The sequence below is a fragment of the Crocodylus siamensis genome, chromosome 6, assembly GCF_052110815.1.
Source record: "Crocodylus siamensis isolate JL-2025a chromosome 6, ASM5211081v1, whole genome shotgun sequence".
NCBI classification, from domain to species: Eukaryota; Metazoa; Chordata; order Crocodylia; family Crocodylidae; genus Crocodylus; species Crocodylus siamensis.
In genome coordinates, this window is record NC_143400.1 from 15370215 (window position 1) to 15507213 (window position 136999).

General features: G+C 56.4%; 5 protein-coding genes, 1 long non-coding RNA gene and 1 pseudogene across 18 annotated transcripts in view; 5 read left to right on the plus strand and 2 right to left on the minus strand.

Moving 5' to 3' along the window:
* The first annotated feature begins 334 nt into the window (after positions 1-334).
* LOC149861238 (acyl-coenzyme A thioesterase THEM4-like) lies at positions 335-10860 on the plus strand. 5 transcript variants are annotated; one of them, XM_090054545.1, is made up of 7 exons: positions 335-358; positions 1268-1517; positions 4755-4914; positions 6125-6290; positions 6396-6506; positions 7331-7455; positions 8096-10860. In XM_090054545.1, the coding sequence occupies exons 2-7, from the start codon at positions 1380-1382 to the stop codon at positions 8131-8133; spliced, it is 738 nt and encodes a 245-aa protein (XP_089910671.1). In that variant the 5' UTR covers positions 335-358; positions 1268-1379; the 3' UTR covers positions 8134-10860. The 5 variants fall into 5 exon arrangements, with proteins under 5 accessions (XP_089910671.1, XP_089910669.1, XP_089910670.1 ...); XM_090054543.1 differs by lacking the exon at positions 335-358 and adding an exon at positions 699-790; XM_090054544.1 differs by lacking the exon at positions 335-358 and adding an exon at positions 805-930.
* A 9783-nt stretch (positions 10861-20643) lies between these two features.
* Positions 20644-66465, plus strand: RORC (RAR related orphan receptor C). Its single transcript, XM_090053452.1, has 11 exons — positions 20644-20771; positions 31276-31305; positions 55051-55136; positions 55356-55497; positions 55822-56352; positions 56815-56936; positions 58346-58478; positions 58798-58905; positions 59604-59714; positions 60429-60538; positions 61444-66465. Exons 1-11 carry the CDS (start codon positions 20726-20728, stop codon positions 61603-61605), a joined length of 1581 nt encoding a protein of 526 aa, XP_089909578.1. The 5' UTR covers positions 20644-20725; the 3' UTR covers positions 61606-66465.
* Positions 66466-67816: 1351 nt separating this feature from the next.
* On the plus strand, positions 67817-79228 carry LINGO4 (leucine rich repeat and Ig domain containing 4). The gene is made up of 2 exons (XM_090054320.1): positions 67817-67868; positions 75530-79228. Exon 2 carries the CDS (start codon positions 75542-75544, stop codon positions 77354-77356), a length of 1815 nt encoding a protein of 604 aa, XP_089910446.1. The 5' UTR covers positions 67817-67868; positions 75530-75541; the 3' UTR covers positions 77357-79228.
* On the minus strand, positions 78882-79020 carry LOC149861241 (U2 spliceosomal RNA; annotated as a pseudogene).
* Positions 79229-83383: 4155 nt separating the features above from the next.
* Positions 83384-102662, plus strand: LOC149861242 (semaphorin-7A-like). Of its 4 annotated transcripts, none has more exons than XM_090053928.1 (15): positions 83384-83555; positions 85395-85534; positions 86041-86103; positions 86462-86560; positions 86904-87012; positions 88293-88391; positions 89526-89665; positions 90781-90956; positions 91522-91630; positions 93872-94076; positions 95351-95466; positions 96206-96378; positions 96921-96976; positions 98168-98196; positions 99068-102662. In XM_090053928.1, the coding sequence occupies exons 1-15, from the start codon at positions 83477-83479 to the stop codon at positions 99149-99151; spliced, it is 1677 nt and encodes a 558-aa protein (XP_089910054.1). In that variant the 5' UTR covers positions 83384-83476; the 3' UTR covers positions 99152-102662. The 4 variants fall into 4 exon arrangements, with proteins under 4 accessions (XP_089910054.1, XP_089910055.1, XP_089910052.1 ...); XM_090053929.1 differs by having other exon boundaries at positions 96924-96976; XM_090053926.1 differs by having other exon boundaries at positions 98168-102662.
* A 12805-nt stretch (positions 102663-115467) lies between these two features.
* Positions 115468-126149, minus strand: LOC149861243 (uncharacterized). The gene is made up of 3 exons (XR_016443072.1): positions 125609-126149; positions 116757-117779; positions 115468-116571 (listed from the first exon to the last, which is right to left on the minus strand). It is a non-coding gene; the product is annotated as an uncharacterized LOC149861243 (long non-coding RNA).
* Positions 126150-126265: 116 nt separating this feature from the next.
* TDRKH (tudor and KH domain containing) overlaps positions 126266-136999 on the plus strand; it is a 13065-nt gene continuing 2331 nt past the window's right edge. For 5 of the 6 annotated variants that reach the window (XM_090054360.1, XM_090054357.1, XM_090054355.1 and 2 more), the window contains exons 1-12: positions 126266-126373; positions 129769-129917; positions 130420-130526; positions 131045-131234; positions 132252-132391; positions 132495-132792; positions 133422-133585; positions 133689-133861; positions 134173-134237; positions 135212-135363; positions 135519-135653; positions 136277-136373. In XM_090054360.1, coding sequence (XP_089910486.1) covers positions 129794-129917; positions 130420-130526; positions 131045-131234; positions 132252-132391; positions 132495-132792; positions 133422-133585; positions 133689-133861; positions 134173-134237; positions 135212-135363; positions 135519-135653; positions 136277-136373 — 1645 coding nt within the window. In that variant the 5' untranslated portion in view covers positions 126266-126373; positions 129769-129793. Of the gene's footprint in view, positions 126374-129765; positions 129918-130419; positions 130527-131044; positions 131235-132251; positions 132392-132494; positions 132793-133421; positions 133586-133688; positions 133862-134172; positions 134238-135211; positions 135364-135518; positions 135654-136276; positions 136374-136999 lie in introns of those variants that run through there. The other variant, XM_090054356.1, reaches the window with a different exon arrangement.

Sequence of the window (136999 nt, forward strand, 5' to 3'; positions counted from 1 at the left end):
AATGGGAATGCAGGCTTCTTAATACAGTTTAAGATGTGTGATGGAAAGTTTATGATAGAGGATGTATACATATATTTCTTTATATATATAGAAATATATTTTAATTTTTAAAAAGAGACACAGGAGACTGGGCAGGATGAACCTATGATAGACTCATAAAAAATTCAGCCTGGAAGAAACCTCAGGGGGTCACATCTAGTCCAACCCCCTGCTCCAAGCAGGACCAGCCCCAACTACGTCATCCAGCCAAGGCTTTGTCCAGCCCGGTCTTCAACACCTCCCAGGATGGAGACTCCAGCACCTCTGGGTGCCCGGTTCCAGTGCTTCGCCCCCGGCGCAGGACCCACGGCCTGACACAGTAAATGGCAGCTTTGGAGCTCTTTGTCGAGATCTCATTTGCTCTTAAGCCCACTGATTCGGATCCTCCTCTCTGCAGGGGGGAAGTCGCCCTCCCCTTCAAACATCAGCTGAGCCCAACCCCTGCAGCCTCCCTCCCGGCTGCTACATTCAGTCCACGGTTCTCTGCTTTTGCACTGGCCAGGAGAACCCCATATAATCCCCCCAGCCCAACACAGTCCCCGCCAATCCCATACAGCCTCCCGGTGCTGGAGCGGCGCTAAGACATCCGGGGCCCCAGGGGGCGCACGCGGGCGGGATGACGTCACACCACCCCCGCCCCTGGGCAACGGGGGAGGGCGGGTAGCTCTCCGGTGTCACGTGATGGCACGTGCGTGACGCCATGACGCAGGCGCGCTGAAGCTGGCTGGTACTGCGGGCGGAAGGACACGCGGTGAGCGAGGGAGGCAGGGGTCATGGGTCAAGGGTTCACCCTAGGGCCGGCCAAGTTGAGAGGTCACCGTGAGCATCCTCTGGTGAGGTCAGAGGTCACGTGACAGGTGTCCGAGTTGGAGGTCACCGCGGAGGTTAAAGGTCAGGAGGGAGGGGACAGGCCAGGTGCCCGGGTTAGAAGGCATCATAGGAGTTAAAGGTCAGGAAGGCGGGGTCAGGGTAGCCTAAGTGCCCCAGGCTGGGGGTCGCTCAGAGGCTAAAGGTCAGGAGGGAGGAGCAGGGGGCCCAGGTGCCCCTTAGGCGTTGGGGCACTTCCTGCTCTGTGACTGCAGCCTCCCTGGCCCCCACCCCCTGCCTGGCACACGGAGCTCGGCCCTGGGCCTGGCTCCAGGCGCACGCAGGGCCTGGGATTTGCTGGGGCTGGGGGCTGCATCTTGGGGAACGAGCCTCTAGTCAAACAACACCTCTCACCATGCAGCCCAGCACCGAGCCAGGCGGGTCCTGCTCCAGCACCAGCTGCACCGCCGCCTCTGCCCAGCCTGGGAGCCTGCTGCCCTTCGCCGCCCAGAGCAACCCTCCTGCTCGGAGCCATGTGGAAGAGTGGGGTCACCCTGGCCAGGGTGCTGAGGCCCAGGTCAGCACCTCGTCTGGGGTCAAAGGCATCATCCTGGGGTGCCCCTGCAACCTTCAAGCCGGCTGCCACCTGCCATCTGCTCTGGAGCTCTGCGGTGAGTGTGGCGAGGAGGCCCTGGGGCAGGGCACCAAGCATGGACAGGGTTTTATCCTAGCCTTGACATCGCCTCTGCTCCTGGTGTGGGACAGTCACTTAGAAGGCAGGGCAGATTTGTCTCTTACAGATTAGCCAAAGTATAGCAGCAGCTTCCAGAAGCTGAAGGCAGGGTAGAATTACTCACTTAAAGACTAAGCAGAGTAGAGAGAGACCCTGCATGAGCTTTCATGAATCCAAGTTCACTTCATCAGATGCTGTGAAAGGACTGCACAGGGTGGAGTATAAGAAGGAGAGAAATGAGAATGCAAAAGACAAGGGAAGGGGGAGGAGGGCAGTGCTGGGAGAAGCAAACAAACCCATAGGAACAAAGGAGCCGCAAAAGTGAAGCCAGGTGAGATGGGATGGGAGTCCGTCATCCCTGTTTAAACCATGCTTAGCCAAGTCCAGTGTGTGCCCAGTTCCTTGTGCTGCAGTTTCCTGTCCCAGTTGGTTTTTACAAGGTTGCTGTCTGAGAACAGCCGCCCTCAGCCCAGCAATGGAGCATCCAGGGACACTGAAGTGTTCTTCCATGGGCCTGTGCATCTCTGCAGCTGGTGTCAGGGCAGCATTTGTTCTATCTGTCATGTAGGGATCACTCATGTAGACTGCAGAGAGGCACTGAGCAGGTGACAGCCTCTGTGACATTGGTGGAGTTGTGGGGGAAGGAGCCTCGGGTGTTGTAATCTGTGATATATGGTCCAGCGATGATGTCGTCTGTATTGATGTTGGGTCCGTTGCAATGCCTGGTGCCTCCGTGAGACTAGTGGTTACAGAGCTTGTTGCTTGACAGAGACCGTTTGAGGTTGGGGGGCTGGTTTGTCCCTGGTGACTACTTTGTGATGGTCATCCTTCTCCAAAAAGGGCTGGAGCTCATCATTAATGATATGTCCAAGGTGCTCAAGCCAGGGGCTACAGGGACGGCCAGAGGGACTCAATCCTTGTCCAGTTAAATTCAGTGACTTAGACCAAGTTGGGAATAGCCCCTGTCCTGGGCTGACCTTGTTTCTGAGTACCCAGCCTGAGACCTCTGCATGTTTTCAGAGGGGCCAAGTCACTCTGTGGCCCTCAGCTGGAAGCCTAAATGCTTCTCCTGGCTGAATGTGAGTCAGTCTATATAAGGTGCTACCATGGCCTGCCTTCTGCAAGACATCCCAGACAGAGCTCATAGGAAACAAGGTGCCCCAAACTGGTGGCACCAGATCCCCTGCTTAATTGGATCCGCTGCCTTCTGCTTCCCCCCGCCCCCCTTGTTAAAGCAGATGGAAAGTCTCTTGGAGAAGTGCTTTTTTTTCCTATGATAAAAGGGACTTTAATGGTAGAGGAGCAGCTGTGGATTCTGAACCCTGCTGTGGGACAAAATCAGGGGCCTGTGAGCTATTAGGAAACACTCCGGTATCCAGTGGCTACTCTGAACTAGTTTTCTAAGGGGGATCTTTTTCCTCTCCTAATTAGGAGAGATGTAGGTACCTCTGAGGCAAGTGAGAGGAGAGAAGCTGGAGAGAAAACTGCTCATTGTTCTTCTGTTATTGCCGACTGTGTGCAGACATCTACACATGATTCGCAAGGTTGAACACAGGGATTTTAAACAGGAACCCAGTGTTACGCCCATCTGGGCCTGTCATGGGCTTGCTGACTTGTTTGCAATGGAAATGCTCTAGGATTTTTCTGTAGTCAAAAAAATGAGAGCAATTGGAGAGCTGGGATTTTCTCAGGAAGCCTGAAGTCTAGCAAGAGGGGCGTGGAACCGCTAACAAGATTGAGGACCACTGTCCTAAAGTAACTAGTTAATACTATCAGATTCCCCTTTCTTTTTCTTAATGACATTTAAACTGGTTTGTATGCCACATAGGAAAATACTGTGTACTGTTAATTAAACCCAGGGTTACGTTCCATTCATTAGAGCAGGCAGAGAAGGTTGGATGCCAACAATGTTAATTAAAGACCCTTTCAGTCCAGTGCTTAGCGTGAAAGTATTTCTAGTGGCTAGTCCCAATGGGTTGAGTGATGCTGGGCTGAACTGGGGCCGACACATGGATTTTGGAAGGCTCAAAGAGGACCAGAAGTTCTGACAGGTTCCCTTCCAGCTTCCCTTCAGATCAAGGGTTTGTTGGGGGATGAAATCCTTTAGCTAGTGTTTGTCACCTGGCAACCAGGGCACCAAAGCTGGATCTCGAAAGGCATTTCACTGCCCAGTTCCTTTTTGGATCTGAGCCCAAGATATGCAACTGGACAGCTTGTAATCTGAGTTGGAAGTGCCTCTCCATGACAGACCCGTCTGGGAAGAAGCAAACCCAGAGAGTCTAAAGCTGGATTTTGCAACTTGGAAGTTAAAGTATATGAGAGGGGAAACATTGTTTGAATGCAAGTTCAGAGGGGGAGATCTTTCCGCATAAGTTAAAAGCCATGTCCTTGGGGAGGAGGGTGAGTGAAGAAACCCCACGTGTCACTCACCAATTGTAACAATGGTAATTACTGAGGTCCGTGCAGTGAAATCTTCCCCCAGCCATCTGTTTGCCCAGAAGGAGCTCAGCTATTGCATTCACCCTCCTGAAAGGGAGTTCAGTGCAGAACAGAATGAAAGGTACTGATATGGCCCTGGATTTGCATGTGGTGAGTGTTTGATTGAACCTCCTGGATGCTTCGGTTCTCCCTTGTGATTCTCCCCCCCGGCCCTTCCTTTGCACCAGGGGCTAGTCTCCATGCCCCACTCCCTCTCCATGCCCCACTCCCCCCTACCCCCACACATCTCAACCCCTGTGATTTCCCTTACTGCGGACACCCAGCCCTTCTGCAACAACGGTGAGAGCAAGAGCAGCAGGGAGAGCTTGGAGGAGGGTACAGGCAGCTCTGTGCAGCTGTATAGGTTGAATGCGACTAGAGCACAGCCATCTGCTGTGTTGCTTGGGATGTTGGCATTTTTTTGAAGAGGAAAACATCCCCTTCCTGGCAGCTAAGCAAAAAAGGAGCTCTCTGAAGTGGAGCTACTGTGATCACTAGGGACAGAAAAGAGCTAGGGTCTTGAAGCCAGAAGCTTGCCCCTTGAGAAGCCATGCTAGGGTCAGCTGTAGGGGGTCCTTAGGGAGGGAGAGCCAACACAGCTTCACTTCTTGAGATGCCCAAGATGAGCAGATGCTTGCAGAGTCAGAGAAGCGCTCGCTCATTGTAATGATGCTGCTTCTAACCTGCTTGTTTCCAGACCCAGTTCTCCCAGTCCGGGCAGCCGAAGGACTATGCCCTGCCCAATGCCAGCTGGAGCCAGGGCATGCTGAACCTGTACAATGAGTTTATGGAGAAGAGCAAGGATGGGACGTGGAAAAGGATCCCGTCCTATCGGCACAGCTTGGATCACGTCCCAGGCAAGTCTCTGGCCTGTCCCTCCCTTCATTCTGTGTTATCTACTCCCCTGAGTAACCTTCTCAGGCAGGTGTTGGTATAGCTGTGGAAACCATCGTGGGCAGTTGTTCAGGAATGTGATGGCAGGGCTTCATTCCCAGGGCAGTTCCACTGGTTAGACTGGTGTCAGCAGTCCTGTATTCAGCAACAGCCACTGCTCAGACCAGTAAGCCTTTCTGTCTCTGTATAACCCAGCCCTCACCCCTAGAGGAGGTACTGTATATACTTGCATACCAGATGCACCTTTGAATCGGCTCTCCCAACTTGGGGTGTGTATTTGAAGCAGAGGGAAGCTGATTTTCTTTGTCCCCCACAGCAGTACATATCTCCTGCACTCTGGTAGCATACAGCTACCCAAAAACTGCTGCCAGTTTGAGAGCAGCTGTGAAAGGGTTGACACGGGATGGGCCCCTTCCCACATCCTGGCAGGAGCAGAAACTGATTGCCTTCTTGCAGTACAGTGTCTTTATGGAAAAAGCCAGCTAGGCAGTGATTCTCGGGGAAAAGAATCATATTTTCTACAGTTTGCCTACCAAGGTGCTTGTCTTCTTTTTGGCATGTGCAGTAGGTGGGGAAATGTGGGGAAATTCATCCCAGCCCTAAGCTATTCAGGTCTGACTTTTTTCCACTTTTGAGCTGGAGTGCCAGAGTCCCCTCTAGCAGCTCAGTCCTAGGTGGTGCATCCCTGGGGAATAAAAAGAACGTTCCTATCAACGGGCAAGGACTTCCAGAAGTCGGTTCCTTCTCATCTCCAGCCTTAATGCCTCCTACACCTATGACTCTCTCTCTCTGTCCATTGTCCTTCTTCAAGCGCAGCCGCTTTTTCCAATGCCAGTGAGTAAGCTGGTAACAAGGTGCTGAAAACCAAACTGCCTCCACTTGTCAAGTATTGATCCACCCATGCAGATTAATCTTCATCAGCAGCTAGAGATTCAGCTTTAGTTGAGCAGGAAAGGGAGGGTGAGCAAGCTGAAGGTGAGGTTCTGCTTCTGCTCTGTGCAGTCATAACTCTGAAAACTATTCTGGGGGGGTGTCACGGGTGAGAAGATATAGTCACCTTAGACTGATGAAACTTTGGACAGGGACCATTTGTACCCTGGACCAGGCATTCACCCTTCAGCTTGATGCTACCCCTTTTAACCCCTGAGCACCCATGTCCTTTCACCCACCCAGACTTGATGAAGCTGGAAGGTGAGAAGATGTCGAAGGACACTCGCCTCTTCCTCCGCAGCCTGGATGAGGAAGGGCTGGGCTTTGAGTACGTGATGTTCCTCAACCCCTCAGAGAAGAGGATGGTGACTGTGTACCAGCCGGGCCCCTACCTGGAAGGGCATCCAGGGTAAGGACCTCTCCTCCCTGCTCCCAGGCTGAGCAGAACAGCCCACTGTCCTGCCTCTAGGGCTGGTTGTCTGCCCTCCTCTCAAATTGCCACCCTCACTTTCAGGTTCGCTCATGGAGGCTCCACGGCTGCCATTATTGACAGCACTATCGGAGGCTGCGCCATCTTCGTTGCTGGGAGGGTGATGACAGCTAACCTCAGCATCGACTTCAAGAAGTAAGTGACCAGCGGCTCCCATATGGCTGACTGAGGCAGATAGTGCTGTTGTTCTTGGATTGTCTCTTTTGTCTGGGGAGAGCCTGGGATGGTTCTGTCATTGGGAATAATGTGCCCCTCTGCTGGGGACATTGGAGCCTTTGGAAGGGAGTGGGGGGTGTTTGGAGCATGGAGCTGGCTTTCAGGTGACCAGGGTTCAGTCCCTGCATCTGCCACTGATTCCTTCTGCCAGGGGTGGCCATCCTGTAGCTAGTCGCATGGGCAGCCTGTGTGTGTGGCATGGAGCAGACTGCAGCGGAGGCAGGCAATACAATACCAGATGGGGCAGGGAGCAGAAAGCAGGACAGCAGATTAGGTGGGGAGTGTACAGGGCAGGAAGCAGAAAGCAAAGCGGTGGATCAGGTGGGGAGAATGCTGTGTAGGGAGCAGAAAGCAGAGTAGCAGGTCAGGTATGGGAAAAGGGTTCTGCAAACTGTTTGGTCTGTGCACCCCAGCTGTGAGACTGGGTTGCTGCCTAGGAGAACAGGCGGGCAATAGGGGCAGGTCATGGCTGGGGCATTTCCTTGGAAAGTTCCTTGGTAGAGGGGACTGGGGCAGGGGGGTGTCTTAGATCTATACTGTGACCTGATTTGTCCAGGCTGTTTTCAAGCTGGAGCTCTGTAATTGACTGCCATGCCCCCACCACCCCTCCAGACAGCCCTGCTTTGCATTCACAGCCTGTGCAATACAGCTGCTTCTTCAGTGGAACAGGCAGGTGTTGAACAGCTGGTGCTGGGCAGGGAGCAGCCAGTCCTGATTAACACCTGCCAATTCTCTCCCCGCAGCCCCATTCCCCTGGGCTCGGTGGTGCTGGTGGACGGCAAGGTGGACAGAATGGAGGGGCGGAAGGTGTTCCTGTCCTGCCAGGTTTGGAGTGCTGATGGCCAGACCCTCCATGCTGAGGCTACAGGTAAGGACTGGCAGGGTGGAGGGAAACTGAGTCACAGGGTGTCTGATGCCTGGAGAGAGCCCAACCAGATGCCCAGAGGTGGCTGCTGGCTTGGCCAGTTTTTTTCTCAGAGACCTGGTTCTTCCTCCATTGTTGCCTTCCAAGCCAGGCTCCCCTGTGGGTCTTCTCCTGGGATGGACTCCTGGCTGGGCTACAAGGAAGGCTGGGCCTGTTGCCCACTGCTCCCAAAGCCCCTGCCCTTTGCCCCAACACTTTCAGGCCACATGTCGAGACCTGTTGAGCTTCCCCGACTCCAGCAGATTTCAGGGCACCTAAATCTCTCTGACTGTCCTGTCCCAGCAGCTGCCATCATGGTTGCGGATGTCTGGGACCAGCTAGCACAGGGCAGAAACCCTGCTCTACCCATACAACCTGCTGGCCTCAGGTCTCAATATTCCCCTGTCAGCAGGTCCCGCTAGGGCTGGGTGCTTGGTGCCATGTGCTGTCCTATCACCTCCCTAAGCCAAGCTTGAGCCAATGGGAGCAGTAGGAAAGTCCCAGGACTTGTTTTTGCTGCAAAGGTGCCTCCCATCCCCTCTCTGCTTTCCAGGGCTGTGTTCCATGCAGAGACTTCCACCCTGCTTCCCCCTCTGTCTTTCAGCCCTCTTTATCCAGCTGGATTCCCTGAGCCGGAAGTGAACTCCTAGCAAGCCTGTTGGATGAAACTGCCTGTAGCTGTGCCCCTTTAATCCCACCTTCCCTCCCCCCATCATCCCCAGCTCCACAGCTTTCCCTGGACATGAGTGACGGGGCCTGACCCCTCAGAAGTGACCTCTGTGGACTCATAGCCACTGCATTGTGGCCTCTTGGATGCAGCTTTCCTGGTAAAAATCCAGTTAACCTTGGAACAGGAAGGTCCCGCACCCTGACGTATAAGGCACAGTGTTGCGCCCAGGGTGACTCTGGGTCTTTTTGTCCAGAGAAGAGGAACTGGAGCTAGTTCTGTCCAATTAGATGCTGGTTTATTAGGATATTAGCAATTGGGCAAGAATGATCAGTAGCAGCTACACATGGCAGGGGATACACAGCTGTACTCACTGCTAGGGACTGGGTTCTTGCGTCTCCCAGCACCTGTTCTCACAGGTAAGGCAAAATTCCAGCCTTCGCATGCAGGTTTCTGCATTGTGGAGTGTTATATGGTGCCAATGCACATTCTTCTGTGCTTCTGCTGAGCCCTCGAAGCTCATGATCTCTTTGCCAGTTCGGCAGGGAACAAAACTCTTGACCCATGCTGCATGACTGTTGTTCCTATGCGGAGTCTGTGTGTTTGGTGCAGTCATCAGCCTGCTAGTCTATACTCACTTGAGACCACCCCTACAGAAGTACTATCTCATTCTAGTCGTGATCAGGACAGAATTGTTTTTAGAATCAGTTTCTCTGCACGGTGGAACATAGTGATACACCTAGCACCAAGGGGAATCCTTGTACCCCAAATCCCAACAGCTGTTGCTGCCTGTCAGAGGGCACATCCACGGCCTGAAGAAGTTGTGAGCTCTGCATAGGTTCAAATGGTGGCGTCCAAGAACCAGCACCGTTGCCCCCTTCACTGCCTGTTCTCAGCTGCTCTAGCATCTTGCTACAGATCTTGCCTCCGACCTCCACACCTCTTCCATGGGACCTTTTAGATACTGGGTCACCTTCTCTGGTTCTTCCAAAATGGACTCAAACCAGTATTTGGGGCTGTAGGTCTGGACCTCTTCAGCGTGGAAAAGGGACGGTCCCTGTTCCTTTTAAAATAAGCCATGTTTAGCCCCGGTGCTGATCCGCAAGCATTACATGAGCCAGAGGAGAAACCAGGCTCTGTAGCAGTAAATCAGGAACAGCGGCTTCAAGGAATGCAGTTTTGGAGCTGGCCAAAATTTTCCCATTTAAATTGTTTTCGGACAAACTCTTTCACTGCCCCGCCCCCCCCCCCCCCCGCACCACCTTGCCCTCCTGCTTTCCCCGGAAATGTTCTGAATCGGCCAGAACTGCTGAGAAAAGATGAATGTAATTCTACTGTACTATACTGAACCATGTTGCAGTGCATTGTAGGACACATCAAGAGTTTCATACTCCTATTTCAGCCATGCTGCATCTCCCATGGTGCATTGTGGCTGCCACAATGCAGTGTGGGAGATGGAGTCTGGCTCATAAAGGAGCTGGGTGCCCTGCACGTTCTGAACAAACACCCCAGGCATCAGCTTTCTAGGTCCAGCACGTGTGGGTCCTGATTCTGCCCGCGTGCATTGAGATCACAGCTCAGTTGCTTGCACCAGGCTCCAGGGAGACACAAACTTGGCTTCTTCAGCAACCCTGTTCCCCTGCGGTGAACTCGGCATGCCAAGCAGCCTGCATTTTCCTAGCCCTTGAGAGCAAGTTGTCATGGGATGGAGGAGAAACTAGAGAACCAGGAGGCCTGGGGACTCTTCTCTGCACGCTGCTGCTATCGATGTGAACTTGGGCAAGTCACGTAACATCCCAGTTGTACTGTAGGTGGAGGGTGATGGAGCTCCTCAAGCCTGAGGGCCTGCTCTGCAGATGATTCTATTGTCTCCCCTCGGGGCCATGTCTTTGTAGCAAAACCTCCCTTGCAGGTAAGATAGCAAGTGATGGTGAATCTAAGAGGTCCTTGCATCAGCTTCTGTCAGACACTGGTTTTCTGGGGGATGAGCAGATGGCTGCATATAGCTGTCTGCACCTGGGGACAGCCTGGTTTCCCCCAGCTTGGAAGTCTCGGCAGAACCCACCGTAGTCTGTTGTATCTGCTCTGCAGAGGACCCCGACTCCAGTTCTGGAGAACCTCAAGCCAGCCAGGCACTCGAAGCAAGGTCCAAGAGCCTGTACAGAGCTGAACTGCCTGAGGACTGTGTTCCCCTGCCCCACCCCCTTCCTGGGATGTGGACCTCTGCAACACTGGCCTTCCCCAGGCGAGGTAAGGGCACAGCTGGCAGAGGAGCGTCATACACCAACTATTGTCTTTGTAGCTGACTCAGTCCTTTTGCTAAAGGAACAAAAACAAAACGGGGTTTTGCCAAAGGCCAGCTACAGCTTATGTGCAGTGGGAGATCATCTGTTTCTAGCCCAGGCACCCAGAGCAGGAAGCCGTGTGTTGGCAAGACCCCTGTTTCACCCATGGTGCTGGAGTGCTTTTTGCGTGGTCTGTGCCAAGTGTGTCCTGCCTCACACTGGATCCTTTTACCTGCAGTATTGCCCTGACTGTCGTTTTCTTGCATCCTTTTCACTGCAGCACCCAGGCTGCCATCTCTGCCCCTCTAGCAGGAGGCATTGGTCTGCCCCATGCAGGGGGTGTGAGGTTATGCAGTGATGGAACTACATAATATGAAATAAAGTGCTGATGTGTCCTGTCACCATGCGCAAATCTGAGTCCAGACCAGGCACCTATTATTGCTTCATCTGTAGCCTTAACAAGGCATGTGGGTGTTGGGTCTTGCCTACTCCTTTAGTGAGCTAACAGCCTGCAAGGCTGCTTGCAGGTGGCACGGGGGCACGAAGGAGAGATGCATTTGACAGGAAGGGGGCTTAGACTAGAGCTATATAAGCCCAGAGCCTGTGCTGGTCAGGCAGTGTCTTCCGGGCAGCCATGGGGTGAGGAGCTCTTGGAAGCAGGGCTCCTGAAGGGCCTGCAGCTTATAAAAACAACTCTGCAGGCCTGGGATCAGAAGCAAGCCCCCTGGGCAGAAAAGGACTGAGTTTTTGCCGACAAGTGGCCTTTGTTTTATTTTGAGGCCATAGAGGGTCTAGGGAAGGGCTAAGCTGCACCAGAAGATCCCTGAGCCTGGAGAAGGGGAGATATGCAGGGCTAGGAGTCTGGGAGTCTATGAAAGGGCTGTGTTAAAGGACAAGGAGGGGTCCGAAGGCCCAATGGTGCTGAGTACATAACTAGGAAGCTTCACAGAGAGTACCCATGAGGCTTGGGGCATAGTGCAGGGAAGGTAGGGAGCCACGCACAGAGCCCTGAAGGCAACAGGTGCCTGCAGGAGTACAGACAGGCTGAAAGGGTTGCCAGCTTAGGGCACAGGATTGTGACCAAGGGGACCAGGGAGAGGCACAGCAGGGATTGGCTCAGGCTCATGCAGAGCCCACAGGCAGCCTCTCTTTTATAACCCTCATTAAGAGCAAGGCACAGCAGGTGAGATTCAAGGGAAGGGCTGCAGCAGAGCCTGAGCCAGGCAGGGGCCACATGGCCACCAGGAGGCATCATGGCCATGGACCTGCTGCAGTCCCTTGTACATGGGCAGTGCCATAGGCCTCGGCACTCGGTGCTGGGTGGCCCAGACTGGACCCGCTCATGGACCCAGAGGGATGCCAGAGCTACCCCTGCCCCATGGGGTGCTCATAGTTTCATAGTTTCTAGGGTCGGAAGGGACCTGAGCAGATCATCTAGTCTGACCCCCTGCCATGGCAGGAAAGAATACTGGGGTCAAATGACCCCAGCAAGGTGTTCATCTAGCTTGCTCTTAAAGACCCCCAGGGTAGGAGCCTGTACCATTTCTCTTGGAAGTCGGTTCCAGACCCTAGCTGCTCTGACCGTGAAGTAGCGCCTCCTGATATCTAACCTAAACCTACCCTCTGCCAGCTTGTGACCGTTATTCCTGGTCACTCCTGGTGGTGCTCAGGGGAGCAGTGACTCCCCCAGTGCCTGCTGATCCTCCTCTGACTAGTTTATAACAGGCCACAAGATCCCCCCTCAGCCTTCTCTTTTGGAGGCTGAACAGGTTCAGGTCCTGTAGCCTCTCCTCATAGGGCCTGCCCTGCTGTCCCCGATCATATGAGTGGCCTCCTCTGGACCCTCTCCATGCTGTCAACATCCCTCTTGAAGTGCGGCGCCCAGAACTGGACGCAGTACTCCAGCTGCGGCCTGACCAGCGCCGCATAGAGGGGGAGGATCACTTCTTTGGACCTGCTCGAGATGCATCTGTGGATGCATGCCAAGGTGCGGTTGGCCTTCCTAACTGCCTCCCCACACTGCCGGCCCATGTTCATCTTGGAGTCAATGATGACCCCAAGATCCTTTTCCGCCTCCGTGCTGACAAGAGAGGAGTTCCCTAACCTGCAGGTATGGTGCCGGTTGTTCCTCCCCAGGTACATTACCTTGCACTTGTCTGTGTTGAATCCCATCCTATTCTCATCCGCCCACCCTTGTAACCTGTCTAGGTCTGATTGTAGCCTGTTGTACCCTTCCAGTGTGCCCACGTCCCCTCACATCTTAGTGTCATCAGCAAATTTGAACAGGGTGCTTTTTACCCCCTTGTCCAAATCACTGATGAAGATGTTGAACAGTGCGGGCCCAAGGACCGAGCCCTGCGGAACCCCACTGCCCACGTCCTTCCAGGTTGAGAAGGACCCATCCACTACCACCCTCTGGGTGCGGCCCTCCAGCCAGTTGGCGACTATTTGACTGTGTGGGTGTCGACACTATAGTCCCCCAGTTTCTTAATGAGAACGGGGTGAGAGATGATGTTGAAAGCCTTCCGGAAGTCCAGGAAGACTATGTCCACTGCTACCCCTGCATCTAATGATCTGGTGATCTGATCGTAAAAGGCCACCAGGTTGGTCTGACAGGACCTGCCACTGATGAACCCGTGCTGGTTGCCCCTAAGCATGCAGTCCCCTGCTGGCCCCTTCTGGATGTGTGCCAGCATAATTTTCTCGAACAGCTTGCCTAGGATTGAGGTAAGACTAACCAGCCTATAGTTTCCCGGGTCCTCCTTCCTGCCTTTTTTGAAGATGGGGACCACGTTGGCCCTCTTCCAGTCCTCCGGTACCTCTCCAGAGCACCACGAGTGCTCGTAAAGCCGTGCCAGGGGACTTGCAATGACCTCGGCCAGTTCCTTTAGAACTCTAGGGTGGAGATCATCTGGGCCGGCTGACTTGAATACATCCAGTCCCTCCAGAAGCTCCCTAACTAAATCCTCGCGAACCTGTAGCCCAGGTGTGCCTCCCCCAGGGCCCGAGGGGGGCCCAGCAGGGAGGTGGCTGTTCTGGTCCCTACTTAGGAAGACGGAGGCAAAGAAATCGTTAAACATGTTAGCTTTGCCGTCTGGTGTGATGACCAAGTTTCCCAACGCGTTCTGCAAGGGCCCCACATTACCCGGGACCTTCTTTTTACCCCCTACGTATTTAAAAAAGGACTTCTTATTGTCCTTAATCTGGGAAGCTAGTCCCAGTTCCATCTCTGCCTTGGCCTTCCTAACTACCCCCCTGCATCCCCGAGCAACTACAGAATAGTCCTCCCTGGTGATGACCCCTTCTTTCCATTGGGCGTAAGCCTCCTTTTTAGCAAGGAGACATTCCCGGATGCTTTTGGTGAGCCACGGAGGCTTGTGTGCTCTCCTGCTCCCTTTGATCCTCGTTGGGATTACCTTCCTTTGGGCTTGGAGGATCGTCTCCTTAAGGAGTGACCACTCTCCTTGGACAGCTGGCTTCCCTCCCCTCCAGGACCTCAGCGCTTCTCCAACTATCCTCCTTAGCTCGTTGAAGTTTGCCCTTCTAAAATCTAGGGCCACTGCCTTGCTGCAGGCCTTTGCCACCTTGCACTGGATGGTGAATTCCAGCAGGCGATGATCGCTGTCACCCAGATGGTCGAGCACCCACAGCCCCCTCACCAGGTCATCACCCGTGGCCAGCACTAGGTCCAACAAGGCGTCCCCCTCGGTGGGGCTGTGCACCTCCTGGGTTAGATGGAGGTCCTGCACTCTGGCCAAGAACTACGTGACCGATCTGACCTGGCTGACTGCTCTTCCCAGCAGATGTCCGGGAAGTTCAGGTCCCCCATGACTACCACATCCTTAGCCTTCACTACCCCTGTGAGCTGACCCAAGAAATCCTGGTCAAGCTCCTCTCCCTGGTTGGGAGGTCTGTAGTAGACTCCCACCGTTAAGTCTCTTTCCCTTCGACTGCCTTGTACTCTAACCCAAAGCACTTCAGAGTGCCCTCCCCTGACTCCTTGCTAATTGACGAGGATGTGTATTCCTCCTTAATATAGAGCGCCACGCCCCCACCCCTCTTTCCTATCCTGTCCCTCCTGTACAGCCTCTAGCCCTTGACATTCACCGCCCAATCATGCCTTGCATCCCACCACATTTCCGTAATCCCCACTATGTCCGGGCTGGTGTCAGCCAGCAGGAGGGTGAGTTCCTCCTGTTTGTTACCCATACTACAAGCGTTTGTGTAGAGGCATTTGAGGGCTTCTGTGGATGTGTGTACTGAGCCCCTAGTCCCAGCGTTACCCTGGCCCCTCTCTCTTACCTGTTTATTTGCTTTGCTTGTTGGGCTGGGCTGGGCTGTAGTTGTGGGTGCTGTTTGGTCTGGCAGTCTGATGTTTCCTCTGCCCTCATCTTCCCCTTCCCCCAACGAGCCTAGTTTAAAGCCTGCTGGAGGAGGTCCGCCAACCTAGAAGAGAACACACGCTTACCTTTAGGGGAAAGGTGGAGCCCATCCCATCCCAGCATGTCTCTCGTCATGATGTGCCGGTCATGGCTGAGGAAGCCAAAGCCCTCCTCGAAGCACCATTCCTGCAGCCGCCAGTTGGTCTCCGCAATGCACGTTTCATGCCATCTGCCTCGTCCACTCACTGGTAGGATAGAAGAGAAAACCACCTGCTATGCAACACATCAAGGGGTACCCTCCCATGAATCATCCTTGCTGCCCTTCTCAGGACCTTCTCTAGCTCTTCTAGATCCTTTCTGAGATAGGGAGACCAGACCGGGGAGCAGCCTTCAAGGTGTTCATGCACCATGGATTTGTAAAGTGGCATCACAGTGTTTTCTGTCTTGTTCACAGAAGAGTTACTATTAATTGGCTCAGTTTCCAGTATTAGTGCCAGAGAGCGGAGGCCAGAAGGCAGAGTGACCTGGGTCTGACCAGGGTTTTTTCCCCTGTCCCTCTCTCCCTTGCAGCCTCCAGCATTCAAGGTCTAGGAAGCTGTGATTCAGAGGCCATGCCCAGAAGCTTGTTAAGCTTCATGTTGGCCAGTCAAGCTCTATGCCTTCAGGAGGTGTTGGGCAGTTCAGATATTCATCCAGCTCTCTCCTGGCTCATCTCTGGCTGCGACAACTGCGTTTCGCTTTGTGTGGCTGTGGTGTTTCATCCAGTGGCTGCCTTGGAGAGAGGAAACTTCTGCGATAGGAGTTTATATGGCCATGTCTTTGTCCAACCACCCAAGCACCTTGTGTTTTGCTTGTTGCTGCTCTCCTGATGCTTGGTGGGGCAAGTCCCATGGGTATTGGCTCCATCAAAGCTCGGTGCTACGGCGAAATGCTTGACTGGGTCCTCCAGATGGACAGAGCAGTGGGGACCTGTAGGAGGGCAAAACCTGAAAGTGGCCAGGCCGGTTCCAAGGTTGAAGCTAAAACCATGGTGCCAGAGCTGGAGGGCTTCATAGGAGTGTAGAGGAAATGAGAACTATATAGGGCCAGATGAATGGGTTCCCCGTGCTGCTTTAGCTACAGAGGGCTAAGCGGTAGCCAGCTGAGGTCTCCTAATCCGTTCCCTCCCAAGCCCCCTTTTTTCCATGGGATGAATTGGGCAGTTGGATACCAAACCTGCGGGGAGGGAGTTTCCCCAGGCCACAAGGTCCCAATTTCCCAAGCACCTTCAGACTCTTAGCAATGCCCGAGGTCTCCACCATCAGCCAGGGGTTGGGCACAGCACACCTTTCAGGAAGAGGCCACAGCTTTATTTGAGCAGATCTGGGAGACATGGGCATCCACAGAGACACTTGCCCTTCTCTTGAACAGAGAACCTGCCTCAAAGTAGCCTGGAGCTTCTAGATCTGAGCTGCTCTCGCCCTGGGGGGCTCTGCCTGGCCCGTGGTGCCTTTTACAGCAGCCCCGTGGCTGCTGTAGCTCACAGTTGTCTCCTGTAAGCTCAAGGGAGCCAAAGCAAAACCCCAGTCTCTGCACCCTGGCCATAGCCTGGGGGGTTCTGTGCCCCCTCTTTGCAAGCCGGGGGGTGCTAAAGGTGGGACAGAGCGGGGGGGCTGGGAGCCAGGAAGTCTTGACTTCAAGTCCCACTTTAGCCCCTGGCCTGGGGGGGAGTCTGAGTGCCATTCAGAAAAGGGGGATGCTGATAGCTTGCCTAATTGGTGTCTAATGAGTTTGGGGGGGTCTCAGGCCGGAGGTGCTAGACTGACATGAGAAGGTGACACCCCTGGCAAGGTGACTGCACTCCTGGGATCCATCCCTGGCTCTGCGGGGTGGGGAGTGCAACTAGATAAGCAGTCGACAAATGGAGGCTTCTCCTTCTGACTCCTGTATCCCCCCCCCCGCTTCATGCCTCAGTTTTCCTGGCTACCACTCTCATGCTGAGGTAGGACATTGGGGGGGTAGATGTGGGGGCTCGGGTCTGCTGGGTTGAACAGAGACCTGTCTGTGCACCCTGGGGAGCCCCCCTACCCCCACCCCGATGTCTATGCCAGCAGAAAAGGGTGTTACGGGGCCTCCAACGTTAGCCTGTTTCGCAGGCAGAGCTCAAGCCGGGTGGCAGGGTTGGGAGCAGGGTGCGACCATCTCAGTGCCCAGCAGAGGGCAGTGGCAGGACACACAGATCAGCCCTGCAGCCACCCCTAGGCCCTGCTGCCTCTTTGCTCACCACCCAGATGCCCGGGTCCCTTTCCCTGCAGCAGCATGGGAGAGAGGGCCCGTGGCTAGAGCAGCTGGGAGCCTGGCCGCCTGGGCTGAGACCAGGGTTTAGCAGGTTTCAGAGTCAGGCTCTGGGCTTTGCCTTGGGCAGGCAGGAGGGCTCCAGTGACCAAGAGACCTGCCATGGAAGCAGGACTCCTGGTTTCTCCTCCCTGCTGTATGCCTCAGTTTTCCCCATGGGGCTGAATTTGCCAGGGAAAGGAGGAACCCCCTGGTGCTGCCTGGACCAGGCCGAGTCAGGGTCTCCACTCCTGGTGCTGCATGGACCAGGCTGAGACCGGGGCCTCGGCTGTACAAAGCTTTGACTCCCTGCCTGCCTCCCCTGCACACACTTGTACACACCCCTGCCACATGCACTGTCACACATGCTGGGTGGAAGTGCTTGTGGGCTTTGCAGCTGTCCCTGGAAGCACTGGGCTTAGCTGGAAGGGTGGCATTGGGGTCACTGGGTTGCATCCAGCTGTGCACAGCTGGGCCATGTGTGCCACCTCTTGGCACAGCAGTGGACTGCACCCCCAGCTGGGGGCCAAGCCCTGCATCCCCCATCCCCTCCCCAGCTGCTCCCGTGCCCTGGTGACCTTCGGTACCCCTCAGCAGAGGAGAGGCAGGCTGTGGTTTCCTGGGGCAGGGTCGCGTGCCAGGAGGGGCGGGTGAGCGTGAGAAGGGTCCCCGCTGGTTCCTGTAACCTGCTGCGTGGGCAGAGTTCTCAGCAGGGCTCGTGAGAGCCGGGCGCCTGTCCCCCCGCCCCCCCAGCCCAGCCTGAGGCTCCCCTGTGCCCCCAGCCCTGCTGATGCCCCTCACTCCCACCTCTAGTGATGCCCCCTCTGTCCCCACCAGCTACTCCAGCACAGTGTGAGGGGAGGGCAGAGATGAGGGCATTGGGGGTGGGTTGCAGCAGGCTGTGGGTTGGGAGTGAGGGGCACTGGCAGATCTGGGGGGCACTGAGCCCAGGGTGGGGTCGCAGGGTTGGGCTGGTGTGCAGCTCCATGAGCACAGTCCCTCCAGACAGTCGCTGTTTCCACGCTGGAGAGGTGGGGAAGGGGGAGGGAGAAGTCTCTGCTTGCCGCCCCCGGGGCTGGAATCTCTGATTCACATCAGGCTGCGGGTTCCCAGCCCCTCTTAGGCGCTCCACACCCGCATGTGACTTCCCTGCCAGCCCACGGCCCCCCGCCCCAGACTCAGCCCTGGCACGTTCTCATGCTGCTTCCGCCGTCTGCAGCCAGCCGCCAAAATCTCAAGCCCCAACACGTGACCACGTGGCAGGCAGCTCCCCACAACACGGTACAGCTGGACCCCACTGCCCCCACGGCAGCACAGAGCAGAGCTGAGATGCAGCCACTTCTGGGGTGAGTCACAGTGGCTGCGTGAAATCTCCACCCTGGTGCCCAGATGCAGCCTGTTCTGGGGGGCAGTGAGCAGATGAGACGAGGCCCAGTGCTGGCAGCTGTGTTGGCTCCAGTGCCCCGGCATCTAGGCACCCCCAGGGGATGAGTGCCATGATCCCCTAGGCCAGGGTCCTGGGTTCAGCCCAGAGTTGGCTGCATTTCTGACCATGAAGGCAGGGGGCCTGGGTCCCAGGAGGCGACGGGGCAGGGCAGTCTCCATGGCCCGCTCCATGTGCTGCCCCGTCAGTGGGGCGGTGAGTCACCCCCTTACATAACCACGGCAGCCCCAGGCAGGAGCTGCGCCAAGCGCTGGGGTGGCAGCACCCGGCCCTGCCTGGGGGCCTGCACACGGACCATGCCAGCAGGGGGTGGCCAGGCTGGGCCCAGGGGCTTCTGGGTAATGGACCGTGGAGTCCATTTGGGGAGCAAGGGGTTCTGTTTAAAAGGGTGGGGTGCCCATGCCCCAAAGGCTTCTGGGTAACAAGGGATGGGGATGCCCATGCCCCAGGGTCTTCTGGGTGAAGGAATATGGGGGCTTTCTTGTGCCCCGCTGCAGCCCCACACCCTCCCCGGTGCAGCTGGGGCCCCTCCCCAGACAGCTTGGGCGCTGCCCACCGAACCAGTTCCCCCACTGTCAGGCCTGCACCTCTGGTGCTGGGGCTGGGACCTGGGATGACTCATGTCCCCTGTGGATGGGACCGAGGCCCGGGACACACTGTCCCCTGGGGGAGCTACAGGGTCCATGTGTGTCCAGCTGGACCCCCGCCTGCCCCCCGCAACCTCGGGCCATGGCCCAGCCTCTGCGCTCCCTGCCCTGAGGGAGGTTTACATGGAGGGGGAGTGAATCCGGATCAAGGAGCACAGCAGGCTGCTGGCCAGCTGTCTGGGGTTTGGTCCTCAGCTCCCGGGGCTGGATCAGGGCAGGGGGCCATGGTTAAACCTTTGCAGCATGGTGTAAACAGTAATTACCATGAGGATTTACCTGGGGAAGAGGAGATTGAAGCCAAAAGGGCTGATACAACCCCTGCACCCTCAGGCCCCAGTGTAAATCAGGATTAGCCCCCTGGACATCAGGACGGGGGGCAAAACAGGTGTTACTGTGGAAGGCTGAGCAGGGATGTGGGGTAAATCAGGAATCGCTCAGTGAAGAGAAGTGGGGTAAATCAGGATGAGTCATTCATGTAGGGCCAAAGAGCGATGTGGGACAAAACACTGTGGAGCTATATGAGGTAAATCAGGACTCACTCGGTGAAGAGATGTGTGATAATAAATCAGGAGTTGCTCCAGATAGGGCCATTGGGGGAAAGGGTGTAAACGAGGCATCACTCGAGGTAATCCAACTCAGGGATCCTGGGGTAAATCTGGAGTGACCCCCTGGGAGCACGTGGAGGCAGGGGACGGACACAGCTGCAAGGGCGCGCGCGGGGGCTCCGCGGCGCGCTCGGCCGGGCGGGCCCGATCCTGCGGCCGGCCGCGTGAGGCGCACGTGAGGCGCGCGGGGGGCGGGGCCTGCCGGGCTGTGGTCTGGGGCAGCAGCGCCAGCGTCACGCGGCCGCGGCGTGGCGGTGGGGGGGGGGCCGGCGGCGTGGCTTGGCCACGGGCCAGCTCCCGGCTGGCTCCCCGGGATGGTTTTTTCTCGTGCGTGATACCGCGCGGAGGTTGTGTAACGGCGGGGCGCGAGGCGAGGCTAATCGAGCCCCGCGCCGGGAGCCCGCCAGGGCCGCGGGGGCCACGGGCTGAGGAGGGCCGGGGAGGGGGCTAGAGAGCGACAGCCCCAGGTGCCCCCATACCCCTCCCCTGCACTGCCTAGGCTGTCCTGGGGGAAACTGAGGCACGGGGATCCCAGGAGTCCTGGGGGGGGCGGGGTGTGGAAACCCAGTGGGGAAACTGAGGCATGGGGCCTGGAGAAGGACTCTGGGGGGCCGGGGCCGGGGCCACACTTGGTGGGGGCTGAGGGCGCACCCACTTCGCGGGGGCAGGGGCCGGGATGGTAAGGGGCGTCGCTACGCCGCGGGGGCGTGGCCGCGTTCCCGGGATGGCTCTTGGGGGCGTGACCAGGCTGGAGGGGCGGGATAGTCTCGGGGTGCAAGAGGGCGTGGCCGCACATGGGGCTCCCGTTGGCCCCGCCCCGCTCGGGCAGCGGCTCCTCTCGCCTGCCCGCCCGGCTCCTCCCGCTCCCGCTCCCGGCGGTGCGAGCGGCCCATGGAGCCCGGCGGCGGCGCGCGGGGCCGGGACGGAGCGGGCAGAGGTAGGAGCGGGGCGGCCGCGGGCAGCAGCACCCGCGGGACTCGGGCCGAGCCCGCCGTGCACGGGGCACAGCGCTCAAGGGCACGACATCGCTCCCCTCGAGGCGCGGGGCCCGAGGCAGCCTGGCCCACGACTTGGAGTCCGTCTGTCTGGGGACAGGTGGCAGCAGGACTCTCCCGGAGGCCAAGCCTCAGGGTCCGGGGGCGCAGCCTCCAGCCTGGCCCTGCGCTTGGCCTAGTGGTCGGAGCAGGGAGCCGGGTGCTGCGTGCCTGTCGGGGCGGTCTCGGGCATCGGGAGCAGGTCTGGGCTGTGGGGTGATCCCAGCATCCTCTTCCCCCGTCAGGCATCTGCGGGTGCCAAAGGATTGTGTGTGTTTTCCCAGGGTGCTGCAGCGTCAGGCAAGCGCTGCACCCACTTTCCCACCCGGGATCACTGAGGCTTGAGTGGAGGGGGCTTGGGTGGGGGACAGGACCTGGGGGGAGGGAGCACGGTCTGGAGGTCCCTGGGACACCTGGGTGGCATTCCCTGTTCAGGCATTGGTTAACCCTGGGATACTCTCCATGCCTCGGTTTCCCCCGCCTCTCAAAGGGGCCGTAATGCTTGGCTGAGGGCGTGGGGCAGTGGGTATCGTGGGCGTGCTGATGACAGCAGGTTATATAAGAGCTAATTGCCACTGTCGCTGGCTGCGCAGCCCATGTGCCCGCCCCTGGGAATACAGCATGGCGCATACCACGGGCGCAGGAACTCGCTTGGGCAGTGCCTGGGTGTTTGTTATGCCAGGCTGGTCTGGGGAGGTGGCGCCCCCACCCTGCCTCAGCATCGCCCACGCCCGTTTGCCTCCAGCGAGGTCCCTGTCACCATCCCTGCCCCGTCCCACTGAGTTGGGAAAAGCAGCTGTAGCCAGCATGCCTCAGTTTCCCCTACACTCTGCCAGGCATCTGTGTAGCTTCTGGTGTGAGAGATGGCTTCAGTTTCGGGTGGGCCTTTCATGACACGTTATATCCCTGGTAATGTCCCTTGCAAGCTGCACACAGACACGTGTGCACACACATGTCCATGCATGCAGGCGTGCATACATGCAGGCTGCTGTTATTTTTAGCTGGGGGTGGGGGGTTAAGCTAACATGCTAATGCTCCGGCCGTGCTGCCGGCCAGCCTGCTGCTGCCTAATCCCTGGTAATCCCCTCCCTGGAGGTCTCAGAGAGGCAGCCGGCTGGCTCAGCCCCCTTGCTACCCGCACTGACAACCCCTGCCAGCCTGCTGCTGCCCCCATCCCCCCTGGAAATGCCCCTTGGTGGGGAGGCTACCCCCCTATCCATGGTCAGCTTGGTGGTGACAGGGTCCTCATAGCAAATACAGATAGAATTGCACGCCACCTCCCCCAGGGGCCCGATCCCACCCTGTGCTTGCATTGAGCTGTGCCCCTGGAAGGATTTGGCCCATGCTTGCTAGGTGCCCCCCTCTCCAAGGCTGCCCAGGTTGCGTGGTCCCCGTGCTGGGCTCCATGTCCACCCTGCGGTGTCCCCTGGGCAACCAGCTCCATCTAAATCCCAGCCTGGGTTCTGCAGTTGTGAAACAGGCTGTAAAGTTTGGAGCTGGCTGGTGGCATGTCCTTGGCTCATCCCTCGAGGGGCGTGGAGAGGCTCCAGGGTCCCAGTCAGAAGTGTCCAGTCCAGCCTGGGGTGTCCAGCTGTCAGATGTCAGGCTGGGAGGGGTGTTTCGGCTGCTCCTGGGCACTGGAAGGGGAGGGTTGAGGGGGATAGTTTGCACTGCATCAGCTGCCCCCCACCTTGAGCTGGGGAGCCCTTGATGGAAGCGGGTTCAGGCAGCGGGCAGGGGTGGGTGCCAGGCCTGGTGCTGGCAAGCAGGAGCAGCGTGAGCTGTGGGCTGATGTTAGGTGGGGCCAGGCTACCAGAGCCTGTAGGCTGAGGGGGTGGGGGCTGGCAAGCAGGACTGGGCAGGGGCAGGGCACCAGCTGGGAGCTGTTGGGGGGCCTGGCTGTGGTGCTTCCAGCCAGGGATTAACAGTGTAGGGAAGCCAGCTGGGCCTGGGCACTGCCCCCCACCTGCTGTCTCCCCCTTCCAGGGAAGAGGGTTTCCAGTCGATCCTTCCCCGCCCTCTGGATCCAGCTGTGCCGGCCCAATGCCTCCCTGGTGATTTCCATTGCATGACATCAGGCTTGGAGCTGACGTCCTGTCCAAGCAGGGGAGTGGAGTCCAGGGGGTGGGTCAGGACTCCTGGGTTCTACCCCCAGGAGGGAAGTGAGATCTAGAGGGTCAGACATGGGCTGGACTGGGTTTCAGGCCTCCTGGCTTCTATTTCCAGCCCCGGACTCCTGGGTTCTCTTTCTGGCTGTGTCACCGGCAGGGCTGTGTAATATTGTGGGAATTCTCCTCCCTCTGCCCAGCTTTTTCCCATCTGGAAATCCGCTCGGGGCTCAGCTCCATCCCAGCAGCCCTGGGGGAGCTTTTCCCTTTGCGGGATGGTTTTAGATCCAGGCTGGGCAGAGCCAGGGGGGTTCCTAGCTCCCTGATTTGGGGAACGGGGTCTTCTCAGCCTCACTGGCAGCTTTTCCTGGGAGCTTCCACCTGAAATGCAGCTGCTTCTGGGGTGAGACGTGTCAACTCGCAGGAACAGGGGAGGGCGGCTCTGATCCAGCTGTGCGGGTAAGGGGTTTCCCAGTGCAAAGGGGTGTGCCCAACTCGGTGAGCACAGAGACTGCCGTGTGTCCGGGAACATTGGGAAGCCTGCCATGGCAATCCTGGCAGGAAAAGCCTCCCTGGGCAGCAGCCCCGGAAGAGCCCATAGCCAGGGGTGGGCTGGACAGGAGCCGGAAGCTGAGAAAGAGGTGACGGGGCAAACCCAGGAGTCCAGATTTGCAGTCTCTTTCTCCCCCATGTGCACCCCCCACCCCCTTTCTCACCCTAAAAACCCTGCCCCCCCCCCCCGCCAACACTAGGAAGAGAACCCAGGTGTCTGTTCTGGGCATTGTTGGAGTCTGGGGGGTGCTGGAGGGGCCTGGACCAGCCCCTGGTTGTATGGGGAGGGGTACTTGGCTACCTCCATGCCCTGAGCTGCCCCAGCTCAGCAGGCCCAGAGAAAGGGGAGCTATTTATAAGGGGATTTGCAGAGCTGGCAAAACCCTTCCTGCTTCAGTCCCTCCTGCTGGGCACGGAGGAATTAGCCCACGGAAGGGGAGGTGTAGGGGCTGGTGGAGCTGGCAGCTGACCCCAGGTCTCCTGGGTCCTGGGGGTCCCCGCCATGGGTTCCCATCCTTGATGCCCCTGTCCTGTCCTGCAGCCCCCAGCTCTCCCAGTTCGGTGTTGCCATAGCTCCCCAATCCCATCGCCCACAGCCTGGGATGTCACACCCCAGATCTGGGTGGTGAGGAGTGGGGGGCTTCTTCCCCTCTGACCTGCAGCCCCCTTCTTTCTGCTCTGTGGCTGCCCCCAACCCTCTGGGATCTCTTGCTGCTCTGCCCTGTGTGCCCTGTGGAGTTTTATTGCTGCGTCCAGAGCTGATAGTCCCCAGCAGCCCATGTCTCTCCAGGCCTGGAAGGCCCTAGTAAAGCTCTGGAAGAGCAGGGTGGTGATTCCCAGCTTTGCCCCTGACTCCCTGAATGACCCAGAGCTTGTCACTTCATCCTTCCAGCCTGCACCCCTCTGCCCCATGGATGGGGATAAAGACCCTTTGGCAGCTGTCTTATATGTGCAGACTGTGAGTTCTGGGAGGCCCTGAATCAGCGCTTGGTAGCCTGGGGCCTTTGTTGCAGCTAGGCCCGAAGTTTCCAGGGGATGCGAGTCCAGAAGGCACCTCCTGAGTCGTGGATCCCAGATCCCGACTGTTAGCAGCACGATATCTGGCCAGCCGAGCGCTCTCTCCATCTGGCTTCCAACCCATGTTTGTTCCTGGCCAGCTTCTACCCATTTCTCCCAGCGTTCCAGGAACTTGTTCTCCCAGGTTTCTAATTGGAAAACCTGTCAGAACAGAGCAGTTTCTGGAGCAGGCTGCCAGTTTGGGGAACACTTTTTTCCTGGAGAGACACCCCGGTGGGCTAGAAGTGCCCCACAAAGTAGGCAAGCCAGACTCGTATCCCAGACCCGCCTGCCTGGAGATTTGAACCTGCGCCTCTGCCTTCCGACTCCCCACTACACAGTGCCCCCTCAGTGCCAGCCCCCCCAGCTAAGGTTGGGGTGTCCCCTCAGTGCCACGGCTCCCCCAGGCTGGGATCGGAGTGTGCCCCCAGTGCCTGCCCCCACCCCACGGCTGGGATTGGGGTGCCCCCTCAGGGCCAGGGTCCCTCCCAAGCTAAGATCAGGGTGCTTTCTCAGTGCCTGCCCCTCCAGGCTGAGATTGGGATGCCCCCTTAGTGTCAGGGCACCCCCAGGATAAGATTGGGGTGCCCCCTCAGTGAATAGTTTCAGGCTTATGAGAGCACAGGAATAGCAGGCGAATGCCCCAATCTCTGCAAAGTGCCCTCTGCACTCAATGTGTGTCGCTGGACATTGCCGCCAACGTGGCTTGCTGTGTCACCACACCTGCCATACCTGCCACGGCCCTGTGACTCGCAGCAGGGCCGAGTGCTCCTAACTGCCACCCTGCTTTGCCATGGTGGGCTCCTCCCTGGGCACGGGGGCAGCTGCCGGGCACCTTCATGCGTGCATCAGGCTTTATGTAATGCCGGGCTGGAGTGGGGTGCTCACCACCATGAGTGCCACGGCTTCTGTGCCTAGGGGGCTAGAGGCCAGCTCCCATCTCTGTGGGGCCCCGATCCTGTCACCACTCCTCTCTCTGGGTCTCGGCTTTGCCGTTTGGGACACAATCAGGCCTCGTTACATGTCTGTGCCCTGCCTGCTGTGCCAGGACCCTCAGGCCTGCCCAAGGGTAGGTGCTGGGCTTGGCCTAAAGGGTCTTGGCCTGGCTATGCCCTTCATGGGGTCTCAGCTGCATGCGAGAGGGACTCAGATGAGCACTTGGCAGTCCCCAGCTACTGTCGGGGTGGAGCAGGACACCAGGGCCTCGTCTGCTCAAACACGTTTGCTCATTCATGAGGAGCAGTAGTAGACTCTTATCCAGCTGAGAGAGGAGGGTCCGAACCCATCTGCTGCAGGGGAAGTCCCCGAAGGGCTGGTTTCCAACTCCGCCATGCCAGGCGCTGTGCCAATGCAGACAGACAGTCCCTGTCCCAAAGCCATCAACTCGCTGCTCCTGCCCTGTCCCCTCTCTGCCTGCAGGCCTTGGGCAGAGAGGGTGTGGGGACCCCATGAGCATCATCAAAGGCCTTGCTGGGGTGGGCACCGGTCCCCTGGCTGTCTTATGCAGCCACCCCCGTCCCACCCCAGAAGCAGCTGCATTTTGGTGAAAGGCCCCTGAGGGGCCCCATATCTCTGGCAGGGGTGGGGGTCCCTGTCAAACAACCTCCAGCCCCTCCTTGAGAAGAGTCCACATCTCCCGATCCCTGTCTCAAAACTTTGGCTCCCTCCCCAGAGACAGCAGTGACAGTCTGCTTCCATGCATCACCCCAGAAGTGGACACATCTCAGCGCCAGACCAGGGACCCTGGGTCATGTCCCATGGCTGATTTTTTTAGGTCTTTTGGGAGCATATCAGCCTCTCTAGGGTTTCTGCCCTGTTCCCTGCCTGGTTGTTTGTACTCTTAGGGTCCAGTTTTGCCTCACAAAACAGCTTTGCTTGGGGCCCAGGCCATGGCCGTGGCATGCTACAGGCGACCCAGCACCGTGGCCCAGTCCAGCCAGGCCTGTGCAGGGACCTGGGCCCCACGGGGAGGAGAATATTGTTCCTCTCTGTGTCTAGCAGCTGTTTTCCAGCTCACACAGGGTTTTTCCCTCTGCCCTTTTGCATTCGAGTGGCTGTGGGGGTCTCGGAGGGTGGTGCTGGCCTGGTGGAGGGGACCAGAGGGCTCTGGGGAGGCGGGATGGGCCTCTTGGCCTGGTCCCCCCTCCCGCAGCTCTGGTCTCCCCTGCACCGGCCGCTGTGTGCGCCGGCCCCCACCAGCCTCCGGCGCTGGGCCTGGGCCGGCAGCCAAGCGGGAGCCAGTTATGTAACTTGGAGTTCAGGCGAGGCCTCGAAGGCAGGGCCCAGCTGCGCCGGCCCCCGGCCTCGCGTCAACCCTGCACCGGCCCAGTGCAGGGGGGAGTCCCCAGCTGAGATCGGCCACCTGCCCAGTGCCAGGCTCCCCCCAAGCTGAGATTGGGGTGCCCCTCCAGTGCCTGGCCCCCCCAGGCTGAGATTGGAGAGTGCCCTCAGTGTTGACACCCCCAGCTGTGATTGGGGTGCCCCCTCAATGCCAGGGCCCCCCAGACTGAGATTTGGAGTGCCCCTCAGTGCCAGCCCCCCCAGGCTGAGATTGGGGTGCACTTCAATGCCTGGCCCCCCAGGGTGAGATTGGGGTGCCCCCTAAGTGCCAGGGCACCCCCAGGCTGAGATTGGGGTGCACCCTCAGTACCAGTGGCCCCCCCAGGCAGAGACTGAGGTGCCCACTGAATGTCTGGATCCTCAGGATGAGATTGGGGTGCCCCCCTGAGATTGGGGTGCCTTCTCATTGCTGCCCCCCCAGGCTGAGGTTGGGGTTCTCCCTCTGAGCCAGAACCCCCCCCAGCTGAGATTGGGGTGCTCCCTCAGTGCCTGCTCCCTTGGCTGAGATTGGGGTGCCCCCTTAGTGCCTGCCATACTGGCGGAGATGGGGGTGCCCCCTCAGTGCCAGGGCCCTCCGTGGTTGAGATGGGGTGCCCCCTCAGTGCCAGTCCCCTCCCAGTTGAGATCGGGGTGCACCTCAGTGCCAGAGCTCTGCACTGATGCGGGTGCACAGCCCCTGCCCTGGCAGCTCTCTCTTCAGACGGGCAGGGGATGGCAGCCCTGTGAGCCAGGCAGCCCAGGACAGTGGCAGAGCCAGCCCCAGAACTCAGGCTTCCGATGGCCCCACACTTGGGCCATGTCTCTGGGGCAGGGGGTGGCCCATGGCTGGGATGAGACCCCCTTGGAGCCCCCACAGCCCTACCCCGGCCCCTCCGGGAAACCCACATGTTCTGCGCCTCTTGCTTTGGGGGGTCTGTGTGCAAGGTGCCCACAGGTCTGGAGACTCATTCCCACCCCCCCCAGTGCAAGGCTTGTGGATCAGGTCCCACCACCCCCTTCCTTGTGGGGACCAGGCCCATGGCAGCTCCAAGGGGCAAGGGACTGTGTCTGGCGCTGTGTCTTGCTTCCTGGGGCCCACCCCTGCCCCAGTCCCAGGGTACAGGGGGGAGTTAAGGCAAAGGGTGGAAATAGCAAAGTAGATTAGGGGGTCAGGGAGCTCCCATAGAGGTAATTAGTGCCCCGGGGGTGGGTTCTGGGTGCAACACCCACTAATCTGGTGGATTTTTACATGGGGGGTGGTAATTAAATCCTACATTGCATCCAGTGCTCATAGGCTGGGGGGGGCAGGCTGGCAGCTGGTATTTGGTGCTGCATCAGTGTTCCACTGCCTCTTTTTTCTTGCTTTCCCTGAGGGCTGTGGGGTGGGGGGCACAGCCCAGGTCAGGGGTCTGCAGGAGGGGGCCCGGAGTTGGGATATCTGGGCCTGCATCTCACTCCTGCCTTGCAGCCTCAGCTGGCCTAGCCCCAGGGTGGTGTCCGTGTGCTGGGGCATCCTCCTGGCCCATGGCGCTGTCCCGGGGGCTGGGGAGCTGGCACTGCTTGGTGATGCTCAGGTAGGGTGGGCTTTTGCTCTGTGGCCCTGAGCACCCTCCCGTAAGGATGGCCCCGCACCCACTGGCAGGCCTGGCTCTGCTGGGGGGAGCTGGGGTCCAGGGCTGAGACCAGGGCAGCCAGGACTCCTCGGTTCTGTTCCCAGCTGCGGGAAGGAAGTAGAGTCCAGTGGTTCGTGTGGGGTGGGGCCAGGACTGCTGCCTTCTCTTTCTAGGGCTCTTTCTGCCCCCGGCCCGGTTTCTCCTCTGAGGACAAGCAGGCAGGGCGGGCAGTTTCTCGCAAGGGGAGGCACCCGGCTACCTGCCATGTGTGCCTGGCTTCCGCATGCCCGGCCTGCCAGGCAGGTCGGACGGGCGGCGTTACATAACCCGCCGACAGCCGCCGCGAGGAGCTGAGTCAATATTGATCCTGCCAAGGCTCAACGCCTCTCGCGAGGCCTGGCACTCATGGGCTGCCATGGGGAGGGGACTGTGGGGCAGGGTCTCGGGTGCCTGCAGGCATCCCTCCTGCTCAGGTGCAGGGGCCTAGAGGAGCATGACCCTCATACCTTCCCCTGCCATCTGGCCCAAAGGGATGTGCCCAGGGTCATGTGGGGGTATCAGTGGCAGAGCAAGGACTTGAACCCCAGCCCCCTGGGATGGTGCCCATTGATACCTCCCCTTGTTAGTCTCTGAAGAGAACAACATGGCAACCCTTTCCCTCAAAATCAAGAGCCCTGATGGGTTTTAACAAAGTCCAGTGTTTTCCCCCCTAAAATTCTTTGCTTTTTAAATCTAACTTCCTGCTTTCCCCTGCCAGGGTGCAGCTGGGATTTTAGGCCAGATCTCCTCCCTCTTCTACCCTGCCACCCTCTTTCCCACCCACTCTTCCCCTATGAGGCCTGCTACCCACTTCCCATCTGTTCCTGGTGCCCTCTGCCCACCAGGCATCGAATTGGAACTTGCTCTCCCCAGGCATCAGATTGGGTTGCTCTCCCTACAGCTTTGTGAAAGCAGCAAAGATCTTTCCACAAGCAAAAGTCCTTGAAATACTCCATCCCAGACAGGGAAAATCTCCCTCTTGGCCCAGTTTTCTGGGACACAGAGCAGTGATGGATGTCTGAGCCTCTGCTATTCCTTTGGATACAAGCCTCCATCACTCCCCGCCACCCTCCACACAGGTCTGTGCTTTAAATCTCTTCATTTGATTTGCAAAATTAATTCCTCTATCCCCCACAAGTCCTGTCTTTGCTGTTACTCTGGAGATCCAAGGCCCTGTGGATCATTTGGAAGCATCTGCGGGTTTTCAGCGGGGTGTCGGTGCCCGGTGGGTTGCCCTTTGAGTAATTTTTGCTCAGTAATTTCTGAATGATTCGTTATTGGTCTGGAGGAAGCAGCAAGGGCAGTTGCTGTATTGTTCCAAGTATAAGTTGACCCCTGCTTATAAATCAGTCCACCAGTTCTGGGTTCAGTTTGAGGAAAAGCATCTCATTCCCCATCAAAATACAAAGCAGTCGCTGCAGGTACCCCTCTTGCCTCCATAAACCCACCCAGGAGAACTGAATGCTTGAGGGAAAGGACCCAGAGGGTGAAAGGTGCTAGCTGTACTGAAATAGAAACTGCACTGGAAATGCTTCCAGCTCAGTGTTTTATTGCGTGGGCAAAAAAAAGCTGCAAGTGCTAAAGTCAAGATCACTGGGGCTGGCTGTAGGTCGGCCCTGAGTGTAAATACAAGGTGGTTTTTATGGGATGTTTTATGCAGGGGAAGGTCGAAGCATCAATATCGGAAAAATACAGTAATGACTCCTCTCACACAGACCAGCAGTGTTTTTGGCCCCCTCAAGGTTTCCAGTAGAAATATCCATTGTCATGGAGAAAAGGCAGGAGGGTTCCTTAAATGAGGCCAAAAAGACGTGGGAACCTTTCTGTTGACATATAAACCCAATGGAGCAGGCCAGGTGTTAGACAGAGCAAAATGTTTGTCAGTCATCCAGTGTGGGGATTTTGCAGCCAGGAGTTGTAAAAGAGTTGGCCGAGGCATGCTGCAGGCATGGATCGCCTATCTGAGGGCACTGGAGGCAGTTTGCAAGGCCAGGGAGAGCACTGAGGCAGTGGCGAGATTTAACAAGGGTGACCTGGGTAATTACAGACCCCAAGCAAGGCTGTGGAATGGCCTTGATTAGTAGGGACTGGAAAGGAGGGAATATAATTAACACCCATCAAGAGGCCTTTACGGGAAGGAGCTTGGCCCGGGAACTGGATTGAGCTCTTTTCTGGCAAGGTGACAAGCATGGTTGAGAGGCAACAGGGTTTGCGGACAGGAGCAGGTACCAGGGGTATGTGGTGTGCCCCAACTGGATTGCAACCCATGGGCTCTGATGGGGATACATCCAGGGATGGGGCCCTGGCTGTGCGTGCAGCAGCAGGGCATGGCCTGGCATTGCTCTGTGGACACCATCGTGTGTGCCAGCGCCTGCAGTAGGAGAGGCGGTGAACTGGGAGCCGGGACTCGGTTCTGGAGGTGGGCGGGGGAGAGGAGTGTCTTCCATCAGGGCAGTGCCTGATGAGGATCTAGGACTCCTGGGTTCTTCTGACTGTGCAGGGGGCAGGGAGCAGTACCTGAGAGGATGGCGTGTGAGTAGGGGGTTGGGCACTGGGTCTGGGGTGACGCAGGGAAAGTCCCCTCCCTGGTGCCTCAGTTTCCCCATCTCTGCAAGGGGCAATTGACATTCTTTGCAAAGTGCTTTGAATCATGTGGCAAGCAAGGGTAGGGGGCTCTGGGGCCTCCTGGCACATTCTCACTCCATCTCTCTTTCTTGCAGGTCTGGCTGCCATGAAGAAGACCCACACGTGTGAGTACCCAGCCCCTGCCCCCATGGGCCCCACAGCCACGTCCACCATGGGAGCCCAGCAGAACCCAGCCCAGCCTGGCCCCACTGCCCCTCCCACCCCCACTGTCCATTACCTCCAGAGCAGGGGCAGCAGCCCCCAGCGGGCTGAGCAAGGGGACCAGGACTCCTGGGTTCCCACTGGGGCAGCACTGGGCCACCACCTTCTCCTTCTGCACGGGACAATGGGTGCCTATGGGGGAGGGATGGGGAATCCCTCCATCATGCTTCCCCCTGCCAGCTCATCTACACAGTTAATCCAGATTCACCTGGATTTGCAGTGCCAGCTCTAACCTATGTCCAGCCCCCCTCTCAAAGGCAACTCTGAGCCTATTTATGAAAAGTTAATATGGGATCCGTGCTTCCTGGCCTGGCTGGGTGGTTTATGGGGCTGTTTGCTGGTAAACAGGGCAGGTGATGGCTGTAAAGGGTGCAGGAGCATGGTAACACTTTCTCTCCCACTTGCAGTGCACAGTTCTTTTTCCATTTTGCTTTAACATATCTGTGTGCCGATTGACCTGGCACTGGCTGGCTGTGGGGAGGGGACTCCAGCCTGGCAGTGGGGCGGGTGTCAGGGTCCAGGCTGCTCTGGGTCCTGTGAATGGACACCCAGGGGCTCTGGAGGCTGCGCTGAGGCCCTTCCTGGGCCTGGCTGGCACACGGGTTTATTAGGCAATGGAGCAACGTGGTGTTGACAGCCTGACATGTCAGGGCAGGGGCTGGCGCCGTCTGGAGCAGCCAGTGCTGGGGAGAGGCAGTTCATGGAGCTCCTGTCTCCGGCCCCAAAGCTTCCAGAGAGGGTTCCTGCCATCCTGGCTGCAGCCCAGGGGTCTCTGGGGTTTGTGAGCAGCCAGCGCATGATCCCAGGTCCTTCCTGATCCCATCCCCAAAGCCCTGGAGCATGAGGGTATGAGACCAAATGGCAGCAGCCTGCTGCCTCCCTCTAGTGGCAGCAGCGTGCGGGGCCCGGTGGGAGCCTGGCTGCCTCCAAACATGGCTAATCATGCGTGGAGATGACGTGGGCTGCAGGTGCAGTCCCTGTAGGTGACCCCCTCCGCCAAGAGGTGGGAGGGTGGCCATGAAGGCGCTTTCAGGATCGGGCCCTCACTAGAAGAAAACCCGGCTGGGGGTGTGTTTATTGGAGGGGAAGCTGTGTTGCCCCCTGGTGGCTGCCCCTGGGCATAACGGGGTCCTGGCACCCCAGAGACACCAGTTGGGGCATTTCGGGCCTGTCTCCTTTTACTTGTGGGGGACTGGCTGCTCTTCTAGGTGAAGACACATCACCTGTCTCAGACTTCATAGACATTCGGGCTGGAAGGGACCCTGGAGGATCATCGAGTCCAGCCCCCAAAGGGCAGGAGGGGAAACAGAGGCACAGAGAGGCTCGGGCCCAGAACCCAGGTGTCCTGATCAGTGCTGCACCCACGTAGCTGTGGCTGGAGCAGCAACGCCCACCATACCTGGGGTGCTGGGCACTGTACGTCTGTGTCCTCACTGCCCCAGAGCTCCTGCAGGTACTGCTGTCGCTTGGGGCATGAGGGGGACCCCACTTCCCCTGGGGGCTGGGCTGAACACAGCCCTGCTGTGCCTGGGGTAGAAGCTGAGTCTCTGGCGGGCAGCACCAGTGCTGCGGTGAGCAGCGGGTTTGGTGTTGACGGTGCTGCGGTTGGGACATCCTGAAGTGCGAACTCTTGGGGAAGGGGGAGCTGGGCCTCCACAGCCCACCTGCCACGTGGGCAGCAGCCCCCCCACACCTGGCCACAGAGCCCTGGGTGCAGCTGTGCCTGGGCTGAGCGGGATGCCAGGGAGCTGCTGACATGGGGCAAGTCTGGGATTGGGGGTGGGGGGTGGTGTTAGGGACCCAGCAGCCTCCAGAGCTGCCTCTCTGAAAGCTGTCCAGGCTGCAGTGATGGTCCTCTGGCTTCCCCAGGCCTTGCTGGGGGCTGGCAGAGGTGGGACAGGAAAGTATGAGTGCCCGTGGGGTCTCACAGGCATCAACCTGACCCAGTTACCCCCCCCCAATCCATACTAGGCCCTGCATGTGAGCCCAGCCCTTCGGCTGGTCTGTGTTGGTGTGGAGTGGCCCTGGCTCTATCCAGGAGCCCTGCAGACTTCCCCCCCTAGTCCCTGGGGTAAGATTGGGCCCCAGCACCATCTGGAAACCACAAAATGCAGGTACAGGGGGAACCACAAGGCTTTCCACGCAGCTGTGCAAGCCTGGCAGGGAAGAGGGCAGAGATCCCCCCCTGCACCCAGATTTGTGGGGCTGGGGTCACTGCCTCCCAGCTTAGCTCCCCAATTGCTAGTGATCAGAGGGGGCCTCTGGCTGCCAGGACTCCTCAGTTCTCTTTCTCTGCTGGGCTGCAAACAGGAAGGGGGGGTGGTCCTGGTCAGAATGGGGCAGCCTGGGGGACTTGTGGCTTCTCCCTCCCAGCTCTGGGAGGGGAACTGGGGTGATAGTGTTGGGAATTGGGGTGTCCGGACTCCTGGATCCCATCTCTGCCCCTGGGAAGGAGCCTGTGGCCTAGGAGCTACAGCAGTGAGCCAGGACACCTGGGTTCTCCTTGAGCAGGCCCCATGGCCCAAGGTGGAGGGCAGTGGGGGTCATGCCCTCCTTGCTGCCCCCTGTGTCCAGGCCTGCAGGGCAGAGCTGGAGGGGCAGGTAGGGGGGTCCAAGAGCACAACGAATGTGGTCGACCTGGTCATGCTAACGTCTTGTGTGGGCCCAGAGCCAGCCTGGCTCTGTTTCCAGACGCCCGGCTCACTTGTCGTTCGTCTTCCCTCGCTTCCTCCTGTGCTGTGCCCGTGACGGGGTCCTCGCCCCCGAGCTGACGCCATGTTCCAGCCCAGAGGTAGCTGCGTTCCGGCTTCATGGCTCTGGGGCGGGACATGAGATGGCGTGAGATCTGTGGGACCCCGTAGCACAGCCCCGCCGGCATCCACATCCTCTTACCTTGACGCCACAAGCCTGGCCAGGCGGGGGGGCCCAGCCTGGGAAGGTGCTGACTCTGCCCTTTCTGCTGTGGCTGGGTGGGGGGGTGGAAAACAGGTCAGCGTGACGTCTGCGGTGTGTGTGTGTGTGTGTGTGTGTGTGTGTGTGTGTGTGACATACCCAGGCCAGGTTTGCCATGAGACCAGGCCCTCAGGACTCCTGGGTTCTCTTTCTGCCTCATGGAGGAGTGTGAGGCACAGTGGTTAGAGCAAGCCGCTTGGGTCCTGTGTTGGGGGTAGGGAGGGGGGCAGAGCTCAGGACTCTTGGGTTCTGGGCTTGGCTGTAGGGGGAGAGGGGGGTGGAGGGGGCAGGAGGAGAGACCGAGGGTCAGGACTCCTGGGTTCCCTGTGTAACCCAGGCACAACAGACCGGAGAAGGATGTGGGAGCCAGGCCGCCTGAGTTCCCTGCACCCAGCTCTGGCTGTGGGGGTCAGTTCAGTGGCTGGACTGCAGGAGGCTTGAAAGCCAGGACTCCTGGGTTCCTTGCTCGTGGCCCTGTGGATCTAGTGGCTAGCCTGGGGCAGGCTCGAAAGCCAGGACTCCTGGGTCCCTTGTTCCCAGCTCGGTGTATGGAAGAGTCAGTCTGGCGCCAGCCTGAGTTGAGCCCAAAGACCGGGACTCCTGGGTTCCTTGCTCCTGGCCCCGCCATTGAGCACCATGCGTTGAGTTGCACCTCTTCGCTCTATGCCTCAGTTTCCCCACCTGCTTTACCGGCTTGCCTGGACCCTGGGCGAGCGAGGCACCAGGGCTGGGGGCAGGGAGTTCAGGGCCACGTGCTGCAGCAGCACTGAGTGTATCTCCCCCCGGCACGCACACTCCCCCCCGCATGGCACCATCCTGGGTCCTTCGCACGCGGCGATGGAAACTGGTCCCCTTGTGGCTTGTGGTCTCTTGTGGCTTCGGAACTTTCCAGTGCATCACCATTGGCCGCCTGGGGCTCGGTGGGCACCCTGATTGGCTGGCAGGGGTGCCTGTCAACGGGCCCTGTCAGGCCACCTGGGCTGCTGAGGCTGTTTTAAAAGAAAAGCAGCCCGAGTCGTGCAGCCCCTGGCGCCGTGGTAGCAACAGCAGGTGGCGGCACAGCCAGGTGCCCCTGTGCCCCTGCCCAGCCCGCCGAGACCATGAGAGGTAAGTGGTTTTGGGGGGAGATGGCAGATAAAGGCCACCTGGCATGCGGGAGCGAGTGGCACTGACAGTGCGGTGGGTGCCCGCGACCCTCGGCTGCTGTAGAGGAGCCAAGAGCCGGACGCCTGGGTTCTCAGGTGCTCGCAGCCAGGGAGCCCAGGTGGCAGGATGCCTGCGTTCTCTGGCACGGCTGAAGGAGAGGATGTGGGGGCCATGGGTGGCTTGTGAACAGTGGGGGTCCCAGCACTGGTGGGCTGTGCCATGGATGTGTCCCCACCACAGCTGGGTTCCTGGGCATTTTGTGTCCCTCAGGTGAGAAGCACTAGGCACAGACTGGGAGGTGCTGGGCTGGCTGGTGCAGGGGCTGAGACCTGATCTTACCAGGACCCAGTTTCAAAGCAGCTTGGTGCTGTTGGGGCTTGGGTGGCTTCCCCCCGCAGTGTGGGGAGGGCGCCGTGGACGTGGGGGGCTCTGCCCACTGTGGAGGGGGGTCTGTGGGAACATGGATTTCCCAGCAGAGGAGGAAGAGGCTGACTGTGGGCCTGTCCCGTTCAGGGGCTGGAGGATGTTGGGAGTGGGGGTTACTCCAGGCTCTGTCACTGTCAATGTGCCTGGTCCCTCTGGCACTATCAGATGCTTCTACCCCCCCAAATCCAGGATCTCAGTGCCCATGGCCATCTGCCAGGCAGCTCACACCCCACCTGGGAGCAGGATCTGGCCCGGTGGGTTTTTTTATATGTAATGTATGTCAGATTTTTGCATGTGTGCATGTTCTTCTACACACACATGTCCTGATGTGTGAGTATGTGTCATTGCACACTAGGGTGTGTGAATACATGCATCTTGCTGTCCTTTTTATATAGAACGTGTGCCAGTTTTTGCATGTGTGCATGTTCATATGCATGCTTGTACCCGTGTGTGTGTGTGTGTGCCATTGCACGCATGTGTGTGTATCTCTGACCCAGCGGGTTCATAGCATCGATGTCCACATGTAATTCAGTGCACGCACCCAACAGCCTTCTTTGAATACATAGCATTTGTCAGGTTTGTGTATGTGCATATGTGTTCTCATAGGCACATGTGTGTCATTGCATACTCATGTGTGCTTGTGTCTCTACGTGCATCTCAATGGCCTTTTTAATTATAGCATGCGTCAGTTTTTGTATGTCAGCGCATATTCTATTGGACACGGGTGGGTGTCATGTCATGCTCAACTGCATGCGTGTTTATGTCTATGTGTGTGTTGTCTATCCCTGCTTCTCTAGGATTCTCTGATCGATAGCTTGTGTCACTTTTATATGTCTGTGTGTGTTCCTCTGTGTGTGTGTGTGTGTGTGATTGCATGCTTATGTGCATGTGTGTGCAGTGAGTGGCCCCTTCAAGCTGCTTCTGTCTGGGGGGGTCCGTGTTCCCTGAGTTCCCTTGGGCCAGCTGGGGCCAGGAACCTGTTTGCCCTGCGTGAGGCCTTTGCAAAGGGCTGGGGCAGGAAGCAGAAACTGGAAGCCATGCTGGAGCTTGCAACATTATGCATACATGTATGTCTGTTTGCGTGTGCATGTGCAGGCATGTTTCCATGTGTGGAGTGTGTCTGAAAGCATGTGGCTGTCTGCATGCTGTGATGCACGTGCATGGGCTGTCTGCGTGCAGAGGACACTGGTTGCATGAGTGCTGTGGAGCTGCCTTGTGTGTGTCTGGAGGGGGAGGTGTATACTTGGGGGAGAGTTTCTGTGCTGGGGGGAGGTCAACACACTCTGCTCCGCTGCTCTGGCCAATGCGCAGCCTGGATGCTCCGTCCCCTGCCCAGAGCAGTTGCTAGGAGCTGCCCTCGGTGCCCGGGTGCCCATCTCTTGGAGGCAGCAGGGGCTGAAGGTGCAAACAGCAGAGCCCGTGGTTGGGGCTGGGTGCCTGCATGGGGGAGGCAGGAAGCCAGGGCTTGGCGGGGGGTTGCGGGAGGACAGGTGCCAGCTGCCAGAGTCAGGGGGGTAGGTGCATGGAGGCTTTGACTCCTTGGGCAGGAGGAAGCACAGGTGTGCCCCGTGGCCTCGGCTCCTGGCAGCGCATCGGCTGTGCCGGGGCGGGGGAGTCTGGGGGCATCAATGGGTCCTGTGTGCGGCTTCGTCTCAAAGACTTCACCCAGCTCTGTGGGGAAACCGAGGCACAATGCAGCATGGCTGGCCTTGAGGTGCCCAATAGGCTCTGAGTCCCTTGCCCTGCCCATCAGGGAGCCCCAGTGTCAGGACACCTGGTTTCTCTGGCACGGCTTCCTGCAGCCCTGGATCCGGGGCTACTGCCTTCCAGGCCCCTGAGATGAGCTGAGCCTCAGATGACTGAATTCCCCCCTTTCTCTGCTCCTCAACAGCCTGCAGGGCTGCCGGCCCCTTACCCATCTTGTCTCCCTGGCCAGGGGTCTTGGGGTGCCCTTGGCTGACTGTTGAGGGGGGCCAGGCCAGATCCTCAGCTCATACGAATGGGTGTCACTCCAGCTGCGCGGAGGGAGGTGGATTCAGGTCTACCGGGGATCGGGCCGATTGGCGTCATGGCCAGTTTCCACCCACTGGGGTTGCATCCATTGGCGTCATGGAGGATCCGTTCCATTGGCATCAGCAAACTGATGCCCCACTGACGTTGATGGAAGGGCACTGGGGTGGGGGCAGGCTTCACCCGTGACTGGGGCAAGCAGCTCGACTCAGATCTCGTGTCACTCCCCACCGACGAGTCACGGAAGCAGGCAGCGCCATAGAAAGTACCAAGTGTATTCCTGCGCTGTTGTGTACGTACAGCTCTGGACCCAGGAGCCTGGTAAGGACCTGGAGTGGCCATGCACAGCCCTTGGGCCCTATCTTGGTTTCCCTGGGGTCTCTCCTGAGCCGGGGATCTCAGCTACACTGTCCCCCTTCCCTTCCTCTGGCCACATAACACCAGCAGTGCTGAGTGCTGTATCTACACGTAGTGATTAGCTAATCGAAGCACTGAAGTGCTCCCCGGTTTTAGCTAGACATGGCCAGCAAGGCAGAGGCTTTCCTGAGACCCTGTTACAAGCATGGGAGAGAACCCAGTGTCCTGACATTCATGCTTCTGCTGTAAGGGTACAGGCTGGCTTTGAGGAGCAGAGTCTAGCCCGCACAGCTGAGCTCCCTTTTGATCCTAGATTTTGCTCCCGATCAGAGGCAAGAGAAGAACCCAGGGGTCCTGGCTCCCAGTGCTGTGCTCAGGCCACAAATGAGCCCCCCTCCCTCTACCCACAGAAGCTATTGTGTCTCTAATTAGTAGGATGCATCTAATTACAGGTTTTGGAAAGGACTTTCCCGTTGGCTCTCTGAAGGCTGGTGGGGGGGGGATCGGGTCTGCTCCAGGCTGGCGGCACCCCCAGCCCAGAGGCAACTGGCCTGGGGGGAGTCAGCTGCTTTGCAGTCCCTGCTGCTGGAAACCAGAGAAACCACGGAGCCGTGGGCTGGAGCTGAGACCAGGGTTTGGCAGATTCGGTGCGAAATGTGAAGGTGTTGAGAGGCGGAAGGGGAAAGTGCTGATTGAGAGCTTTTCTTGGGGGAAGGTGGTGGGGGGGCACAGCCTGGCATCCAGTCCTTCCGAGAATGCAGCCCTGCCCCAGGGCAGGTGTTATTGCCCCAGGGGGCCTTCTGCCTGCAGAGCGGGGGGACTCGCCTTGGTGGGCACCGGCAGAACAGGTTGGTTTCTTCTATGCCAAGAGCTGGTTCCCGCCCCTGCCTGGCCCATGGTGACATAACGTGTCCGTCGCTGCCTCTGTGGGTGTTGGGAGCAGGTTCAAGGCAGACGGCTCCAAGTGTGGGAGCATGGCTGGGGGGGTGGCGGGATCATGGGGCTGCCTGCTGTTTCCTGCCCCGTGCCTGCTGTTTCCTGCCCCCTGTCCTGGCATGGAGAGGCAGCGCCGGTAGCAAAACCATGTGCCTGGTTGTTGGCATTCAGCTGTGTTATAGACTCTGGGAGTCCTCGGCAGAGCAGGCAATTAGGGCACCCCAGGATGTCCTGTCTGTGCCTCAGTTTCCCCAGAGGATGCAACTCCCTCGGGGGAGCCACTTGTGATCGTTCTGCCCAGCAGGCTCCTGCCTCCGCCTTGCTCCTGCCCAAGCTGTGTCGAGACAGGCTCTTCTCTCTCAGGTCCCCTCACTGAAGGGCTGTAAAGGCAACCAGCAGCCTAAGTCAGGGGCCTCCAGCCACCCCACCAGCCTCCCTGCCACCTCCTGGTTCTCCAGGCTTGGCCGACTGTCCCTGCTGCTCTCTGGGCAGGAGCTCCCCTCCTGCCCTTGTGGGGCTGATGCCCATTCGCCCCTGCAGCAGACTTGGCCTCGGAGCTCTGCTTGCCCGGTAGCATCGCAGTAGAAACCCCTTGGTGGGCTGGCTGTACATTGAGGAGCCCGTGAAGGCCTGAGAGCTAGTGGCTTCATCCCGCCTGATACTGGGCACTGTAACGATGCTTTACTGGTTTTTCAACCTCTAGGAACATCATGCTGCAGCTCAACAGCGGCCTAGTCCTCACCCCCCTCCCTGCCGCACCAGGCGTTGTGCAGACACAGAAGTAGGTTGTTAACCCACAACCTCCCCCCCAGCTCCAGACCAGTTAGCCTTTGAGCTGCCCCCCGTCCCCTGATGCACAAGGCAGAGGGGATATGGGGATGGTAAGGGGCACATTCCACATGTCCCCGCATCGGTGGCATCGTGTGTCTTCATCCCATTGACTTCTCGTGGCAGCTGCTGTCGGAGCTTGTGGGACAACGGGAACAGGGCTCCTGCCACGACTTGAGCAGCAGTTGACTTGAGGGGCAAAGCTCCCCCTGCCCCAACCCCAAGATTCCCAGGTGTTTTTTAAGCCCCTTCCTTAGCTGGAATGGCCCATGAACCTGCGTCCAGCCACTCCGATCCCTTCACCTCCATGCAGCTATCACTTGGGTAAAGCATCGCCCCTGGCCCGCACCTGTCTCCATCTGGCATGTTTGCTGCAGAAGCCTGTTTTGCTTTGAAGGGATCTAATAAACAGACAGATCCAGAAAGGAGAATGAAGGTGCTAAGGAGGTCAAGGGTTTCAGAGGCGATGTGTGCGCTCGAACTCATGATCTCAGGCTGGTCTTTAAACCCGTGTCCCTTTCCTCCGTTGCAGACGACAGCCCTGGGCTCAGGCAGATCAGGGATTCTCAACCAGTAATCCAAGTCTTTTTCAAGAAGGCACTGATGATTTGGGAGGGGAGAGGGGGCAGATTTGAAGGAGTAAGTGGGTTTTCATGTGTCATGTCTCCCCAAATGACCAAGCTGGTGAGATTTGGGTCTCATGAGTCCCTCCGGCCTCCTTCCAGGCCCACCAATGACAAGACCCAGGCCTTCCTTTTCAGATTTGCAAGGCAGAGTTTCTAGGCAGCTGGAAAACAATTGCTGCAAACGATTCTGCTGATTCAGGGCTGTGGTTTGGATCCACCTGAACAAGTTCCCCTCCCACCCTACCCTGAGCCAGCCGTGCCCCAGCACTTGAAAAGGTGTGCGGGATTTTTCTGTGCACACATTGAGAATGGCGAGGCCAAGCTCTGCTGCAAAGAGAAGAGCCTGGCGGCATTGCCGTTCCCATTTTAAACACATTTGTGCCGTGCCTTTTCGAATCAGGCTCTCCCAAGACCAAGGGCTGGTATCAGTGATCTTGTGATCAAGCAGTTTAGGGGATTGATTAAATCTGATAGTGTTGGGAGGTGGGTGGAGAGGGGAATCCCAGCTGGGCCCAGTGCGCCACCGCGGTGTGTGTTACAGTTAAAGAACAATGAGTAAAGCTACAAAGATGATTTGGGGGTTGAAAAAAAGGCTGGGGGGGGAAATAGTGGGGGGGGGGAACAGTCTGTTAAATGTATCCAGATGAAAGCTAGGAGATAACTTGATTCTGGGCCACAGACTTTCACACGGGGAGGAGACACCTGATGCTAAATTGCACTTTGAAGGAGAAAGGTGAAGCAAACTGCAAGCAGAGGCATTTGGCTGAGCAGTAAGAGGAGCGCAGGATTTGGCAGTATCTTGACTCAGAATAACTCTAGGCAAGCTGTCATTGCCTTTAGGGCTGGCACGAAGCAGATACTATTTCCCTTAAACTATCACAGTTGTCCGATGCCTGTAGGGACCAGGAACCGGGGCAGGAAGCCTAGGGAGCAAAGAAAAGGCTGATCGCTGTTGTAACGATCGGACTAGGAACACAATAGATTTTCCAGCTCTTGCAGGCTTTAAGCCAAGATATTCAGTGTCTCTTTGAGGTTCACGTGTGCCCCACGCCAGGGTCAGACCGGATCTGGGTCTGTTGGTGTTTTCTGCCTTTCAGATCTAAGGAAGGAAACCCTTAGCTCCCAGGGCCAGCGTCTGAGCCAGCCCAAGCAGGAGCCTGTCCAGAAAAACGTCCCAATGCAGGAAAAAACATCTTGGCAGCAAAGCCCCTTTGGCAACTTTAGCTGGGTCCTGAGGTGTTTTTTTTTAAAAGAATCGGAGCATCTGACAGCCTTGGGGCCCGATCCTGTGAGGGACTGACCCTCTCTGTCTTGCACCCCCAGGGCTCCCACAGCTTTCTATGTAACCAGAGGAAGAGGGAGCCGCAGGGCAATGAGAGGCAGGTGCTTTTAGAGCGGGTCCCTTGGGAATGCAGCATTTTCTTGTCTGATTTCTTCAGGGGAGAGGAGTCTAAAATCTCAGACTTACAGGAGTTGGGGGCGGGGGGCATGTGTCTGAAATCTCAGAGGCTTACAGGGGCATGCGTGCACTCCCACATGTACATGTGTGTGAATTAGTGGGGTGTGTGTGAATTTGCAGTCAGAGATGTGTGTGTGCATGCACTCAAGTGCATGTTTGTGTACATGTGCGTATCAATTCTCAGAGACTTATGGGAGGGGTGTATGTGTGTGTTAATTCTCAGAGAAGTGTGGGGGGGTGCACGCTCACACATACTTGTGCATATGTCTGAAGTCTCAGTTGGAGATGTGTGTGTGTACATATGTGCATGTGTGGGTCAATTCTCAAAGACATGGGAGAAGTGCATGTGTGTTAATTCTGAGACTTATGGGAGGAGGGCTCTGTGTGTGTGTGTGTGTGTGTGTGTGTGTGTGTAAATTCTCAATCAGAGATTTATGGGGGGTGTATGTGAGAGAGAGAGAGGTGTGATAATATCTTTTATCAGATAATTGGGAGAGATGAAAGACCCGTTTCATCAGCCTGGCAAGCAGCCATCGCTCTCCAAACTTGAACACTTGCTTTAGTCTCATCCAATCTTCCTTGGCTTCACTCAGACACGGCCCGGCCTACTGCCTCTTAACCTAATTATGTTAATGAATTTGACCACTTAAAAGGAAAGTGGGCAATTTATTCTCAGGTTCCCGATAACTTCCGTATTTTGATATTACCTAGAGCCATGGTTTTGCAAGTGATTTCTTCCCTCGTCCGCCCCCAGAATTATTTATTTCATTGTCAATTGTGGTAGGAAGAACAGTTGGGGCATGGTAGCTCTTTGGGCCCAAACAATCCCTTTGAGTCTGACCCATGGATGCCGCCAACCCACCAGTTCACTAAGCCACTGAAAATACTTAGATGGCAGACTCTGGATTTTGAAGCCAGGGCAGCACTGCAGTGCTGCGTCTGGGCCGGCAAAAGCTGGGACCCGTATTTCATACTGCTTGAGTTGATAGCTTTGAGCATCATTCTTGAAATAAGCCCTGTGGTCTGTTCACCTTTCTCTCGAACTGAGTGGAGGGATTGCCGGCTATTAAAAGATGCCCAAATGAGAAAGATGGAACCAATTATGGTTTTCACTTCTTTCCAATAACCATGTTGGAGCTGCGTCAGTGGGAGCTTCAGACGGGTGCAATAGCTATGTCAGCGCTTCTCCACCTTTTTAGACTCCAGTACCCTCCTCCCCTTGTGATAAATTCAAGACTCTCGCACCCCTTTGGAAAATGCCAGCTTTGATCTTTCTCTTGTTTTTTGACTATGGAAAAATAACAGAGCAATTCTGCTTGCAAAGAACAGGGCAGGATGTTTGTGACCCACTGGGTTCCTGCTGGAAACCTCTGGGTTTGTCGTGTGAATCATGCATAGATATTTGCCCACCTCACAGGGCTAATATTGCACGGCATCTTTCAAAGGATCTCATAGCACCCTGGGGTGTTGCAGCACCCTGGCTGCTCTGCTCTTCATGCTCTGTGCATGGCTCAGAGCTGCTATTTCAGCCACCTTTAAGACAGAGGACTCTGCAAATGCTCATGGATAAACGTGGGCAAAGAAAGCTCTTGCTGCGTTGCAAACAAGTGGCATTTTTAATAGAAAATGTAAGCATCTGATCATGAAGGGAAAGATCGCAAATTGTCTTTTTAATTCAGTTGTAAAAGCTAGTTAAGTGCTGACGATGGAGCCAATTCAAATAGAATCAGGATAAATATTTTTCTCATTAATTGAGGGCTTCAAAGTAAATGGTTTTATTTTAATGTGCATAAAGTACAAAATGCAGAAATATTTGGAGATTCTTAAATGTGCAGCTAATTTAAAATGATGAGAGCAGCCTTGTACTTTCATTGGATTATGTTGATCATTAAAACTTGTTTAATTATGGCTTCGGCAGATCCCCATCTTGCCTGCGGTTGTGAAGCAACTGCTTGCTTTTCAGCCTAAAGTAATGCCTCAGTTCAAATGAGCTGGACTCCATAGACAAATTATCATGTATTAATTAAGTACCGAATTACGGTGTTTTAGCTAGATATGCATCTGCCGACTCTTCAGGCTGGGTTTGAACATGGGTTTGCTTTTGAACAGCGGCGGCTTTTTGATGAGACAAGATTACGAATGTGTTTGATAACGAAGTTTCAGAATGAAACCAAAGCAACTCAGAGACCCCCTCCCCCCCTCGCAACTGCTGGGGATAAACAGCCCGGTTTGCCCATGTTGTTCACGTCTTTCGTGGTTAGGGTGGGTGGTTCAAAGTGTTTGGGACCAACTAAGTCATTAGGTGATGCTAATTACCCTGACTGTATAGGATCTGGACTCTGGCTCTGGATTTCTAATTTATTTGGTACGTATGACTCAGGTTTGGATCAGGCTGAGTACCAGATAGGGGCAGGGCCAGACACAGGCATGGGTGAACCAGGTGGCCGCCTGGGACCCAGACAGAAAGGGGGCCCGAAAATGGTAATTATTATTATCATTATCTCTGGTGAAGGGGGCCCGATACTAAAAGTTGGCCTGGGGCCACCAGGAGTCCAGGTATGGTGCTGGATAGGGGAATCTGGACCCCTTCTCAGTGCCAAACAATAGGGTGAGGTCTCAGGGAGCTGCTTCTTGGCTGTGGGTGCTGAGCTCTTGAGAAACCAGCCCTATGGTCGATAAAATACCCACTTTGAATCCAGACACCCAGCCAGGACCGGTGTCAGAGGGATTCACTTCTTCCTGGGGTTACTTCTTTTTGCACAGAAAAGCAATAGGTGTCTAAAGGTGACATGCAGGCAGCTGGAGAAATAAAAGAAGCTGAAACCCAGAAGGAAGAAAGCAACACAGACGAATGCTGTGTCCTGGCACTTGTATGAATGGCCTGGGGGTAGATATTAGGATGCTGCTTTTCCCGGCTCTGCATATCCAAGATATCAGAGAGAGGTGATTTCAGATATCAAAGGGAGGTGATTTATTCATATCATATCGTATCTTAGAGAAGTAAGGTTGGAAGGGACCTCAAGGATCCCCTAGTCCAATTGTGATATACTTCTACCTGCGCAGCCTCTAGCATGGCATGGTTTTATCAAGATTTCATTATCTATCTACATCCTTTCTGTATGGGACGAGCAGATAGGCATACAGGCTTTCTGTATTCACCTTCCAGTAGTGGTCCTCAACCTTGTTTGACTCAGAAGGGGGATTTGAACCACCCTTGGTAGATCCCAGGTGCCCCTCAGGTGCCAGCTCTCAGCTTGCACTCATTTCTTGACTACAGAAAAATAATAAAGCAATTATTTTGTTGCAAAGAACTCAGCAAGCCCAGGACAGGGCAGCATGTTGGTGACACTGTGGATTGAAATCTGGGCTTATCTTGTGAAATGTGTGCAGGTGGCTGCACTCGTAGCAGGGCTGATATTATGTGGGACCCCTAAAAAGAATCTCCTGGCACCCCAGGGTGCTGCCAAAACCCAGTTGAGAATCACTGCCCTACAAAATTGGGTCCCTTTTTATGTACACCCTAACAGGTAAAAGTCATACAGCTTCTAGAAGCAGGCAAGGACCTGGAGCATGGGTCATTTTCCATGCAGAAAGTGCTTTGGGGTGTTGGTTCAGGGGGGTTCTGCTCTGAATTTTAAAAGCTTTATTTTGCCTTTAAAAATTAAAAAAAAAAAAAGTGTAAAAATATCTTTAAAAATAAATTTGAACTATTTTAAAATAATGTATTTGAAAATCATTGTAATCCTTTTCAAAATATTTTTTAAATATTTTAAATATTTTTAATGGTTCAAAGAATTAATAATTTTTAATGTGTTTTTAGAAAAAGAACTTGTGTGTTACCTAAGCCAGGGCAGAAACCCTCCGAACAAATCCATTGAGCGCAACAATAGATCAGTAAATATCAAACAATGTGACTAATGCTATGATCATTTCTGCAGCAGATTATCTCGACACTAGCCTGGTCACGGAGCTAAACAAATACCCCGTTAGCATATTTAACTGTACGTTATGTATTTCTTTATTCGGTTATATGCTGCTTTTCCAACAAAGAGTCTGAGTGACTTATAACAAAATCACTTACAAATTGAGAGAGCAAACAAGAGAACAAAACAGCTTAAAATGCTAAATCATAGATATTTAAAGTGGCATGTTCCTTGTGTCTTAAATGTTAATATTATACCATTTTTCCATTATGACAAAACCCCAGATCTTTTTTTTACTCATTGTTCACTTTTCTCTGGACTTGATACGGCTTTAACTCTTATTATAAGCTCCATCCGTCCTCCTGTCTCTCTCTAGGTTTATACTGCCAGTCATCATCGTAGAATTTGTTGGTGCTCACGTAGAGCGTGTAAATCGAGTTGCCGGTAAGCCTCCTAGAGCCCCCGGCATTTTTATAGCATTGGGGGAAATGTTCAGTTTGGTTATAATTGAGGGGGGAACAGGTCATTTATTTTTCCTGGAATTTTATTACAGAAGTCAGTGGAAATGCTCTTAGGATGAATAATGGAGATTAATTGTGCCCCTGGGGGCCAGATACCAATTAAAGCAAAAATCTAAGTGCTCACTCCTGTACCTAAACAACCAGCTGGGTTTTGAAAGCATCCCTTGGGACTAAGGAAATTCGGGGATGCTCTGGATTAAAGGTTGCGTCCAGATCAGGACTGTCAGTAATCCCCGCTTTATTTATTACCAGTTGGATGGGGATTGGGGTTTAGCTATCAAACCTAACTTACCGTGTGTTTTCCCACTGCTGGTTTCGGGGAGGCCTGATGAAGCTGAGCTGTTTCGGTTTTGACTAGCAGGATCAAGCAGTGCAGCTGAGCAGAGGACCCAGGCGCCCCAACTCTTGGCACCCCCCCCGTCTCGCTCTGACCACCGAGCCACACTTTCTCTTCTTAGGGGCCTGGTTCTCAGTGGCTCTGCTGCACCCCTAACCCTGCACGGCCTCACTCGCAGGGGGTTTTCTCTTATATTTTGGGGAACGAACACCTGTCTCTACCACCTGTCTCTTGTCCTTGGAGCTCCTTCTCCCATGGGGGTCTGGGGCTGGGCTGGCTGAGACACCCTGGATCTACCTCCAGACTCACCAAAACCCCGTATGTGTGAGCTCAGGGTTGGGGAGAAGTACAGAGATGCCCGCCCCCGTGTCTAGACCCCCAGGAGCCAGGCTGGGCTCTGTGATGCCCCACAGGCACCCTGGAACCTGAGTAACCGGCCGGGGGCGTGGAACACGACTCGTCCTCCCGGCGGGTTCGTAATCGGGGGGTTTCGGTTTGATTCATGTGGGGAAAGTGTCTGTGAGTCACTCAGCCCTTGCGGCCGAGGCCCAGGCAGTTCCAGGCAGTTGGCTGTGCGCTCATCGAGGGGCCTTTGTGGGAGCCTCGCGGGGCCCCTCCGCACCTCCCCTCTCCTCTCGCTGCTGTAGGGAGCCCAGCAGGCGCATGCCACGGGGTGCAGTGGGTATCGGCTGTGCTCCAAGATGATCGAAGCAGGTTTTGGGTGCCTCAGGGCTGTGACAGCTGCTGCAGGCTACGGTGTTGGCTGATCTCAGGCAGATGGGGAAACTGAGGCATGAGCTGGGCCTGGGTATGGTGGTCTTCTCAGTTGATCATTAACTCTGCCATGCCCATACACTGGCCCCCCAAAGCTCGTGACATGCATCACCTAAGCCACACCGTGGGGCAGGGAGGACTGTTGCCATTTTACAGTAGCAACGCTGAGGCCTGGATGGCCATGTCTGAGACCCTGCGGCACAGCAGGCCAGAGAACCCAGGTGTCCTGCCTTCCCCTACCCCGTCCTGCTCTGACCTCTAGACCCATTCCTAGAAGCATAACCCAACTCCCTTCCCTGCTGCTGTAACCGCTGGACCTCGGTGCCCTCCATTGCCGGAGATACAGCCCCACTCTGCTGCTCTAACCACTGAGCTCCGCTCTCTGCCTATTATTGGAGACACAACCCTGGCGACCTGACACCCAGCCCCCTGCTCTAACCAGTGGCCCCCGCTTTCTCAGCCTTTGTGGCTCTCTGGCATCTCTTAGAAGCTCTGTGCAAAGCCTATCCCCCGTGACTCCCCCACGCCTGGTGCTGTACATGTATAAAGCAAAAAGTCCCTGCCCTCAAAGAGCTGATGAAGCGGAGTGGGAGCAGTGTGGTGAAGCCACAGGGCAGAGGGGTGAGCGTGTCCCAGACTCATGCCACAGACCCCCCTCTCCTCCCCCCCCCCAGTCTCCCAGCTGTAACTGGGCTGCTGGTTCTGCTGGTGTCTGCTCCTGTGAGTGCTAGGGGTTGCAGACGCCACCGTGCCTTACTCCCCACAGGCTGCTAGGAGGTGGCTTTGCCTTCAGCTGGGCGTAGGGGTGGGGGTCCAGCTGGCTTGGCTGTGGGCATCAGGGCTCACAACTCAGCCTTTGCCTCAGAGGCTGGTGGGGTCCATCCAGCTGTGTGGAGGTGTCCGTGCCCGGCCAGACTGAGCAGGCATCAAAACCAGGAAAACTGGGGGTCTGGACTCCTGGTTCCCATCATGGTTGGAGCAGTGCCAGGACTCCTGGGTTTTGCGTGCCTCAGTTTCCCCTCCCTCTTGTGGCAGGCACCAAGGTGTGTCTCTCTCTGCCCCTGCTGGGTTGTGAGCAGGGAGGGATGCTCAGCCAGCTCCCAGCAGCCGGTGATCTTATCAGGCTTGCAACAGCTCGCTGTTTTCTATTAATATGCAAATATGCTTCTCTTTCCTGGAACTGTGGGGATCACCGCGCAGCCATCTCGGCCCCCCAGCCCACAGCGCGACCCCCTTGCACACAGCGGGGCCTTGCTGTGGGGAAGACCGCACTCGCTCTGGTGTGACGGATCTAGAGGGAGTTGTGCCGTGAGGCTGAGGCGGCTGCCGCTTGCTTGTGGGAAGGGAAGGAAGCCAGGTGCTGAGCTCTCTGCAGGCTGGCGACCAGGGTTCCCCGCTTGCAAGCTGGGGGGGAAGGCTGCCCAAGGCCCCCAGACAGACCAGGGTCACAGCAGAGCAGGTGAGAGAGAGCCCAGGTGAGAGAGTCCTGGTTAGCAGTCCTGCTGTAGCTTGCAGACCCTCTGCCTCCCAGAACTGCAGAGAGAGCCCAGGAGTCCTGAACCCCCAGGCCCAAGCTGCCATCGGACTCCTTTCCGGGCCAGCCCGGCTGGCTTCGGAGCCTGGGGGGGTTGGAGAAAGATTCCTGGCCGTGCACTCTCTGCAGTAGGGACTCCCCAGGGGCTCTGGGCTGGTGTGCCAGGCGCTGTACACTTGGCTAGCGAAAGGCACAGTTCTAGGCTGGAAGGGCAGTGACAAAGCAGTGGCTCTGTGTATGTGTGTGTGTGCGGGTGTGTGTGGAGGGAGGGAGCAATGGCCACTGTTCTGCGAAGAGGCCTTGAGTGAGTTGTTTTCCCTCCCTGTGCCTCAGTTTTCCCAGCTGCGACTGGATGCAAAGGCCCTAACTTTGTGTGGCTGAGGGCAGTTATTCTGTCCTGGGGTCTCTTTGGGTCTCTGCTACATTGACCCTTGCAGCTCCCCTGTGCAGCACAGGAGGATGCTGGGAATCCAGCATGGCTCAGTGAGTTGCCCAGGGCTTCTCTGGGAATCGGTAGCAGGGAGTCGCACACTAGCACAGCATCCAGGGGCTTCAGCCAGAGCCACCTGCCTTGTCAGCCCCCCAGTATCCAGGGGCAGGGGCCAGCCATTGTGCCTATGCATGTGCCTATGCATGGGTGGGTGTGAAAGAGCAAATTAGGCTGGGTCAGTGTAGGCCAACTTTCCCAAGTCCACGGGGACATGTCTGTGTGCCTGGCGCTGCTGCAGCGCCCACCTGGATGAGCTGATGGCTGCCAAGAGTCCCCCATTGAGCCAGTGGTCCCAGTGCCAGCCCAAGCCATGCCAAGAACCCATGCGTGCCCTGCTGTATTCACCACCCCCAGAAGTGGGGACACGGGAGGCTCAGACAGGCCATGCCGGCTCCTCAGAGCCCAGCGCTCCATCATGGCCTTTGGCTATGGGGATGCGAGAGGCTCCACGAGACCAGGTTGGCACCTCAGAGCCTGGTGACCCTTCGTGCCCCCAGCCATGGGGTTGCCTGATATATCCCCGTGCCAGGCAGGGATGTTGTCTCAGAGCCTGGCGCTCCATCATGGCCTACGGCTGTGGGGACACATGAGGCTCTGCTGGACCACGCCAGCCCCTCGGAGCCTGGTGATCCTTCGTGGCCCTGGCCGTGGGGATGTGCCACGCTCCGTTAGGTTATGTTGGTACCCCAGAGCCTGGTGCAGGCCCGGCACCTCGTGATGCAGCCTTTCTTGGCCCTGCCCCATTTCCGCCCCGCTGCCGTGCCGGTAAAGGGCTCGGAAAAATAGGTCTAGGCAAGCCTGCCACATGGGGCAGGCGGGGGTGTGTGCGTGGGGGGGTCAGCATCCTCCCACCCCATCTTCCATGATGCCATGCCCTCAGTCCACGCCGCTGCGCTTCTCCAGCCCTCGCTTTGCCTCGACGGCTTATTTGGGGGGTGGCGGTTGCTACTTCTTGGGAGGGCTCCGCATTGCCCTCCTCTCCCTCAGCCGCCCCCCGGGCATCGCGCCCCTCGGCGGGACCGGCCGGGGGAATTCGCCCGAGACCTCGACGACCTTTCTCAGGTCGCGATTTACTGGCATGAAGCATCACCTGAAAGCGAGAGTTACCGGCAGCCAGCGCTCGGGATCGGGCTGTTTTTGACTAACAGAGGCCTGAGGTTCTGAGTCAGCCCCCAGCCCCGATTCCCACCCGTTCTGTTCTCACTGCCTCCTTCCCTCGCTCCTCCACCGGAGAAGCCGTCGGAGGCTGCGGTTTGGTGGCTCGGCAGGTCTGCGCCGTGGGAGGACTGGTGCATGGGACGGGGGTGAAGCTCTCCCCGCAAACCCGCCAGCCCCGCTGTTGTGAAGGAAACACAGGAATTTACCAGCATCCGGTTTCCCACAAAGGCGGGTGCCAGGTGTGCGCAAGGATAACCCCGGCACTTCCTTCCTGCCCTGCCAGGCCGCCCTCAGCTCCCGGTGCCGGCGCTCGTCTCTCTCGTGGCAGCCGGCATGGCGTGCGGGGAAACGTGGCTCCGTTCTCCGATCCTGCTGCGGCTTGTTCTGGGGTGGGAGGGGAGGGAGGGGATCTGGTCTTGGTGGGCTCCCCAGGGCAGGCTGTGTGTTTGCATGCAAGTGTGCACGTGTGTGTGCACCTGTACGTGTGTGTGTCAAAGAAGAGGGTTGGGTGGGGACAGGCATGGGGCTGAACTCTAGCCCAGTGACACATGGGGATTGTGCGTGCGTGTTGGTGCGTGTGTGTGGTGCATGTGAGTATGTGTGTATGTCAAAGGAGAGGGTTGAGTGGGGACAGCCATAGGGCTGAACTCTAGCCTAGTAACAGAGTGGGATTGTGTGCGTGTGCATGTGTGTGTGTGTGCGTGTGCGTGCGTGCACATGTGTGTGTTTGCAGTGCGTGTGGGTGTGTTTGTATGTTGAAGGAGAGGGTTGGGTGGAGATAGCCATGGACCTGTGTTCTAGCCTAGCAACAGTGCTTGACTGTGTATGTGTGTGTACATGTGCAGTTGTACGTGCACGTGTGCATCTGTCAGTGCATGTATATGTCAAAGGAGAGGGCTGGGTAGGGATAGCAATGGGGCTGTATTCTAGCCTAGCAGAGGCACTTGTGCATGATTGTGTGTATGTGTATCTGTGTGTGAGTGAGTGTGTCAAAGGGCTGTGCATGTGTCTGTGTGCATGTGTGCATGCACATCTGTGTGTGAGTGCGTCAAAGGAGAGGGCTGTGCTTGTGTTGGTATGTACGTGTGTATGCACAGCTGTGTGTATGTGTCGAAGGAGAGGGTTGGGTGGGGATAGCAATGGAGCTGTGTTTTAGCAGTGATTGTGTATGTATGAGTGTGTCTGTACACATGAGTGTGTGTGTGTACGTGTGTCAAACAACATCACCATGGGGGGATAGCAGTGGGGCTGTTCCAGCCCAGCAGTGGAGCAGGACAGTGTGCACGTGCACAGACCACGTGTGCATGTGGTGTGACATGATTGGCTGCACTAGGGCCTAGTTGCCTCTGGGGTCCCTGCTGGGCAGCCCATGCACGAAGCCAGTCTGTCCAGCCCCATGGCAGCACTGGGTACTAGCACCTTGGTTCCTGCTCTGAGCGTGTGGCTCCACAGCAGCGCCCGGACTCAGCTCCTCCACGCTCGCCCCCAGTACCTGCGTTGTCCTGTGCCAGCAGGGCACTGCCACATCGGGAGGGAAACCAAGGCACAGGGCCATGCTGTGCACCCCTGCCAGCTCCAGAGAGGTCCCAAGTGCCTGCCAACACCCACCCAGGCAGCTCTTCTCCATCTGGCTCCCCCTCTGATCCCTCTTTGGCTTGCATCTGGGCAAGCTCTTCCTCTCCAGGGACAGTACCCTGACCCCCTCAGCTGTGTTCAGGCCCCAGCACAGGCAGGTCTGTCCCCTGGCTTGTCTGCCATGAAAGCAGCAGTGGCTGGGCCCGATACAGCCCCTTCCTGCCCCCACCCTGGGCTCCCACCACCCCATGGCAGGGGATGAGGGGTGGGTTGCGTGCCGGTGCGCCTGCCGGGACAGTGGGGGTTGTTTACCAGTCCCTGCAGGTAGGGTTTCTCACCTGTTTGCGGTGGGTGGGGGTGAATGGGCCGCCAGGCTTGTGCCTTCCTGCCGTGCTGGGGACCGTGTCCCAGTTGTGGCTTTCAAGCTGCTGCCTTGCTGAGGTTGCAGGGGGGACAAGGGACACGAGCACTCCGATTCCCCGGGGGGGCTGTGAGGGGGGTGTGCATTGATAAGGGAAGCTGAAGAGAGGAAGAGCAAACCACCCGGTGGGCTGGGCTGGTGCCAGGCAGCCCCCAGCCAGGGCAGGGCTGGGCTGGGCAGGCGGCCGTTGGACCTGGCAGAAGGGATGTGGTTAGGGGCTGCTCTCAGGGGGCGGAGGGTGTCCAAGGGGCACGAGGCTCCCCAGCTCCCTTGGCCGCTCCTGAAGCGAAGTGGTTGGATGGGCGGAGGCACCAGGGGTTTGGGCAGCTTCCTGCTGGTCATGCCGCATGGCAGGACACCTCACTGTGCTCCTCCTGGCTCCCAGCCCCCCCCGATCTGACCACTGTACACCACCTCCCACCCAGAGCTGGGCAAGCAACCCAGGAGTCCCAGCTCCCCGCACCCCTCCTGCTGTAGCCACTGAGGCCACCTGTGGCCACAGGGGTGGAAGCCAGGTGTCCGGGTTCCCAGCCACCCCCTGCTCTAACCACTCAACACCACCTCCTGCCCAGAGCTGGGCACAGACCCAGGAGTCCTGGCCAGCTCAGGGTGGCAAGTGGTGTTGGTGGTTATGAGAGGGTCAGGCTGGCTCTTTGGGCACCACTGTCTCTGTGCTGTGGTGGGCACCCCTGAACCCACTACACCCAGGCACAGGCTGGGCCTGGCCCCTTTTGCAGGAATGGAAGGGGCATGGGGTGGCCTGGCCATGGTGCGGGTATCGCCACGGTGCCATCAACACGCTGGGATTGGGGGTGGTTGCAGATGCACATGCAGGCATGCATGAGTGCATGTGCCCATGCATGAGGTTACCTGTGTGTGCGTGTGTATCCATGGACACGGGCGTGTGCAGATGCTCCCAGAAGCCCCTGGCTCCTTGTGTGTGTACGGATGTGTGTGCTGACATTTGGGGACATGCATGTGTGGCCATGTGCAGACGTGTGGACCTATCTGTGTGTATATGCTCAGGCATGTGGACCTGCCCACACGTCCTGTAAGACATGTGCACACACATGCATCTCTGCCTGAGTGCATGTGCACACAGGGGTGTCGTATGCCAGAATATGCATGTAGACCTCCCTGGGTGCATGTGCGTGTACGGAGCCGTGTGCCTGCCGATGTATGCATGTGTCCAGGGACTGATTCAGGTGCACTCAGGTGGGTGCAGAGCCCCGGGGCAGGGCAGGTGGGCAGGATTAGGGGATGATCCTGGGTTACATAAGTGCCATGAGGCTGTAATCCCTGTGTGCAGGTGGGGGTGGGAGCTGGGCACCTAGAAGAGATTTATGCCCCTTGTCTGCCTGGCAGGCCCAGCCCCTCAGGCACTGCTGGCTCCGAGGAGATGCCTGGTCTCCCTGCGTCTCTTGTACCAGGGATGCCGGGCCCATTCTGCTCCCCATGTTGGGGCCAAGAGCCTGGCTCTGTGCCCCAGGGCCCCACCTGGCTTCCATGCTAGAGGAGCGTGGCTTTGACACAGGCCATTTAAGCACCTTAGGGCAGCAGGCGAGGCATCCCCAGACACCTGGGTTCAATGCCCTGCTTCAGCAGGAGAATGGGATCTGGCAGGGGAACAGTAGCCAGGACTCCTGGGTTCATTCCCCAGCTCTGCCCCTGCCTTGCTCTGTGCTGGGCAAGTCGTGCCCCCACCCTCTTCCCTGCATCGCCCTGCCATACAACACACTGTGTGCCTCAGTTTCCCCATCTGGACCCAAAGCTCCCCACGTTGCCACCAGGCCCACGCCTGTCATTTGGGTCAGGGCGCCCCCTTGTGGGGGAACCACAAGCAGCAGCCAGCACTTCTGCCAGGGGTGGTGGGGAAGGGCACATGCACAAGAACCCAGGAGTCCTGGCTCCAGTGCCCCTTCCCTGCTCTAACCACTAGGCTCAGTTCTTTAGCCAGGACCAGAACCCAGGAGTCCTGGATCCCAGTCCCCCCCTGCTCTAACCACTAGGCTCCCTTCCCAGAGCTGGGAATAGTCCTGGAAACTGGCAAGAGTCCTGGCTCTCCAGTTTCCACTTCTGCAACCATTAGGCAGCAGTAGGCCAGACAGCTGCATGTGGACACCCAGTGACATGGTCTTTGCTCACCCCCCGACCCCAATTTCTTCCCCCCCATAGCCCAAATTGAAGTGATTCCATGCAAGATCTGTGGGGACAAGTCCTCAGGGATTCACTACGGCGTCATCACATGCGAGGGCTGCAAGGTGAGTGCCTGTTGCGCCCTTCATGGACGCGGCCAGCCACACCCCACACCCCTCCCCAGGGCACCAGGGGTGGGGACACCATGGAGCCTGGGTGATCCCAGCCACCCCTGGCTCCTGCCCACTTCCCTTTGGTGCTGCTCAGCCTCCGTGCCCCACAGAGCTGCCCGCTGGAGGTGGGTCCTGGCTGATGGACTTTCTCCTGTTCCCCCTTCTCTCCAGGGCTTTTTCCGGAGGAGCCAGCAAGGCAATGTCACCTACTCCTGCACCCGCCAGCAGAACTGCCAGATTGACCGGACCAGCCGCAACCGCTGCCAGCACTGCCGCCTCCAGAAATGCCTCAGTCTCGGCATGTCCCGGGATGGTAAGACCTTCCCTGCCCCCTCCCGCAGCAGGGGACAAAGTAGCTCCAGAGGTCACATCTAGTCCAACCCCTGCCTGAGGCAGGATCAGCCCTGTGCAAACCATCCCAGGCACATCCAGAGTCTAAACTATTAGCAAAGCTACTGTCAACCCAGGTTGACATCTCCCCTCACCCCTCTTGGCCCTCGCCTCGGGGGCTGGGCTCTGGCACCAGGATTCTCCCAGGGAGACCCAGGACCCTGCCAGGCTGAGCTGGGCATGATGGGGAGGATTTGGCATGGTTCCTTCCCTCTCGCTCAGCCCTGCCCTTGCCTTGCTCCCACAGCTGTCAAGTTTGGGCGCATGTCCAAGAAGCAGCGCGACAGCCTCCATGCTGAAGTGCAGAAGCAGCTGCAACAGCAGCAGCAGCAGCAGCAGGGTGGGGAGGCAGCCATGGCCTCTGCATACGCCCTGGGTCTGGCCAACGGGCAGCTTAAGTTGGCCTCAGACCCTGACCTGCTGGAGGCCTCAGCCTGCCCCGGTGCCCTCCTAGCTGGGCAGGCACGGCTCAGCCGGGTGCCCGAAGAGCCACCAGCGCTGGCCTTCTCCAATGGACTGGCCAAGGCCCACGGCCGGCTGGGCGGTGACCCACGTGGCCCCTTCGCCAGGGAGTACAGCCCTGAGCGCATCAAGATGGATGCTCGGGGCAGCATCTTCTATGGGCCGGATGCCCAGGTCTCACCCGACCCTACCAGGCTGGACGTCGGGGCCAAGCGGGGCCCAGGCAGCGGCGACCATGGGGAGCTCATCGACTTCTACACCAGCCCCAGCTTCACCAGTATCCTGGAGTCTCCCCATTCCTCGGTGACCGAGATCGGTGAGTCCCCCACCCTGCATGGGGAGGGTCCAAAGGTCCCTGCAGCCCCCAGCCCACAAGCTCTGCCTGCCTTTGTTCTGGAAGGAACATGTCTGAGTCCCAGGGAGGGCTGGAACACCAGTGGCTTTGCCAGTGTGGCTGACTTATTGTGGGGGTAACAACTTGCTACTGCTGCCAAGGGAGCTGCATCTCTGGCACTGATAAAAGAGTCCTGAGCTTTTAGCTTCTACCCTGCAGCCCCCCTGTGAGAGCAGAGGGGCCTCCCATGCTCCCAGAGGCCTTGAGATGAAGAGCCAGGCAGGGTGGCACCAAGTGATAGAGCCAGGGACTGCAGAAAGAGTCTGCTCCATGCTGGGGGTTTGTGGTCCCAGCAGGTAGGAGTAGGGACTGGTCCTGCCCTGCTGCTGTCACCCCCAGGACTCCTACCCTGCCTGTGCCCTCACCCCTCCACTTACTCCACAGAGCACCTCACCCAGAATGTCCTCAAGTCGTACCGCGAGACCTGCCAGCTGCGCCTGGAGGACCTGCAGCTCCTGCGCTGGGAGACCTTCTCGCGGGAGGAGGTCAGCGCCTACCAGAAGAAGGTGAGAAGCCTGAGGGGGGGTTGCCAGAGAGACGGGCCCCTCCAGCCATCGTGGCCACCTCCTGTGGTTCTCAGCCCCTGTGTGTCCCCGCCCCAGGTACGGCTGCCACAAGCCATGGCTTCCTCTCCACACCCCAGGCACAGGCCCCGGTAGCCAGGCTATTGTTGCTCTGTGCCTCAGTTTCCCCTGCTCTGCCAACCTCAGTCCAACCCTTTGAGATCCCAAGAGAGTCAGGCCCCACCAGGATTGTGGCTTTTCTGGCTACAGAACCAGAGGGGATGTTTCCCCAGTGGGAGATGCAGCTTTTCCATCCCATCTCTACCCAATGGACAGCAGGTGTCCAGCATGCTGGGGAGGTGCGGCTTGGGGCCTCGTGCTCCTCGTCTCCTGCACGGCTGGGGTGATGTCTCCCCAAGGAGCCCCAGCTTCACCCCTTGCACCAAGGGGCAACAAAGCATCATGGCTGTCTGAACCCTGGTGCATTGTGGCAGATGGCATCTGTGGGGCTGGGGGCGGGAACTGTGATGGGGAGACACTGCCCCCAGTCTGTTCAAGGCAAAACAGTCCTCCAGCACCTGAGGTTCCCCCCACTTCCAGGCCCCCTGGGCCCCCAGGAAGTGGGGCTGTTAACCCTTCATGCCCTGGGTGCTGCCATCTCCCTGCACTGGAGCTCAAGGACTCTATCCAGGCTCGCTCTGTGCCCTCTGGATGATGCCCCACTGCCTTAACAAGCTGCTGAAGTAGCCAGGCTCATTTCCTTCCTCCCCCCTCCTGAATTGACTGCCCAGTCGTGGCCTAACCCCATACAGACCACTGCAGGATAAGCCCCCTTATGCCTTAAAGGGGCAGCATCCGGAACCCCAAGCACCCCAAAACATCTGGAACAGGGAGTAGGGCCATCCTGTAGGGCCAGAGACCCTGAGGGGCACAGGAGCCAGGGTTCAGGGCTGACAGAGGACTCTGTTCTGTGTGCTCCTCTAGGATGAGGGGTTGGCAAAGCTTTCTTCCAGTGCTGAGCTGCATGGGGGCCTATAAGGGATCAGGATCCTATAGGAGATCCCCTATGGAACTCCAAGGGGGAATCATCCCCTGATGCCCTGGCTCTGGCCAGGCTGGCTGCCTGTCACCCCTACATTTGTCGGGGGGGGCACATGAAAAGGGAAGTGAGGTAGGGCACATGGGATAGGGGAGCCATGCTCTGGGGGTGTGCTAGGGGCCACAGACTATCGGCTCTGGGGTGCAGCAAAAGTGGGGAGCAGAGAGGTCTGCTGTTGGGGTGAGGGGCATGCCAGGCCCTGACAGGGTAGATGTGGGGTGGGGGACTATGGCTCAGCTGCAAGGTGTGGGGCTGCGTCCCTGTGCTCCAGGGGCCGGCCTCGGCTGTGGGCTGACAAGTTGGTCCCTTGCAGTCCATGGAGGAGATGTGGGAGCGCTGCGCCTGCCGCATCACCGAGGCCATCCAGTACGTGGTGGAGTTCGCCAAGCGCATGGGTGGCTTCATGGACCTGTGCCAAAATGACCAGATCGTGCTGCTCAAAGCAGGTACCTGGCCCAGCCTGCCCACCCCCCTTCTCCCCGGCCTCCCCATGGGGTAGGCCCTTAAGTGAGAGAAGACCCCAGGGGGTCCATAGGCCATAGCAGTGTTGACCTAAGCCTGTGAGGGTCCTGGATGGGAGCTGGGACATGGGGACAGGTCTCAGAGCCACAAGGAGCTGTTTGGGGAAACCTCAGGCCCGTGTTCAGCTCCTGGTGTGCTGGTAGCCCTGATCCAGACACTTGGGACCAAGGCAGCCACATCCCTGTGCCTACCCCTCCTCCTGGCTCTCTGTGCTATGGCCTCAGCCCCAGTCCTGTCTCGTAGGCGCCATGGAGGTGGTGCTGGTGAGGATGTGCCGTGCCTTCAATTCAGAGAACAGGACAGTCTTCTTCGAGGGCAAGTACGCTGGCCCGGAGATCTTCAAGTCCCTCGGTACGGCTGGACAGGGGATGCGGGGCTGCTCATGGAGCTGGGGCAGGTGGAGGCAATGGAGGGGCCTGAAACAGGACCCCACAAGCCCTAGGCTGGAGCTGCTGGCTCTGGGAACAACCCCCCCACTTCCCACAGCCTTGCCAATGCCCTCTGGTGACCCCCTGGGTGCCTCGGGGATGGAGCCAGCAGCTAGGAGGTGCATCCCCCTGCCCCCATCCCTGGGGCTGTCTGCAGTCCAGGCTCCCTGCCATGGCAGCTCTGTGCCTGGCTGGTGCTTGCCTTTCCTTCTCTGCCAGCTGCCAGCACCGCACTCTGCAAAGGGGCCGCACAGTCCCTCCTAGGCCCTGTGGAGGTGCTGGGTGGGAGGGTCATGTGGGAGCCCTGCGGCAGCACTGGCCCCACTAGCTGGGATTGAGGCAGGTGACCCCCAGTTGGGTCTGGATTCAGCGCAGGTGCTGCCCCCATGGGGTCTTACATGGGGGAGCATGGAGGGAAAGGGAGGCAGAGCTTGCTGCAGCCTGAGGTCTCTGTCCAGTCAGCCCCTTCCCCCCCCAAGGGATGGGGGCCCTGGGGTCTGAGCCCAGGGTGGGTCCTGCCAGGGTCCTGAGGCCACATGGCATGGGGAGATCTCACCAAGGCCCGTGGAGGTGGGGTAGGCTGGGGGCTGCACCTGAGCCTGACAGCTCTGCTCCCCGCAGGCTGCAACGAGCTGATCAACTCCATCTTCGACTTCGCACATGGGCTCTGCTCCCTGCACTTCACTGAGAATGAGATTGCGCTCTTCACCGCCCTCGTGCTCATCAACGCCAGTGAGAGACGCCCCCATCCCCTGTGCCCCATGACCTGTCTGCCTCCAGGGCCCCACGTCCATCACACTTTTGCATGTGGATGTGTGTGTGTGTGTGCGTGTGCGCGTGCACATGTGCCTGGGTGTCTTTCCATATATCCGTGTCTGTGCTTGTGTTTGCATGTGTGTGTTTCTGTGCATGTGTGCCTGTTTGTATGTGCATGCCTGTTTGTGTGTGTGTGTGTGTTAGTAGGGAGCTGGGGGTGTTCCTGCAGCTAGTGGCTGAACTCCCACAATTGTGTTGATCAAGAGCTGACCTGGGGGGAGGATTGCATGGATAACATTGGCCCTGGGTGAAGCATAGACTGCAGGGCATGGGGCTTCCCCCCTGCTCCCCTTCTGCCCTGCTGTGCACAGGAGACCAAAGGCTACAGTGAGGGGGCAGGCAGTAGGCCTGGAAGGGCCTGAGCAATGGCCTGGCACCCAGAACACCCGGGTTCCCAGCTCCACCCTGGCCTGTGGGGTGCCAGCTCCCATCCTTGGGCCAGACTGGGCCTCAGTTCCCTTCTGTGAAGTGGGGATAGGGACAGTGACCTCCTCTGTACAGGAGCAATGGAGGCAGAAAGGCACAGGCTGGTTCATCTAGACCCCTCCGGGCCCTGGGTGTTTGGGGGGCTAGCCCCGAGCAGTGGTGCTGCCCCCAAGCTCCCCATTCAGAGCCTACTCTTGCCCCTAGACCGCCCATGGCTGCAGGAGAAGGGCAAGGTGGAGCGGCTGCAGGACAATCTGGAGCTGGCCTTCAAACACATGCTGCGCAAGAGCCACCGTGAGGGCCTCCTGGCCAAGGTAGGTGCCCCCTGCCCCCACCAGGCTGTCTCAGGGCTCCCCAGTCCCGTCTCCTCTCTGCTGGGGGAGCCCCAGTGCCCTGGCTACATGCTTTCCCTACGGGTCTCTCGCTGACAGAGACATATCTGCTTATGGGCATACCCATCTGGGGGGGGGCTGCAGCTGTGTGGCCCTGGGTGGGGCAGGGGGGCCAGACCCAGACACGGCTGTGGGAAATGTGACATGTTACATCTGAGGATTATGATCAGGCAAACATGGGCCTGGTTCTGCCCAGCAGGAGGCAGTGGAAGGTGCACACGGGGTGGGGATGTACACACATGCACACATATGTGCACATGCATGCCCACACACATCCCTATCTGACCCTTCCCAGCTCTCACACATACTGCCCCTTCCCCAGTTCTGCTTAGTAGGTGGACACCAAAGAACATACACATGTGTGTACACACATGCGCACACATACACATGCATACACTTGATCCTTACCATGCACACGCACTCTTTACCAGCTGTCACATGTACATGCTGCCTGACACTGCCCAGCAGGGGACGGTGGAAGGTTCACATATGGGAAGGGGGGATGTGTGCACACACACTTACACCCCCCGCTTCTTCCCAGCTCTCTCTCTCTCTCACATGCATACACAACCCCTGCAGACTTTTGATTCTGCCCAGCAGGGGGCAGCAAAGTACCATCCTGCACATGCACGCATGGCGTTTACATGCTTCGGGCATGCCCCCAGGGCTGCCAAAGGTGTGCCCAGAACAGGTGGCCTCACACATGTGACCCCTCACTTCACTCTCCCATGGGCCAGAAAGCAGCCTCATCCCTTGTGTGTACAGGGAGGAGGGGTGGGGGTTGACATACATGGCACCCCGTGCTCACAGCATGTCCTTCCCCACAGCTGCCACCCAAGGGCAAGCTGCGCAGCCTGTGCAGCCAGCACATGGAGAAGCTGCGCTCCTTCCGGCAGATGCACCCGATCGTGGTCCACGCTGTGTTCCCCCCGCTCTACAAAGAGCTCTTCAGTGCCGAGGGTGAGCCACAGGTCCTGGTGGCTGAGTGACCAGCATCCAGCAAGGCTTGGCCCTGTTCCGGCCAGGGGATGGGGGCTGGATGCCTGGCTTCTGCCCCCATCAAATCGGTTCCCTTTATTCTGGGCCTTGGAAGCAGGAAAAGAGGGGCGTTCCCTACCTCACTGCGCTGAAGGACGCTCACAATGCACTTTGAGGGGCCCCCACGGCATCAGCTCCTTCTGGCTGAGGCAAACACCCCGTCCTCACGGCCCCAGGACAGGACTTGGTCCCCAGCCAGCGCACGCTCGGTGCTGTACATAGCAGAAGCCTCTACTGGGGGCTGGGGGCCTATCTTAGCCAAGCATCTCCTTACCTAGGAGGTTTGGGGTGGGGGGAGTGGTCTCTCCTTCTCCCCCCCACCTCCTGACTTTATTCTCAGTGTTTCAAGGCCAGCAGGTGTTTGTATCCTTAGTAAGGTCTATCTAGATATATATATACATATTGTATAAAGTAATATAAAAGATGCTATTTTTGCAAGGGAGCCTGGCCCAGTGGGGGACGGAGGCTCTGATCAGGCTGCTCGCGTACAAGGGGTCAATATGATGCTTTCATACAGCTCCTGGCACCTGGTCGGAGCAGTCCAAGCCAAACCTCGATGTTCCCCACACAGCCCCGGGAGCCTCCGCTGACATCCAAGCAGCATGGGCAGGCAGTCTCCATACACTCAGTCCATACGCCTCGTGTGCCAGCGTCAGGCCCTGTCCCCAGCCCACCCTGCTTTGGGTGTCAGCATGGGACGGGGAGCTCCTGGTGCTGGGAGCTGTGGGAACAGGCCTCAAGGTAGCTCCTCCACCAGCTCAGTCAGTCTGTGTCTCGTTTAGAGCAGGACATTTTCTGGGTGGAAAAATGTTTTTTGCTTTCTGAATTTCCCAGTGAAATTTCCTCATTGGAAGAGGAAAAAAACCCTCTGTCATTTTTAAGCCAGTGACTGGGATAGAAAGGATTCATTTGGGGGCTTTTTCAAGGGGGAGAAAATGACAATGCTGTGACCAAAGTGGGGGGAGAACAGGTTTACTTTGGTTCAAAATGTACAGCCAGACAGACACGAGCCCTGGCAGAGGCCAACAGGGTCCCTGCTTCCCAGCCCCTGCTTTTAGGGGCCTGAGTTCAAACGTGCCCTGGGGTAGCTTAGAGCAGTGTTGTCCTGCAGTCTTGAGCACCTAGGAGATTGAGCAGCCTTCTGCTGGTCGCAGCACCACACCACCAAGATCTTGATTCTCATCCCGCTTCGAGCCCAGAGATGCAGCTCAGGGGAGGGAAGGGGAATCTTCCTTTCCACCCTGGGACCTGGTTCCAGGCTCTGGTTGAAATATTGGCACTGTCCCCATGGCAGGAGAGAGCACGGGGGACCCACAGGCCCTTTGGCCAGAGATGTGAGACCTCTTTAGCCTGGTTGTTGATGAGTTCATGACTGGGATGCGAAGCCTGCCAGGGTAGGGGGCAGAGCTGATACCCTAGTGGGACCCCTCCAGTCCCTGGGACTGGGTCCCTATATTCCACCCAGGCAGGGGGAACAAAGAGCACTGAGCCCCCTCTGAGAACCAGGCCCCTGACGCTGGCTGGTGCACACACATGTGCATGCACAGATATATACACATGCACATGTGCATGCACACAGGGCACTTTGCTGCAGCCAACATGCTGAAAGCTGCCTGAAAATCACTGGAGGCTCCATGGGCACCTGGGAGTCCAAATCTCCTCCCTCAGGGCAGGGTTTGCCAAGGGATTTAGGCTCCCATTTCATGCAGTGGGTACTGGGCATCTAAATCCTCTTGCAAACTAGCCCTGCAGGGCTCTCAAGCTCCTGAGCCCTCCTTGAAAGTGGTATTGAGGCTCCTAAACCATTTGGGCCTGGCAGAGACAAGGCTTCTGCTTCTCCTGCTCTGTTGGTCTCCAATTGTGTATGGCCTGGTCCCCCCATGGAGCAAAACGGGTGGGAAGGAGATGGGAGGTGTCAGCCCAGAGCTCCCCACGCCCTCTGCTCTCTTAGCACTTTGGACCCTTGCACTGTTTGAATCCCAGGGGGTTGAGTGATAATACTCAGGCCCCCGCCAAGCCGCAGGGAGCATCAGGATGGGGCTATCCATGGCTTCCAGCCCCACAGCAGACAATCAGGCCTTGTTGGCTCTGGGTGCCTTCTGGACACACAGGTCACCGGAGAGGCCGCGGCTTGTGTCCCCCATCCCCTCCCCTTTGCACTCACCCCCGGCTTGTCTTGCACCTCTTGTCCTTTCGGTGTGCTGCAGATCACTGCCTACGAGGGGCAGAGTTAAGGTGATCGGGGTGTCTTTCCCCCCCTACTGAAGCGCACGCAACTCCCAGCTCCCCCTTCCCCCCCTCTGCTCGACTGTTTTAATATCCTTTTAAATATTTAAATGTCTTGACAGGGTTTGTAAATATTTGAAAGTTGTAATTTTTTTTAATAGTTCAAAAAAAAAGAAGAAAAGAAAGAGGGAAAAAAAACCAAGTTGAGAGAGGTTTTTAGATTTGCTTTAATTTAATTCAGCTCCTGGTACGTTCTATTTCTTTGTGTCCTGGTTCGTCGCCCAGGTTCTGTTTCCTGGCAAAGGATTTAAAAGGAAAAAAAAAGACACCAGCAGTGTTCCCAATGCACCTTTTAAGGAGGAGTTGTATTGGGCTGTGTCCGGTTTTATCTGCTCTTTGCAATAAACTAGTTTACCAAGAAGCTTGGCTCGGCTGCGTACCATCTCTTCCCACTTACAACACTCCCACCTGGTATGGAGGAAAGTAAAAGCTCTTCCGTTTGAAAGTACTTGGAAGCAGCAGTTGGTGACTGAGGGCCTTGACAGTCAAATAGAAACCAGCTCTAGAGTTGTTACACCTATTCAAGCACTAACTTCATTGCGGGTTGACTCTCTTTGTAGTGGGATAGTCATTTTTATCACATGAGAATTACTTTGCATGTGTGGCTAGTTTACATTATTGCCCAGTTAACCAATTGTATGATTATAACTGGTCTTTTTACGTGTGGCCGGTCTTACTTTGCGCGTGTTCGGTCTACTTTGCATGATTGACAGGTGAAGAGCGTAATGCATGTAACGTGTAGCAGGGCGAGGGAGTCCAGCCTGCTCACACATGCAGCCCTACCTTCACTATCCCCTAGCAGAGCCTCACATTGAAGAAAATGCTGTAACCAGGGGGGAGTCTCACCCTTTGTAGTAGGGGCACGGCCTCTACCTGACATCTCTTGAGTGTGTATTGACATCCTTTGCTGCAGCAAGACGATGGCCATCGCGGTCCAACTCCTTTACCTGTGACAGGGCCAGGAGTGATGCCTGGTGCTATGTCAGAGTTGACAGTAATTTTATGAAGAGTTGAGACATAGGTTTGTCCGCAATGGTTTGGGCAGACCTGATCCTGCCTCAGGCAAGGGGTTGGACTAGATGAGACCTCCATGGGTCCCTCCCAGCCCCGCTGCTCTGTGATTTCTGTGAGGAGTTGCCCCTGCGTCTCAGGTGGCATTTCAGGGGTGCGACAGGCTGATCGCACTCCAGGCACCTCAACTCCATGTGGTTTCCTCGTGGAGGGACAGTCAGCCAGGCAGTCTCGTCCGAGTGTCGGCAGCATTCACCACGCCGGCCAGTCCTGGAATAGCAGTGGCCAAAGGGCATGCAGGGCAGCCCCCTGTTTTGGGGATCAGAAGGAAGTGGGGCTGGAAGGGACGTTCCGAGGTCACATGTAGCCCAGGCCCCTGCTCCAGGCAGGATCAGCCCTGACCAAACCACCCCAGCCACGTGTCTGTCCAGCCTGCTCTTGGAAGCTTCCAAGGATGGAGACTCTGCTCAGCCATGCTTCTGGCCAGAAAGTCCCTCCACGTCTCCAGCCTCAGTTTCCCCTGCTCCAGCTTGAGACCATTGCTCCTAGTCCTGTCCCCTGTGGCCACAGAGAAAAGCCCATCTCTGTCCTCTCTGTTGAGTATTTGCAGGCTGTTAGCAATCCCCCTCCACAGCTTTCTCTTCCCCAGACTCAGTCCCCTGAGGTCTTCCAGGCTGTCCTCATCCATCTTGCTCCCAGGTCCCTAATCACTGGACTCTTCCCCATGTCCTGGAAGTATAGGGCCCAAATGTGGAGGCTGTTAATGACTTGGCGGATGGAGCGCAGTGGGCTTCTCCTGCTAAGGACCAAACAAAGTCCTCCAGGCAGAAAGGAAGAAGCCAAGGCTTAAATACGGTTGATTCGATACAGCTGTGTCAGCCCCGTCAGGCTTCTCAGCTTGGGCTTCATCATAAGCTGCTTTGGGCTCTGGGCAGCTCTGTGCCATGGGCCTCCATGCCTGCCACAGCACGGCAGCCGGTTCTGAGCCCTGGGGGAAGCAGCTGGGGGAGAAAACCAGCCGGGAGCTTCTGGGCAAGGGAAAGGTCTGGCCATGGGGTTTTTTTTACTCCAGCACCGAGGCTGAGTCTGTCCCAGACACAGTACGGGCTCAACAGAGATGGGGCCCACTGCGCCAGGCACTGTACAAATCCCCAAGGGGGGCAGCGTTGAGCTGGACAGGACTGATGGGGGGTGGACTGTCATCTCCACTGGAGCAAAGAGAACTGAGACTGGAGGATGGAGACAGAGATGGGGCAGTGGGGGGTAAAGACTGGCCCACCTGTGGCCTGGCGGGAGGAGCCGGGATGTCCTGCTTCCCAGCCCTGCACCCCCGCTCAGCCTCTCCCTGCTCACGGGGAAGAGGATTGCGCCGCACATGCCCACCGAAGAAGCTTGGGGGGCTGAGATGGAGGCAGCAGCTCCCCCTGTGCACAGAGTTTTGGGGTCTCCATTAAACCCCTTCACCCTTGGCTTCTGCACCAGGACAGTGCCTGGTCTTAGCTGCCACTGCTCCACCCCAGCCACGGCCGCATTTCCCCATGGGGGTGGGGGGTGCTCCACCCCAGCCACGGCCGCATTTCCCCACGGGGGGGGTGCTCCACCCCAGCCACGGCCGCATTTCCCCACGGGGGGGTGCTCCACCCCAGCCACGGCCGCATTTCCCCACGGAGGGGGGTGCTCCACCCCAGCCACGGCCGCATTTCCCCACGGGGGGGGGGGGTGCTCCACCCCAGCCACGGCCGCATTTCCCCACGGGGGGGGTGCTCCACCCCAGCCACGGCCGCATTTCCCCACGGGGGGGGGGGTGCTCCACCCCAGCCACGGCCGCATTTCCCCACGGGGGGGGGTGCTCCACCCCAGCCACGGCCGCATTTCCCCACGGGGGGGGGGTGCTCCACCCCAGCCACGGCCGCATTTCCCCACGGGGGTGGGGGGTGCTCCACCCCAGCCACGGCCGCATTTCCCCACGGGGGGGGGGTGCTCCACCCCAGCCACGGCCGCATTTCCCCACGGGGGGGGGTGCTCCACCCCAGCCACGGCCGCATTTCCCCACGGGGGTGGGGGTGCTCCACCCCAGCCACGGCCGCATTTCCCCACGGGGGGGGGTGCTCCACCCCAGCCACGGCCGCATTTCCCCACGGGGGGGGGTGCTCCACCCCAGCCACGGCCTCATTTCCCCACGGGGGGGGTGCTCCACCCCAGCCACGGCCGCATTTCCCCACGGGGGGGGTGCTCCACCCCAGCCACGGCCGCATTTCCCCACGGGGGGGGTGCTCCACCCCAGCCACGGCCGCATTTCCCCACGGGGGGGGTGCTCCACCCCAGCCACGGCCGCATTTCCCCACGGGGGGGGTGCTCCACCCCAGCCACGGCCTCATTTCCCCACGGGGGGGGTGCTCCACCCCAGCCACGGCCGCATTTCCCCACGGGGGGGGGGGTGCTCCACCCCAGCCACGGCCTCATTTCCCCACGGGGGGGGTGCTCCACCCCAGCCACGGCCGCATTTCCCCACGGGGGGGGTGCTCCACCCCAGCCACGGCCGCATTTCCCTACGGGGGGGGGGGTGCTCCACCCCAGCCACGGCCGCATTTCCCCACGGGGGGGGTGTGCTCCACCCCAGCCACGGCCGCATTTCCCCACGGGGGGGTGCTCCACCCCAGACAGTGCTCTAGCATTTGGCCCTGGGGCTGCGGGGACTGCCCCTGCCCTTGCCCCGGGCGCCCCGCCGCCCCCCGGGGCCATTAACCCCTTGCGCGCCGCGGCGGCCGCCGCCCCCGCCCCCGCCCCGGCCGAGGCGGGGCTCCCCGGGGAGGACCGGCGCCGCCCCCGGCGCTGCCCCGCGGAGCCGAGCGCGGAGCGGCAGGATGCAGCCCGCAGCCCGCAGCCCGCCCGGGCCCGCCCGGCGCCGCAGCCCCAGGTACGGCCGGGGGCCGGCCCGCAGGAGCCGTGTGCACGCGGGGGCAGGGAGCCGTGCACACGTGTGTGCCCGCCTGGCTCGGGGTGCCTGGGGCTGCGTGTGCACGTGCGGGTGCGGGGATCGGTACGTGTGTGCTGGCATGGACGAGTGCCTGAGGTCATGTGTGCATGGGGTTGTGTGTGCACGTACGGGTGCGGGGCTCTGTGTGTGTGTACGTGTGTGCTGGCCCGGCCAGGCACATGTGTATGTGTGAGTGTGTGGCTGGATTCACGTGCACATGTGTGCACGCATGGAGGGGTAGGTGCCTGGACCTGTGCGTGCAGGTGTGCATCACGGGGTCATGGATACACATATGGGTGGAGGGCTCTGTGTGTGTGCTTTCGTGTATGGACTCATGGATTTGCACATGCATGTAGGTGTGTATGGATTTGTGTGTACAAGGGCGCATAGACTCATGGGGGCACAGAGCTGCATGTGTACATGTGTGTGCCTGCATGGCTCTGTGTGTACAGGTATGGGCGTGTGGATTCACTCGTGCACGTATGTGTGTTCTGCATTCATGTGTACAAGGATGGGCGCAAAGATTCATGGGGGCACGGATCTGTGCGTGCACATGTGTGTGCTTGCGTGGGCGGGTGCATGGATTCGCATGTACAGGTATGGGTGCATGGATCTGTGTGTGTGCTTGCATGTCTAGGTGCATGGATTCACGTGTACGTAGATTTGCGGGCATCTGTGTGTGTGTGCATGGATTCACGTGCACCTGTATGTGTACATGGATCTGTATATGTGTACTGGCATGGATGTGTGCACAGGTGGGGGTGTACACTTGTGCGGGTGTTACTGCAGACTCCCCCAGCCCGGCCCTCTTGGGCAATCCCAGCCCGGGGAGCCTGGCTCAGGAAAGCGGAGCAGAGCTGAGCCTCCACCAGGTCCCCTGGACACGGGGCTTCCCCTCCAGGGCTTCCCCTGAGAGAGAGGAAACTGAGGCTGGAGGCAGGGCAAAGGGACCTGACCAGGGCCATCCTGGCCATCAGTGGCAGAGGCGGAACAGGCTTCCTGCCTCAGGCCGTGCCCGCCTTGGGGGCAGAGGTAGTGAACCTTAGTGGGTAGGGTCACGGATTCCCCTGCCCTCCCCCCAGCACAGCTCTACCCACTAGGCCTCACCACAGACACAGGCTGGCATCACCTGTCCTTGTTACCGGCTCCCCCATGGCCTCGGTGTCCAGGGCTCCATGGGCCAGTGGCATGCGCAGGGGTCCCCCTGTCGGCCCCATGCCCCCCCTTCCAGGCCCCTTCTTCTGCCCTCTGGGGACACCGCCTCCAGGAGGTGTCTGGGGGGGCTCTGGCTGTGATGCCTCGGGAAGACGCCGGTCCCAGCCGCCGCGTCAGCTGCAAGGTGCAAGCAGGCTAAAAACGGCTGTAGGGAGCGTGGGGGGAGTGTCGCTCCTTCCCACTATAATTAGCAGGTGATGCACGCGCTGGCTGCAGGCAGGGGCCGTTGGAGGCGGCTGGGAGCCAGCAGTCGTGCCTCGGTCCCTGCCGCCCCCGGGCTTCCCTTTCCTGCTGTAACAGCTTGGCCCCGAACAGATCACAGCCCTGCTCGCTAGCCCTGGGGTCGGGGTTCTGGGCAGCTGGATGGCCCCGGCTGGGAAAGGTGGGGGTTGAGTGTGGCTCTGCCACCGGCTTCCTTCATGGGGCCTTGGTCTTGTCACTTCATCTGCCTGTGCCTATCTAACTAAACAGGGGCCTAATGGCCTTTCCTGGCTCATTGGGGGGCCCTGCGGATGGGCACGTTAATGCGCCCTGCGATGAGGCACTAATATAGGGGCACCAGGACCCATCCCAAGAAAGGCCTCCCCCAGTCTAATTAGATCTAACTCATTAACGAGCCTGTTCAATAAAGGAGGGCGTTTGGTCTCTGGACTAGGAGCATATTGGAGTGGGAAGGTAGTGCAGGGCCCCAGGATAAGCACTTGTTCCAGGTCCTCTGTGATCTGGGGGGTCACACCTCAGCCCTCTGCCTCCGTTTCCCCTTGTGGATGGCCACCAAGTCTCAGAGCTGCTGCAGGGACTGGCCTGGAGTTGAGGGAAACGTGTGAGCAGGATCCGTCCCAGAGGCTCTAGGATGCCTCTAGAGGCAAGCTCCGTGGGACCAGGCCAGACTGCCCGGGGCTCCCTCGCTCACCTGCTGGAGCTGATGCTGGTCACTCATGGCCCAGGATAGAGGCACTGACTATAAAGGGGACACACACACAGGCACACAACCCCCACATACAAACACACACTCGCAGACACACACTTGCACATACACAGGCTCCTAAACACACAAGCATGCACACACACACACACACACGTGCACACGCTCATACACACAGGGGCACCTACACTCCCCCCATACCCCTACACACACATACTCTCACACGTACACAGGCACCGCTCCCACAGACTCCCACACACACATACACTCCCAGGGATGGACACACACACAAAGACACCCCCCCCACACACACAGTCACCCACACACACACTGTCCCCCCATGCACACCCACTGTGGAGCTGTCTCCAGCACCACAATGCAGCCGAAGGCAGTTTAACAGGGGACGGGGTGGTTTCAGGGGACGGACAGGGCAGGACTCCTGGGTTCCTCTCCCCGGCTGGGGTCTGGGAGTCATGGGACAGGCCGCGTGGTCTGTCAGGGGCTGAATTCCCAGGCAGGAGCCGCGAAGCTGGGGCCAGGCGGCTGCGGAGCATCCTGGTGACAGAAGGGGTGTGATGTTCCCGAGCAAGCGCCTGACTCTGGTCCCAGCGCGATGCCAGCCTGGAGCCACGCCAGCTCGGGCTGGAAGTCGGCAGTATCAGGCTGGTTTTGGGCTGGCCCCTGGCCCCTGCCCCCGTGGGGCCTGATCCTGTCTGTGGGGCTTGTTGCTGGGGACTAGCTGCTTTGTGCCCCAGCAGGAGCATGGCAGACCAGAAGGGGCCCTGTTGGTCACCAGCTCCAGCTCCACAAGTGATGGAGACCCCTGGATGGCAGGGGGGACGGGCGGAAAGACCAAGCAGTTGCACAAACCCCAGGGTTCCTTCCCTCTTGGCCCAGGGCCGGCGTTTCTAGCTCTACGATGGGCGTAATTGCTTCTGATCTGCGTTTCTGGGGTGTCTCAAGCACCGGCCGGAGACACCAAGGGGAAGGAGGCCATCTCAGGCTTCATTTCATCACAGGAGTCTGGGAGCTAGGGCTTGACAAGATGCCCCAAAGAGCCTCAGCCTGGTGAGAGGGGGAGAGGTTGATGTCATATATTTGGACAGGGGGGAAGAAGTTGATGTCATATTTTTGGATTTTAAAAAAGTCTTTGACTTGGTCTCCAATGATGTCCTCATGGCTAAATTGGGGCACTGCGGCCTTGACTCCAAGGTTGGAGCCAGAGATGTTAGTTGATGAAACCAAGTCAGCGTGGCGCATGGTGACCAGAGGTGTCCCTCAGTGTTCAATACTGGGACCCGTACTCTTTAATAGATTCATTAACAATCTGGATTTGGGTGTCAGAGGCAGACTGGCTAAGTTCACAGATGACACCAAACTGCAGGGAAGTGCGGTACACTTGGAGGACAAGCTGAGGATTCAGGCCAACTTGGACAGGCTCGCAAGGTGGGCAGATGAAAACCTGATGACCTTCAATGTAGAGAAATGCAAGGTGCTCCACCTCGGGAGAAAGAACCCGCACCATACCAATAGACTCAGTGATGGTACACTCACTAGCACTGTGTCCAAAAGAGACTTGGAGGTCATGATTGACCACAAGATGAATATGAGCCACCGATGTGATGCTGCAGCTGGCAAAGCAAATAAAACCCTGGCTTGCATCTACCGAGGCATCTCAAACAAGACCCAAGACATCATTCTCCCACTTTACTTGGCCTTGGTGAGGCCGCAGCTGGAGTACTGCAGCCAATTCTGGGCTCCACGCTTTAAACAGGATGTGGAGAAGCTCGAGAGAGTCCAGAGGAGAGCCACATGCATGATCAGAGGTCAAGAGAGCAGGCCTTGAGGAGAGGCTGAGAGCTATGGGACTCCAGCTTGGAAAAGCCCAGGCTCCGAGGGGACTTGGTGGCAGCCTATATGTATATTGAGGGTACATCAGAACCTGGGAGAACGTCTGTTCACCAGGGCTCCCCTAGGGAAGACAAGGTGCAATGGTTTTAAACTGCTGGAAGAGCATTTTAGACTGGACATAAGGAAAAACTTCTTTACTGTCCAAGTCTCCAGAGTCTAGAATAGACTCCCCCCCAAAAGTGGTGCAAGCACCTACTCTGGACATATTCAAGTTGCGTCTGGATGCTTATCGTGCTGGGGTGATCCGATTCATTCTCTTTGGGCAGAGGGCTGGACCTGATGATCTTGGGAGGTCCCTTCCAGCCCTAATGTCTATGAAATCTATGAGAGAACCCCCCAGCCAGGGCCACCAGCACACCGAGACACCGGCTGTGACCCCAGCTCTGCACCATTTCTCCACTGCCTCTGATGCGTAAGCCCATTTCACTGGGGCTGGTGATGCCAGCTCTGCTCCAGGCAGCTGGGCCTGGTGTCTTCACATCAGCACATCTCCCAAGTGCTTTGCTGGTATTGCCATGCCCATTTTACAGGTGGAGAAACTGAGGCATGGAACAGGGCAGGGACTTGCTTCCTGTCACCCTGCAGGCTGGGGGCAGGGCTGGGACTAGAACATGGGGCCTGGGTGCCCATCCTCTAGGGACCATGTCACGGGACCTTGAGCGGAAGGGGGTACCCTGAGGCTCTCTGGGATAGAGGCTGCATGGGTTTTTTGTACATGCAGCACTGAGCGCTGTGGGACGGGGGCCATGGCCGAGGGCATGTAGCACTGTGGCCTGGTTCCAGCCTTGCTCAGTCTGGCGGGGGCTGCGGCTTTGCAGCAGCCATGATCCCCTTTGTCTCACCACCCCCACCAGTGCCGGGGGGGCAGGATCAGGCCTGCGGTGCCAGGCCGGAGCAGAGCTGAGCGCCTGCCAAGTTCCCCTGCCGTTGTACCGCAGCCCCCATCCTCTCCCTCCCCCGGCTGCATTAGCTTGATTAAAGTGCCTCGTTAGGCTCCGATTGCTGCATCCAGTCGCTCTCCCGGCGCCTCCTGGGGCTTCTCAGGTGCTGGCAGCACCCTGGTGCTGGAGCTCCACTCCAGAAAGGGCGCTGGGGCCAGAACAACGCCCACTCTCCCCGGCGGCTGGACCCGTCACCCATGGGCTGGACCCGGGACTGTTGCCCGACCCATGGGCTGCTGCGCACTCAATTGTCCCTTCCTCTTCCTGGTGCCCCGGCCTGTTTCCTCCATGCTTGGGGCTGTCCGGTAATAACCCCTTCTCCTGCCTTCCCTGGGGCGACCCTTCAAAGAGATCTGGGCCCGAGTTCAGCCTAGTCGGGGCTGTCGCGTGCCCGCTGCAGCGATGCAACCTGCTTGGGGCTGGGGAATGTGCCAGAGGCTTTGGTGATGCCTCAGGCACTCGGCAAAGGAGGGCACGAGACTGGGTTGTGTGGGGGTTGCTCCAGGCTGCAGGGGCAGGTGTCACTGCCACAAGCCAAGTTAACTGTTCCTTTGGGCCGTGCCCACCCAAACAGCGGGATCCTGGGCTAGGGACTTGTCTGGGCATCATCGTTGGATCAGGGTGAGACTGGAGCTGAGCCCTGCTGCCGGCGGTGGTGCTAGGAGCTGTACGCACCCACAGAGGTACGGGATGCTACCCCAACCCCACCCCAAGTCTAAGTGTATCTACCTGCTTCCCTGGGGCAGCCCATGCCACAGGCTCCAGCTGGCATCCAAACCTCCTGGTTGCAGCACTGGAGGCCAGCGGTGCCCCCAGTCTTCTCTCTGACAGCCCCGCAGCTCTAGGCAGATGGCTGGCATGTCCCCCCCTCTCCTTGCCACTTCTGCATGCTAAAGGGCTGCCTACAGCCCCCTCCATCGTCATCAGAGACCAGCCATGGGGGCAGATTAAAGCCCGAAGTGACACCTCCTGTGTGGCTCTGGTGCCGGATCATGGCCCTGTCGTCCTCCAGCCGGGTGGCATTGAGATGCACCAGGCTGGCTGGCTGCGCTTCCAGTGCTGACATCATGCCCGAGCGCGGGGCAGGCAATGGCTCCCATGCCAATGAGCCTGTCTCCCCCTCCGCCTCCGCCTTCTTGATTCACCCCCTCTCTGCCCAGCCACATCAGCGTGGCTCATCCCTCACTTTTGCTGTCTCCGGTTAATGCGTGCGCTGGAGCCGAGCCATGGGGACACTCAGAGGAGATTACCCACTGCCACAGGCTGGAGAAGCCATCGGGGACCCATGTTCCTGCCAGTGGGAGCCTGGAGGGAGGGGGCATGGCCCCTTCTCTGCACTGCCCAGCCCATTGCAAGACCACCTCTGCACTGGGGCTGGCCAATTGGCAGTGCCAGCACCCCAGGGGTTAAACCCACTGCCAAATTTCCAGGGAAGGATCCCTGCTGGGGATGCAAGTGCATGGGGGCCAGCACCCTGGCCACTGGGTATCTCCCCAGCCTGGGTGTTCTCCGCCTGAGCCTCAAGCCCTGGGATGGATCCAGGTGGGTACACTTCATACCCCGCTTCTTTAAACCAGCTACCCGAGAGAGGCAGCAACATTTCTATTCAGGCAGGGCTCAGGGAGTCCACTGACCTCGTGGCTCATTGTCATCCCCCTGATTCCTGCTAATCTCGCCACTCCACAGGTGTTAAGGCCCCTCTCTCCTGTGCACTAGCCTTGATGTTCCACCATTTGAACCAGCCTGTTGCTGTCTGTCTGCCTTTCCCGGTAACGTCTCTTCTAGTTCCCAGCCCTCCCAGCTCTCTTTAGCCCTAGCGAAAAACCTTCCCCCAGGTATGGACAGATTTGCTGAGGGGCAGAAATGACTGACGGTGGAGTATGGGAGAGGCTGTCAAGGTGCTGGAGAAGGCGAGATTTTGTTTTGTGAATCTGAATGAGAGAGGTGCATTTAACAAGAACGACTGTGGGGCTAACCACGCAATGTCTCTTTGTGCCCAGTTTGTGGTGAGGGTTTTTTTTTAAACTTAATAGGTAATATAGCAAATCAGCACAATTGCCAATACTTCTGGTTTTTTGCAACAGGATAGTACCGCACTTGGTAAAGCTTCATACATGTCTCTCCTCGGCTCTGATCCGTGCACAGGGCTGGTCCCAGGCCCTCCAGAGCACCCAGCCTGTAGCAGCTCCCCCTTGTCACAAACCTTCTCATGCCGTGCCTCAGTTTCCCTTCTAGGAGAGTGGGACCCTGGGAGGTCAGCAGAGTGGGGAAGCGCCCGGGGGTGCTGAGCGAGGTGGTTTGTTTTTGTGGCCAGCCTGGGAGCCATGAGCCTGTGATGCACCTGTCACTTGCCCCAGCGGTAGGGTGGGGGGCACGAGTGCAGAGGATCATGGGAGATGCAAGGATGCTGGGCTCGCTGTGTTGATGGGTCCGTGGGTTTAGAGGACGCCCATCCCAGCCTGGCAGCGCCATGCCGGCAGGCCAAGGCCCTGGTGATGGGCTCCAGCTGAGAATGGAGATGGGCAGTGGGGAGGGGGCTTTCACGGCCTCAGTGCTTCAGTTTCCCCACTCCCCAGGCTCTGTAACCACAGGCTCCTCTTGCCTTGCAGGACTCAGGGAAGATGGTGCCCGGGGCACCGCGGGCCCCCTCCTCCGCCTGGGCTGGCTGGCAGCCCCTCTTCCTCCTCATGCTGGAGGCTCTGCTGCCCAGCCCTGCGTGGGGCTGCCCGGCCCGCTGTAAGTGCTCCTCCCAGGACAGGTCCGTGCTGTGTCACCGCCAGAACCTGGTGGCTGTGCCCGGCAGGATCCCGCCGGCCTGCGAGCTGCTGGATCTGAGCCACAACCGCCTGCGGACGCTGCAGCAGGGCATGTTCTCCCGGCTGCAGGCCCTGAAGGAGCTGGACCTGAGCGAGAACGTCATCTCCAACATTGAGCCGGGCGCCTTCAACAGCCTCCAGCGCCTCATGACACTGAGGCTGCGGGGCAACGAGCTGAAGATTGTGCTAGCCGGCGTCTTCGCCGGGCTGCCCAGCCTCACCGTGCTGGACCTCAGCCAGAACAAGATCGTCATCTTCCTGGACCATGCTTTCCAGGACCTCACCAGCCTCCAGCACCTGGAGGCCAGCGACAACCACCTAGTCTTCATCTCCCCCCGGGCGTTTGGGGGGCTCCGGCAGCTCCGGCAGCTCACGCTGGAGCGCTGCAACCTGACGGGTGTCCCCACAGGGGCCCTGGGGCAGCTGCCTCACCTGGGCGAGCTGCGGCTCAAGGTGCTCAACATCAGCGTCCTCCGCGACTACTCCTTCCGCCGCCTCCCCCGCCTGCGGGCGCTGGAGATCAGCCGCTGGCCCTTCCTGACCACAGTGGAGCCCCACAGCTTGCTGGGCTTGAACCTCAGCTCCTTGGCCATCACCAAGTGCAACCTCAGCGTCATCCCCTACGAGGCCCTCCAGCCCTTGACGTACCTCCGCTGCCTGGATCTGTCTCACAACCCCATCGCTGCCATCCATGGGGGGAGGCTGGCCCAGCTCCTGCGCCTGCAGGAGCTGCACCTGGCGGGCGGGCAGTTGGCCACCGTGGCAGCCCACGCCTTCTGGGGCCTGAGCCACCTTCGCCTGCTCAATGTCTCCGACAACGCCCTGCAGACGCTGGAGGAAGGCGCCTTCCACACCGTGGGCAACCTGGAGACCTTGCGGCTGGACGGGAACCCGCTGGCCTGCGACTGCCGCCTGCTGTGGGTCGTCCGGCGCCGCCGGCGCCTGAGCTTCGAGGGGCGGCAGCCAGCCTGCGCCAGCCCCGCACTGGTGCGCGGCCGGAGGTTCAAGGACTTCTCGGACGTCCTCCCATCTGGGCACTTCACCTGCCGGAGGGCAAAGATCCAGCCCGAGGCCCCGCAGTGGGTGAGCGTGGAGGAGGGGAGCAAAGCCAGGCTGCGGTGCCAGGGGGATGGCGACCCCATGCCCACCATCACCTGGCTGTCTCCCCGCCAGGCCTGGCTGGACGCTGGCCTTCGGGGCCGGGTAAGGGTGCTGCCTGATGGGACCTTGGAGATCTTCTACGCCCTGGTCCAGGACAGCGGCACCTACTACTGCGTGGCCAGCAACGTGGCTGGCAACGACACCATGGCCGCCTACCTGCGCGTCTACGACCCGTCCCGCTGGGCCAACGACACCTTCCCTCTGGCCAATATGAGTGCCGACGGCTTGGGGGCACCGGTGGTCTCCCTGCCGAGCCTCGGCATGCTGCTGGGCGCTGTGGCCATGGGCGCAGTGCCCTTCCTCAGCTCTGTGGCCGTCTGCTTCCTATTCATCTTCCTCTGGAGCAAGGGCAGGGGTCGCGTGAAGCATCATGCCACCTTTCAGTTCGTCCCACGCTCCCCCGGTGCACCACGGGGCAAGCCCAGCCACGGCGGCCGGCTGGCCATGAGGTTCACGTGAGCCTCCGTGGGGCAGAGGTGAAACACGGCAGTGGGGGAAGGATGCTATTCCTCTCTGAGCCAGGCATGGCCCTCCACTCCTTTACCTTCTGCATCCAGCAATTAACCTGCTAAAATCAGCTTAATTAACCAACTCCCCAGATATGCAACTCAGCTGGGCTCTTCCATCAAAGCCTTGGCTCTCATGCTTTTGCTGCCAAGAGAAAAAGGAGGTGACTGGGGAGGGAGACCATGTGCTTATGCCTTCCCTCATGGGGGCTTTGATCCCAGCCCGTCTGGGCAGAGGGGTCTCCGGGCTGATGTCAGGGGGATGAGTGTGGTGGGGCTCAGAGATACAGCGTGGTGCCTGTAAAGCCAGGACAGTCAGGGCCAGCTATGGAGGGGTTGGGACAGCTATGGGGACATGGTATCAGGGCACTGGGAGCCTCTTTCTCTCTCCTTGGAGCAAGCCAGGGGGCCTGGCAGGGGCTTTGGCAGCTGTGATGCGAGGATGGGGATGGAGAAGCTGCTGTGGAGGATAAACACCGAGCTTGCCCATGTCTGTCCCAGAGCCGTCCTTGCCCCTGATCCTTGGGGAGCTCCCAGCACAGAGCCTGCCCCTGCTCACCCAGCCCCTCTAGCTGCCACGAATCCTTAACAGCTGGCTAAAGCAACTGCAGCCTAGTCGGGCCTGTGGGGCTTCAAGTCCCATCCGATGTTTCCTTGGCCCACGGCAGGGGCCCAGCTGTAACCACTTCCAGCCAGGACCAACCGGCCTGCCGGTCATGAAGGAGTTAAGCCTCCTGCCCGCCGGGCAATGCAGGTAAGGAGCCTTATCCCCAGGTTACAGAAAGGGAAACTGAGGCATGGAGAGAGCGGGAACACTAGGAGAAAGCCACACCGAGCTGAGGGCCGGGTACCCTTGATGGCTAACCAGACCAGGTCACGCCCGGCCTGGTAACCTGCCACTGCCTTGGTAGCATTTCGAAGGTCGAACACGGTGAGCACCGCTGGGGGGGTTCCCCAGCTATTTAAAGGGACACAGCACTATTTCTCTGTATCCTAGGAAGGGGCTTTGGCAGGGGCCAGGAAGAGCAGCCCCATCCTGAACCTCCTTCCTGGGCTTGTATTTTGGCTGTGGGACCCTTCTGTGGAAATCCCCCTGCAGCGCAGCCCACGGGGAAGGGGCATGGGGAGGGAGGCTTTAAGGCTGTGCTATGTATGGATGTCTGCCAGCCCAAGGGACTTCCCTGCGCTCTCCAACCACAGCGACACCTGGCATCGCATTGTGCATGCGCACACAGACAGACACAGCGCACACGCAGAACACGCACAGCACAAAAATACACAGTGCACGTGCAGCACACCTACACAAAGCACACACATGCATGGCACACAAAGCACATACACACACAGCACACGCACACAGCACATACACATAAATGTACAAAAATACAGTGCACACACAGCACATACGGGGCACAAACAGAACACATGCACACCGCGCGCACACAAATGGACACTTTTTTTTTTTTTTTTTTTCCTGCTTTTTTTGCACCGGTCCTGGAAGCACTGCAATACCAGGTCAATGCATGGAGTGGATGGAGCACGCTCCGGTTCCACCACCCAATACCAAAAAGAATCTGCTCAATATAGATCTCCTAAGGAGGACATATCAGAGACAATTACCCTGGGGGGCTCGCCTACGTGGTCACACTGCTTCCCCTACCAGGTAGTATCCCTTGGACACAGCACAGAAATATAGTGCACATGCAGCACACCTACACAAAGCACACATATGCACACACCACACACAGCACACATGCACCACTGTCGTGCTGGACAAGCTGATGCAAAAACATGTCCCCTAATTCCCCGTGGAGCCGGGACGAGCTCCTGCCTCTCCATCAACCCCCGGCCAAGACCGTGTCCAGTCCATTGCAGGTACATTGCCTTACCCCTGCCCTGGAGGCCTGGAAGAGGGGGTCTCCCAGCATCCCTCGGTCCCCCTTGCTCTCTTCCGCGCCCTCCAAGCATTTCCCTGGTGGCAACAGAGGCAGGCGGGATGTGGCTCAGGGGGTCCCTCTGGTGGCAACCCGGGCTGCAGACAAGCCTGAGCAAAGCAGGTCCTTGTGGCTTGGGGGCTGGGTTCAGATCCTGCCCCCAGGCTGCATCCAGTCGCAAGGCCTGGGGTGCAGGGAGGAACCTGCATGGTCTTTGCTCCAGGAGCAGTCAAGCTCATGGCTCAGGCCTCAAGCTGTTCAGATGCCTCTATGTCCTGGGGAATACATGGACATAAGGGAATGGGGGGATTTGGGGGCAACTGAGACTTTCTTGGAGGCCTGGGAGCCCCAGTGCCCTCTGCTCTGGGTTCTTGATGCCACATTGGTGGAGGGAGAAAACGGGCATGTCTGTAGCCCCCACCTGCCTTCCCACCCCCAGGGCCACTGGGATCTGGAGACACTGCTGGACCCAAGGGGCCAGGTCTGCCCACACCGCCTGTCCCAGAGCTGGGAGACAAACCCAGAAGTCCTGGCACCCAGTACCCAAGCTCTGACTGCCCAAAAGGCAGTGTTGAACCTCAGAGTCCTGTTGCCATGGTCCTCCCCGGGGGTCCAGCCTACAGCCAGACCTCACTACTCCCTGTTACCACTGGGGAAACTGAGATGTGGAGGAGTGGGTGTTGCCCCCCTCCATCTTGCAGGTTGTCAGGCCTTTCTGGAATCACAAGGGTTGTTGTGGTTTTTTTTGCAGGCACCCATCAGCCACACAGCTGGGGACCCCCACGCTAGGACCTGAGGGGCATGGCCAGCACCACCCAGCAAGAGCTGGGCACGGGACCCAGGAGTCCTCAGCAGCTGAGTCATGCAGCTCCCCGCACCTGCATGTCCCCACTTCCCACCCAGCGGAGAGCCTGGGCGATCTTGGGGCAGGGACTTTTCTGAGGTGCCCGGCTGGTGGGGAGAGCCAGGCACAGACCCCAGGTGCCCCAGGGCAGTGCTGACAACACCCTGGCACAGCCCAGGCCCCCGCGTGCATGGTGCTGTACACAAGGCTGGGTCATGAGCTCAGGGGTCAAGTCTGAGCCGAGGCATCACATGGGGGCAGAGAGGAGGGAGCAGCAGGCTGGGGTCAGCTGGGGTGGTTGCCAGCTCCCTAATTACCCCCAGGCAGCCCCAATTACCAGCCAATTAGCCTCCCAACAGCCTTTAGCCTCCTTTGGTGCTGGCCCTGGCCCTGGCATGTGACCCCCAGCTCTGGACATAGCTCTATCTCCTGGATCCTGGCCTTGTCTCCCCAGCATCAGCCCTGAGTGCCTGCAGCCCAGTCCCCACAGAGCCGCTGGGGCCAGTCGTAGCCAGGACATGCCACGTCGAACCCTGAGGCTGAGGTCCCACGACTGGGCGCTGGGACCATGGCTGTCAGGTGCAGGTGGAGCAGAAGAGGCCCCGAGGGCCACGTTCAGTCCACGGCTGCTGGAAGCCGGCGGGGTCTGGAGCAGCTGCAGCCTTCTCCCTGCTACGCTTGCTCGGCGTCTGTAGCCAATAAAACCCTCTTGCTCGGCTCTCTCTCTTCTCCCTCCATCTCCCCCCAGCCCCTGGAGCATGTGGGGTTCAGGCTCCAGCAGCCCATGGTGACCTCTGCAGACCTGGCAGGATGCTTGAGACTCACCCTTGTCTCACAACCCTCCTAATAGTCCCTGCTCAGGAATCCCAGCTGGCCTGCTGTGCCTCAGTTTCCCCACTGGTATGACAGGAAAAGCTTGCTCCCCAGCTGAGGTGTGGGGGGCCAAGCTGGGATGTGCCGGAGCTCCCAGAGCCCTGACGGGGGGAGAAGGGAAACAGATGGAAGAGGAGTCCGCTGGGCTCCCAGCCACGTGCCAAAGTACAAGGTGGGGGTCTGCGTGCGCAGAGCCCCCTCCCTCCTGTTGCCAGGACAAAACCCAGGAGTTGTGACTGTTTCCTGCAGTGTGCGTGTGTGTGGTCTGTATCCTGCACGTTATGTGTCTTGTGTCTTACAGTGTGTGTATATGTGTGAATTCATGCATGTTCTGCAGTGTGTGTATACATGTACATGTGTGCATGCATGTCCTGCAGTTTGTGTGGTTGTCGCCCGCAGCATGCACCAACCTCCTGTCGAGGGACCCGGCGCTCCCTGGACCGACCCCCATTGGGCCCCAGGCTGTGGCTGGCCTGGGTCCAGAAGGAGGCAGCAGTGGGCGAGCGGGAGGGCTGCACGCTGGGAACCTAGGACCTGGCGCCCAGGCCAGCATCCCAGAGCAGCTGGCTCCCCTGCCACCACCTTGCTGCATATCTCCAGAACTGGGGCCTGACCCCAGGAGTCCTGGCTCCTAGGCCCCATCTCACTAAAAGCCCCCTGGTCCCAGAGCTGAACCCAGCAGCCTTACACGCAGCCCCTCGCTGATCCGAAGTCGCTGACCCCTGGATGAGAACCAGCGTGTCTGGGCTGCCAGTCCTGAACCCCAGTTGCAGCCTTCAAGGGTGAGAGAGCCGGAGGGCTAGAGCCAGCTCCAGCCTCTCGGCCCTACAGCAGGCACGGGCCTCCTCAGTGGCCTCCACTGCCGGGAGGAACAGCAGAGCCGAAGGGGCATCCCCTCGGGGCCTCTGGCACCCAGATCTACCAGGACTCCTCTGGAAGCACTTGGCTGCAGCCTCGTTTACCCCAGAGGCACAGCTGAGGCCAGAATTAGCCCCCGTTTTGGACTTCCCCCTCCAACAATTGCCACCGTGATGCAAAATGACTCCCAGGTTCCACCCCAGAAGAAAAACTTGAGGGTGAGAAGTTGGCTTTGGGCTGGACTTGGCTGGAAACAAAGGAAGGACAGAGACGGGGTTAAGAACAACGTGCTCTGCTTTGGGACCCGCCAGACCCCAAAGTCTCCATCAGCAAGGAGAGCAGCAGGATAAAGGGAGCAGAGATGGGGGGTGTCTGGGCCTGGCCTCCACCCATGCTGTTTTCACAGCTGACTTCCCACGAGGCCATTGGAGCTGAGAGCCCAGGGCCGGCAATCCCCATCTCACCTGCAGCTCTTTTATGCTGCGGACCAAGCATCGCTGCAGAGAAGGGCCCTGAGAGCAGGGGCTCAATGCCTGAGCTACAGGGCAGCTTGCAGGATCCAGCTGGTCTGAGAGTCCTGCCCACAGCCTGTCCCCCCGGTCACAGGGGGCCCCAATCCTGGCAGGCTGGAGCAGGAGGCTTCAGTCATCCCCTAGTCGTCATAGTCTCTCCCACGGTGCCTTCCCTGCCCGGAGGCGGGGGCACTGCCAGCCCCGGCTCCGTCACCTGCGCTGCATGACTCTCCTGGCTGAGGCTTGCTGCTCCCTCACCTCTCGAGACTGGGCTGGCCTGGTCCTGTTCAGTCCCCGTTATCCACTACAGCAGCCTCTGCTCTGCTGTCCCTGGACGCAGTGACTAGCTGGGGGCCAGGTGCTCCCCTCCCACCCCAGTCCTGGCCCTGCCCTCCACAGCACACCCCAGCCTGAGGAAGCCTCCAGGGGCTATCTGGACTCAGTTCACGGCCCCTGGCACTGTCAGCATGACCGCAACCAGCCCTAGTGTAGCAGAGACCCTGGCGCCTCCAGGGTCCTAATGTGCCCGTCCACTTGGCGTCCTGCCCCTTTGACCCCGGTCTCTGTGGTGGGGGATCTTTGCAGCTGGATTCTCCCCCTTTGGGTGCCCAGTCCATCACAGAGAGGGGCTGGGAGAGGGACTCTGCAGCCTACCCTCCCCCAAGGCCTTCAGCTTCCCCACCTAAGGGAGGGGGGTCGTGGCCAGCCTCAGAATGGGGTGGGGGCCGCAGCAGGGCAGGGCCAAATACAGAGCTGGGAGCTGCATTCCCAGGCCCACCCCCGCCCCAGGATCAGGCCCCCCTGGGCTTTCCCTACCACCTTCCGAAGCCGCGGGAGCCTTTTTGCAAGGCTCCTCCAGGGCTATTTTTCTCCCCCACCCACATTTGCTCTCCTGTCTGCTGACGTTACAGCTCCTGGTTCAGGACGAGGGGTATAAAACGGCAGGAGAGAGGCAGGCACGGAGCTGGAGACACGCATAGAGGCAGAGCCAAGCCCAGCTGCTGGCTCAGCTCTGCTCCGCAGCCAGCCTCCCTCTGCAGAGCGCACACACGATGAGAGCCCTGGGCTTCCTCCTCCTGTCCCTGAGCTGCTGGGCCCAGAAGATACCGCGCCTGAGGTTCACCCTGCCAGGTGAGACACGGGCGAGGGCACAAACTGGTGCCTGGCGGGGCTGGTACGATGCCAGGGATCTTTGGGGTTGCCCCTCGAAGGATGCGGGAGGCTGTTTTGGTTTTGGATTTTTTTTTTTTGGGGGGGGGGGGGGGGGGGGGTTGTTAGGCTGGGGACAGGTCTCCTGGGGCTGAGTCTACCCAAGAAACCTCTTATTTTTATATTACGTGGTTTGTTTCTGGGCTGGGGGGCACAGTGCCCCCAGAGCAGACAGGTTGGGATGCCCAAGGGAGGAGGGCCTTGCTTGCTGCTGGGACCTGCACCCCAGGGGGGTCCACGCTGGCTGGGGCTGGGGCTGGGGCAGGGGCAGGGACAGGGGCAGGCTGGCAGGTCTGTGCATGAAGAGATTCTCCTGCCTGCTGCTGGCACCCTCTGCAATGCAGAGAAGCCTCGGCTGCTGCAGCCTCTCTGCCTTGCTCAGAGAGAGCTGCTGGCAGAAGAGTCAGATGCACACCCCGTCCGCCTGCCCACCACCAAGCCATGCCTGCCCGCTGGGGTGGGGGGTACAGAAACCCCCTGGGCTCTGCCACAGCGCGGCGCCTCTGCAGTCGTCTCTGCAGCCTGGTGCCTCTGGGTTCCTCTGCAGCTTGAGATGCACAAACAGCGATAGGGGGAAATACCCCCCACCCCCAGGCCTTCTCCCCCAGCCCCAGCCCCAGCCCACCCCCTTCTCTTTCTTGCCTCCCTGGGGAGATCAAAACTGTTGCAGCAGAAGGGGGAGGCTGCAGCTCCACTCCACAGAGGACGCTGACCCTGTGAGGGAGGGTGAGCCTGAGGAAGAGAAGGAGCAGGGGTTTGGGTGGGCATAGGAGCTCCCTCCCCTCCAGTCCCCACCTAGCTCCGCTCCCCCCCGCCCAAGTCCCCACCTGAGCGGTTTGGGTGACAGCCACCACACCCACATCCCATGGCCGGCTGGAGGACCCCAGCCCCAGGGCCCCAGTCTTGGCCCGTGGCAGCCCCAGACCCGCTCCAGCCCTGAGCCAGGCGCTCTTGCTGCTGGAGCCGGAGAGGATTCACCCTCCAGGCCCCAGGCTCATCTGGCCCAGAGACCCCACATCTGGATTAGTGCTGGGATGGGCTATTCTTGTGCACCCCCAGCTCATGCCCTGCGGCGCCTCCTCCAGCCAGCAGGAAGCTGAGGCCATGCCCTGCTGCATTGGAGCCAGTGGCCCCCCCGGCTCGATCCCAGGCTGGCGTTAACGCCCTGCAGTGACCTGGCTGCTCCCTCCCTGCTGGAGTTGGGGGTGGGAGGATGCCAAATGCAAGCAGCGTCCCTTGGCTCTGTGCCCCCTCCAGGAAGGCAGAGCCCTGCATGGGTGTGAGCCCCCCCGCCACTGCAGTGCAGGGCGTGTCCGGAGAGGCCGGGCAGGTCCGACAGGCAGCGCCAGCCCCCTGGCCCTGTCGGTATGGCGCTGCCCCTGTGCAGCACCGCAGACCTGCATGGGGCTGGACCCCAGCGTCCCCACTCCCCCGGGCCCTGTTCCCTGCCCAGCACTCATGTGGCTGCTGTCGGCAGCTGGAGCAAAGCGCAGACCCAGCAGCTACAAGCACCCACCCTCACGCCTCCCAGAGACAGCTCTGCAGAGAGCTCCCTCCCACCCCTGGGGGATTTCTGGGGGGGGGGGGCGCCAAGTCCACGCCCCATCCTCACCACCTCCACGGCACAGCCAGAGAGCCAGGATCGAAGCCAAGCTGCGGCGAGATGGAGTCAGGGGGGCTCCAGCCAGGTTGGGCACCGGGAAGGACACGCTTGGTGAGGGGTGGGCTGGGACGCCACCCTCATCACCTCGCTGCCCCCAGACTCTCCGGCTCTGAGCTTCGAGGATGGGGAGAAGCCCGCAGCCATGTCCCACGACCCGGGCTCGGAGCAGCTGTACGTCGGGGGCCGGGGAGCCGTGCACGTGCTGACGTTCACCGAGGCCGAGGTCAACCAGACCCGGGTGAGAGCTGGGGCAGGAGGGGGTGGCTTGGCTCCTTGTTGGCTCCAACCCAGACCCCTCTCCCCATGGCTTCGGGGCCACAGCCCCAGCACCAGGTGCCGTCATGGGGGATGGGAGATCTGGCACCTGCCTGAGGGCCCCCTCCACCCCAATCCCCCCAGCTGGGGCAGGGAGCACTTCACAAGACCCCCATCTCCCCCAGCCCAGAGCCTGCAACTTTGCTCAGGTCAGCTGCTGCCAAGGCAACCACATGTCCATGGGCAAGGCTTGCTTGACACCAGCAAGGCCCCGTGGTCCAGGCCTGGGTATGGGTCCAGGTCTGTGCAGGGCATCATCCCCTTGCACGGGTGACAGGCAGTGGCTGTTACAGGGTCACCCTGGCCCTGGCTCCCAGCTCTGCCCTGGATGCTTCAAGTGCCTCCTTGGTGATGCTGAGACACCCACGAGGCCTTTTTCCCCATCCCAGGGGCCACAGGGTAGGTCTGATGCCCACGCTCTCCTTCCAGGTTGTCCTGCCGGCTGAGGAGAAGGCACTGAAGGACTGCAAGAGCCGGCCAGGGGCCCAGCAGGTGAGAGGGGGTCCTGGGAGGGCCTGGCCCCAGGGACCCCAGCTTCAGGCACCCCCAGAGGCGAGAAGAGAGTCTAACACCCCCACGTGAACCGCCACTTGCCTTTGGCAAGGCTTGGAGCTGGTGTCACGCAGCAGTGGCTGTCCCCACCTGTCCCCATGCCCCTCAGCCGCTGTGGGGCAAGGGCAGCACTCGGATGCCTGGGTCCGATTCCTGGTTCCCCCATGACCCAGTGCCTGTCAGGGCAGTGCCATGCGTGTACCACCCATGGGGGGTGGGCAGGGGGCAGACGTGGCCTGAGGGCCACTGGTGCCAACCAGCTCTCCTACTGTTGGGGATGGGGGGGCTCTCCGTACAGGCCGAGTGCGAGAACTTTATCCGTGTGATCCAGCGGCTCAACAGCAGCTCCATCATTGTTTGCGGCACCAACGCCGGCTCCCCACGGTGCTGGTTCCTGGTAAGTGCATCCCATGAATGACGGGGATGAGCTGGCTTCAGCCCCCGGTCAGTAGCACGCCCAAGACCTGACCCGCTGAGGCTCCTGCAGCGCAGGGGATGTGGGTGCAAGCTGGGATCCAGGACTGCCGTGCCCCTTCCTCCTCGCCGGAAGGGGGGTCGCGTGGTTGGAACTGGGGACGATTCGGGACACCTGGGTTCCTTTCCCAACTCTGTCCCCGGCTCCCATGTCCTTCCCCGCTCGTATGCTGCGCATGACCGCCGCCAGCCTGCCGGGATCAGAAAGACCAGCTGGACCCCGCGGCTGGTGTGTGACCGCCCTGTCCCTTCCCTTCCCTCCCCAGACCAACGACATGAAGCTGCAGCAGAACAAACTGGGCCGGCTCGTCTCCATCAACGGGGAAAACCTCTCCCCTGCGTGGCCATCGCAGCCTGCCGCCACCATTGCTGTGGGTAAGAGCCCCTCTGCCCAGCTCTCTCCTCTCAGCAGAGACCCCCAATAATGTGTGTTTGTGGGTGTGTGGATCTCCACTGATATAACAGGGGGCTGGGAGCCAGGACTTCTGGGCCCTTTCCAGTTAAGGGAGGGATCTTCAGGGCTTAGCTGGGGACCAGGACATGCAGGTCCGCTCTGCTCTGTCATTTGTGGGGCTGTAATTACAGCTGGGCTTTATACTTTTTTGTTGTCCATAAAGCCATTGCATTGCAAACCAGGCGTCCACCACAGATGTTTCAGCTCCTTGGGCATCTCCAGAGAAAAAGACCTTGCTTTCTAGCACGAAACAAGTTCCTGGTTTCTGGGAAGAAAATGATCCGGGGCCCAGAGGTCTTGCCCAATCGAAACATCTTTGGGTTTTTCCAGCTCTTCTCTTTTTTTTTTTTTTAATGTTAAAAAGTAAAATTTAAGGGAACTTGGCCTAGAAAAACGATTTCCCTGAAATATCAACTATTTCCACTTGGAAGATGTTGAATCTGCAGGAAAAAAGTCAGAATGTGGTGAAACAAACAATTTTGGTGGCCTCAAATTGGCATATTTTTCACCCAAAAAGGTTGGTGGGGGAAAACGCTGCCCAGGTCTGAGCTCGCCCCTCCCTGGGGCCCAGGGGGGAGACAGGGGTTTTACATTCAGAGCACTCACCGGAGGTCACATCTAGTCCAGCGCCCTGCTCGAGACAGGATCATCGCAGTTAGACCATCCTCACCCAGGGTTGGGCAACCCCGAAGTTTCCCCAACTTTGCGAATAGTTTTGGTCCCTCTGAAAATCCTCTTGTTGGGGTCTGGAGGCAGCTGTCTGGTTGTGCTGGAAGGGGCCGGTAAATCCAGGCCTCAGGCTTTTGCTGGTTGACTGTCAGGGCCAGGAAGGGCTCTTTTTCCCCCTCACAAATGCTCCTGGCTTTTGGGGTTTCTTTTCCACCTTCCCGAGGAGCATTGGGATGTTGGCCACAGCTAAGGCTGGGGGTGGTGACTGAGGTGTCACGACTAGTGCTTGAATCCAGCCGGCGGTGGCACAGGGGAATCAGCAGCACCGTCTCTGCCCCATGCGTGCCACCATCTCTCCACTGAGTTCAGGCCTCCTCGTTGCTGTGGGGTCTGGGTGGCAAGTGGCAGCTCACAAATTTCCCCTCCCCTGGTCTCAGTGGGTTTTAAAAGCTTTGGGAAAACCCCTCGTGTGTAATGACCAGGCGCATCACGGATGCCCCTTAACTCACTCCATCTCTGGCTCATGTTGCAGAGGGCAACCTGTACTCAGCGCTGTCCCAGCAGAAAAGCACCATCCAGAGGAGCTATGGACCAAAAAGGCTGCTCAAGACAGAAGACAAATGGCTGGCGGGTAAGAGATGCTCCCTGCGGGCCGGCTCCTGGAGGGTGCTCTCCCCAGGCGGGTTCGGGGGATTCTGTGAATCAAGGGTCTCGCTATCCCGGCCTTCATTGCTGGCTGCTCCCTCCATGCTGTGGGGGCTGACCAGGTGATCCCCGCATGCCCCTGCAGCAGGGAGTGCCACAGGTGACCCCCATCCCATAGCAGTGGTGTGAGCTGGCAAAATCATAAGCCACGGCTTCAGAAGGAGCTCTCTGCAGCCTTTCATCTACATATGAGGTAGGCAGGAAAAGCTGGTGCTGTGGGGACTGGCTGGATTAGAGAGGTAGGGAAGGGGATGCAGATGGTCCAGATGTTCTACCCCAAGAAGCTGCAACTGCCAAATTGATGAGAAAGTTCACAACTCTCATGATACGGGAACATAGGAAAGCCAGGCTGGAAGGGATCAGCAGGGTCACATCTAGCCCAGCCCGCTGCTCAAGGCAGCGTCACCCCTGGTTAAACCATCCCGGCCATACGTCTGCCCAACCTGCTCTTGGATGGAAACTCCACCACCTCTCTAGGTGCCTGTTGCAATGCTGGACCACCCTCTGTGTCAGAAAGATCCTCCTCATCTCCAGCCTCAGTTCCCCCTGCTACAACTTGAGGCCATTGCTCCTACTCCTGTCCCCCACAGCCACAGAGAGAAGCCCATCTCCATCCTCTCTGCCATTGCTCTTCAGGGATTTGAGGATTGGTATCAAATCCCCCTCAGTCTTCCCTTCTCCAGACTAAAGAACCCTATCCTGAGACCCCTCCGGACACCTCGTGATAACCCATGTTGAACTGAACGTCCTTGCTCCTGGGACACTGAGGGAGCCACAGCTTGTCCTTATATTTTACGTCTCCTGATATATAGTGAGGACCTGGAAGCTCCTTCAGGGGCTTAGAGTAGAGAAAGCAAATCATCGCATTAAGAGAAAACTCTCATGATCGTTTAAGCCGCCCTTGTGATTTTTGGAGGAGGTGAGGTTGGTGATCAGGGTGACTTTTGCCCCCACCGTCTGGCTAGTCTTCAAGGAAAGGAGTCCCAGGGCCAGACCAGGGTGCCCAAAGCACCTGTGAAGTTATTGCACACTGGGTGTCTCTCCCCTTGCTTCCCCGCAGACGCAGAATTCATCAGTGCTGCCTTGCTGCCGCAGAAGGAAAAGACTCTGGATGAAATCTTCTTCTTCTACAACGAGCTGAACAAGATGGCAGGGCTCGATGAGGAGCCAGTGAAAGCCCAGATCGGACGGGTGTGCAAGGTACGAGTGTGCTGGCCCAGGCCGGCTGAGAGCTGCAGTCTTCGCCTCCCTCTGAGGCTGGGGCCATTAATCCCGGTCTTCTGGGGGGAGTTGTCAGCAGGGAGGTTAGCTGATCCTGGAGGCCAGAGCCTCTTTGGGCTCCAGATCTTTTGGCCACAGCTGGAGGCACTGGGTGTTGGCTGCAGCCCAGGCTGGGGATGGCAACTGGGCTGTGCCAATGATCCTGCTGGGACCAACCCTGGAGGACCTTGGTTAGAGCAGTGGTTCTCAACCTTTTTTGTACCAGGACACAACTGTAAACATCCATGGCCAGTCCCAACCCAGTGCCCCTCACTCCCAACCTGCTGCCCCCACCCCTAGCTCCCCAGTGTGTGGGGCAGGGTAGGTGCGTTGGGTCCTAAGCACCCCTTGCAGGCTGGAGCTCTGCCAGCCTGCCAGGGAAAAGCCGTGGTTTCCCAAGTTTTTCTGCTTTAAAGGAGAATCCATTTTTAAAGGTCGTTTGCAGCTCTTTTGTATATTCTTGTGACCCACTTTTGGGTTGTGACCCACAGGTTGAGAAATGCTGGGCTAGAGGGTCTTGTCCCTCCATGCAGGCTCAGACGGATGCTGTGATGGGGTCAGGAAGGAATTTTACCCCCTGGTCAGACTGGTACGGACTGGGGAGGCTTCACCTTCCTCTATAGTGGGGGCATGGCCTCTGCCTGGGATCTCTTGAGTGTATGTTAACAACCTTTTATAGAAACAGGCCATGGTCCCGCGCTTTCCCTGCGGCAGGTTCGGGTGTGATGTCTGTGTTGGGTCAGGGTTGACGGTCGTCTTATGTAGAGTTGAGATGATGGGTTTGTTTGGGGTGGTTTGGGCAGGGCTGATGCTGCCTCAGGCAGGGGGTTGGCCCACATGTGGCCTCTGGAGCTCCCTCCCAGCCCCACTGCTCTGGGATTCAGTGATTCTCTTCATGGCCCAGCTATATCGTGATCAGTCGCCACCATGGCTCTACTGGGCGAGATCCGGGGTAGGCCGAGAGGATCTGCCAGTGTGTCTTGGGCCAGCCGTGGAGGCCGGGGGGTGTCTCTGGCAGGAGGCACCCCCAGAGCTCCAGGCCGTTCTCCCCGCAGGTGGACGAAGGTGGGAAGAGCCTCCTCGTCGACTCCTGGTCCACTTTCCTCAAGGCGAGGCTGGTCTGCGGCCACCCTACCGAGCCCCAGCGCTTTCACCGGCTGCACGACGCCTTCCTGCTCAGCGAGGGGCGGCAGGGTGGGGGGGTGTTGTACGGCATCTTCTCCAGTGCCTGGTGAGCAGGGGGCATGTGGGTCAGGGGTGCAGCCAGGGCATGTGGCCTTGGGGTGGCGAGGGCAAATGAAGGGGAAAGTCTGCTTCAGCTCTCTGCACTCTGCTTCTCCCACCCCAGCTGCCTCTGAGGCCTGGTGCTTTCGTGACACCAATGGCAGATGAGAACCAAGGCACCTTTTCCTCTGGAGAGCCTCAGCCTGCAGAGAAGGGGAGGATCAGATGGGGGCTGGGAGGCCAACACCTGAACTCACAGGCAGAGAGCACTGAAGACAGTGGGTTCAGCCCGAGTCAGTCATTCAGGGAGAGTGGGGGGGGGGGGGTTGCCCCCACCTGAGCCCCTGTCCCTGCTCCGGAGCCAGCTGGGGTCTGCAGAGACAGCAGGTCCCTTCTGTTTGGTGTCATGAGGTTGCTTTGTCTCAACCCTGCTCCTTGCTTACACGGCCAGCACCAGCCACCTCTGCCCCTCACTGAGTGGACCAGGGAGACTCAGTCCCACCAGGGCTGCACCCAGGGGCCGGGAACGCTCATGGCTCCCCCTCAAAGGAGCTCCTGTTTTCTCCCTGCAGGGGCACGACTGCCATCTGCACCTACTCCATGGACAGGGTGAACCAAATCTTCCGGACCTCCAAGTTCAAGGGGTACAGCAGTGTCATGCCAGCACACAGGCCCGGCACGGTAAGCACTGTCCCTCAAGGTCCCCACGGCGTGGGCAGCCTGGCACAGCTCCCGTGAGTAGGGAAGGGGCCTCCGTGGTTGGCAGTGAGGAGAGGGCACGGTGGGGTGTGCAGAGAGCTGCCAGCAACCTAGATGGTGCCATCAAGAGGTCTCCACCAGTTTCACACATTTTTAAAGCACAAATATCTTGCTCTTTGTTCCACTCAGCTTCGGTTTCTGCGTGATCAGACCTGACTTCTCCCCTCCTTTTCCATCCTGAGGAAAGGTATTTTTAAAACTGAAGCCAATTTTTCCAGGAAAGAATCCTGTTTGGGAGGGGAAAAACGCAAAACACTTCATTCTGAGACGGACAAAATTAAGCATTTCCAAGTTTTATGCCCCAAATCAAGGCATTTGGTTTTAAAAAATGGAACATTTCCAACTGCTCAGTTATTTCTTCCCATTTCAGCTAAAACCACTGAAGAGATTTCTTTGAGAACAGTTTTTGTCCCTTTGGAAATCCTCTTGTTGGAGTCTAGAGGCACCTGTCTGGTTGTGGTGGAAGAGGCTGGTAATTCCAGGCTTCAGGCTTTAGCTTGTTGCATGTTAGGGCCATGAAAGGACTTTTTTCCCCTTCATCATGGGCAACTGGTGCTTCCTGAGTCAGAGGGGGCACTTGCCCCCCCAGTGGCCAGTCAGCAACTGGTGGGGAGGGGGCCCTGTGACTGATCCCACCAGCTGGGGTGGGGGGGTCCCTCCATGGCTGATCCCGCCGACCCCCAAGTGGCAGCAGTGTGCCACTGGCACTTCTGGATGAGCGTGATTGGCCACAGGGGGACTATGGGGATTGCTTCTCCTGGCACCCCAACTCACCGGCCGGCACTCTCAGGGGGCACGAGCACTCTCGCCTACCCCCCGTGCCTGGGAACACTGGCTGTCAAGAGGTGCACCAGCTCTCTCAGGGGGTGCATGTGCACCCCCTACATGTTGCCACTGCCCCTCATAAATGCTTCTGGAGTTTCTTTTTTACCTTCCTGTGAGGCACTGTGAGGTTCAACAAGGACAAATGTAAAGTCCTGAACTCAGGATGGAGCAATCTCATGCACCAGTACTGGCTGGGGACCCCCTAAGCAGCAGCTCTGCAGAAAAAGACCGGGGGGTTACAGTGGACAAGCTGGATAGGAGCCAGCAGTGTGCCCGTGTTGCCAAGAACACTAAAGGCATCGTGGGCTGCACTGGTAAGAGAGTTGCCAGCAGATCGAGGGCAGTGATTCTTCCTTCTATTCAGCACTGGTGAGGCCATATCTGCTGTCCTGTGGCTACTTTTGGGCCCCCCACTGGCCCACTACAGAAAGGATGTGGACACGTTGGAGAGAGTCCAGTGGAGGGCAACAAAAATGGTTCAGCGGCTGGGGCACGACTTGTGAGGAGAGGCTGAGGGCACTGGGCTTATTTAGTTTGGAGAAGAGAAGACTGAGTGGGGATTTAATAGCAGCCTTCAACTCCCTGCAGGGGGATTGCAAAGAGGATGGAGCTGGGCTGTTCTCAGTGGTGACAGATGACAGGACAAGGAGCAATGGGCTCTAGTTGCAGCAAGGGAAGTTTAGGTTAGATATTAGGAAAAAAGTTTCTCATGAGGAGGGTAGTAAAACACTGGAAGAGGCTACTCAGAGAGGTTATAGAGTTTCCATCCTTGGAGGTGTTTAAGACCTGACTAGACAAAGCCTTGGCTAGTTGGGGCTGGTCCTGCTTTGAGCAGGGGGTTGGACTACATCTGACCTGAGGTCCCTTCCAACACGAATTTCCTACAATGCTATGATTCTAGTAGGATGTTGGCCACAGCTAAGACTGGGTTGTGACTGCAGCATCCTGCTGTTTCTCCTGCCTGAACTTAGAAACCCCAGTGGTTCCTGGCTTGGAGGGTCTTACCTTTCCATTCAGGCGTCAAACTAGATGCTAGATGTGGAATAGGAAGCAATTTCTCAGGTCAGACTGGTGTGAATCGAGGGGCAAAACTTGGAGCCATTTTGGAGCTTTCTCAGGTTGCCCCTAGGGCCCAGGCTCCATGGCCCTCTCCAGCCCCAAAAGCCAAAGAAGCTCCATTTCTCCACCAGTTAGTTACAATGGGTTGAAGAACTGCGGCCAGGTGCTTTCCCTCCCCCTCTGCTGGATTAGCCTCCACTTTCCTGAATATGTGGGAGCAGTGCCATGGGGTCAGTCCTGTATGCTGAGAGCCCCTTCTCCCCTCTGGTTGTCTCTCAGTGCGTGCCCTACAACTCCCCCAATGCCCCACCCAAGGCCACACTCAGCATCATTAAGGACTATCCAGAGATAGAGCAAGTCATCTACCCCGAGGGGCAGCGTCCCCTGTACATGCTGCAGACCAACGACACCTACACGCAGGTGGTGGCTGACCGGGTCCTGGATGCCAGCAATACCTCCCACACCGTCCTGTACCTCGGGACAGGTAGGTGAGGAGGGAGTAGGTCCCTTGGGGCCTTTGGGGAGCCACAGCAGGGGGAGAGGCTGTCTGCATTTACAGTGGATGTAGATGGGCGTAGAGCACAGACAAGATTCTGAACCCAGCATCCTTCCTCCCAGCCCCTGTGCTCGAAATATGTTCTCCTGCTGCCCTTCAGAGCAGGGGACAGATGCCAGGAGTCCTGATTGACTTCCCTTCTCTAACTGCTAGCTCCTGCCCCGCAGTCAGAGACAGGTACAGGACCTGGGGTTCCGGCCACCAGCGTCCCTGCTCCCTCAAGCAGCAGGGACAAGGCAGGGCTGGGGCACATTATATGCCAGCCTTGGGGCAGACAGAGTCCACCACTAGTTACTCTGCTTCTCCCCATGCAGGAGACTGTCCTCTATCAGGCAGCCACATCCTTTCCTGGCCTGGGCAGGGGCACAGCTTGCCCTAGGGCAGTGGCCACCAAAGTGAGGTGTGCGCACGATCCATTGGGGTGCAGGAAGAAAATATTAGAACTCCTATTTATTTTTTATCTAAAAAAATAAGAAAGAAATTAAGCTTTACTAATATTTAATATACGGATTAACACTGGTGCCCTCACTTGGTCCGTATGTCAGACGGTCACATGTCACGTACGGTACGCGAGGTATCCCGAGGGAAGGGTGGGAGTTCCACAATGTGGAGGGGTTGACAGTGGCGCCCTCAGTGGCACTCCCATTAAATATACGTATATTGGGGGTGTGCGCTCAAAAATTGTTTACTGATAGGGGCGTGTGATGAAAAAAGTTTGGAGACCGCTGCTCTAGGGTGTTAATTTGACTCTAGTGCCCACCAAAGAGGGCTCGATGTCACCATGGTGTCACAGCTGACTGGAATGGGATGGCTTTTGGGGTCATTAGCAGGCACCAGTGACAAAGCCCGTTGGTCCAGCAGGTCCTGAGCTGGCCTCTTTGCTGGAAGACTGAGGCTGCCTGAATCATGGAGACAGTTGGGATAGCAGGGCTACCAGGAGAGCTGTGGGTTGTGGATGCAGAAACGTAAGCAGATGCAGGCCCGGAGTAGATAGCTAGCACCCACCACAGCTGTGCATGTGTCCTGCATTCTCCTGTCTTGCTCGGGGCAGGGTTGATAAGGGTGGGGATCCTACCTCTATTCCCGTGGCACCGCTGAGGGCCAAGTCCTTGCAGAGCCCCAGTGACAGCACTGGGACCTGGAGTTCATCCAGAGTGCAGAGCAGCTCCTTCCTCAACTCTCTGGGTCTTTTCCCAATGCAGATAAGGGGAAAATCCACAAAGTGCTGCAGGGCGAAGGGCAGACTGTCATCATTGCTGAGCTGAGTCCCTTTCGAAGAGAAGCGCCCATCTCTGGCCTCATCCTGGATGCTTCCACAGTGAGCTCCTGCTCCCCTCCTCCTGTTACAGACATCAGACTGTCACCCCAAAGGTCCCTCCACCCCAGTGTCCTCTCTCCTACAGTGGCAGTAGCACATGCTCTAGAGCAGACCTGTGGTTCTCAACCAGGGTGACACAAGATCCCTTTACAAGGGTGCCATATGGCATGAGCACTGAGGTGTGCAAACACCTATGTGCAATTCACAAAAGAAACCTAGAAATTTCCAGTGGCACCAACATCCTGGGGCTCACTGAGTTCTTTGCAGCAGCAGAATTGCTTTAATATTATCCTACAGTTGAGAAATGAGTGAAAGCTGAGAGCTGGGATTTCCCAAGGGAGGTCAACAATGGTTAAGAAGCACTGGTCTTCATCCCCTTTTTGGGTCTGGCGGTACAAAAATGCGGCCTCCTGTTAGTTTTAAACCTGCCTCCTGTTCATATCAGCGGGGCCCCCCGGTTCTCAAATTCTGGGCCTCAGTGAATAACCCCGTTCCCTTTATCCACACCCTGTGTGATTTCATACACTTCTGTTATATCCCCCCTCCACCTTTCCCTTTCTGAACATTTTACCTGAGAATTTCTCCTGTGTCTTGTTGGAAACCTAATCCAGGGCCTGGCCCAGCTCCAGCTAGAAAAGTCAGACAGGGTTTTGCCTGGTCCCAGTCACTCCCAATATATACCTTCCTTTTCCTTACCAGTTACTTTTAACCCTTGACTAACCCAGCCCCTCCTTGGCAGGGATACCTCTATGCCAGCACTGAGTTCGAGGTGACGCGCCTGCCACTAGCAGACTGCGGGCAATACAGGGAGACCTGCTGGAAGTGCGTCCTCGCCCGGGACCCGTACTGCGGATGGGATCTGGAGAGCAATAGGTGTTCTGCTGTGTCCCAGGAGGCGAATGCCACGACCAGGTCTGATCCTGCTCAGAGATGTAGGGCGGCTCGGGGGTTGATTTTGACCAGCCGTGTCTGGGGATCTGGTCCTTTTCCAGCTGCAGCCTCTGTAGTAATAAAGCCCAGGTCTCTAGTGAGCCATGCAGAATAGGAAGCATCCTGTCTGGTTACCCTGGTAATAAAGAAGGGCTAGAATAATGTTTGAAATGTATAGTTTCCCATCACAGAGGGTGAATGGGAATGATCCTTTCCCCCATGAAATGCAGCCACCTCTGGGTCGGAGCCGAACAGTTGCTACAGAACCAAAATCCTACGTCTGGCTGGAAGGGTATTGCAAATGCAGGCCTGGAGAGGAAGCTGTTGTAGGGGGAGGGGGGTGTATACAGCCAGCTTGTAGCTTGGTGCTAGCAGGAAGCTGGGGCCCAGGAGTGAGCTTCGAAGCAGGAGGCAGCCTGTAGGGTAAAGATCACGCCTTCCCCTGGCTGAAATGCTGCCCGCTTTGGGCTGTGAGTCCATCTTGTTGCTTCTACCTTCCTTTGCCCCTATTTTTTTGTTTCTAGCAGCTTCCTGCAGAGCCTGCATCCCGAGCCTGGGGACGTGTGTGAAGGTGTGGCAGGTAGGTCCGTGAGCCGTGCACTCACGGAGTTGTATTTGAACCCGTGTTTGCAAATCCCAGCCTGGCAGCCGAGTGTCAGGAGAGGTGCCATTCCCAGCAGAGAGGGCGAGGGAAAGCCGAGGGGGAGACAGATGTGAAACAAAGCAGCCTCGTCTCTTGGGTCTGGCTAGGCCTGGGGTGGCCAACCCATGGCACGTGTACCACAACGAGTGCACGCAGATGCTATGTGGCAAGTGGTATATATGGCAAGGAGCAGAGAGAACAGTAGTAGATAGGGAGGCAAGAGCAAACAGAGCAATTGATAGGTCAGGGAGGAGACAGCAGAGCAATGGATCGGGCAGCCAGAAAAGCAGCAGAAAGGACAGGGAAGAGAATGCAGAGCAACAGATTGGACAGCCTAGTGCTTCTGTAGCTGTGCCCAGCTGGCACTGTACTGATGGCATAGGGGGCACCTTCTTTGGTGTCCTAGTGGAGATGGGGTCTTAGGTCTCCGAGCAGGTAGGAGAGCATAATGTTGCCCCTTCCCAACTGTTCAGATCTGTGGGCCTTGCTTGAGACCTTCTGGCATGAAAACATTGCCACTAGCAAAGTGTTGCCCCTCGCTGGAGCATGTGCCTCTGAAGCTTTAAAGGCTGAGAGAGGTACCAAGCACTCAGGGCAGGATGGCTTTACACATCCAGCGTTGCACCAGCCATTATAAAGATTTTCAGGAAATCCCAAACCACGTGGGGGAGAAGGAAGCCGGGACTCTGCCCTGGGGCTGGCAGCAAGAAAATCACAGCAGTCATTGCAGTGTCTCCGTGCTTCTTTTCTGGCCCCAAAAAATCAGCTTCTCTGATGCACCCATTTTAGAGGGCTGATTTTTAGGGGGGAAATTGTGCGTGTAGTATGTGATTAAATATGATCTCTAACTCCCTGGCCTGGCGTTGTGTGGCACGAGGGCCGCAAGAGCCTGCAGCTTATGGAGATCCCTGAATGGCTTCACTCAGTAAAGACTGATTGTTCAAGGGTCACTTCCCTGAGGGGTTTCCTTAGCCATACATTTGGGATCTGGTGTGTAAACCTGAGTGGGGTTGGGCTGGGTGTTAGGATTTGGCACCTCTAAACCTCCTCTCTCATTATGTCCACCTTCCTGTCCTCCATCTTCCCGCCTCATCTACCTGGACACCAAATCAAACGCTTTCCTGCAAGACCAAGTGGCTCAAGAAGCCCTGAAGAAGGTGAGTGTTGACCCGACCAGCTACATCTACCTGCCCTGCCCCCTGCGTTCCCACCACGCCATCTACACGTGGGTCAAGGATGGCGCCAAGCAGTACCCGTGTGACATGGACGGGCACTCGTGCACACTGCGCTTCGGGGAGAACGCCCCCATGGACCAGGGTGTGTTCAAATGCACTGCCATGGAGGAGGGCTACGAGGAGGAGATCACTGTGTACAAACTCACGCTCAACAGTGCCACAGTCCCCCAGCTGCCTCTGATGATGCTGTTCCTCACCATTGCGATTCTCCTGTGCTAGACTCTGCCATTCGAGTAGATCTCATTACACTGCCAATGTCTTCTTTTTCCACCCCCCAACCCTTCCCCTACGAATCCTCCCTTCTCCCTTGGAGGATTCTTCCTTTAACAAATCCTGAAAGAAATGTGAGATGGTCCAGGAGCAAAGTGCCAGGGGGCTCATCACTGATCCTGAATTTGGACATCCGGATGGAAGACATGGCCATCTGGTTTTGGCAGCGGTAGAAAATTATATGTGAGCTTCCTTCCCAAAGTAGATGACACAGCAAAGCTGAGCAGAGCAAAGCCAATGGTGGTGAGGATGGTGGGGAGCTTGAGAAACCATGAGGGCAAATCTGCCTTGTGCTCTGCAGATGGAGGGCAAGTCCTTGTGTCCAGCACCAGGCTTAATGTCATGCTGATCCATGAAGGGTTTCCAGGATTTTAGCTGCCAGCTTGTATCATGGATGTTGGTCTAGACGCTGGGTGAGCTAGAGGGGCTGTTGATTTGAACTGTCTATCTAGCGCTTCTCTAAGGAACAGCCCTCTGGGAGAAGCACTGCGAGTGACTGGGTCTTTTCTACTCTGATTTCTAGGAGTTTGGTGCTTTTGCTGTCAGGTTCTTTCACATGGAGATGTCTACCGGTGCCACAAGTCTGAGGCTTCCTGTCCAGTTCTAAGCCATCACATAAACCATTCTCTTCAAGGTCATTTAATGGGTTATTTTGTATGTGATGCCATTTTGATTGCCAGCTCTGCTTTGGTTTGCTCAGGGTTGCATCCAGGTTTCTGAAGGGACAAGAAAACAGAGAGAAATCCAGAAGTCTGTGCTCTCCTCTCACTTGCGCTGGGGTAAATCCAGAATCATGCTGTCAGCTTTCAATAGCGTTTACACTGGGATAAGCAAGCACGCGCTAGTCCCGGTGTTCATAGGTGCTGATGACGGATTTCCTCAAGTGTACGATAAGTCTAGGCCCCAGGGTGTTTCTACCCGCTCTGCCAGGCCATAGCAGGGGTGTCCCATTCCCCTTGACAAAGCGGGACTGGTTTAAACTGGGGCCAGGCAGAGGTCTCAGCACAAAGAACTGGTGAGATGCGTAGGTGATACCAAGGCTCAGTTCAGTAAGACTGGATCAAATCCACTGTGGGCCACTAAGCACAGATGGGAAGGATGAGGAAGAGCTTTTGGGTGGACTTGAGAGAAAGGAGAATGGAGGTGGGGAGAGAGAGCTCGTGATCTGGAGTCTGCCAGTATAAACCTGTGCTAAAGCCATGGCATTAACTGGAGTGAGGGGCTGGGGAAGTCAAAGGCAGCTGGACATGATGCCAACCGCATCGCTCCCTGGCTTGCTGTTGACTACAGACATAAGCTGCGCCAGCCGCCAGGCTTGGCCCAGAATGAGCTTAGACACACAGGGATGCATCGTAGATCAGAGTCTGACCCGGAGACTCAAGAGTCGGGTTCGTTTGGCTCTTTCCACCTGCCCGGCGCTGTCAGCTGTTGTGGCAATAATATATACAGAGCTCATTATGCCACCTCTCAGCTTCCTGTGTCCAGCTGCCCAAGCTCTAAAGCGTGTAACTTGGAGGGAAAGAAAAGTCAAAGGTAATTCTGACTTGGAAACTCCAGGCCCCATTTCAGCACCTGCTCTGCTCGGCTGAGTGCTGCAGACCCCTGCTTGGTTTCTTCCTATCGGCCAAAAAGCCAACGCCACCTCCTGATTGTCAGCAAAAGATGGTTTTTAAAAAAATCTGTGTGTCCTTTTTGTATAACATTTTTTTTGCAAAATATAATAATAATAATAATGGCTGGAAAAAACCATCCCACCATGCTCCAACTGGCTGTTGTCAGCTGGATGAATGTAACTAAGGGACCACATTGCTTGCAAAAAGCCCCTAAGAACCCAAGACTTTAGTATAGCACTTGCTGCTTTATCTTTCTCGGTGCTGACTGTACTGGGGGTTGGTAGAGAGGGGTTATGGTCTGCTGAGCCATGGAGTGAGACCCGAGAAGTCCTAGCAGTAATTCCTGCTCAGTGAGCATCAGATTCCCCATGCTGTGCCTCAGTTTCCCCATGTAATACAGGAATAATGCTCCCACCCTCCCAGGCGTATTGTGACTGTGAAGGAGATGAGGTTTGAAAAGAATAACTGAGGGCCAGAGGGTCAGTTTATCAGGAAGTCCCACAATGGTGGGCCCCTGCAGCCAACACTGTCCCAGGATGATCTCACCGGCTGTTTTAGATCTAGCGTGGGAGACAGAGAGATGTGTGGGTGAGGGATAAGAATAGCTGCCAGCTGCTTTTCTCCTTGCATGGGGGACATGGGCATTGGTGCCAAGACCCACTCTGGGGATCTGTAAGAAGCAGGCAGAGCTGATCTTCTCAATGGTTCATTTCTTCTCCAGCCCTGCTACTGCTCTCTCCCCCCAACATGTACTTTGGGAGGGGAGGGGGGGCAGCAAGATCAGTGGGGCAGCGCTCAGGCGGTTGTCGCCGTGCCTGACATGCCGATACAGTGCCTAAGTGTGGGTGTGTTTTCTCCAGTCGTTTCCTCTGCAGGGAAGGAAGCAGAGCTCTTTCTGCAGCTGAGTCAAAGCCAACTTCAAGGCAGCATGCATGCAAGGGGGCTCTCAGACGAAGCCCGGTGCTAAGAATTAGGCTGTAATTTTAAAAGAAAGACACAAAGAGGTTGTTGTAAGCCATGAGGAGGCCCTGCTTGGAGGTCCCTGCTAGCAAAGGGAGATTGGGGGTTCCTTACGAGCCTGTCACTTCTTCCAGGGGTGATCTGGAAACCTCCTTCCAGCAAGGTAATGTTGTGTATCTGGAAAGCAATTCTCTGCTTTCCTCTCCGGAGGGAAGGCCCTGGTCCTGGGGATCTCAGAGGGTCTGCAGGGCTGACAGTGTGTCTGAAAGCAACACAATTTCTCTTGAAGCAGTGGGGGTGAGAGCAATCTAGCTCTGCAACAAGGACGCAGCATGGCTTCTCAGTAAAACCAGGCCTGCCTCTGCCTTTCATCTGCTGTGTAATCTTGCTGCACGGCTCTGTGCCTCGGTTTGCCCATCTGTACAACACAGCAGCTCAGTATTCATTTGTAAAGAGCATCACTGTTGAGAAGTCCAGGAGGGCCGGGGTCTCAGTTGCCGTGGCTCCAGGAAGCAGGGACTAGTGGTGAGAAGGATGCAAGTGAGACTATGATCACAGGTGATTCGCCATGTTAGTCTGAAGTCAGGCAGGGTAGACTTGCACCTTATAGACTAACTGAAGTAGATATACAATATAGATAGCCTAAGCTCTCATTAGTCCAAGCTCACTTCATCAGATGAAGTTATCTCTGATTTAGTCAGCCCATAAGGTGGAAATCTACCTTCTGACTCAATATGATGCTCATTGTTAAGTCTCCAGATCCTGGTTCTTCTACTTAGCGTAGTGAACAGGTCGGGCTTCCAGTTTCACTCTTTCTCCTTCCTAAAGAGCTGGACCTAAAACTGACTCCATTTAGCAGATGCCTCCCACAAGGCTGAGGGATATGGTCCAAGAGTTAGAAATGCAGTGTCACTAACATGGCGGCAGCTGCTGTTTTACTGAAGACTGCAGTCATGCAATGACATGAGAATAATCTCAGCTTCCTCCTTTCTTTATGAACTCAATTCTTCACCTTTGTGGTCGCAGAGAAAATCCTACACACGACCACTAGAAGCGTAAACCCCAGAAGACAAATGCAAAAAACCACAACTTAAAAAAAGCAAATCAAACCTTGTGATTTTTTTTTAGTCAATCTAATGATTATTTTGGGGGGCCTGGCTCATGATTCTTGAAGGTTTGGGGTCAGCAGCCCTGTCAGCCCCATGTCTGCGTCTGGGGAGAGCGCTGGACATTTTATATTCCCTGACAGTATAATGCTTCCGTCGCTAGAGGAATGCAGAGAGCTACCAGGAATTGCCTTGTCTTTCCCTTAGCAACCAACCCCGAGCTGCTCTTCTTTCTTGGAAGAGCAGAACTGACTGTTCTGCTGCCGTTCATGGTATATATCCTGCTTTGCTGTAGAGAGCTGACTATATCCGTGTGTGCTTTTCCCTTTTGTAACGTGATTTCCCCACCCCCTTCCTTCCCCCTAACCTTTTTCTGCTCTCTTCCGAATCAAAGGAAAGTGTAATGTGTGCTGGAGAATGGAATAAACATAAATGATAACCACGCCGGGTGTCTGCTTCTGCAGTGATACAGCCCTGTGGCATCTACCAGTCTTGTCGTCATCACGGGAGGAAGATGGTGCTGGCATAGTAATGTGCTTTCAGTCACGCTGGCTCTGTCCATGCTTGTCAGCTGTCATGAGCTAAGACAGGCCAGGAGTGGATTATCCTTGGATGGCTGATTTCCAAGGAAGCCAGGTGTCCTAGCATATAGTGGCAGGGGATCCCAGGGTTTCCACTGAGGCACAAAGCCATGGCACTTAATCAAGATTAAAGGGCATTTACCCACTCTCCTGGCTAAACAAATACCCGAGCCATCCTTTTTCTTCTGTTCCAGTTTCGGGTGCTGTGCCACGTTTGGCAGCACCAGTGGTTTTGTTTCAGCAGTGGCAGGAGCGACGTAAGACTTAGGTGTGGCCTGGATAACATACAAAGCATCAGGGCAGTGCAGTGCACCCAGATGCACAGGAACAAGCCATTGATTTGCATCAAAGGCCCAGCTCTCCTGGGGCTGGACAAAGGTGGGTGGCTCAGATGCTTCCTGCATTGCCTGCACCAGTCTCACCTTGGCATGAGCTGACTATGGCCAGCATGACTGCGTCTGCAGCTCCTGCCACCCGGGGATCCTCCCCTCCAGCTTTCCTTGCTGATCTCCCAATCTGCTCCAGGTCCCAGGAGAGCAATAACATCTACCCACCTGGAACTGGCTCCTTGGATCTCTCTGTCCCAACTCCCTCCCAAAATACTGCCCGGCCAACTCTTGGAAACCAGATGCTCCTTTACCACTGACCCATTGGTCTGCGCACTGTAGCTGGTGCTCCTCTTGCCCAGCCTGATCTGCAGCGATGGATTTGCACCGTTCCTACACCACCTCCAGCCTGCAAGGCTCAGACCCAGGGCTGCAGTACCCTCAGGGAAAGACAAATTCTGCCTTTGACTCCCATGCATCTGGGGGATGGGAAGGTCCCATGCAGGGGAGGTCAGAGGGGACAAAAGCCAGTGGAGAGAGGCAAGTGAGATGCTGAAGTGTGGTATTGTGCAGCTGGCTCCCCGCTGGCACCCAGATGCTGGGATGACTGCTAAAAAGCAGGGGAGATCTCCCTGGGGAAGGGAACAGTGATCACGAGAGGCTAACGTAGGACAGGGTCGGGGGGTCTCATCTGGGCTCTCCTGCATCTCCAAGATGAGGCTCTTGAGGGAGGCTCCCATAGTGTTCTCCTGGCAAGAAGAGGCAGGCCCAAGCCAACCCCCATCACAGGGACTAGGGCAGGCTCTGGACCTCAGGGAATGGTCCCAGGCTGGAGACACAGCACAGAGACTCTCCTGCCCTGCCGCTTCTTCAGTATACAGAGTGCCGGTGCTTTCCAGGGCCCCGGGGACAGAAACCTGAGTGGGTCAATTAGAGCATGGGCCTTTGACCTTGGGGAGGCCCTCTCACATCAGGTCCCAGCCCAGGGAAACCCTGGTCCTGCTAGCCAATGGACAATGGAGAGGGCTCAGAGCAAGCAGCCACCCCCTCCTCTCCAGCACACCTGGAGCCTCTCCATCAGCTCAGCCCTTGCGGCGTCCTCAAGGACAGGGGCTTGCTAGATCCTTGCTCACAAACAGGAGCTTTAGTGACATGGCGGGCAGAGGCCCTGCCAAAAGGCCCCTGCCCTAGGAAAGTCTGGCAGGTACATGCAGCACCCTGCTGGAGAGCAGAGTGGCACAGGGGCTTAGAGACCCGGGGCTGACCAGGCAGGGGAAACTCAGCCAGGAATAAACCCGTCTAGTGAACAGTTGATCTAACCCCAGGGGCTGGGTCTCGGTACCACACTAGTCAGCTCCTCACCAGCATCCTCTGTAGAGCTTCAGATGTGGTGTCCTTAGCCAGGTGGGGGGGCTTGTCTCCTACTGCACCCTCGTTCTCCTGTAAGCACTGCATGGCGTAGCCCGGCCGGACCAGCTCCTCCCTGATGTCCAGATTCGGGAGGGAGACCAGAGGGGCTGGAGCGCTGCAGGATGGTGACAGCAGGCTGGGGAAAGGGGCTCACGGGATGCAGTGGGGTCCCCCACAAGCAGTCAGGCCCTTGCTGTGTGAGAGCAAGGCTGCCTTCTAGGCAGCCAAGCCTCCACACACACTTGCCCCTGGCTGGTGTCATACAGTCTGATGCGTGGCCACATGGCTTGGACTGGATGTTGCTAGAGATGCTGGCCGCCAGTGGCTTCCACTGAGCACAGTAGGTGAGGTGATCAAACTCATCCAGCGCTGCCTCCTCCCACTGCCCCTGTGAGGAGAAGAGCATAAGAACAGAGCTGTGGCCTGAGCCCTGGAGATGCAGGAGCCTCACATGGAGCTGAGTGAGGACAGGCCTGGAGATGGGGATCTTGGTTTTGGATAGTCCAGGTAGGGACAGAGTTACCCAGTTAGATGGGGCTGGTGGCAACCTGCTGCGTTCAGGGTAAGCGGCACTGGTGTGGCTTCTGCTCGTGGGATAGGAGCAGACACATAACACGGTTATAGCAGAACAGCTGAGACACTGCAAGTCCCTCCCCAGCTTTTAACTCAGAATAACTTGCTCATGTATCCGCAACCCAGGACATCTTCCCCACGTGACCCCTTTTCCCACATATTGCCTGACTTAAGGCCCCTGTCCTCCCTGTTGCTTCTTTTCCCAGAAAGCACCATAGGAGAAAGCAGGGAAATCTCCACTTTGGGCTTTGCTGGTTGCCCCCCATTGCTTTCTGCTATATGCAGCCGAGTGTTTGTAAGCCTCCCTCAGAGGCACTGAGTAAGTTGACTCCAGATAAGCTTGGGGACTGGGCTGTGCAATGCTCCTGATAGGACCAAAGCCAGAGGATCCTGGCTAAAGAGGAACTTGCCCCTTCACTCAGGGTCAGCCCGATGCTATTTTGGGGGTCAGAAAGGAATTTTCCCCCACTGTCAGACTGGTACAGATTGGAGGGGGGGCGGGGGTCGCCTTCCTCTGTAGTGCAGAGCACAGCCTCTGGCTGGGACTCTTGAGTGTATGTTAACAACATTGTATAGAAACAAGATATTGGCTGCCACAGTCCCTCCACTTTCCCTGTGGCAGGTTTGGGTGTGATGCCTGGTGTTGTGTCAGGGATGCTGGTAGTTTTACAAAGAGTTTAGATGATGGATGTCTCTGGGATGGTTTACATAGAGCTGATCCTGCCTCAGGCAGGGCGGGTTGGACTAAACTGACCTCTGAACGTTCCTGCCAGCCCCACTGCCCTAGGACTCTATGACTCATTGGCGGGAGAAATCCCAGTAAGGCTGCACTCGATGGCTTGGAAGGGCAGCTCAGGAAGTCATTCCTAATGAGGAGAAAAACCACTGTAGTAAGCCAGCCTCTGTTTTATCTCTGCCCAGGTAACCCCCCATGGGCCCATCATGAGCCAACTTAATTAGCAATGCCCTGTACCACTGGGGAACTAGTAACTGGCTTGTTTCCTGCCCTGGTCCCTGTCTTTTCTCAATACAAACAGTCATTTCTTACCTCAAAACGTAGCAGCTGTGTGGTCTGGTTTGGCTGTAGTAGCTTGTCGTTATGACATACCAGGCTCTTGATGTAGGCCGGAACATGGGTTCATTGAGCTGGTCCGCTCAAAACTGTCTGGTCCTGATGACAGCTTCTACGTCAATGGGTCTTTCCCTATTGTCTGGGGTTGCTCTCTCCATGTCCTCCCTGGTGAATCCATCCAACAGTTCAGGGTCCCTATCTTCAGTAATTGATGGAAGGGCAGTCTGCAGCACCGTCACAAGATATGGCCAATCTTGCCCAGGTAACATAGGGCAGGGGAGGTTCCATGTGAGCCTAACAGGCATTTTATGCGTCTTGCCTAGGACCGTCACCAGTAAGTGGCGTCTCTCATAGGTCCGCTGCTTGCCACACACACAGACCAAGCAGCATGGACCCGGGTCTGCATGCATCCAGTGTTTACCATGGCTGTAAGAGTTTGCCCTCTGACTTGTGCGTCCACAACAGGCCTCAAGTAGTACAGTTCTGGGTCTGCCTGACCAAAACTACAATCCATCCTTTCAACCCAACCTTCGCCAGATTTTGGCTCCAGATCATGCTGTGGGAAACCCTGGCCTATGCTACGGTGAGGGAACTCAGTGTGGCAACACCAGGCCAGGTGCCTAGTACTGCCACACCATGCACACCTATCTTCACAAGGTGTTGGCCCCGGCTTGTTATCTTGTCTGGCCCTGACAGAGGGAAAGCCTTGGGGCCATGGCTCAATTTGCAGTCCTCGCTTGTGGACACGTCTCTCAGCCTGTTTCCACTCCTGTTTCCACTCCATATGCTTCCACTATCCGTACTGCCTCATCCAAGGCCTGAGCTTGATGCTGATGGACCCATGTCTGTGCCTGTTCTTCTAAGTCCCAGATGAACTGCTCCAGAACAATTATCTCAAAGATTTCTGCTGATGGCCTCTCGAAGGGCTTTAGCTACCTCACTCCGATATCCTTCAGCATGTGGGCTAACAGCCAAGGTCATTGCTGTTTTTTGGCCTTTTTAACCTAAAACTGTTGCCTATAGTGTTCTGGAAAAAAACACATCTGATACAAAATGGCATCTTTGATAGTCTGATAGTCTAAAGGCTCAGTATGAGAAACTACATGACAGGTGGCTTAGCCCCATCCTGTTAGTAGTAGCCCCAGCTGTGGGACCTATCATCTTATATCCCAACCTGCTGCCACTGACAGACGTTCAAGTGATTCTAAGTAGGTCTCTGGGTCATCCTTCTTAACCACCCAGGGTATCCAGAAAATCTCTTGGCTACCACCCCTTACTACTTGGATCTTAGCCAGTTGCTCCGCCAAGTCCTGCTGTTGAGAGAACAAGGCAACATAAGCCTCCATCTCCCAAGATTTTGCCTGCATCAGCTAGCTTCTGTAGCAATTGCAGGATTATCCTCTGCTTTTGCTTCCAGGTCTTGTCCGGGCACATGGCCCCTGCCTTGTTCATAGCCATTCAGTCTGTGGGTTGTCTTCCTTCCCAACTAATTCATCAATTGTGGCAGATTCACAATCACTGTGCTGGTGCTGCTGTGCCCTGCCTATTCATCTTTGCCACACTGTGGTCTACTTGCCCACCATGGCTTATTATCTGAGGTGGTACTTGGAGGCATAGTCCAGTGGTATCCCTTGGACCCTGGGTGATGCTGGTGGCACTTCTCATGTGGGGCTCCTCCTCCCCTACACCTCACCCATTTCTGTTTGGGTGGTACTAATTCAGCCTTGGTGATAACCTGGTGTGATGAAGGTGCTGGGTCACTCTTGCATTAAGGCCCTGCCTGTCAGTTGCCCGCAGGGGTATGGTGATGGCTTCACAGGCTAACAAAATTATAACTAAACTGTCCTTTAAAGCAAACAGTTCGGACGATGCAATGGGCATGACAGTGATGCCCACTGCACTCAGCTCTTTGTCTCAGTATCTGGGACTTCATGAAATAGGGTTCACCTGGTTCTCATGCAGTCCCACATCATGAGGGTTTTTGGGTTAGAACCAATTATTGGGCTAGCTACTGCCTAGCCATGTACCGAAGTGTCCCATGGATCATTCCTTCATATCCCTGTGGTACCCATTGCTTGAATAATTCCCCACTGGTGAGCTCTGGCTCCATGGCTGCTCAGACAGGGTGAGTGGATTTAAAGAGGTCTTTCCCCCTGTGGGCCCTAGCAGGATCCACTGGGTGGCCCTCTCCCCACCCCAGCTGACCTGCACTGTCCTGCAAGTGTCGTTGTGGCTGGGTGCAGGCAAAGTCAGGCCTGAATTCTCTGGGCTGTCGACTGCTGTTCCCATGCTGGCACTGGGGCCGCTTCTGTTCACAGCCATGCTGGTCTCAGCATCATCAGGCTTGCTGGGATTTTCTGCCCTGCAGAGGGACTCCAGTTCCTGGGCGGTTGGTAGGCATGCACTCTGACTCACCGTAGCTGCTGCAATAGCTGGTTAGGCAAACGCTGCTTGGCTGGGTGAAATCGCCCAAGATAGCACCAGCTTCGTTCCGGATGTGGGGAGAACCTGTTTCCACTGCAGTGCTCCCTTGTCTTCCTTGCCGTGTTTCAGCTCCTGGGCTCCTTTTATACCCAGAGCCTCTAGGGCAGCAGTTCCCAATGTGGCGCCCCTCAAGGTTTATTTAGGTGCCTGCGCGCATTTTCATGATCAGTAAAAATCATTATTCCAACAAAAAATGCTGTCACTGCTGATTGAACTCAGAACACCAACACTTCAAAAAAATTTTCACAGGCTGTACACAACAGCTGCCAAAATTAAACCAAGTCAGTCTGACTGACGCAGTGACAGAGTGGCACTTACTACTCCCTCCCCAAACAAAACTATGCACATGCGCATATCCAGGATTCTAAATTCTAAACTTTACTATTCATATTGGCGCCTGCTGCTTTTTCTTTTAACTTCGAATGTGCCCTAGGGCACATAAACATTGGGCACCACTGCTCTAGGGGCTTGGACCCTGCTGTTAGCCAGCTCATTAGCAGACCGACCACCTGGACACCGGGCTGAAGTAAGTGGGGCATAAGCCAGCCACCAAGGGCCTCCTCCAAGGCCACAGAGTGACTGGCAAAGCTAGAAACAGGACTGGCAGGGAGAGACACCAGCCGAAGAGACAGAAACCTCTGCTCAACTTCAAACTTGGGCTCCGCCACAGGGGACTCCACCCATGGCTCCTCTCTCTCATCTCTCAGCTCCTTGAGGGGCATGTCACAGGCCAGCTGGGAGCTGTGAGTGTATCAATTTTATTATAGGCCAACTGGGCTGTTAGGTTCAGTTTCGGATCAAGGAGACAAAGTTGGGAGTGAAATAAAGGCAAATTTATTATAGCTTACACACACACAACAGTTAACAGAAAGATAAATACAATAAGCAGATAATACAGTATTAAAGAGCTAATAGTACATAAAAACAGATAATAACAACAGATAGATAGATAAATTCTGTCGCAGGCCAACTGGGCACTGTGAGGGTATTAGCCACTGGGCTGTTCAAAACAACAAATAGACAGACATGGGTTGGCAACTTATCAATAGTCCCTAAATGCCAGGTATGCATCAAGTGATTTCAGTGAAGTCAGGCATCCCTCGATCAACGCTGTCAGAGGGATTACCAGGGAAGGTCCCTTGATCAGGATCCAATTCTCACTCACACCAGGAGTCCAGGTGTGGAACAGAAATAACCGTTCTGTTCCCTCCTTCCTGCTGGTCACCTGATGCACGTGCTTTTTATACCTAGTCTTATGTTAATCTGATGGCCTCAGAGCCACTCATAATGTTGCCCTATACCTGTTACCCTATGGGATTGAAAGGTGTTAACATTATCATAAAAGGTTACTACCCAGATTAGGGTTTATCCAATAAGCGAATTATGATTCAGCACCTTTAGGTTTGAAATTGACATTGCTCCGCCTAAGTTCCAACCCCTTTTAGGCTTCATTTGAATATGCTTTCTTGGGATGTGTTTTCTTGGAATGGGTTGGGTATGCCAGGCAGTTAGAGCCAGTTTTATTATCAAGGCTGAACCCTGAGGAACAAACCGTTAGGTATCCTAATTTTACAGCTACAGCTTTGCCTATGGGGCCCAGTCAGTTTCATGAACAGTTCATTTTATTATTTTGGTTAAACTCATGACAGACAAGTTACATTTGCAGTTTACTGTCTCCCTAATGTGACCGTGTGCACAACGCAACAAGATGGCGGGAGTCCTGCCCCCCATGCCGCAGGAGCAGGGAGGGGAAAAAAAAGCACTCGCTTTTTAAAATCAATGATGGGGCGAGCTTATGTTCGTCAGCTCGTCATCGCGGGCATCATCAAAGCAATATAAGGAAGCCCCTAGCCGCACCGGAGCAAGGTCGTCATTACACACTCCGTTGTAAAAAAGGGGATGCTAGACTGATCATCTAGCTCCCGCCCGCGCCTAGCAACCCCAGACGCCATTTATACTTACTGGGACATGTCTGCTCGTTGTATTCACCTTGTTTGCTTCTATCTTCTGTCACCTGTGGCTGCACCCATAAGTAATTAAAAAATTCTCTGATTTTCTCTCAACATCCCACCTGCTCCTTATTAATTGTTAATTACAACCACGTGTAAGCCAGACTTGCACAACCCCATCGCCCGCTAAAAGTCCCGAAGCTTTATCGGGTCCTCACACACAGCAATAGCAGCGTGACATGGAGTTACGAACAGGATCGGGGCTTTTAGACCCACTGGTCACTGCGTGTCCGTGGGGCAAGGGATGCCGCCCCACTGAAGATGATGCTGAATTGTGGGAGCATATAAGTTACCATGCTGCTAGCTCGGCTCCCAAAACCTGCCGAGGCTATTTGTCCTTGAAGAAGGGTCAGAAGGAATGGGCTCTTGAGGGGACGCCCTCAGCCCTAGGATGCCTGTTAACGGACTCTAAAACCTTATTCCATCCACAAGATGAGGGGCAAACAGTGTCCCTAAAGAAAGTTAAGGGGTATGGGATAGGAGATCCCACCCTGGCACAAACCTGGGCACGGGGGCTGTGACACTTAAAGAGCCTAGGAGTCGATACGAGTAGATCACAAATAGAGGTACGTGACCTGATTACCTCTACCTCCCGCCACCCAGGGGAGCCACCACTAGTTTGGCTGGGCCGCATGGTCATAGAGTTGATTATGACCATGTGGACCAAGAAAGAAAGTCTGGGAGAAAAGAAAGTTCCCGACGTTATGAAGAACCAGAGTTTAAAGAGCGGGTTTCTTCAGGAGACAAACAGAGAGAACAAAGAGAACAAAAGAAGTCTAAAGTACAGAAGAAGACCACAAAGAAAAAGAAAAATGTTAAGAAAAAGCGGAAGAGATCCAAAGGTGATTCTGAGGTGTCTGATGAAGACACTGTTCCATACCATAAGAAGAAAAAAGTTCCTCATACTTGCATATTAATGCACCATAATTGGCTAATCTTGTTATGTAGATCTCATTAATTTATTATTAATGTGTTATCTTGTTACAGGTTCAGAGCAATGACTTGCAAGAAAATTTCTTTCTGACAGCATTAGCTATCGTGTCCCGCAGTTGTGTAAATGATATGCAAGAAAATGGCACCTTCGCTGCGTATACCGACTGAGTGCCCAGTGTGCAGCAGTTAGGCTTCGTTTACTCCATTTACTTTTAATGATTCCTTCAAATTCGCATCCTGGGCCAATTTTCCTAGTTGCCTGTCAGGATGTCCCAGCACAGTCAGTGGCATTTGCCTAAATCCTATTAATTTAACAAACTCAGTAGCCCCCATAGTATGGTTAAAGAATGGTACTGCCTTAGACCGATTACTGTTATGTAACACCTCCATGCAGCAAGCAATTTTTATGTGGTGGCCAACCTTTAACAATAACAATTGCCACCACTCTGCATGGGTTTCCCAACTTATAAGCACCCCTTATTTCAGAAAAGTCCTTTCCCTTCCAGCGGGCCTTCAAACCTTACTCTCGGCCTGTAAGGCAGCAGCAGCGCAGTGCAACTACCCGACTAGTACCGATGCAGTCACGTATGTTCCATCAAACTTTAGCCCAGTGGCTTTCGGGCAAGTATGTGCGCATGCTCCGAAACTAATTCTCCGTAATTGTTCCAATTCTCCAGCAACCGCTCCTTGTGATAGTTGTTCCCCAAAAGATGCCTTACCACCGGGATGGGTATGGCTTAATCTTAACACCTCTCGTGCCATTTCAGACATCCAGCCAGATCCCGACTATAAGTGGATGTTAGTTACCATCGCCCTCAACATGAAACAGTTTATACTTTATCGCAAGCCGCCTTTTTCTCAACGCCCACAGTCTGGCCGTGCAAAACGCAGCGCATGGGATCAAAAGTCCCATCTCAAGCGGCTAGGCACTATATTCCCTTCAGCTGGTACACCCCTTGCGTTAACTAAACTTGTGTATCTTAACCAAGCCTTTGAGGCCTCTGGCAATTCCACAAAAACAGGTTTTGAGAAGACGGGACAAGCGATCAACGAACTTCAACAAGCTGTGTACTTTAACCGCCTCGGGTTAGACTATCTAACTTTAAACTAAGCCTGCTGGGGGATGGGGGGACTACTGCCCCTGCTGGCCTGCTGAACAGCCCTTGCAAAGCCAGCGGACCAAGGCACTTAAGGGGGCATTTAAGGGATCCCACCCCTGCCCCAGCCCTGGCACAATCTGTGGGCAAGGCAAGAGCCCCCAAGGGCACACTTGCCTGCCTGTACACTAATGCCAGGAGCCTGGGCAACAAGCAGGACGAGCTCGTCCTCCTGCTCAGTACAAGAAATATGATGTCATTGGGATAACGGAGACCTGGTGGGACTCCACCCATGACTGGACCACGGGTATAGAGGGCTATACCCTATACAGGAGGGATCGTGTTGACAAAAGGAGCGGGGGTGTAGCTCTCTATGTGAAGGAAAGCTACATGTCCCTGCAAGCTGATGTTGGCGACCAGCATGGACAGCTAGAGACCCTCTGGGTAAAAATTTGTGGGGAATTCGGCACAGGAGACACAATGGTGGGAGTCTACTACAGACCTCCCACTCAAAGTCCCGAGCTTGACCAGGAGTTCGCCCGGGAACTGACTGAGGCCGCTTGCTCCAGGACCTTGGATGTCATGGGTGACTTCAATTACCCGGACATCTCGTGGGAAGATCACTCAGCTAAATCTGAGCGGGCGCAAAGCTTTCTCTCGTGAGTGGATGACCTCTACCTGACTCAAGAAGTCTATGGGCCAACGAGAGGCAAAGCGCTGCTTGACCTGGTACTGGCTACGGGGGACGACCTAATCGGCGACCTAGTGATTGATGGGAAGTTGGGTGACAGCGACCACGAGCTGATCACCTTCACCATCCGCCGTAAAGCTGGCAAGTCAGTCAGCAACACAGAAGTCCTTGACTTCAGAAAAGCCGACTTTGATAAGCTCAAGAGGCTAGTCGGTCAGGCCCTCAGGGACCATGACCCCAGGGAGATGGGAGTTCAAGAAGAGTGGTTGCTTCTCAAGGAAGCGATCCTCAGTGCACAAGCTAAATCTATTCCAACACGGAGGAAAGGCAGCAAGAAGGCACAGCAGCCCCCCTGGCTCTCCAGGGACCTAGCAGACCTACTGTGGCTAAAAAGGAAAGCCTACAAAGGATGGAGGACGGGATTCACCTCCAAGGAGGATTACTCTGCGCTGGTCCGGTCCTGCAGGGACCAAACCAGGAAAGCCAAGGCTGCAACTGAACTCCAACTAGCTTCAGGCATCAAAGACAACAAAAAGTCCTTTTTCAGATATGTGGGGAGCCGGAGGAAAAGCAAGGGCAACGTTGGACCCCTGCTAAACCAGATGGGGCAACTGACAACTGACGCCCAAGAAAAAGCCAACCTATTAAATAGGTACTTTGCGTCAGTCTTTCATCAGTCACACGGGACGCCCATGCCTGCTATGGGACAGGGAGATCCGGGTGAGGGGGATCCCCTACCCTCCATAAATGTTGACCTCGTGAAGGAACACCTTGAGAAGCTGGATACCTTCAAGTCAGCCGGCCCTGACAATCTGCACCCCAGGGTACTCAAGGAGCTGGTGAGCATCATAACCCAGCCCCTGGCACGGATCTTTGAAAACTCCTGGCGCTCTGGTGTAGTGCCCAAAGACTGGAAGAAGGCCAATGTGGTGCCGATCTTCAAGAAAGGGAGGAGAGTGGATCTGGCTAACTACAGGCCCATTAGCCTGACTTCTATCCTGGGGAAGATCTTAGAAAAGTTTATTAAGGAGGCCATCTTGAGGGACTGGCCCAGGCTAACATCCTAAGTGATAGCCAGCACGGGTTTGTTGCGGGTAGGTCTTGTTTGACCAATCGCATTTCCTTCTATGACCAGGTGACCTATCACCTAGACAAGGGAGAAGAGATTGATGTCATATATCTTGACTTCAAAAAAGCTTTTGATCTGGTATCCCATGATCACCTCTTGGCCAAACTGCCCAGTTGTGGCCTTGGCTCCACCACGATCCGCTGGCTGGGAAACTGGCTCCGTGGTCGGACCCAGAGGGTTGTAATCGATGGCAGTCACTCATCGTGGTGCCCTGTGACCAGTGGGGTCCCTCAAGGCTCTGTCCTGGGACCCATACTGTTCAACATCTTCATTAACGATGTGGACATTGGAGTCAGGAGTGGACTGGCCAAGTTCGCCGATGACACCAAACTTTGGGGCAAAGCATCCACGCCAGAAGATAGGCGGGTGATCTAGGCTGACCTGGACAAGCTCAGCAAATGGGCAGACGAGAACCTCATGGTGTTTAACACCGATAAATCCAAGGTTCTCCACCTTGGGAGGAAAAACCTGCAGCACCCTTATAGGCTCGGCAGTGCTACGTTGGTTAGCACTACAGAAGAAAGAGACTTGGGGGTCATCATTGACCACAAGATGAACATGAGCCTGCAATGCGATGCTGCGGCTAGTAAAGCGACCAAAATACTGGCGTGCATCCATAGATGCTTCTCGAGCAAATCCCAGGACGTCATTCTCCCCTTGTACTCAGCCTTGGTGAGGCCGCAGCTGGAGTACTGCATCCAGTTTTGGGCTCCACAATTCAAAAAGGATGTGGAGAAGCTCGAGAGAGTCCAGAGGAGAGCCACACGCATGATCAGAGGTCAGGAAAACAGATCTTACGATGACAGGCTGAGAGCCACGGGACTCTTTAGCCTGGAAAAGCGCAGGCTCAGGGGTGATCTGATGGCCACCTATAAGTTTATCAGGGGTGACCACCAGGATCTGGGGGAACGTTTGTTCACCAGAGCGCCCCAAGGGATGACAAGGTCGAACGGTCACAAACTCCTGCAAGACCGTTTCAGGCTGGACATAAGGAAGAATTTCTTTACTGTCCGAGCCCCCAGGGTCTGGAACAGTCTGCCAGCAGAGGTGGTTCAAGCACCTACACTGAACACCTTCAAGAGTAAATTGGATGCTTATCTTGCTGGGATCCTATGACCCCAGCTGACTTCCTGCCCTTTGGGCAGGGGGCTGGACTCGATGATCTCCCGAGGTCCCTTCCAGCCCTAATGTCTATGAAATCTATGAAATCTGTTAGCCACAGAAGGTGGCCTTTGCACTGCCCTAGATGACATCTACAACGGCTCTTCTCCGTCCAAAGGTGACAGTCAACTACAATGCTGTTTGCGTTTCACTCCTGCTAGCTTCAATCTCACCGATGTCCTGCAGGGAAATGACGTTGCCCTCAACCTTACACGCCAGGCCCACGATGTTGGCTCTGACTCTGACTGGCTGTTTAGCTGGCTCGACGTGTTCGGACTCAGTCACTTTAAGCGCCTAGCGGTTACGGCTTTAACCATTTGTTCTGTTGGCATAATATGTTGTTTATTCTATTTTTTATTGCAGTGGCTAAAGTCGCGATTAGTACATTTATCTGCATTTGTATACACCCATTTACCCAGTGACGAAGAAACTATGAGTTCGGCTGTACAAGAGCCGTACCCTGAAGATGAGTACGGTACCATAATTTAGAACATCTTGCTGCCTCATGCAAGGGGGCATGTCTCCCTAATGTGACCGTGTGCACGAGGCAACAAGATGGCGGGAGTCCCGCCCCCCATGCCGCGGGAGCAGGGAGGGGAAAGAAAAGCATGCGCTTTTTAAAATCAATGATAGGGCGAGCTTTACCGTTTGTCAGTTCATCATCACAGGCGTCATCAAAGCAATATAAGGGAGCCCCTAGCCACGCTGGAGCAAGGTCGTCGTTACCTGCTCCGTTGTAAAAAAGGGGACGCTAAGCTGATCATCTAGCTCCAGCCTCCCGTCCGCGCCTAGCAACCCCAGACGCCATTTATACTTACCAGGACATGTCTGCTCGTTGTATTCACCTCGTTTGCTTCTATCTTCTGTCACCCGCGGCTGCAGCTGTAATTAAAAAATTCTCTGATTTTCTCTCATCATCCCACCTACTCCTTATTACAACTATGTGTAAGCCGGACTTGCACAACCCCATCGCCCGCTAAAAGTCCCAAAGCTTTATCCGGTCCTCACACACAGCTATAGCAGCGTGACATTTACAAACTTACAAGCTTTATATTAACTAATATTACCTGTTTAGGCAAAATACCAAATGCCTCCAAGAGCATATTTTATTGTTTATTAATCACTCTGGTTCTGGCTGTTACAAGGGCATCAAAGTCTTCTTTGGTCAGCAGCTGGGCTCTTTTGCCTTGCCCCTCCCCAGGGCTCCCCAGCTGACAGGGGACTGCCCTGTTGGGAATAAGGCAGGATACCCTGTTCCTCTGCTTTCTGCCTCCTCAAGCCCCGAGACTGCTTGTGGGGACCCCGCACAGCCTCTGACTGGGCCAGCATCGTCCTGAATGTATCGTCCTCCAAGAGCTTCTCCAGGATCAGTTTCTTTGGGAGAGCAAGGGGAGACGGGTATTGGCATCTGACAGCTTACAGAGGGGCAGTTGGCTGCCCCAGGCACAGAGCATGATGCTCACTTTGCTTCTGCATCTGTGAGAGGCTGACAAGTCTAGTCAGCGATAGCCTCTCTCGCAAATGATCTTGGCCCCCCCCGAGCTCCAGGAGATGGCTCAGATCATCTCGCCACTCCTGCCTGGAGGAGGTGGGAGGAGAGAAGCGGGTGCTATTAAAACTCTGGCTTCTCCAGGGATTTAGTCATTGGCTGCTTTTCTCTAAAGAGCTGTTTCTTTGAATGTGCAGCTCCTTGCACTAGTGCAGGCGACAGATGAGAATAGCTGGCAGCTGCTTCTCTCTGTGTATTTGGGACATGGGTGTTGGTACCAAATCTTGCTCTGGGGATCCATAAGAAGCAGGCAGAGCTGATCTTCTCAATGGTTTTGTTTCTTCTCCAGCTCCCCTACTGCTCTCCTCCCAACATGTGCTTTTGGGGTAGGGGGGGCAGTGAGATCAGTGGGGCAGTGCTCAGGTGGTTGTCACTGTGCCTGACATGCCAATCTAGTGCCTAAGCATGGGTGTGTTTTCTCCAGTTGTTTCTCCTCCAGCAAAGAAACTTGAGCTCTTTTTATGCAGCTAGGTCGAGGTCAACTTCAAGGCAGTATGCATATAAAGGGACTCTCAGATGCAGTCCGGTGCTAAGAATTAGGCTGTAATTTTAAAAGAAAGACATGAAGGGGTTGTTGTTGTAACTGTTTTATATTATTAAGCATGTAACTGTTTTATATTATTTTAATTTTATATTATATTTCCTTTCTCTTCTGTGTAACTGCCGTGTGACACTCTCACATTTATGTAACCTTGAGGCCTTTGCTGTTAACCAAAGCAAGTGCCCGGTACCGCTTTTTGCTGCCTTGCAATTTTTACTGTTAGTCTAAACAAGTGCCTGGTACTATGCTCTGCTGGCAGTAGGCCTCACACCTGTACTCTATAAATTTCACTTCTTATCTAAAAAGTGTCAGTATTGAAGAAACGAAACTTGTGCAGAGAATCTGCCTAGTAACTATTATGTAAAAGAAAATTATCCTATCTCTGTATGTTTAGCTTATATCATAGTTAGTGTCATAGAGGCAGTCCAACGAACATCTATAAAAGAGGCAAAAGTGCAGGAAGCGGCAGAGACGACGACCGGAAAACTCTGTAGGCCTGATCATCCTACAGACCGGTTCCTAGCCTCCCCGCCTGGGCGTACCCCAGCGAAGACAAAGGCCTCGAAAATCCGACAACTGACAACGATTCACCGTGTTACAGTTTTGTACTATATATCCCATTCATGAGCTGTTGACCAGTTCTGGGACTACGGGGCCGGCAGCCGCACCTAGCATTGGACTAGTTCCAGTGTTGAACGCAAGGGCTGGCTCTGGAACCCCGTGAACCAACAGACCCCCTTTGTATCCAGCGTACTGTAACTGAAGAAACATCGGAGACTCCACTTCTCGACTGCCTCTCATCGTAGTTTAGACAGCATATCTACGCTCGCTATACTTGTATTTACTGCAACTTCGTTCCAACCGGCCTCCCCTCTTACTCGTAAGAGTGTGAGGCCAGGTGAGTGAATAAAACCTTTTTGTTTTACCTTATATCTACTCTGTAATAACTTCTATCACTAACATCCCATCTAAATGAGCCGTTGACCAGTTCTGGGACTACGGAGCCGGCAGCCGCACCTAGCTTTGGACTAGTTCCACTGTTGGAGAGCAAGGGCTGGCTCTGGAACCTCATGAACCAACGGACACCCTATAGATTAAGGAACACTAATAACTTACTCTAAGTCGTCTACTTGTGCCAACTCGGCGAACCTCGAGGGCGGCTATAAAGCTACCTCAATCCCGCCCCACAAGCCGCGCGCTCACACAGCTCCGCAAAGCCCGTGGCTCCCCTAAGCGGTGCCGGAGCCGCTACCCCGGCATTCCGCCACGGTTGTAAGCCATGAGGAGGCCCTGCTTGGAGGTCTCTGCTAGCAAAGGGAGATTGGGGGTTTCTTACGAGCCTGTCACCTCTTCCAAGTGTGATCTGGAAACCCCCTTCCAGCAAGGTAATATTGCATATCTGGAAAGCAATTCGCTGCTTTCCTCTCTGGAGGGAAGGCCCTGGTCCTGGGGATCTCAGAGGGTCTGCAGGGCTGACAGTGTGTCTGAAAGCAACACAATTTCTCTTGAAGCAGTGGAGGTGAGGGCAATCTAGCTCTGCAACAAGGACGCAGCATGGCTTCTCAATAAAACCAGGCCTGCCTCTGCCATTCACTTGCTATGTAATCTTGTTGCACTGCTCTGTGCCTCAGTTTGCCCATCTGTACAACACACACCGATGACAGCAGCTCAATATTCACTTTCTTTGTAATGAGAATCAGTGTTGAGAAGTCCAGGAGGGCCAGGGTCTTGGTTGCCACAACTCCAGGTGTTGAGGAGGCTGTTCCTAATTAAGTATATCAGTGAACCGCTGTTACAGCCCTGCCTCTGGGAAAGGTGGTTAGTGGCTTTCTCTTATCAGATTATTGGCCTACGGCCTAGTCTCAATCTGACACTATGGGCTAATAAGAAATCAATGAACAAATTAGTAATTAAACCACACGACTATTATATAAGAGCAAATAATTAACATACAGCAACGAACGATGAGAACGCAATGAACACACAGTAACAGAGCGGTCGATGTAGAGAATAGAAAGCAAACTCCCTTCTTTCACTCAAGCGTCAAGAATGTTGCAGGCTCTGACAGCTGTGGCAGCGACAGTTATCCATGCAGTATGAGTAAGAGCTTTCCCCAGCCCCTCTACCTGCTCTCCAGAGTTTTTCCCTTTGTTCAGGTACTCCACTCTACAAGGGAGGGTAATCCATCACCTTTGCTTTGGTGGTGTTGGTCCCTGGCAGTGAATAGACAATCCACAGCTAATGCCTCCCCACTCCACAACCAGACAGGTGTACATAAGCAACCACAATCTATCACAGATACTTACCTGGCAGGGGAAATACCATGATCACAATGGTGGCAGGTGAAATACCTTGGCCGAGGTAATGCAATTAAAATGGCACTGTGTAGTGGAGGGTTGAACCCTTGTCTGCTTGTAGACAGGACTCCCCGTGACAGCCTCACAGTTCGCTTCCCACTGGCCAGCTTCCAGTGAGAGGATCCTGGCTACACACCAACTTTAAGGAAATGGGAGACTCCTCCCTAGCTTGCTTCTGCAGCCATATGGCTGAGGACAAGCGAAACTCGGGGGCATCTGTACCCCAAGCCTCCAGGCTTGGGCCTGCATGTAGGATGACCTCCAAAGGATTTGGAAGCATCTGATACCCCAGGCAAGGCTGGAGGATGCTTGCCGGTAGTTGTAGGCAATGTGTAGTGGGGGGCACATGGTCCCTCTGAGACTGGCCACTACCTAAGCTGCCACTGGCTTCTGTAGGCAGTCACCACCTGCCCTGCCCCCGCTGCTGACGTGGCCGGTAGTGGCTGCGGGCAGCCCCTGTTCACCGCTCGCCACCCACTCCCCGCTGTCAACACCACCAGCAGCAGCTGCAGGTGGTCCCCACTCGCCGCCATGGAGCCCCCTCAGTTGCGGGAAGCACCAGTCATTCATGCCAGTAGTAAGGCCATTTTGGTTCTTGAATGACTTACGAATTTGGAATTGATTTGTCTTGGAACACAAAAAATTTTCCTTAAAAAAAAAAAAATCTATCACACACCTTACCACACCCCAATCAATACAAGAGCAACTCAACTCATACAACACCATGGCACACAGCCCTTCAGACAACACAGACATGGAGGGCATTTTACACATGCTCCCAATGTAGCACCAGGTGCTTTTATTGAACTGCGCTAATTACAAATGTGCATCAGCAGCGGTGCGCTTTGAACTAAAACATAAACATGTGTCAGTTCGAAGACCACCACCACCATTTTCTCAGCACAGAGATGCACTACACCGCTGATGCATGTGATGCGCGAGGCTGCCAGAGTACATCAATTTACGTGCTCCAGCACACTCGATAAATTGAGCCTGCTCTGACACACTGGATTTCCAGTGTGCTGGACCAGGCTCCCCACATGTGTGCAAGTGCACAAACAGCCCCAGGCACGCACCCCTACCTGGGGTGCAAGCTCCTTTTAAATGACCCAGTCATACCCCTAGTCAGCCATTTGCTCATCCAATCCCTCTCTCAAAGGTGCTGTCACTCATCAAGCACACCAATCACACTTTTTATTATTTCAGGAAAAGGTACTGAATGCTTGATGGCTTCACACCAGTTTTAGCACCAACACAGTTATGTGACAAACAACTACGCATGCTTGGACCTGAAAAATGGGTCATAACCTCAGAAAGGTACAACATTCATCCCTTCTGGAATATTTTGGTTCTTTCAGCTCGTTGAGGATGGGCAACTCTACATTATTTACTTATCTTGTGCTCTAATGGACTTAATTCTTACACACTTTCACCTGGCAGGTCCAGGGATGTGCCACCCAGGGGCCTACAGAGGAAGCAGGGACTGGACTGGTGAGAAGGACACAAGAGCGAGACTATGATCAGAGGTGGTTCGCCGTGTTAGTCTGAAATCAGGCAGGGTAGATTTGCATCTTACAAACTGAAATAGATATATAATATAAATAACATAAGCTCTCATTACCCCAAGCTCACTTCATCAGATGCATCAAATGAAGTTCTCTCTGATTTAGTCTGTCTATAAGGTGGAAATCTACCTTCTGACTCAATATGATGCCCATCGAGTCTCCAGATTCTGGCTTTTCTACCCAGCCCACTTCACTCACAGTGAAACTGGCAGCCCAATTCCTTCACTGCACCTTTTCCCTCCTAAAGAGCTGCACCTAAAACTGACTCCATTTAGCAGCTACCTCCCATAAGGTTGAAGGATCTGGTCCAAGAGCTGGAAACTCCATGTCACTAACCTGGAAGCAGCTGCTGCTTTACTCAAGATCTATCATGCGATGACATGAGAATAATCTCAGCCTCTTCCTTTCTTTATAAACTCAATTCTTCACCCTTGTGGTTGCAGAGAAAATCCTACACATGACCACTAGAAGCTCAAACCCTAGAAGACAAATGTAAAAAACCACAACTTCCCTCCTTAAAAAAGCTATTGAAACCTTGTGATTTATTTATTTTTTAGTCAATCTAATGATTGTTTGTTAGGGGCCTGGCTCGTGTTTCGTGAAGCTTTAGGATCTGCAGCGCTGTCAGCCCCATGTCGCATCCGGGGACAACGCTGGACATTGTATATTCCATATGACAGTATAATGCTTCTGTCGCTAGAAGAATGCAGAGAGCTACCAGGAAAGGTCTTTCCCTTAGCAACCAACCCCGAGCTTCTCTCCTTTCTTGGAAGAACAGAACTGACTGTTCTGCTGCCGTTCATGGTATATATCCATTTTGCTGTAGAGAGCTGGCTATATCTGTGTGTGCTTTTCCCTTTTGTAACATGAGATTCTTCCCCCCACCCCCCTTCCCCAAACCTTTTTCTGCTCTCTTCTGAATCAAAGGGAAGCGTAATATGTGCTGGAGAATGGAATACAAATAAACTATAACCATGCTAGGTGTCTGACGGCTGAGTCTGCCTCTGCAGTGATACAGCCCTGTGGCATCTACCAGTCTTGTCATCGTCAAGGGAGAAAGATGGTGCTGGCAGAGTAATGTGCTCTCAGTCACACTGGCTCTGTCCGTGCTTGTCAGCTGTCATCTGCCTAAGACAGGCCAGGAGTGGATTATCCTTGGATGGGAGATTTCAAAGGAACCCAGGTATCCTAGCATATAGCGGCAGGGGATCCTTGGCTTTCCAATCAAGATTAAAGGGCATTTAGCCACTCTCCTGGCTAAACAAATACCCAAGCCATCCTCTTCCTTCCGTTCCAGCTGCAGCTGCCATGTGCTGTAATACCACATTTGGCAGCACCAGTGGTTTTGTTTCAGCACTGGCAAGAGTGACATACCAAGCATCGGGGCAGTGGAGTGCCTTGCTAGAGACCAGAGTGAAAAGCCCAGCTGTACATGGGTGCCCAGGCACTGGGGTTGGGCAAAGGTGGGAAGCAGAGATGCCAGACCCATCACTCACTCCCTTGCATGCAGGTAGCATAGGAACTGGAGGTTTTTTCCCATACTAGACTGATGACATCACTAACACAGACAACAAAGGTTGGAAGGGACCTCCAATCCCCTGGTCCAAGCAGGACCAACCCCAACTACATCATCCCAGCCAAGGCTTTGTCAAGCCAGGTCTTAAAAACCTGCAAGGATGGAGACTCCAGCATCTCCCTGGGTAAACTGCTGTAGTGAGAAAACCCTCCTAGTGAGAGAATTCTTCCTAATATCCAACCTAAACTTCCCTTGCTGCACCTTGTTCTGTCATCTGACACCACTGAGAAGTGTCCAGCTCCACCCTTTTTCAACCCCCACTTCAGGTAGCTGAAGGCTGCTAATAAATCCCCTCTCAGTCCTCTCTTCTCTAAACTATATAAGCCCAGTTTCATCAGCCTCTCCTCACAAGTCCTGTCCTCTGTGACAACACACCTTCAGGTGCTTGGCAGTTTAAGGGCTGAGGCAAGCAGCTGGCAGGTGCCTGATTAGGGTGGCCATCTTAGGACCCAGCTTATATAGGGAAAGACAGCAGTTTGCTGCCAGTAGCTGTAACAGAAACATCAGCTGGCTGAGCTACAGCTCAGGAACATCTTGGAGGTAAGGGCAGGAGCTTTGGGGATGGCTTGGGGGCTCCAGGTCCTGGGCATGACCAAAAACTACACCCTGCCAGTTAAGGATGGCCTGGTGGGGCTGCTGGCAATAGAGCAGTCTCAACTAAATGCCAGAAACACAACCCTCCCTGGTGGAAGGCAGGTAGGGGTGCCTTAACCCTGGTCCCTACCACCTGGTGGGTAATCATGAGAGCTGTACTGCCGTAAATCCTCCTTTCTCCCTTTTTTAAATATGGGTGCTATGGTTGCCCTCTTCCAGTCATCTGGGACATCTCCTGACTGCCATGAGTTTTCAAAGATGATGGCCAGTGGCTCTGCAATCACATCAGCCAACTTCTTCAGCACCCTCGGGTGCATCCCATCCAGCCCCATGACTCGTACACATTCAGCTTTTCTAATTAGCCCCTAACCTGCTCTTTCAGGACTGAGGGCTGCTTGTCTCCTCCCCAAACTGTACTGCCCAGTTCAGTAACCTGGGAGCTACCCTTGCCTGTGAAGACTGAGCTGAAAAAGGCATTGAGCACTTCAGCCTTTTCTGCATCTTTTGTCACAAGGCTGCCTTCCCCAGTCAGTAAGGGACCCACACTTTCCCTGATCCTCCTCTTGCTACTGACATACTTGTAGAAAGCCTTGTTACCCTTCACATCCCTTGCTCGCTGCAACTCCTATTGCACTCTGGCCTCCCTGTCTTCATCCCTGTATGCCCAAGCAATGCTCTTATACTCCTCCTTAGTTGTTTGTCCAAGTTTTCACTTCTTATCAGCTTCCTTTCTGTGATTTAGTTTACTGAGTTCCCTGATAAGCCAAGCTGGTCTTCTGCCATATTTACTAGTCTTCCTGCGCATTGGGACGGTTTGTTCCTGCACTCCCAGTAAGGCTACTTTCAAGTACCGCCAGGTCTCCTGGACTCCTCTCGGCATCAGTCTGGCTTCCCATGTGGATCTTGCTCATGAGTTCCCTGAGTAAGTTGAAGTCTGCTTTTCTGAAGTCCAGGGTCCTTACTCTGCTGCTTTCCAGCCTTCCTTTCCTCAGCATCCTAAACTCAATCATCTCGTGGTCACTGCTACCCAAGTTATCATCCACTACTACATTCCTCACCAATAACTTCCCTGTTTGAACATCACGTCAAGAAGAGCATGGCCCCTAGCTGGCTGCTCCGGCCCTTGCACTAGGAAGTGTCCCCAACACTCTCCAAATACTCCCTGCATTGCCTGTGCACCGCTGTATTGCCCTCCCAGCAGATGTCAGGGTGGCTGAAGTCCCCCATGAGAACCAGGGTGTGTGACTTGCAAACTTCTGCTAGTTGTCTGAAGAAAACCTCATCTACCCCTTCTTCCTGGTCTGGCGGTCTATAGCAGACCCCACCACGACATCACCCTTGTTGCTCTCTCCTCTGCCCCCAACCCAGAGACCCTCAGCAGGCCTCTCTCCAGCTTCACACTGGAGCTCTGAGCAGTCATACAGCTCTTTTACATAAAATGCAATGACTCCCCTTCTCCCTAGCCTGTCCTTCCTGAGCAGTTTGCACCCATCCATGACTGTGCTCCAATCCTGCAAGCTCCCAGCATATCTCTGTTATTCCGATCACGTCACAGTGCCATGACTGCGCGAGGACGTCCAGTCCCTCCTGCTTGTGTCCCAGACTCTGTGTTGATGGCCAAGCACCTGGGGTCACTAGACGATTGCCCCGATTTCTCAGGAAGAATGAGAGCACCTCCCCTCTTGCTCCCCCACCCCCTGCTTGCTCTTCCTCCAGGTCTCCCATTTCCCCACTTACCTCCCGGCTCTGGTCTCCAGCTCCCAGCCAACCTAGTTTAAAGGTTCTGACATCATGGTGTTGCTGTGATGATGCAATAGGATGCCACCGAGGCATGGCGCTGCCCCCCAGCACAGCGCCTTCCCACCCACTCGTACTGGGGCAGCCTCACCAGGCAAAGAAAGAGGTTGATGGCAGCTGTCCCCCAGCACCAGTGCATCATGGGACTTCTCTGAGTCCTGTTCCCCCAGTGCATCATGGGTCATCTCAGAATGCTGCTCTCCTCCCACCCTGGTGCATCATGGGACACCTCGGAGTGCTGTTAGCTGCAGTGCATCATGAGATGCCTCAGTGTTGCCCCTGCTCTGCTCTGGGAGGTATCATGGGATACCTCAGAGTGCTGTTCCCCCAACGCATCATGGGATACCTCACGATGGTGCATCATGGGACATCCCAGAGCGTCCCCCTTCCCCCATTGCTGCCCATGGGGATCATGGCGACCCCCTCCAGCGGGAATGGGCTGCCCCGACTTAGATGGAGGGAGGAGAGAAAGCTTCGCTCCCCCTGTCCCTGATTGGCTGTGGCTGATTCCCGCCCTCAGCTGCGATTGGCCACTTGCTTCCCATCAGGCCCCACCCGCTCCTCCCAGACTGGCTGCGGCCACCGCCCGCCTTGCCGCCCATTGGTCGACAGGAGGAGACAGCGGATTGGCTTCGAGCGGCGCGGGGGGCGGGGCTCCGCGCGGCGGGTGCGTGAAGCTGGGGGCGACGGTAGCGGCGGCGGCAGGTAACGGGGGGCGGGGCCGAGACCCCCTGGGGTGAGGGGTCAGCGAAGGGAGGGGATCCAAGGGTGGGGGGCCGAGACTCCAGGGGGCGGGGCTAAGACCCCAGGGCGCTCAGAGGGAGGTGGGGGCGGGGCCCGCAAGGGGCAAGGTGTGAGGGCGGGGCCGAGATCCCAGGGTGCTGGGGAGGGCTGACCTAGAGCTGGGCTGGGGGGCGGGGCACTCCCGGGCCTGGGGGGCTCCAGCTTGCGCCGGCATGTGAAGTGGGCGTGAGTGAAGGCCCAGGGGTGTGGCCGGGTGGGGAGGCGTTGGGGGTGGACGAGCGGGTGCCGCCGGGCCAGGAGCACGGGGGTGCCCGATGGCTGGAGCCGAACGCCACCAGCTCCGGCAACGAGAAAACATCCTCCAGGCCCCGCTGGCGGCTAGGCAGCACCTCCAGGAGTCGAGCACGGCTCTCTGCTTTTCCGCATCTCGGCTCACGCTGCGTTGCGCTGCGGAGAGTTCCCAGTGCCCCGGACCAGGGGGGCCTAACCCCCGGCCCGTGGGCCTGATTTGATCCATGGAGCTACACCATCCAGTCTGTGGGGGTCCCCATGGGCCTGAGAATTTGGCAGAGGGGGGAGCAGCAGCAGTGATCGCTGCTCCCCTGCTACCAAATTTCCAGACCCGTGAACAGCCCCACAGGCCAGGGAGCAGCCTGGGACGGTGCTGGGTTGGATCGCAGATGTGGCGCTGCCCCAGGGAACAGTGAGACCTGTCCTGATGAGCCATCCGGGCACACAGGCTGGCTGGAGGGGGTGTGGGGCCTGATCCTGGTGCACGGGATCCAATCCGGCCCACAGATCAGCCATATGGCTGGATCGGACCCCACAGGCTGGGCCATTCCTCCGGCCTGTGGCCCGGGAAGCCTGAGCACCACTTCCCCAGATGGTTTGTCCCTGCACCTATCTGTATCCCACCTGAGTGGCTGCAGGGCCTGATCCAGGCTGTTTTAAAGCATGTTCCAAAGAGCTTTGGTGTCTGACTTTCCAGGCCTGGTGATTTTTTTTTTTTTTTTTTTTTTTTTTTTTTTTTTTATTGTCCCATGATGCACGTGCAGCTGTAAAAACAGCAGTTCAGCAGCAGTTTAAGGAGGCCTTCGGGGATAGGAGACTTCCAGCCCCTGAGGCAATGGCTTTGGCAATTTTGATGCTCTTAAGTACTTAAGGTTAGACCCTTGTTACTGCAGGATCTGAGCTCCTCCGTCTTGGATGCATGTGTGCTCACAACCGCCTGGGGAGGCAGGTCTAGCTGTTTCCTATATCTGCACAACAGGGATTCTAGGTCCTTTGATACCAAGTGACTTGCCCAAGGTCACACAAGAAGTCAGTAGAGCAGGAAGATGAAATCAAGGCTCCCATGTCGCCAGCTGGCACTGCAGCATCTTTCCCTCTCCTGGCAGTGGTAGAGTCAACCTACGTAGCAGAGCTCTGTGCTCCTGGTGCTGTGCTACAGCTGGCATTTAGGATCCCTGGGGCTGTCACCCCGGTGAGCTCCATATTAAATGCGACACAAACCAGCAATTTAATTATTTATTTGCCTAGAGGTGCTGAAAGAGATTGGGGCTTTTTATACTAGATGCTGCACTGATGCACAGTGAGAGAGTCCCTGGCCTGAAGGACTGAAGGCAAGCCAGACATGTGGTGAGAGGGGAGTGAAGGCAGCGGAGGGGACGGAGCCAGGGTAACAGCCTGGGCCTCTGGTTTTGCTGTAGTGCCCTGCTCTCCTCTCCAGCTAATCCTGGCTCCAGCTCCCGCTTGTTCCCTTCCAAGCAAGCATTTCCCACTACCCCCTGCTTTGGAGGGAGCATATATGGGGTGGTAGCACACATATAAATATAAATCACTCTGTTCTGCAAGAGACTCTGGAAGAGGCTGCAGAAGCCAGAGCGACGCCCCAGCTCAATTGCAACACAAACTGGGAAATTAATTAGAACAGACGTCCAAGCTATGCAATTAGAAGCCTCTCTGCTGTTGTTGTGCAGGGAGTGGGAGTCAGCCTGAAGCTGCCTGTCTCTCTGCATCGGGCTTTCTGTGTGTACAGACCTCTGAAATACGGCCTCGCAGAGGAAGCACAAATGGATGTGACAGCTTCCCCTGCTGGCTGTCTTCCACTCAAATGGCTTTTTTAGTTGCTGGCTCGGATCTCTGTCTCCGGTGTACTTCTATCTCCCCTGGATGTTGGATGAGATTGCCCACTAAATATGTATTAAACTCTCCAAGTACTGTGCTTAACCATCTTCCCTTCACAGCCACCTCTGCTGTGCTCAAAATAACCTGGTTGTTCTCAGGAAGCAGAATGGTCCAGCCTCCAGGAGCTGCTCCTTCTGGGCTTTCTGCTCCCACTGACTTCCCTTATGGCCTTAGACCAGTCATATGGTCCCCTCAGACCTGGCTATAGCTTGTAAAGGGTGCCTTAAGATGCTGCTGAGATCAGGTGGCGGGGACAGGGCAGGTATCTGGTCTCTGAAAATCAGTCTGCCTGGAGTCATAGTGCTGTTGGATAAGGTAAAGGGTAAAGTGCCAGAGTATCTGTTATTGTAAGCCCTTCCCATTGTAGTGCATCTTAAAGGACCTAGAACATCTCTCTTGGATGCTTGTGGTTCCTCGTCCTGCAGTGTAGGAGACTCAGGTTGTGGTAAAGTGGGAAAAGGCTGTTTGTAAAGCAGTGATGGGAATAGAGTCAGAGCCGGATTCAGTCCCCCAAATTGCCAGCTGCAACCCTACTTGCTGGCCCATCCTTCCCTGCCAGAGCTTTGAGATGCAGCAGGACCCAAAAAAGAGGGGTGCTGGGGTTCCACAGCTCTGCTAGTTTCATTGGCATCAGCTTGAGCTCCCCTGGCTTTGTTCAGAGGCGATGTGCATCTGCACATGCATTACAGCATTAAGCAGTGGAAATAAGCAGGGACAGAAGGTGTCTAGGCTGCTGGCTCCAGAGGAGAAGGCTCTTGTGTCTGATGCTGAAGAGACAAGCGGGAAGAGGGGCGAGGGATGAGAAGAGGAAAGCTGCTGTAACGACTGGGTGAGCTGGTGTGAGCCTGGGGAGAGCTGCAGGAATGAGGTCGGCTTCTCCTGGCTAGGGTTTGTTCATGGCAGCTTCTCCTAGCCCTCCTGTTTCATGTGCCAAGCTGTTTGGCTCTGCCTTCTTCAGGGAAGGCAGCTTGGAGCATGGCACCTACTAGCTGTGACAGCCCAGGAAAGCCAATTATAACTCCCCCAGCCTGCTGCTGTCTGTGAGCAGCTTGACTGTGTCAAGCTTGACTGTTGTCCTAGGTGGCATGTGCCAATCATGCCTCCCCACTGCTTTCTGGGGAAACGAGGCTCCCGTGGTGACCAAGAGCATTCCCTTCTCTCTCTCTCAGGTCGCGGCCTATCAGTCTGAGGAAGATGCCAACGGAACAGAGTTCCTGGAACAACCTGACAACCCTGCAGAAGATAGCTCTGGCCCTTGGGATCCCGGCCAGTGCCACCATCCTCTACATCTTGTACCGCAGGTACAGGGAGAGTCGAGGTATGTGTTGTGTGTCGTCCCGTTCCCCCCCCCCCCCCAATTGCCATGCAGTGACTCTCAGCTCCTTTTTTTGCTGCAGCTAAGCTGGGACTATGGATTTCTCAGTCTTCTTCCCCCTACCCCCACTTCTCCCAACAACCTCAGCCTTTTCCAAGAGCCAGCAGATGCTCAGAGAGCTGGTAGCATGCTGCGTCTCCTCCGTGGGCAATCTCCAGGGGTGGACACCCTGGTTGGTCTTCAGTTGTTCTGTTCCAAATTTCAGATGTGCTTTTATATAACAGTCCCAAAGGGGAAGCCACAATCCTTTTCCCCTCCTCCCCAGACCTCTCTGCAGCTTGCAGATTTGGCACAGGAAGGAGAAATCTCTCCCTGCTGCAAGAGGAGAATGTCGTTGGCATCTTGATAATGAGCCTTGCCCACGTCAAGGTGCGGGCAGGATGATTGGGTGCTGTGGTCTTAGCACTTTGCCTGACCCCTGGACTCCGGTGTGCTTTGTGCTCAGAGAAGCGGCTGACCTTCATAGGGGAGGACGACATTGAGATCGAAATGAAGGTCCCACAGGAAGATGTGAAACTGATAATCGGGCGGCAGGGAGCCATTATTAAGCAGGCAAGTACTGCTGGGCAGAGGAGCGTGGGGGCTGGGAAGCAAGACCTGGGCATGGTTCAGTGAACTGTCTCACTGACCCCAGTGCAGGAGTGACCTTCACCTTCCCCTAAGTGTTGGGGAGGGAGGCTGACATGGCACCTTGGCCCCATCCTGTTTCAGTGTTATCTTCCCTTCCCTCCCCTCCAGCACCAGAAATCCCAAAGGTGCTCACAGGCTGTGCACAAATGGAGCCTATAACTGGGATAGGAGGGCTCACCCGTGGGTCCCAGGGTGGGGGAGAACAGAAGCCTTCAGCTGGGGTAACTCAGACAGGGATGATCCTTGAGGAGGGCTAGGACTAGATGTGACCCTGCCAGCCTGACTACAAACCAGGTTCTGCATTTGGGGCCCCTGAATGACGGCAGCAAATGGAAGGAGCAGAAATCTGTCACTCTGGGGCTTGAACCCACGCTGCCGGGAATGCCAAGGGCTTCGTCCACCAGCTCAAGGGACACCCACATCCTCTGGTGTACCTGCAGCTGATGAAGGAAACAGGTGCTCGCATCGATGTGGACAGAGAGGAGCTGGGTGATGAGCGGGTGCTGCTGATCAGTGGCTTCCCCGTCCAGGTCTGCCGCGCTAAGGCTGCGATCCACCAGATCCTGACAGACAGCGCCCTGGTGTCAGAGCAGTTCTTCGTGCCACAGAGAGTCGTCGGCAGGATCATAGGTACCCTCTCCCCTCCCTGCTTCCCAGAGCTGTGCCACAGCTGGTCACTGATGCTGTCCAGCACCATTAGCAATGGCTCTGGAGAAACAAAGCTGCTGCTAACACTTGCTTCAGCCTGTCTCACCAAAGCCCCTGCTGTTCCCACTCCACAGTGGAGGAGATGATGGTCACAGCAGCCATCTCCTCTCCAGAGAATGACACTAAGTTTTAATCTCTTGGTTTGGCGGTTCCTTAGCTCTCTGCAATCTGAGAGTCCAGGCTGGTGGTCATTTGCCTATACTAATTAAACCCTGCTAACCTGAAGGCTTCTTATACGCCTCAGGAGCCTGAATCTTTAAAACTGGCATGACTGACAGACTCTGTTTCTATGCAGAAACCTTTTGGGGGAGCAGGGGAGTGAAGGCTGCAGCTCTCGCCTGGTTCAGGGAGGTTCATCTGGGTTCTGGGTTCACATCCCTGGGTTTTCACAGATTTATTGTGCAACTCTGGGCAAGGGGGTATTCATTCCCCTTCTGTCCAATGGAGGTATACCAGCACTGCCGTGCTGCATGGGGCATGGTAAGGATGAAGACACTGCAGAGTGTGAGGGAGACCGACCTAGCAGTGGGACCAGAGCATAAAGGTGAGGTATAGGAAGCCCTGATGCAGCTGTCTAAACTGGAGCTTAGCTGGGAAGGTTGGGCACACTCCCCACCTCTTTCAAGGCCCCTTAGAAATGGAGGTTCACACAGGATGTGGATATGCAGTGCATGGGGATGAGCAAGCTGAAGCTGGCAGATGTGATGCCAGCCACATCTGTCCCTAGAATGCCAGGGAGCTATTGCAGCTGATAACTCTAGCTAGCTGGCCTCAGAGGAAGAGTTATCACAGACTGACTCCACATCATCATAGTACCAGCACAAGGAGCTGCTCATTTTTGTAAAGAAGCAGCTCCTTGGAAAAGAGAAGCCAGTGACTAAATCCTCAGAGAAGCCAGGGTTTTAATAACACCCACTTCTCTCCCCTCACCTTCTCTAGGCAGGGGCGGTGAGACAGTCCGAGCCATCACCCGCAGCTCGGGGGCCAAAGTAACTTGTGAGAGGGAGGCAGAAAGCAGCCTGTCACTGACCAGGCTCATCAGCCTCTCGGGAACACGGAAACAAGTGGCTACAGCCAAGGTGAGCATTGTGCCCTGTGGTGGGGACAGCCAGCTACCCCTCTGTAAACTCAGTTGATGGTGGGGATCAGACACCAGTGCCTGTTTCCCTTCTTCTCCCAAAGAAACTGATCCTGGAGAAGCTCTCAGAGGAGGATGAATTTAGGAAGAAGCTGGCCCAGTCAGCAGCTGTGCGGGGCCCCCGCAAGCAGCCTCTGGGTTTGAGGAGGGAAGAAGCAGAGGAACAGGGTGTCTTGACTCAACCCAATGGAGCAGTCCCCTGGCAGCCGGGGAGCCCCGGGCAAGGGCAAGGCGAAGGAGCCCAGCTGCTGGCTGAAATAGACTTTGACGCCCCTCAGGAGCTGAGGGATGAGATGGAGGAGCCGGGGCCGGAGTCCCTTGTGGCAGTGCCCAAGTTTGAAGGTTAGTGGAGGTTTGTCTCCTGAGTTGGTGTCTCCCTGCCAGTCCTGTTTCTAGCTTTGCCAGTCACTCCGTGGTCTTGGAGCAGTCCCTTTCCCCTCTCCGTGTCTTGGTTTCTCTGGGTTTAGGCTCTTGCAGAAGGTAGTGAAGCCCTTTGTGGAAGAGCAAAGGGCTGGGATGCCAGGAGCTGCATAGTGAGGGACATCAACATATCTGTTGCCCTGGGGTCGTCCCCCCTCCCATGGCAAGTTCCCAGAGCCCACTGCTCTTTCCAGGTGGCTCCAGGCACAGAAAGCTAATGGACAGCTGTCTATAGTCTATACCATGCTCTGCGGATCTGCTGGTTGAGCATTCCTTGCTGATCCGTGCCCCCTTCTCTAGATGTGCCAAGGCAGCCTCGTGCCCCTGCTCCTGGTTGGGCAGGCCTGGCCTGTCTCTTCCCTAGCCCCCCATGCTAACGTCTGATCAGCGCAGCCTGTGCAGCTGTCATTCCAGGATCTCAGGAGTGGGGAGCCCTTGTTGCAGCCCACAGCTTCCCAAGGACCTCGATAGCCACCCTGCTCCCAGTCCATGCTTTCCACAAGCTCCCGTTTCCCAACCCCACTCCTTGCTCAGTGCTGTGTATGCCTCAGTCCCCAGCCCAGACTTCAGCTTCCATGCAGACGAGCACCTGGAGGTTTACGTCTCAGCCTCTGAAAACCCCAACCACTTCTGGGTGCAGATTGTGGGCAACCGTAGCCTCCAGCTGGACAAGCTGAACTGTGAGATGGCTCATTACTACCAGAGTGGTCAGTTGGTGAGTGTCCCCAGTGAATTACCACAGGGCTGTGTGAAACGCCTCCCTTTCCAAACTGCAGTACCTCTGGGTGTGACACCCTCTGCTCCCTCTGTCTCTCTAGCCTGACTCCTTGAGTGTCCAGGTGGGTGACATCGTGGCTGCTCCATACGCTGACAGTAGCAGCTGGTACCGGGCCAGAGTCCTGGGAACCCTGGAGAATGGCAATCTTGATCTGTATTGGGTCGACTTCGGTGATAATGGGGAAGCCCCAGCCAGTGCCCTGCAAGCACTGAGGTGTGTGGGGGCCAGTGGGAGTGTGGGACAAGGGCTCAGTGGTGTGGGGGGGTTCTTGCTTGCTGCCCCTGTGGTTCCTGGAAAATGGGGCATCTTTCACTGGCTTTGGCAGATGCTGACAATGTGCTCGGAGATCTTGTAGCTCCAAGGCCAGAGAAAGTAACTGTGATAGTGCTGAACAGACCCTACCAAAACAGAATCCCAGCTGGATGCTATCACTGTCACTTATGGGGAGGAGGGGCACATTGTGGGGGTGGGGGCAAGTGGGTGCCTTGAGCACAGCAACATTTGCTGCTGTCCCTTCTCATTAGGACTGACTTCCTGAGCCTGCCCTTCCAAGCAATCGAGTGCAGCCTCGCTGGGATCACTCCTGCTGGTGAGTCATAGAGTCCTAGGGTAGTGGGGCTGGTAGGGACTTCCAAAAATCATGTCTAGTACAATCACAGCCCGAGGCAAGGATCAGCACTATGCAAACCATCCCAGATACGTCCGTCATTTAAGCTCTTTGTAAAACTACCAGCATCCCTGACACAACACCAGGCATCACACCCAAACCTGCCACAGGAAAATAGGGGGACCAGGGCAGCCAATGTCCTGTTTCTATAAAACGTTTAATATACACTTAAAAGAGGCTGTGCTCTGCACTACAGAGAAAGGCAACACCCTGCCTCCAATTTGTACCAGTTTGATTATGAGGGAAAATTCCTTCCTAACCCTCAGAGCAGCATTGGTCTGACCCTGAGTGAAGGGGCAAGTCCCTCTCTAGCCAGGATCCTCTGGCTTTTGTGCCAGCAGGAGCATTGCACAGCCCAGTCCCCATCCCCAGGCCTGGCTGCTGTCAACACCCCGTGCCTCTGAGGGAGATTTAAAAACAGCCGGATGCATGTAGCAGAAAGGGATGAGGGGCAACCAGCAAAGCTCAGAAGTGGAGACTTCCCTGCTTTCTCTTCAGGTGCTTTCCCAGGATGGAAGCAACAGGGAGGACAGAGGGGCTTAACTCAGGCAATATGTGGGGAAAAGGGGCCACATGGGGAAGGCATCCCGAGGTGTGGATAGATGAGCAGGTTATTCTAAGTTAAAAGCTGGGGAGGGACTTGCAGTGTCTCAGCTGTTCTGCTATAACGCTGTCATGTGCCTGCTCCTATCCCATGAGCAGAAGCTACACCAGTGCCGCTTACCCTGAATGCAGCAGGTTGCCACCAGTCCCATCTAACTAGGTAATTCTGTCCCTACCTGAACTATCCAAAACCAAGATCCCCATCTCCAGGCCTGTCCTCACTCAGCTCTATGCAGGGCTTCTGCATCTCCATGGCTCGGGCCACGGCTCTGCTCTTATTCTTCTCCCCACAGGGGGGCAGTGGGAGGAAGCGGCGCTGGATGAGTTTGATCGCCTCACCTACTGTGCTCAGTGGAAGCCACTGGTGGCCAGGATCTCCAGCTATGTCCAGTCTGGCATGGGCACATGGCCACACGTCAAACTGTATGACACCAGCCAGGGGCAAGTGAGTGTGGAGGCTTGGCTGCCTAGAAGGCAGCCTTGCTCTCGCACAGCAAGGGCCTGACTGCTTGTGGGGGACCCCACTGCATCCCATGAGCCCCTTTCCCCAGCCTGCTGTCACCATCCTGCAGTGCTCCAGCCCCTCTGGTCTCTCTCCAGAATCTAGACATTGGGGAGGAGTTAGTCCGGCTGGGCTACGCTATGCGGTGCCCCCAGGAGGATGAGGGTGCAGCAGGGGACAAGCCCCTCCACATGGTCAAGGATGCCACGTCTGAAGCTCTACAGAGGATGCTGGTGAGGAGCTGACTAGTGTGGTACCGAGACCCGGCCCCTGGGGTTAGATCAACTGTTTGTTAGACGGGTTTATTCCTGGCTGAGTTTCCCCTGCCTGGTCAGCCCCAGGTCTCTAAGCCCCTGTGCCACTCTGCTCTCCAGCAGGGTGCTGCATGTATCTGCCGGGCTTTCCTAGGGCAGGGGCCTTTTGGCAGGGCCTCTGTCCACCATGTCACTAAAGCTCCTGTTTGTGAGCAAGGATCTAGCAAGCCCCTGTCCTTGAGGACGCCGCATGGGCTGAGCTGATGGAGAGGCTCCAGGTGTGCTGGAGAGGAGGGGGTGGCTGCTTGCTCTGAGCCCTCTCCGTTGTCCATTGGCTAGCAGGACCAGGGTTTCTCTGGGCTGGGACCTGATGTGAGAGGGCCTCCAGGCCCCAAGGTCAAAGGCCCATGCTCTAATTGATCCAGTCAGGTTTCTGTCCCCAGGGCCCTAGGAAGCAGTGGTGCTCTGTATACTGAAGAAGCGGCAGGGCAGGAGAGTCTCCATGCTGTGTCTCCAGCCTGGGTACCTCCCTTTACTGGCAGCCTGGAGCCTGCCCTAGCTCCTGTGCTTAATCTTGGCCTGATCCTGCCCCTTCTTCTCAGGAGAACACTACGGGAGCCTCCCTTGAGAGCCTCATCTCAGAGACGCAGAAGACCCCTGATGAGACTCCTCTGACCCTGTCTTACATCAGCCTCTCGGGTGAGTACTGTTCTCTTCCCCAGGGAGATCTCCCTTGCCTTTTGGCTGTCATCCCTCCATCCAGGAGCCAGCTGTACAGTCACTGGCATGCTTTGGCGTCTTGCCTGCCGCTCTCCCTTGATCCTTTTTTTTAATTCCCATGGTTCCCTCCCCTGCATGGGACCTTCCCATTTCCCAGACAGATGGGAGCCAAAAGCAGAATTTCTCTTTCCCTGTGGGGGGAAGTGGGGAATTGAGTACTGCAGCCCTTGGCCTGAACCTCACAGGCTGGAGGTGGCATGGTAGGAACAGTGTGAATCCATCACTGCGGCTCAGGTAGGGGAAGGAGAGCACTAGCTACACTGTGTATCCCTGGAAGGGAAGCAGGACCCAACAGGGTAACAGTGGGAAAGGGGCATCTGGTTTCTGAGGGCTGGCTGGGCATCATTCTGGGAGGGAGTCAGGTCCAAGGATCCTGTTCCAGACAGGGATAGATGTTGTTGCATCCCTGGGGTTTGGAGCAAGTTGGGAGATCAGCAAGAAAGGCTGGAGGGGAGGTTCTCCAGCTGGTGGGAGATGCAGAGACATCGGTGCTGGCCATAGTCAGCTTGTCAGAAAAACCCAGCTCCAGCACCTTAACCCCAGGG

What these genes read in the sequence shown, in the direction of transcription:
- LOC149861238 (XM_090054545.1), top strand. Translation starts at nt 1,380, where the DNA reads ATGTGGAAGAGTGGGGTCACCCTGGCCAGGGTGCTGAGGCCCAGGTCA. An exon ending in CAGCTTGGATCACGTCCCAG is followed by an intron (nt 4,915 to 6,124) that starts GCAAGTCTCTGG and finishes TCACCCACCCAG; the next exon opens with ACTTGATGAAGCTGGAAGGT. An exon ending in TACCTGGAAGGGCATCCAGG is followed by an intron (nt 6,291 to 6,395) that starts GTAAGGACCTCT and finishes CCTCACTTTCAG; the next exon opens with GTTCGCTCATGGAGGCTCCA.
- LOC149861242 (XM_090053926.1), top strand. Translation starts at nt 83,477, where the DNA reads ATGAGAGCCCTGGGCTTCCTCCTCCTGTCCCTGAGCTGCTGGGCCCAG. An exon ending in GCCGGCCAGGGGCCCAGCAG is followed by an intron (nt 86,104 to 86,461) that starts GTGAGAGGGGGT and finishes CTCTCCGTACAG; the next exon opens with GCCGAGTGCGAGAACTTTAT. An exon ending in AGAAGACAAATGGCTGGCGG is followed by an intron (nt 88,392 to 89,525) that starts GTAAGAGATGCT and finishes GCTTCCCCGCAG; the next exon opens with ACGCAGAATTCATCAGTGCT.
- RORC (XM_090053452.1), top strand. Translation starts at nt 20,726, where the DNA reads ATGGAGCCCGGCGGCGGCGCGCGGGGCCGGGACGGAGCGGGCAGAG. An exon ending in TCTCGGCATGTCCCGGGATG is followed by an intron (nt 55,498 to 55,821) that starts GTAAGACCTTCC and finishes TTGCTCCCACAG; the next exon opens with CTGTCAAGTTTGGGCGCATG. An exon ending in GGAGATCTTCAAGTCCCTCG is followed by an intron (nt 58,906 to 59,603) that starts GTACGGCTGGAC and finishes TGCTCCCCGCAG; the next exon opens with GCTGCAACGAGCTGATCAAC.
- LINGO4 (XM_090054320.1), top strand. Translation starts at nt 75,542, where the DNA reads ATGGTGCCCGGGGCACCGCGGGCCCCCTCCTCCGCCTGGGCTGGCTGG.